General features: G+C 43.7%; 1 protein-coding gene across 2 annotated transcripts; it reads left to right on the top strand.

Annotated features, from left to right (window-relative positions):
• The first annotated feature begins 47,913 nt into the window (after positions 1 to 47,913).
• On the top strand, positions 47,914 to 127,539 carry kif3a (kinesin family member 3A). 2 transcript variants are annotated; one of them, XM_067996067.1, is made up of 17 exons: positions 47,914 to 48,046; positions 58,768 to 59,050; positions 62,300 to 62,444; positions 70,583 to 70,667; positions 71,166 to 71,271; positions 72,297 to 72,436; positions 76,158 to 76,355; positions 79,109 to 79,283; positions 79,367 to 79,462; positions 94,256 to 94,412; positions 103,563 to 103,743; positions 104,930 to 105,040; positions 105,711 to 105,836; positions 109,202 to 109,255; positions 113,607 to 113,675; positions 121,007 to 121,134; positions 123,634 to 127,539. In XM_067996067.1, the coding sequence occupies exons 1-17, from the start codon at positions 47,999 to 48,001 to the stop codon at positions 123,680 to 123,682; spliced, it is 2,151 nt and encodes a 716-aa protein (XP_067852168.1). In that variant the 5' UTR covers positions 47,914 to 47,998; the 3' UTR covers positions 123,683 to 127,539. The 2 variants fall into 2 exon arrangements, with proteins under 2 accessions (XP_067852168.1, XP_067852169.1); XM_067996068.1 differs by having other exon boundaries at positions 121,007 to 121,151.
• Positions 127,540 to 144,179: the final 16,640 nt, after the last annotated feature.

The raw sequence follows: 144,179 nt of genomic DNA, 5'->3' as shown, positions 1-144,179 counted from the left end.
AAATAATTGGCAAAAGAACTAAAGGGGAAATAAGGAGAAATTTTTTCAAACAGAGGGTTGTTAAGATTTGGAATGCAGTATCTGAAAGGGTGGTGGAAGCAGATTCCATAGGAACTTTCAAAAGGCAATTGGACATGTATTTGAAGAGGAATAATTTTGCACGGTTATAGGGAAAAAGCTGGGGTGTGGGACTAAATTGGACAGCTGTTTCAAAGAGTTGGCACAGGCATGAAGGGACGAATGGCCTCCTTCTACACTGTAAGATTGTATGATTGGATATGCAAATTGGAGGCCTAACGCCTACTTAAGCCCCCTTTTGAGAAACTGGTTTGTGAATGAACGCAATAGCACTGTGCATGCTATATCTATAAAGTGGTCCTGGAGGCTGCCGTCCAAAAGGTAAGTTTAACGATTTTTTTACATACCTTATAGTAGAACCAGGAGGAGCAGGAGTTTGCCTCCCGGTTCCACATTAAAACTGTGGAAGACCACTGCTGGCCAATGCTCTCTTCCCTTCCCCCCCACCACCCCGATTGCCTTCCTTCTCCGCTGGACTCTCCTGAGGCCCTCGGCCGGCGCCCTACCTAGCAGAATTTTGCTGCCCTACCTGTGACCGGCGAGTTGGCGCCCGCAGATCGCCGGTACTATCCTAACCCAGCCCGCGGACTAATTTGCCGTGGTCCTGCTGCCGGCCTCATTAGGTGCGAGGCACCTCGATCGCAGCCAAATTAGGTATCCTCCAATTTCCATCTCCTAATCTCTATCCAGTGAGCCTGCTGTACATTGTTGCATATCTGGACGGTAGATGAGGACTGGATTAAACCAGATTGTGGTAGAAACAAAGGAATAGGAATCGCTCATTCAGCCTTTTGAAAATGGTCTGTGATGCTGTACACAGTCAAATAGCATGCTGGTGTTCATAGATGAGGAATGCACACTTGGGTGACATACCATTATCAATTCCCCAGCATAAGTCAGAGCTGTCAGGAGAGAAGGGAGACAGTTGAGGGAATCTGCTGGAATTGTTATGCCATAAACCCCTTCCCTGAAAAACGAAATTCATGGAACACTCCTTTTAGTTAGATTGTAATATTCACATGATGTAATGATCAGATTTTAAAAAAAAATTTAAGACTTATTGATTTTTATTTTATAAATTACAAATATTCAAGTTCAAATACAGAGCATCTCTTCTAGATTTTAAATTTGATTGAAAAGAAATTCCATCATATCTTGTTCTGGCAGAATTTTTTGAAAGGACGTGTTTTATAACCATATCTTTTATACATCACACCATAAAAAATTTCCATTAATGTCCCAAATGTCACAGTTGTTTAAAAAAAATATTAGCTATAAGTTATTTTGCTGTTGAATGTTCTGAACCTTGAACTGACTCCCCTGTGGCATGTTAAATATCTTGGCTTGCAATCAACACTCGGGAGACAGGGAAAGGGATAGGTTCAATCATGAGGTAATATATTAGGCTTATTTTCCCAATATATAAAGAAAGAACAATCTTGCATTTATATAGTGCTTTTCAAAAAGGAAGTGGATATATACTTAAACAGGAAAATTTGCAGGGCCATGGGGAAAGTGCAGAGGTGTGGGACTAATTGGACAGCCCTTTTGGCACAGAGCCGGCACGGGTACTATGAGCTGAATGGCCTCCTTCTGTGTTGTACGATTCCATGATTCTAGTTGTCTCAACCACTTCAGTCAGCAGCTGGTGAAAGTTTGCATTGATTGTACTCAGATAGTTATGTGGATCTTTTCATTTCTAAATTCTATGTCTTTCTAATATATTCAATTTTTAGCCTCAAGCATCTGAACAAATGGGTGTCAAAAATATTGTATATCTTTACTCTTTTCTTTGTTCGCATTTCAAGCTGATGTTCTTTGGAGATTATTTCTATATGTGACACAGCACCTCACTGTGAAGCAAAAAGGGAAATAGAGAGAGAATTGGGATACAAGCTTGATGTCTTGTCTTTTAGTATAAAAACTATGTTAATTTTGCAAATTAGAATTTATTATTTTATGATTAATATTTTATTGTATTTGCTACTTCTCTTTAATAAAACATTACATGGGTGACAACATGTCTTACTAGTTCTTGTTGAAGGATTTTTCCAATTCCAGCTTTAAACCTTTCTGCAGTGTTCGTGCACCTGTTTTGAAATGTATTAGAATGAAACCCATCTAATTGTAAATCCATCTTTAACATAATCTGCTTATTATCATGTTATTGATTTGTTATAATAGATTTCCAAAACTCAATAACATTTGTTATTTTAATCAATGCGACAAGATTAATATAATTATTTGTTAATTTAACATTTATTTGCCTAAAGCACCTCCGTATGCCACAACTAAATTTTCACATCATGAAAATACATAGAACTAGGTGTGAATATCCCCATGAGTTGCTCGAACATATTAACATGTGAGCTACTTTGACCTCCATTAAAAGAGCCAAAGGATTTCAGTAGTGCTACCGATGTAAGGTACAGAATTCTTCATGTCTCCAATCATACTTGTTCTAAAGTGGCATAGTCGAATAACTTACATTGTACTTTAAATATCCCCAGGATAAGCCATTAATTTCAACAGTATAAAAACAAATGGGCAGTGGTGCAAACTAATTGGGTGCACAATCAGCTTGTTAGTTAAACAAATAAAGAATATTTCATTGACTTCAATGGAGAGTAAAATCGGGAGTGGTGTAAAACAGGCTGCTGACCCAAACCCACCCGGCCAGTTAGATTAAAATTACCCTCTTAATATCTGGAATGGGAAAGTGTTCCTTTCCTAACAGCCCTCACCTTGAAGAACATGAAAATTCACTCATAAAAGCTAGATTAATAGGTAGAATTTGAATATGGGACTTACTGACAGTGTGGTAAAGGTGTGTCTTAATTATTTACATTGTTCAAGTGGGAGATATCAAAGGAATGGCCAATCAAAGTAACACAATGTGATTGATGAAGCTGAGCTTTTGGTGAACAAAGTTGTTCCCTGGCCCTGTTGCACTTTGTAGGCAGGATGTGATGCAGGAACTAGGAGCTACACTAAAGAGGAAACAGTTGCAGAGGACACACCAAAGCATTAATGATTTATACAGCGCCAGCAGCAACAAAAAGTAAATACTGAACAAAATGTCACACAGGCTTTCACCGGCCTTATTCCATTACTGTCATGTGTGCAATTGGCTCAGAATGGATTTCACAGAAATCCTTCCCAAGGTGCCTTAGACCTGTCTGCCATTGCTTTATTAAACAAAACATGTTTCAACTAGAATTAGTCAAAATCATGTTACTTTCTGATAGAACAAGGTCTAAAGTTGTCAATAGCTGATAAGCCTGTAAAATATATATGTATTTTATTAAAGCAACTCTGCACAAGCTGTTTCTTTCTCTTTCTATCTCTGGCAGAATTCCTTGACAGAGAACAGATAGAACCAAGGTTGTACTAAATCTGCTCTGCAATCAGTCGTTATGAGAGAAGATGATTCAACCTCCAATTCTCAGTTGCCTCATGGAAAGAAACTTACCTTCATTCGGCACCTTTCTAGATGGCCCCCAATTAGAATTGAGAACTTCCTGCAAGAGCATCAGAACCTATGTTTTATGATTTTATGGTGAGCACGTCAGTACAGTAACATACTCACACGCTAGTGACACTTGCTTTCAGGTAAAGGATGAAAGAATAGTTTTGTATCTGATGTCATTTTTAAGAGACCAATCCTTTGATGTTGTTGACCTTTAATTCTCTTCCACGGTTAGTGTTGTTTTCACCAACAATAACTTTTCAATATTTTATACAATTAGCATCCAGAGTTTTGCTTGGTCATTTTTGGGATTCAGGGTATTTGCACAGAGCTTTCCCTTGCAACACTGAATGGCTGGGGTGGAATCTATGATGGGGATAGATTGTGCATGGTTCATTGTAGGAGCATGCTTGATGGGCTGCATTGCCTTTTCCTATTCCATCTTTTCTTATCTTCTTATGTGACGGTGGCTAAAGTTTTCAGGAAGGAAGAGAAATAAAACAATCTCATCTAATCTCTGCAGAGGAGGCAATTGACTTTGATTAATGGCATTTGAGAACATTGCAGCGTAAGAAGGTCTGGAGCAAAAATTAAGCTATTTGGCCCATCAAGCCCATTCTATCAAAAGTCCATGTACAATTATTCTATAATAGACTTCACCTTCCCCATTTTACATTTTTCTAATGGGCATTGGCATCCACCAGTCAGAGGGGCTGGGAATTCTGTTGGTGGGTTCCCATTCCGGGGAGTGCCCCCCACCACCCCTCTGAATCATGTTTGGAGTGACCCATTGGCCCCCTTTATAAGGGAGCTGGAAAATATTTAAAATATTTTCCACATCTTTAAAGGGTCCAAGTTGTGTCCCAAGCCTGTAACCCCGTGTAGGTCACACTTCTGGCAGCCAGCAAGCTGATACGTTTAGAAGTTCTTATTTATTTCCATTATACAACTATTGATAAGGAGTTACATTGAGCTCTCTGTGTGTTCAGAACTAGGGAAGGTCACTTTGAATGCTTTATAAATAGGAGAGACAATCAACAAAATTAAACTTCTTCATTTTTTATATCATGCACAGAAGCAATTCTCGGACCTTTTTTGGACTGCAGCTTTCATTTTTGTTAATGAAATGCTTATGAGCTTCTCGAGTATATATAATTAAACACGTCAGTATTAAAAGCTGCAATATTTTATTGGGTTTTCATGCGTTTTGTTATTTTGAGCTTTTATTGGGTTGGGATGTGCTCAGAATGCGGGTCTCAGCAGCTCTTCACAGTTACATTTAGAACCTACCACCCCATTAGAACATAACAAAGCACGGAATGAGTTAAGATCATTCAACTCATCAAGTCGGCTACTTCCACAGATCTTTGTACATTCTACCCTATCATGGACTCTGCTGGATTGATTTAATCTTCTGAGGGAAAAAGCTATGCCAACATTCCATGATCCCCGAAGGTCGTTGAACAAGACTCCAGAATATTCATCCATCCTGCCATCCCCTTTGTTCAACCCTGACCTGTTGCTCTCCACAGACAACATCCCTCTCCTGGGCTCTATTGTGGCCTGTGCAGTATTTGATCATCTCAGTCCCTACCTATCACTGTAGCATTCAGGCTCATTCCTCATTATTTGTGGGTGGTATTTGGCACACGAACTCGTGTGTGTGTGTGTGTGTGTGTGTGTGTGTGCCTTCTAATTTGCTAGTCATCGCTGTTACTCGTTCTCTAGTTCTTTTGCTTGTAGTCCAAATTAAACAGACCGCTTACATCAACACCAGCTATGCTTCCCTATATTTTAAAATTAAAAACAAGACTGCAATGAAAGAAATCTAATACAGATTCCACTACTGCAATTTTTAGTGTGAACATTTCGTATCAATGTCATGCTTCTGACCATGAGTTTTATACCGGCTTGTAACATCTATTAGCATTATTTATAGGCAGTCCTGGTGGGAGACTGGAGATCACCTTTGATATTTATGTTACATATCTGTGCTACAGTGGTCCAGTGGGTACAAAATAAGTATCTTGATGTAATTAGACTTCCAGGCTTGCTATGTGTTTGTATAACCAGTGTTACATGATTAGGTTTTTATGTTAGATAGTCTCCTTGAGTTCAGCATCACTGGACACTCAAGTAAATGGATCTTGTCTCCTACAAAATATTCCTTTACCTGTCCAATATATATGTGAGTCCCAGGAATAGGTCATGAGCCATCACGTGATTTCCTTGATTTTGGAAGCTGGAAGAATCAGCATTTTGTCAAACCATGGCTTAAGCTACAAACTAAATTTACTTAATGTAAAATGGGTAAATTAATAATATCCAGTGCAAACAGTATATTTACGGTGATATGGTTTCAAGCCCCCTACAATTTGAGCACATGTCTTAAGCTGACAGATCAATGCCTGCACTGAAGGAGCATTACATTGTCAGAGGTGCTGTCTCTTGGGTGAGATGTTAAACCGAGGCTACGCCTGTCATTCTCAGATGGACACAAAGGGAATAATGTTAAGCTCCAAGAACGGTGGGTTGGGGGCGGGTGAGAGGTTATAATAACAGCTTTTTGGAGCAGGACTGCATCCCGGCTTCAACTCGCCTACTTCTGGGTTTAACCCAGGCAGGTCTGTATGCGTGTGGACAGCAGACACCAGGAAGTCCCTCCCCCAAACTTAAAGCCGGCAGGCCAATACTTAAAGGGGCAACGTACTTCAATTAAATGCTTGAGGTACGTAATTCTTTGAGGATTGGCAAATTTAAATGAATTTAACCATACCTGTTTGGGTTTCCCATCGCTTCCGATTCACATCAGGTGAAAGCAGGCGGGAAGGGCCGGATCCATGAGGTGAGTGCCTTTATTTCACTGCTTGTGGACTCAGAGGAGCAGGAGTGCTTCATCCAGGCTCAGCAAGCTTATCTGGCCCACAGGACCCCCGCGATCAGCCGCCAACAGCCCCCCCCCCCCCCCCCGCTGCCTTCCCCCCCCCACCCCGGTCAAGATGACAGACCCCCACACCCCATGGTGGACCCCCCCCCCCTCAAAGATGGTGGCTCCCCACCTACCTCTGACTCTTCACCTGACCTCCACTGACCTCCGATCTCCAAGTCCTGGCATCAGACCCCTGATCTTCACCTTCCTGGTCCTCTGATCTCCTCCCCAGTCTCCAGGTCTCCTCCCCACCCCCTCCTGACCTCCCTCCCCGGCGCCCTCCCCCCTCCGATCTCCTCCACGGCCCACCTATGTCCTCCCGGGCCCATGATCCCTCCCTCCCTCTGATCCCCGGCTGTGGCCTGCCACTTCAGGCCTTTCTGCCCAACAGGCAGTCAGCCTGTCAATAAGGCTGGCTGCCGGGCTCGATGCCCGGAAGTAAAATTTGTTCACCACATTAATGGGCATCATTTTAGCACCCGCTATCTGGTGCGTTCCTGGTGGGGGGGCCCCGAAAATTGGGAAATCCCGGAGCGGGACCGGAGCCCGCCTCGAACCCGCGCACTTCCGGGTTCCCCACTGATGCGCCGGCGTGCGCGCGCAGCCCCCGCTGGTGGGAATCCCGCAGGCAATTAAAGCCAGAGGGGTGCCACTTGACGCTATTTACTTTGCTTGTTCACGTCATTGACTGACCTGATTAAGGGATTATGTGAGGAGGGGTGGGATTTTAAAGCAAACTGGGACTGTTTCCCACACTGGTGGAAACACTCCCAGTTCAAATGGACGTGATTAAGGGATTATGGTCCATTTGACAGATCGGGGGGGGAGACCCTCACTCATTGTAGGAGGCCACTCTGTCACTTGGGACAAAGTTTGGCCTCCACCACCCTCCTCCTGACAATCAAAGTCACCAACTTGCACACTTACCCCGGGGTCCAGAGACATGTACCTACCTTGCGGACCCCCTCAGATGTACATCTTCCGGATGGGGGCCGCCGTAGCTGCAGTCATGACCTCCTCAGAGGGCGAACAGCATCACCAGCCTCACCAGCCTCGCCATCCATGCCGTCCACCTCTGACACGTGGAGCTCCACAACAGAGCGCTGTGACACATCCACCTGTACAGCGGGAGGGAGGGCTACCGCAGAGAGAGATGCGTTGCAGAGGGCACTACCCTCGCCACAGGGTCCACAGACCGAGGCTCAGCTTCCTGGACCTCTCTAAGCAGCAGTGCACACGGAGGCTCAGAGTCACTCGACATGTAGTCGTGGACATCTGCAGCCTCCTTCATGCCGAGCTGCTCCCGGCTGGCCCGGGCACCATCTTCTTTCCTGTCGCTGTCAAAGTCACCACTGCCCTCAACAACTTCTCCTCCGCATCCTTCCAGGGTGCAACCGGGGACATCGCCGATGTCTCTCAGCCGTCTGCACAAAAGAGCCCTGCAAATACACCTACACCCACTCTGCAGTGACACAATGGGTGGCATCAGTTGTGGGTCCTCATAGTGATCCTCAGGAAAGGGCATTATTGCACAAACCAGACAAGATTCACGGAGACGTGGCAGTAGTGGTGCCAATATAATATGTAATGTGAGTTGCTCGGAAATTAAATATAAGTAACAACCATGACAAACCCTCAAACACCCTTGTGCATCCCCTTCATGCTCACGACACGTTTGCCTTACGCTGCCTACTGCATATATGTGATGCATGCCCTGTGGCTGCAGCACAGGTGGTGGCAGGTTGAGTGAGGCTGACCGTGAAAGAGATGCATGAGAGGGTGAGTATGAGATAGAGCCATGAGATTGTATGAGGATTGGGTTGAGTGGTAGTGGCAGGATGAGTACTGGCGAGGTGAGTAGGTGCAGGTAAGATGAGGATGAGGTTTGAGTGGGTATGAGGGGTGATGTGACAGAGTAGTGTTGGCAGTGCAGAAGGAGATGTGGGGTGGGGGCAGTGATGTGGCAGACGGAGTGTAGGGGAAAGAGTAAGTGTACTCACTTCAGCTGACCTACTGAGGTCATTGCAACGCCTCCTGCACTGTATGCAGGTGGGCGATATGTTGGTGGTGCAGGTGACCTCCTCTGCCACCTCGAGCCAGGCCTTCTTGGTGGCAGAGGCAGGCCGCTTCCTCCCGCCCGCCGGGGGGAAGATCTCTGTCCCCACCCTCCTCCTCACCCCGTGTATTGATACCTGGAGTGAGGCATCATTAAACTGGGAGCAGCCTTCCCCCTGGGCTGCTCCATGCTGTAATTTTTTCTATTTGTGGCAGCATCTGTCAGTGGAGGACTGCCCCTTTAAATAGAGCTCCTCCAGCTGACAGATCTTACTGCGCATGCGCAGTCCGCCCGCCACGCAGATCAGCAGTGGGGATCCCGGAGGACAAGGTAAGTGGATCCAATTGGGCTACGATCGCGCGGGGAGCTGACTGATTTGGCCGGGCGCGTTACCCACGCGCCCGATAGCCCCCCCCCCCCGCCGAGAACCTGCAGCCCTGGTAACATCGGGCCCAATATCTCAGTGCCTTGGTTAACATTCTTTCCTCAACCTACACTAACAAAACAGATTATGTAGTTATTTTTTCATTTGTTGTTCGTACGAGCTGGCTGTGGACAGCCCAGAGGCTGACCTGGCTGGAATGAAGAGAGGTCCGGGGTAGCAGATTGCCATCATTGGGTGAGGTGGGGGGTAAGGGGGGGATCCTGGGGCGGCGGCGGCCGGCATTATTTTTGTGAATGCCAGAGTTACACTCTTGCTCCTCCTGAACCTGCAAAAATTATTTTAGCACTTATCTTTCTCGGGGCCCTCTTTTGCTGTACCATCAGGTTTTATTGAGTGGCGCGGCACACAGTTGGCAGTGAAAATGGCATTGGGGTTTTATTTACATCATGGGACCCTGGTTTACACAGATTAATGAGGATCCCTTCTGATTCAGACAGATGCCTCGGCCATCCAGCAGAAGGCTGCAGGGGAAATAGCAGCGGGGCCAGAATGGGGCGGTAAGTCGACCACCTCCATTTGAACTCTGCTACCATACCATTTCTGCTGGGCGGAGGGAGTTAAAATCGAACCCATTGGTTGCCATGTAAAAATTAGCCAGGCTGCAATGTAGGTTCTATGCAACTTGCAGAACCAGGTAGCAGTGACTGTCCGTCATAAACAGAAATTAAGCATGTTTGTCTGTGTTAGATTATTTATTGGATTCTTTTTTGCTGGTTGATTCTCCATTTTTGTCACAGATAACTCTAGAAGGTAAAGGGTACCTGCAGTGTGTCACACACACTTATGCCAACCGCAAATAAAAATGTGTATATGTTTGCACTATGGCTGAGGGAATTGACATTGAGTTGCTGTGGTGTAACCTACGGCATGATTTTTACCTGGAGCCGAGAACTCAGCGGGTGGGTAGATTTTCGTGTGGGAAACCCAGAAGTAAACTGAGCATGTCGGAATCTACGATCGCAACTCAATTGAAGGCAATTAATTTTACTTCCGGGTTTTGCGTCTCCAAGCTGCGCAGCCCACCCACATGATGTGATCTGAAGTCCACTATTTAAAGGAACATAGGAACATGGGAACAGGAGTAGGCCGTTCAGCCCCTCATGCCTGCTCTGCCATTTGATAAGATCATGGCTGATCTGTGATCTAACTCCATATACCTGCCTTTGGCCCATATACCTTAATACCTTTGGTTGCCAAAAAGCTATCTATCTCAGAATTAAATTTAGCAATTGAGCTAGTATCAATTGCCGTTTGTGGAAGAGAGTTCCAAACTTCTACCACCCTTTGTGTGTAGAAATGTTTTCTAATCTCACTCCTGAAAGGTCTGGCTCTAATTTTTAGGCTGTGCCCCCTACTCCTAGAATCCCCGACCAGCGGAAATTGTTTCTCTCTATCCACCCTATCTGTTCCTCTTAATATCTTATAAACTTTGATCAGATCACCCCTCAACCTTCTAAAATCTAGAGAATACAACCCCAATTTGTGTAATCTCTCCTCGTAACTTAACCCTTGAAGTTCGGGTATCATTCTAGTAAACCTACGCTGCACTCCCTCCAAGGCCAATATGTCGTTCCGAAGGTGCGGTGCCTAGAACTGCTCACAGTACTCCAGGTGCGGTCTAACCAGGGTTTTGGATAGCAACAGCATAACTTCTGCCCCTTTGTACTCTAGTCCTCTAGATATAAAGGCCAGCATTCCATTAGCCTTATCGATTATTTTCTGCACCTGTTCATGACACTTCAATGATCTATGTGCCTGAACCCCTAAGTCCCTTTGGACATCCATTGTTTTTAACTTTTTACCATTTAGAAAGTACCCTGTTCTATCCTTTTTTGATCCAAAGTGGATGACTTCACATTGTGCCTACATTGAATTCCGATGCCACAGTTTTGCCCATTCAGCTAATCTATCAATATCCCTTTGTAATTTTATGTTTTCATCTACACTGCTTACAATGCCACCAATCTTTGTGTCATCGGCAAACTTAGGTATGAGACTTTCTATGCCTTCATCTAAGTCGTTAATAAATATTGTGAATAATTGAGGCCCCAAGACAGATCCTTGCGGGATTCCACTAGTCACATCCTGCCAATGTGAGTACCTACCCATTATCCCTACTCTCTGTCACCTTTCGTCAGCCAACTTCCTAACCAAATCCGTAGTTTTCCCTCGTTTCCATGGGCTTCTATCTTAGCTAACAGTCTCTTATGTGGGACTTCATCAAATGCCTTCTGGAAGTCCATATAGATAACATCCATTGACATTCCCCTGTCCACTACTTTAGTCACCTCTTCAAAAAATTCAATCAGGTTTGTCAGGCACGACCTATCTTTCACAAATCCATGCTGGCTCTCTCTGATTAACTGAAAATTCTCGAGGTGTTCAGTCACCCTATCCTTAATTATAGACTCCAGCATTTTCCCCACAAAAGATGTTAGGCTAACTGGTCTATAATTCCCTGCTTTCCCTCTCTCTCCTTTCTTAAAAAGCGGAGTGACATGTGCAATTTTCCAATCTAGAGGGACAGTTCCTGAATCTAGAGAACTTTGAAAGATTATAGTTAGGGCATCTGCAATGTGCTCACCTACTTCCTTTAAAACCCTGGGATGGAAACCATCTGGTCCTGGGGATTTGTCGCTCTTTAGTGCTATTGTTTTCTTGATTACTGTTGTTTTACTTACGTTAATTTTATTGAGTCCCTGTCTCTGATTCAATATTAGTTTTCTTGGGGTTTCTGGCATGCTATCCTCTTTTTCTACTGTAAATACTGGTGCAAAGTAATTGTTCAACATGTCTGCCATTTCCCCATTGTCAATGACAATATCCCCACTTTCAATTTTTAAGGGGCCAAAACTGCTTCTGACCACCCTCTTTTTCCTAATATAACTATAAAAGTTCTTCATATTGGTTTTGATATCCCTTGCAAGTTTCTTTTCATACTTTCTTTTTGTAGCTTTTACTATCTGCAAAAATGAATTTTGGAGGATAAAGGAGGAACATAAGAAATAGGAGCAGAAGTGGGCCATATGGCCCCTCGAGCCTGCTCTGCCATTCAATCAGATCATGGCTGATCTTCAACCTCAACTCCACTTTCCTGCCTGATCCCCATATGCCTCGATTCCCCTAGAGTCCAAAAATCTATCTATTTCAGCCTTGAATATTTTCAATGAGTCAGTATGCACAGCCCTCTGGGGTAGAGAATTCCAAAGATTCACAATCCTCTGAGTGAAGAAATTCCTCCTCATCTCAGTCTTAAATGGCCGACCCCTTATCCTGCGATTATGCTTTCTAGTTTTAGACTCTCCAGCCAGGGGGAACAACCTCTTAGCCTCTACCCTGTCAAGCCCCCTCAGAATCGTTTATGTTTCAATGAGATCACTGCTCATTCTTCTAAACTCCAGAGAGTATAGGCCCATTCTACTCAACCTCTCCTCATAGGACAAACCTCTCATCCCAGGAATCAACCCAGTGAACCTCCATTACACAACCTCTAAGGCAAATATATCCTTCCTTTGATAAGGAGACCAAAACTGTATGCAATATTCCGGGTGAGGTCTCACCAAAGCCCTGTACAATTATAGTAAGACTTCCTTACTCTTGTACTCCAACCCTCTTGCAATAAAGGCCAACATGCCATTTGCTTTTCTAATTGCCGACTGTACCTGCATGCTAACTTCTTGTGTTTCTTGTACCAGGATACCCAAGTCTCTCTGGACACCAACATTTAATAGTTTCTCACCATTTAAAAAAGTGAAGGTATGGATTCATAAAGAGCAAAGGCAGCACCCAGGTTCTCGGATGCATTACTTGAAATACTGCTGGGTGCTGTGAGAAGCAGGAGGGAGGTCTTGTACCCAAGGGATGGGAGGAAGAAACCTGGCTCTGCCACCAAGAAGGTGCGGCTGGAGGTGGATCACCCACATCCTGTGTTGTAGAAACCCCCCCCCCCACCCCCCTCACTCTTTGTTGGCAAGCCTACACCATCATATCTCTCCTCACACCACTTAAGTTTCAGCAACAACCATCCTTCACTCTCTATGCTCTTTCTACCTCCCCATCTATCCATCCATCCACCACCGTCACTCACCCTAATCCTTATGCAATGTGAAGCTTCTGTATGATAGTCAGCCTCACCCAATGCAATGCATCCATTGGGGGAATACGGCACCTTCAATCACTTGCATGTCTGTTCTTTTGCCTCACAGCTGTGGTGGAGGAGGCCATGGAGGTAAGTGGGATAGCTTCATTCTTATCCATAAGAGACAGAGAGACTGGGAACCCGCAGATGCCTGGTGACAGAACTTTATCATCTTTCACACACATGACAACTTTATTTCGTCAATGGCTGAACTCTGACAGACCTGAGCATGGTGATTGGTAAGATTGTTACTTTGCCAATGACTACTTCATATCATTTCCCGTTGTCTTCCAGGGCCTTCACGCGCAGAAGAGTAATGCGGCAAGATGGAAGACATTGATTCCTCAGAGGACTTTATTCCTTCTGAAGGTGCACCATCACAGGACATAGAGCCATGCACCAGTGCAGATACTGGCACTTCAGTGGGTCCTGTTAGACAGATAGTTGGGTTGTAACCTGGTGATTCACAACTCACAAGTGAGCACAAGCAGACATTGGTGGCAGGGGCAGCTGTGGGGAGTCCGCGTCGGGGTGAGGGGGGGCACACTCCTCTCCAAGCTATGCTCAGCTGGACACAGATGCTGAACCCCAGGGACCATCGTTGAGAATGAGAATGATAGAGGTACAGCTGAACCGTTGTGAGATACTGGAAAACGTGCCACGCACACTGTCCACAATAGCGGAGAGGATGGAGGAGTCCAACTCCAACAGTAGTGGATTGATGTCACAGGTAATTGCGAGAAAGTCTGCGATAGAGAGAGTGGACGCCTCCATGGAGCTTCAAGCAAGGCTCTCAAATGAGTCTATGCAGCCCATGACCACGGCTGTGCATATTTTGGAAGTCAGCATGTCTGCCGCCTTAAACAGGATGGCAGATACCTTATCCATAGCCTTACAACGCAGCACATATGTTCACCAAGTTGCTGTCCAGAAGAATGGTGGGAGTGAAGTGGCACTGGCTCAGGAGAGGGATGATGGTGAAAGGGGACATGAAAGTGGGAACTCCACTCAAAGCGCTCCCCCATCTCACCCATTGCCGCCCCTTCAACCAGTACTGGATATGCTGCCTCCTCTCCGATGGCCGAGTCTGCCCCTGCACAGGTGCAATTGGTGCAGTCATTGGCAAGGCCCTCACGGGCTCCAAAGCACAGAGGCCGTAGGCCAAAAGCATCACAGCAGTCAGGTCAGGGATCTGAGCAGCCTGCCTCGATCTCTGCTGAAGACATAGGGGATGCACCATGTAGAAGCGGTAGGAGGCGTAAGTTTAAGCAATTGTAGTTCACCAAGTGATGGAAGGTGTTGTCGACAGTGCTATCAAACGGCACTTACTCACCAATAACCTGCTCACCGATGCTCAGTTTGGGTTCCGCCAGGACCACTCGGCTCCAGACCTCATTACAGCCTTGGTCCAAACATGGACAAAAGAGCTGAATTCCAGAGGTGAGGTGAGAGTAACTGCCCTTAACATCAAGGCAGCATTTCACCGAGTGTAGCACCAAGGAGCCCTAGTAAAATTGAAGTCAATGGGAATCAGGGGGAAAACTCTCCAGTGGCTGGAGTCATACCTAGCACAAAGGAAGATGGTAGTGGTTGTTGGAGGCCAACCATCTCAACCCCAGGACATTGCTGCAGGAGTTCCTCAGGGCAGTGTCCTAGGCCCAACCATCTTCAACTGCTTTATCAATGACCTTCCCTCCATCATAAGGTCAGAAATGGGGATGTTCACTGATTATTGCACAGTGTTCAGTTCCATTCGCAACCTCTCAGATAATGAAGCAGTCCGTGCCCATATGCAGCAAGACCTGGACAACATCCAGGCTTGGGCTAATAAGTGGCAAGTAACATTTGCACCAGACAAGTGCCAGGCAATGACCACCTCCAACAAGAGAGAGACTAACCACCTGCCCTTGACATTCAACGGTATTACCATCGCCAAATCCCCCATCATCAACATCCTGGGGGTCACCATTGACCAGAAACTTAACTGGACCAGCCATATAAATACTGTGGCTACAAGAACAGGTCAGAGGCTGGGTATTCTGTGGCGGGTGACTCACCTCCTGACTCCCCAAAGCCTTTCCATCATCTACAAGGCACAAGTCAGGAGTGTGATGGAATACTCTCCACTTGCCTGGATGAGTGCAGCTCCAACAACACTCAAGAAGCTCGACACCATCCAGGACAAAGCAGCCCGCTTGATTGGCACCCCATCCACCACCCTAAACATTCACTCCCTTCACCACTGGCGCACAGTGGCTGCAGTGTGTACCATCCACAGGATGCACTGCAGCAACTCGCCAAGGCTTCTTTGACAGCACCTCCAAAACCCGCGACCTCTACCACCTAGAAGGACAAGGGCACAGCGGAACAACACTGCCTGCACGTTCCCCTCCAAGTCACAAACCATCCCGACTTGGAAATATATCGCCGTTCCTTCATCATTGCTGGGTCAAAATCCTGGAATTCCCTTCCCAACAGCACTGTGGGAGAACCTTCACCATACGGACTGCAATGGTTCAAGAAGGCGGCTCACCACCACCTTCTCAAGGGCAATTAGAGGTGGGTAATAAATGCTGGCCTTGCCAGCAACGCCCACATCCCATGAATGAATAAAAAAAACAAGGGTATGCACAAGTGTATTTGAAGAAATGTTATGTTGTTAAGTTTCCTTTTTTTAATATTGGCACAATGAAATTTATTGATTATTACCACTTCCATGTCTTGGTCATTATTGCGTCCCGAGTGTTAAGTCGCCCTTTCATTTGCTTCATGGTGAATGACAATACGTGACGGTACCCAATGGGCGGATGTGCAATGGGTGTATGCATGGTTGAAGGACTTTTTTTTAATTCGTTCATGGGATGTGGGCGTTGCTGGCGAAGTCAGCATTTATTGCCCATCCCTAATTGCCCTTGAGAAGCTGGTGGTGAGCCGCCTTCTTGAACTGCTGCAGTCCGTGTGGTGAAGGTTCTCCCACAGTGCTGTTAGGAATGGAGTTCCAGGATTTTGACCCAGCGACGATGAAGGAACGGCGATATATTTCCAAGTCGGGATGGTGTGTGACTTGGAGGGGAACATGCAGGTGGTGTTGTTTCCATGTGCCTGCTGCCCTTGTCCTTCTCGGTGGTAGAGGTCGCGGATTTGGGAGGTGCTGTCGAAGAAGCCTTGGCAAGTTGCTGCAGTGCATCCTGTGGATGGTACACACTGCAGCCACAGTGCACCGCTGGTGAAGGGAGTGAATGTTTAGGGTGGTGGATGGGGTGCCAATCAAGCGGGCTGCTTTGTCCTGGATGGTAACGAGCTTCTTGAGTGTTGTTGGAGCTGCATTCATCCAGGCAAGTGGAGAGTATTCTATCACACTCCTGACATGTGCCTTGTAGATGGTGGAAAGGCTTTGGAGAGTCAGGAGTTGAGTTACTCGCTGCAGAATACCCAGCCTTTGATCTGCTCTTGTAGCCACAGTATTTATGTGGCTGGTCCAGTTAAGTTTCTGGTCATACTGTTTTATGCAAAGAGTGGGAGTTGGTGGTGATTTTGTCAGGTGTTCCGAGTATCTCATTGTCTTTATTTTGCCACTTTTATTATGAGAACCTATGGGAGATGAGGGCATCCCTGGCATCCCAGGTAGCAATATGCGCGGATGGTCTGGCGATGGCCCCATCTTCATCCTCCTCCTCCTCCTCTTCCTCTTCAATGTTGTCACCAACAGAGGATGACGGATGAGCACTTTCATCCTCCTTCACCTGTAAACCTCTCTGCTGTGCTATGTTGTGCAGGACGCAGCACACCATGGTTATTCTGGAGAACCTCGCTGATGCATACTGAAGGGCGCCTCCAGACCTATCCGGGAACTTGAAGCGCATCTTCAACATGCCTATGGCTTGTTTAGTGACATACATGGTGGTCCTGTGGCTTGGTTGTATTGCTCTTGTGCCTAATTGACAGAGTTCCTCACAGGTATCATGAACCATGTTTGCAGGGGATAACCCTTGTCTTCAACGGGCCAGCCCTTAAGTCTGTCGCCTGTCTGGAAGAGGTTTGGAATGTTGGACTGGCGCAGAATGAACACATCATGACAGCTGCCAGGGAATCTGGTCCACGCCTGTAGAAATCTCTTCCTGTGGTCGCACACCAGCTGTGCATTGATAGAGTGATAGCCCTTTCAGTTTATGAAGACTCCTGGCTCATGTGGTGGTCCTCATATTGCCTCGTGTGTGCAATCAATTGTACCCTGCATCCATGGGAAGCCAGCCGGAGAGGCAAAGCCTGGCTGATGCCATCACAGGGGAAGTTCATGTAATCCAATGCCCTGGCAAATAAGCTATCCGTCACCTGCCTTATACACTTATGTGCAGATGATTGAAGTGCCCTGGAGACGTCACCGGTGGCGCTCTGGAAGGATCCAGAGGTGAAGAAATTGAAGGCAGTGGTTACTTTGACTGCGACGGGTAATGCGTGGCCACCAGGTCCGGCGGGGAGTAGCTCTTCCTGAAAGAGACTGCTGGTGTCTTCGACCACCTGCTGACTGAATCTGAGCCTATATTTGGATCTCGTGTGTGAGTGGATTCTACAGCAAAGGTTGCAGTGATTGAACTGGCTGAAAAGGAAAAAATGAAAGAGAAGGTGGATCAAATCCTGAAACATGGGATTTGATCCACAGTGCGTAGGTACTGCTCCTCAGAGAGATCCAGGAAGCTCAACCTCTGCCTGTAGACCCTCTAACGTGGGTAGTGCCTCTGCGACTACAGCCCCACTGTCTCTGCTGTTCTCCAGGTCCTTGTTGCGCACCTCTGTCTGTGCACCTGCAAATCCCAACACGGCACGGTGGCTGCCATGGATGGTCATTTTGCTGCTCCTCAGATGATCTCTGGAATAATCCATTGTGCCCCCCATCCTGATCTTGTCAGGTTGAGAGGCTCCAAAGTTTTCCTAATGCTGCCTCAACACAAGAACTCTCAGCCAAACGTTAGTCTGAGAGAACTGAGAGGCCAGCAGCAATGCCTAAGCTTTTATCGAGATGAGTCAATCACAGAGTTAAAAGGGCCAAATCAACTTCGGCTGCATCTCGCCTCTGTTTCAATGGCGAGATTCAGAAGCCATGGGAAACTCTTGCAGGTGAAGTGAGACTCTTTTCAGGTTCAGAATCAACAAAAAATTACCCACCTCAAGTATTTCAAGTAGGTAAATTGCCCTGTTAACAATCCGCCCGCCGGCATTAATTGGGGACACGACTTCTGGGTTATGGCTGCGCGCATCCAAACGCACCCACGTTAAACTCGGAAGTGGGCACGTTGGAGCCAGGATGCGATTGCGCTTCAAAAAGCTGTTATTTTAACCTCCCACCTGTCCCCAACCCACCCATTTTTTGGGGTTAAAATTACACCTTTAATCTCAGATTTTCTTTCTATGGTGGCAAACATGAGAACAATTCCATGCTGGTGACACATTATCAGGATTGAGATTAATTTGACTCAATGAGCACAGATGTGCTGTCACTTTCATGTCAATGTAAAGTGGTTTAAGGCATCCATCATTGTGAAACTGGCAGTATAACTCGCAAATTAAGTTGCCAATCTGACACCCGAGCAGACTAATGAGAGATGTAAGATCACCTTGAGTAGGTAGACCCACACTGCTTTGGCTTCTCATCGGGTGCAAATAACTGTTTAATAATGAGAAAGTGGACGTCGCTACCCGCAATCTCATAATATTAAAAATTAGCTTCCTGTGGTGTGGAGCTCTGCAGGTGTCCAAGCACAAAGGCTCTGGGATCCTTTATCACTTTCACAGTTGACAATAGGACTCAGATCTATGCATTGAGTATTGCATTCTACAAACACCAGTTTCAGACTACTTTCACTGGTAGTGGGGCTCCTAAATTAATTTAATTCAACCATAGCCTAAAAATTCCTATTGCAGATATTAGCGTATGAACATGTAATTTGTTCTTATGATATTCCTCAGTCTGCTATTTTAATGGAGGTACTCATTTAAAATAAACGGATTAAAATTACATAGATTACATAAAATAGTAGACAGAAAAATGTCATACAAACCCATTAAACATTAAGGCTGATAGTTGATTCTACAAATAGAGACAGCCCATTTCTATTGGAAAACATTCAAAATTGATTAAATAGACCCTTTACATGATTTGGATAGTGTGTTCATTTCAACGCTCAACTCAAGAAAATTAAGCTACTTGCAACAAGTAATAAAGATATTTTGTGGCGGTTATGCGTCAGCAAAGCAAGAGATACTAATTAGTGTTGACCAGCCTTTCTGCTTGATGACTGATATTTGAACAGATGTGTTCAGTTTCCTTGGAGTCATCAGAGAATAACACACACAACTGCCATCTACTTAAAAGAAAGGGGCAATGCATGAAATACATGAAGGATAAGGCAATTAGACACACAGTGTCATGGGGATGTACACAATGTCAGTTTCAGCTCTTCAGGGCATAGAACACAATCCTTAATAGAAGGTCTTTTGGACCTTGGTGGCAATGAATTTCCCAGGACCATATAGACTTCATTGCTTTTCATTTATAACCTCTTCAATGGTGGGTCCCGAATGAATCCCTCTGAATCTACAAATCTATCATTTAAACATTTTACTTCTGTGAATGCATTCAATAACAAACTAGGTTAGAGCATTTGACGAAATGCAAAACCTTTTGCCTGTGTGCAATTTGGATTTGTTTGTTCCTATACATCTGAGATAGTGAGAAATTTTATGTTGCAATACCAGGATACGGCTCACCATCATACAGGAACACATCATTCACACCAAGCCAAAAAAGTTTTGCACGAATTGCAAAAATCTATGGCACCAGGAGTAACAACAGACCATAAGAACAGGGGAACATGTAGAACTTTTATATCCTGCTATTGATTTAATCTTGTTCTAATGACCTTGAAATTATGCCATGTGAATATTAGCAACTGACCACTTAATGCATCCACATCATAGAATTACATAGAATTTGCAGCACAGCCATTTGGCCGAACTAGTCTGTGCTGGTGTTTATGTTCCACACGAGCCTCCTCCCACCCTACTTCATCTAATCCTATCAGCATATCCTTCTATTACTTTCTCCCTCATCTGTTTATCTAACTTCCCTTTGAATGCATCTATGCTATTCGTCTCAACTATTCCATGTGGTAGCAAGTTCCACATTCTAACCACTTGTTGTGTAAAGAAGTTTCTCCTAAATGCCTTATTGGATTTTTTAGTGACTATCTTATATTTATGACCCCTCGTTCTGGATTCCCCTATAAGTGGAAACAACTTCTCCACATCTGCAGTATCCCCTATTAGGTTAACCTTCTCTTTTCTAGAGAAAAAAGCCCCATCCTGACAGTTATCAATTGCCATTGTCCATTATTTTAAACTTGGTAACAGCTCTGTGACAAAAATGTTTGTCTAGGATGTGGTTTGGTATTGCCTTCTTTAATTCTGTTATGGTATATAGGGGGTTAAAAAAGCTTCACTCACAGGAAAGAAAATGTCCTCGGCCCTGATTTTAACTTGGGTTGAAGGTCAGAGTGCGGGCCATTGGTGTGAGCGGCAGGCTTGCTCCGACTCACCAATGTGAGGCCTGGGACATTTTAATTCTGGCAAGAATGACGAGGAGTTGGTGGGCAGGAGCAGGGTGAGCATAGCAGGAGCTTGTCGCTGGGGAACTGTGGGAACAGTCCCCTGCAGTCAGGTGGGTGGATTGGAGTGGGGGTGGGGGGGTGGCGCTCTGGATGCGACTGCAGTCGGTGGGAGGCCCAGGGCTTGGAGGCCCTAGGGATTCTTGTGGAGCCTGGAGAAGCACTGCTGCTTATCCTGTCCCAAAAGGAAACCATCAAAAAATAAAAAAATTATACTTTCCTGGGTCTCTTCTGGCCCTGTAGCCTTCTCAATAAGATCCTCGCCTGCTTGGGGTGAAGGTTTTTGACGCTGCCTAAAATGCATCTGTTAAAATGGCGTGGTGCGCAAGCTTGGTGTGGACTAGGTGAGCACCACGCTGCCGATATTTTAACCCCCACCCCCCACATGCCCCATTCTTGTCGGGAGTGAGCGACTAAAATTGAGCCTCTAGTTATTTTTGATAAAATAGTTACAGTCAGATGCTTGACTGAGCCAAATGTCCAAGGGTCAACCCATTCAATTCAAATATAAACATCTTAAAGGATAGGTTGAAATAAATATCTGATTGGTTGATCTTTGAGTTTAATAGACAATTATTTAATTGTACTTGGTCCTAGTTAATTTTTGGGAAATATTTCTCAATCTATCCAGATCAAATTGAAGAACTGGCTGAAGCCTTCCAAAAGACTGAGAGAGAAAGAGTCAGAGTCAAGTCAGAGAGTTTCCATGGATGGTTGAATGAAAAAAATAACCAACATTCCAGAATATTGTATATAGGAACATAGGAACAGGAGCAGGCCATTCAGCCCTTTGAGCCTGTTCCGCCATTCAGTTAGATCATGGCTGATCTGTATCTTAACTTCATCTACGCGCTTTGGTTCTGAAACCAGTTATAACAGTTATAATTCTAGTTTGGCACAACAGGTGCAGTTTCATTCTATTTGTTATTTTCTACTTATTTAAGGTAGATTTTGCAAATTAACACTCCTATTGGGAATTCAGGCATGAATCTCCCCATGTACACTCCTGTTGCATGAAGCTCTGTGCCGGGGTACTAATTTATAAAATGGGTGGCAGAGTTTTGGACATGTAGGAGTTTGTGGTTAACCATTGTCAAAGTGCGTCACCCTCTATAATTACAAAGTTGTGGGTATTGGGAATGTGGCTATTTGGAGCAGTTTCATTTTAAGATTTGAACACCTAATCATAAATGGAGCTGTCACCAGAATCAAAGAAAATCATAGAATCAATGAGTGATACAGCACAGAAGGAGGCCAGTCAGCCAATCGTGCCTGTGCCAGAAGAGTCTAGGAAAATGTTTGTCATAACAAGAGGTTTGTGTTTGTAATAATAGAATTTTGTTAATCAGACAGCACTGTAAATGAACAAATATAGCACACCCTTGTTTCCATTGTGTAACCTTTGATTAACAGTGATGAATTCTGTTTTGTTAGATGACTATCCTGGAATAAATTTAACAACTTTACACCTGCTTCATTTAGGACCTAATTAGAAACAAGCCCAGCACTGTTCATTAGACATTTTAATACAGATTCACTCCAAGTTCACTGATTTGTTCCTGGTTACACTATTCTCTAATATGGCCCTGTTGTTTATATAAGTGTGTATTCCGTGCAAGGTTTTTAACTTTTTTCTATTGTATCAAATTTCCCTGCTATATATTACTATGTGACATCAGGTGATCACTACAATATACCAGTGGTGGAGGGGTCTAAAAGATGACTCTATAAACAGATGCAAGAACCTCTGAACGTGCTTTTTTCTGTAAATTATTTATTTTGTTTTTAAGGAAATTAAGATTTGCTTCCAGCTTTATTTAAGAATTAAACACTTAATGGACTTGGAAGAACTCACCAGCTCCAGTAATGAAATACTGGGGTTTCATTCAGTGAATGCCAAGTTCACATCTCAGTTTGATTGTCATTTAAACTCAAGCTTTTCAATAACTGTGATTCATTAGATATAGACAGTCCAGCAAATCTTAAAAGGGTACTTCAGCTGAGGGCAGAGGAAACCTAACAGAAACAATTTTGCCCCAGACCTACCTGAGGAATTCATGCAGTCATGGTGATTAGAACATTGTGATTCAAAATGTGTCTGAGTATTGACTGCATAAAATGAGCCATACTTTGTGATTCCCTGTAATCCCTTTCCATGTTGCCTGGTTTCTTTCCACTCAGTAACATAGAACGAAACAATCCAATTGAGTTTGAGTTGAAATCATTTATTTTGGTGGAACAGTTTCCTTGTTTGTTAAAGTAGCTTGTTCAGATTCCACTCTCCAGAAAGGAACAACTGGATGGAAATGGACATGATACAGCTACTCTTGGGAAGGTGCACATGCATGCAGCGATGTTTGTAATACAACTGACCCAAGCCATTAGACTCCTAAATTGCTTTGATGCAGTTGCTCTGAAGTACTGAAAGCAATTCCACTGACACAGTAGTGATCATCTTGGAGGGATGCAACTCTATTCCTACAATTCCTTTAAAAGTTGTGTCACTTAGAAAAGATAATGCTAAATAGAGTCTGCAAAAATCTTTACCATGGATGCAAGAAATGGATGCAATCTTAAAAAATTTACTGTAACCTTTAATTTAAAATAAAAATAATTTAAATAATCAAAAATACAAAAAGCAGTTTGTTTGTATGTGCGTTGCCTCTGCACAGCTCTTGTCAGCTGATCTCAGTGTGATTTTATAATTGCCATCCCCAAACATCTTGCCCTGCAGGCTAAATAAAAAAATACAAAGACAGATAGATGAAAAAATATAAAAAAGCAAATAAAACGTTATTAAAATATTGCGTCCTTTCAGACGGATGCCACTGGTTTAGTCGCAATATAAAGTACCATGCTTGACTTCTTGTACAATGGAAGAATGCTCCAGAATGGCCAATGGTGTTGAAATGATTGTCTATTCAAATTAACTAACAGAGCTTCAAATTGCTATGGTTCTTTCATACTGTGTTTGGAGGTTGGGTGAAGAGAAATTTGTTACTTTGACCTCCACTGGAGCCCTGGTATTCCCATAGCATCTGCTCTTTCTCCCTATACACAATGAAGGCTTTCACCCTGTACTTAGCTTAAGGCAAGGTAAGAACCATGCTGATTGAAATCTGACCCAAAGCTTTTGAAAGTTAAATTATGTCAGTGTGAGATATAATTAGATTACTTAAAAATAGATCAGACTAAATTATTGTAAATGTTATGATCATCAGACCTATGTGTGACGTATAGCTAACATCAATCCATGTAATAATGCAGTACCTCTTGTTTCCTGGATCTGCTCTAGGACCAGGATGGAGACAGACAACCATTGAACTAGCTGGTTAAAGTAAGTGGCTGTTTGCTTGACTGTTTAATCAAGCTGCAGGATTCATTTTTTGAATGAGATGAAAGTATTATCACGCTGAGAACTGCCAAAGGAGCAGAAGAATACGATGAAAGCATTCTCACGCAGAGCGGTTAAAGGAGTACCATTGTTGGGAATATCCAATTCAGAATGCCGCATTTTATGTGATGGCAGCGGATTCCTGCCTTGGAGAGGAAAAATCATCACGATGCATCCAGGTCCTATCTACCGTAGTTAACACTGATGGTGGCCATTGAGGCTGGTCCTAGCTTCAAGTACAAAATATGACAGCAGGATTTATCAGTGGAGAACCTAAAAAAAAGTAGGAAAGAATATGTAAAGGTGGAGATACACTAATTTATTAACAAGGACAAAAATCCATTGATAGACCAATCCACTGACCTAAGCCTCTTAGGTATGTGTCAAATTCTCCCAGACATTGTACAGTGCATTTGATTGTATTAGCTCCTATTTATAATTTTAAATAGTTATTTTACACAACAGGTGTTTTGATATTTTCTGTAAGCTATTACTAGGTTATAACACATCAGTGTGATATGTAGTTTGTGACCAGAATGACTTCCCCTTACCCATACAACTATTGCATATGTGCCATATTCATATGCTTTACATTAACAGTACCATATTTATGACCAGCTGAGTGACAAGTGATTTTTCTTCCTGTACAGTAAATTTAACACTTTCTTTTTGTATGCAGTCACAGAGGTGAATATTGAATTTGGTTAATAAAATGCATTTGCTCCTGTGAACTTAAAGTCCATTCCTTGCTTTGGATATTTTCCAGATGGCAACTAGGCCATATCTGCAAAAGGTGACAGCTCACATGACGACATGGAAGTAATAAGGCACCATTAATTTATGTTATCCTCAATGACAATAAAAATACAGCTTAAATTATTTTTTTTATATGATCACATGTATAATATAAATAAGAATATGAAATGAGAAACTGAAATATTCATTTTATTCTGCTTTGAAATAAGAACACTACACACAAACAAAAAAGTCACTGAGTTATGTAAAAGAGAATCTTGCATTTAAATAGTATCGGAGAAAGATCTCAAAGCACTTCACAAATTTTGAAATACAGTGGCTGTTGCTATGTAACAAATGCGGCAGCTAATTTGCACAGAGCAAGATTCCACAAACAACACTGAGGTGAATGGTCTGATCTATTTTCTAGTGGTGTTGATTGAGGGCTGAATGTTGGTTGCTCGTCAAAATGGGTCATGGGATCTTTAATATTTAACTAAACAGGATGAGTCTTGGTTTAACATCCATCAAGGACAGCAACTCTGATAACACAGCACTCCCTCAGTATTGCACCAAGTCATGGCCTGAAGTGGGATTACAAACTCACAAGCTTTGATTCAGAAGCATGAGTGTTACCAACCAAGCCGATACCTTTTTTCCTCCTAGCAGAAACTGTACCTTGTATTGTTCCCCACTAAGACCCCCTAATTCATCTTACATTACTTTACATGGCACTTGCACAACTTAACACTAAATAGTCAATTAACCTAAAAGCTATAGGCATATTGACAGTGAATGATTTTCTGTAGATAGATCCTGATTATGTTCACATTCCTGTTAGGATCAATGTATCAAGTAGCAAAATTAATTGATTTGTTCAGTATCTGTTATTTTGAACAAGTAACCCTTAAGTCTTCACGTTAAGCATCAGAGTGACACCTGGTGGCCAATTCAGTTTATGTTTGATGAGATGCTTAAAGCATTTGTAATAGAAAAGCAAGACCTACTTAAAGCAAATGTATCAGCAATCATACCCAGCCATTAGATTAGTTTGGTGCCAAGATTATTAATGGTTGTTCTTTCATTTAAATTTCTTCCACATTATTAATAGTTGCAAATTCCTCTGTTGCTGATGATGGTACTTTGATTGGATGGAGGGAAGGGGAAATCTGTGTCCTTGATTTCCTGTTAATGTAGTTGGTTTGATTTCAAATTACAATTGAACTGATGTTTGAAAACAGAAATGATTTGGCTGCTTAGAGATTAACATGGTTGGATTACATGTTAGTGAATCTATCAGTTTCACAAGTCAGCTCTTCAACCAACACCACTAAGATTTACAAGTTATGTTTGGGAATTTTGATATTTGGCATTTATTTTATGCACTAAGCTTTAACTAATTGGTTTTACTGCTGGAAAAGGAAAATGTGCTAATGACTAACAAATTAAGTTGGCCGAAAGAAATGTAATTGAAATCCTGCATTAATGCTCCTAATTTGCCAGCAAAGTGGTTGTGTTGTGTTGATGTCACCTAATCATTGCTTCTTAATAGGTCTGTCAAGCAATTAAAAAAATTGCAATTTAACCTTGAGATTAAAAATTTTAATTTCAGTTAATCTTATTCCTACATTAGGTACTTTCCACCATTAATGCGTGTTTAAAAAAAAAATCTATAAAAATTAATGCGTTAATCGCAGAAGCTAAGTTTATATTTTTCTTCTCTCCTACTCTTCTCAACCTTGGTGTGTCCTACCCTACAGGGCTTGGCTCTTCACCTAGGTTTCTTGATTTTTGTACTGTTAAAGGCATTTCTTATCTATCTCGTACTCCGAATGAAGTGCACACAAAACCAATAAAAACTTTAATGAAACTTTTTATTAATTTTTAATAAGCAAAGACTTCCATTATAGTTTTATCTAATTCAGAATTTTAAGAAAACACAATACGCCAGTAGAGAGCTGGAGTGATGGCTAGAATTTCAATTTACCCTTGTTGCTAACCAGTAAACCCACTTAATCAGATTTGGTCATCCACCAAAAAAAGAGGTGCCGCTCAAGTCAAGCCCTTCTACCTTTATCAGAACACTTTAAATGCCTGCAGACTTTCAAAATCAGCCATTTCAGTTTTTTTTTCCAAACATATATATTAGGTAGAAATTGGTATGCATTGAGCCTGTTTTTCAGGTGTGCAGCGAACACAAAACACACCAATTTAGTAGTGGGACTGGCCTGTACCCAGTCTGTGCAGGCATTGGTCCCACTGCCAAATTCGTGGGAGCTACTTTTTAGGCATCCCGAGCGGATGCCTAAAACTGGTGTTAGGTCCCTTGATTCGGTAAATTAGGGGTGGGGTGATTTTAAACCGCAAGAATGGGTTGGGGGCGGGTGGGAGTTGAAAATAGTTGTTTTTTTGGGTCGCAGCCGCAAAACTTTCAGACTTTGCATTCCCAGTTGGAAGCCAGTACTTTCATACGCGGTGTTAAACCCGGAAATAAAGTCGGTTGCGGTCGCGACCCAAAAAACAATTATTTTCAACAACCACCCACCCCCAACCCACCCGTTCTTAGGGTTTAAAATCACCCCCCTAACGTCTGTTAATAACCCCTTTGAGCAATTAATCTTGTGGGGGCAGGCAAGGTTTGGGCCTAAGATTCTCCAATGGCTCCAGCGGGCGCCAACGAAAAGTCAATTTCGGGTTGGCCTTTCCGTTTTGGTGCATGCTGCGCGCAGAGGCTGGGCACAAAAACAGATCCAATTCCAAGCACTCTAGCATGTTTTTGACACATGGACATCTGATCAGTCAATAGCATCAAGACCTTCTACAATGTTAAAAATGGCATTGCCCAACTTTTGATTTTTTTTTCTAACTTTTTCCCCTCCTCATCTGCTGAAAGTGCTGATTCATGCTGACATACTGATCCAAGGATGCCAGCAGCCCTTGGGTAACTTGCCCAAGAGGAATGTCTAATGGGGAGAGAAGTTAGAATTTATGCAGAGGGTTGTTGGAGTATGGAATGTTTTGCCATAGGGAGTGGCTGAAGCAGAGACCATTGCATTGTTTAAGAAAAATTTTGATTAATATCTGAAGCAGAGGAAGATACAGTACTATGGGGAGTGAGCAGGGCAGTGAGATGATGGAATGACTAGCCTCCTTCTATACTGTAAATTTCTACAGCTTCATGGACACAGATAGTGAACATCAGCAAGTTGTTTGACTGTGGAGAACATCACAACTGAGCCTGGTGTGTCTTCACTCCACATCTGCACACAAACACCTTCCCAGGGAACCATTGGTGATCAGCAATAGGAACATTAATTTTTTTTCTTCTTAGCCTAGAGGCTTTTGGGCCAATTGTATTTCCTGTATCAGTTTTAGCACAGACCAAAGATTGTTCTTAGGACCTTCCTGGTCTGTGTAACACAATTCTACAAAAGGCAACACACTGATATTTTTGAAGCCTGGGGTTCATGACTGCTGTGATTTTTCATTATTTTGTGCATTTAAAATATACAGCTGGAAGAAAGAAAAACAACTGAGTTTATCAACCATTTGATTTATTTAATATTTCAATTTTTGGTGCAATGTTGTGGTTATGAAGACGAGGAATGCTAGCGTGTCTTACTTTTGTTAGCCTCTTTTGACATTAAGTAAAGTAATAAAACATCCCAAGGCGCTTCACAGGAGCGTTACCAAACAAAATTTGACACCAAGCCACATAAGGAGATATTAGGACAGGTGACCAAAAAGGAAGGTTTTTAAAAGGAGCTTCTTAAAAGGAGGTGGGAGGTAGAGGAGCGGAGAGGTTTAGGGAGGGAATTCCAGAGCTTAAGGCCCAGGCAGCTGAAGGCACGACCGCCAATAGTGGAGAGATTAAAATCAGGGATGTGCAAGTGAATTAACATATTAACCTAATACTAACCCAGAATTATTAATTTCAACAACATAAATCTAGATATAGGGAATAATGAACAACAATGTGCATATCATAGCAGGTACAGCACAAGAGGAGGCCAATTGGCCCACTGTGCCTGTGCCAGCTCTTGAAAGAGCTATTCAATTAGTCCCATTCCCCTGCTCTTTCCCCATAGCCCTGTAAATTTTTTCCCCTTCAAGTATTTATCTAATTCCCTTTTGAAAGTTACTACTGAATCTGTTTCCAACACCCTTTCAGGCAGTGCATTCCAGATCATTACAACTCGCTGCATTAAAAAAATGTTTCCTCTTGCTCTTTTGCCGATCACCTTAAACTGTGTCTTCTGGTTACTGACCCTGCTGCCACTGGAAACAGTTTATTCACTATCAAAACCCTTCATGATTTTGAACATCTCAATCAAATCTCTCCTTGACCTTCTCTGCTCTAAGGAGAACGACCTACGTTTCTCTAGTCTCTCCACTTAACTGAAGCTTTTAATCCCTGCTACCATTCTAGTAAATCTCCTCTGCACCCTCTCTATGGCCTTGACATCCTTCCTAAAGTGTGGTGCCCAGAATGGCCACACTACTCCAGCTGGGGCCTAACCAGTGTTTTATAAAGGTTTAGCCTAACGTCCTTGCTTTTGTAATCTATGCCTCTAGCTATAAAGTCAAGGATCCCAAATGCCTTTTTAAGGGCCTTCTCAACTTGTCCTGCCACCTTCAAAGACTTGTGTACATACTCCCCCAGGTCTCTATTCCTGCATCCCCTTTAAAATTGTACCATTTAGTTTAGATAACCTCTCCTCATTCTTACTACCAAAATGTATCAAATCACACTTCCAGGATTTTCTATTTTTATTTCAGATTTTCAACAGTCTCATCGTGACAATTACATTAATTGATCAAGCAATTATCAGAAGGAAATTTTTAAACATATGTTGCCAGCAACAGGAATATAACAGCTGATTTCTTGTTGAGAAAGTGGCTGAGAGGTAAGATTGGTATTACTTACATTCTGTAAGTGAGAAACTCAGCCTCTAGGATTAATGGCTGTGTGAAGAAAGCAAGGTTTAAAATTAAGTGTCAAAAAAAGTTCCTACATACAAAAACTTTTTGAAGTTTTCTTCCAGAAACGTACACATGTAAAGCTTTTAGGTGGCTGCTTATTGCTGCCTTGATTTGAGTGAAGTGGCTGAATGTGTTCTGTCATCTTTGTAACACTACTTTGATGCACGTCTGGGACTTTATGAATATTGTATGAAATGGCTCAAATGAAGCCATCTTTACATTTCTGCATTACTGATGCATTTGCCCAGAAGTTACAAGCATTTGAAACAAAAAGGAACGTGTGAAAATGGACTCATTCATTAGCAACATTTTACGGGTGATACAAGTTTAGCTTTTCAGCTTTAATGATTTCCTGTGGTGTCAAAATTGAATGCAATGGTAAGCACAATATTCAGATTTCCTATAGTGCTTTAAAGAGCTTTTATGCTTTGCATTTTAATTTTTTTGTTTTAATTTCTCTTGTTTCTTTTCTCTTTTCCAGCTAATTTTCTATCTTCCACTCTAATTCTTTCCTGAAGGCATTGACACTGGTATTGTTCTTTAGGCATTGGTTGCTCTCTGGCCTAAGTAACCATTATTCACGTGTCAACCTTGACAGTAATGGTTGGAAAGCCATTCAACTACATGTTGCATTGTGGCAGAGTCTGACCTTGTCTTCACCCAATATAACAGTTTTCAGGTGAGGTTGCTGAATAGCGATCACGAGTGGGAAATCTGGCAAAATTCCACTCTAATTTAGGAATGCCAAGGCCAATTTTAGAGCTCCTACTGCTCCCTTGACAGATCATGTAATCAGCACACACAAGGGATAGAATCTGGGACATTCTGGCACAGCTACTCATTGTAGAAGCTTGCTGAATCATCAGCAGAGAACAGACCCTTCTGCTTTAAATGTTTCTAGCATCAGTGTTGTTTTTAAAACATACTGAAGGTCTGATATTTTTGTACAATGTGTGGACTTTGAACATAAGAAATAGGAGGAGTACTGGCCATACGGTCCCTCGAGCCGGCTCCGCCATTCAGTAAGATCATGCTGATCTTATACTTTAACTCTACTTTCCCACCCTATCCCTTGATTCCCTTAGTGTCCAAAAATCTGTCGATCTCAGTCTTGAATATACTCAACAACTGAGAATCCACAGCCCTCTGCGATAGAAAATTCCAAAAGATTCACAACCCTCAGTGAAGAAATTTTCCCCTCATTTTGGTCGTAAATGGCCGACCCCTTATCCTAAGACTATGGTCGCTAAATTGGGCCATGTAACGCCCGTTGTTTCAGTGCTACGCAGCCTGTCGAACATCCAAGATGGTGTCTTGGCTGCGCACGCATGTTTCCAGTGTGACGTGCGCCAGACGCAATCTTGGTATAATAATTAGTGCATGCGCAAATACCGAACACCGGCTACATGTAAAGCAAGGAGAAAATGGATACAATCAGTGTGCAACGCTGATTTAAAGTGATAGACACCATTTTGGCACTTAGCGCTCAACTCAACGCACAGTCTTAACCATGACCATCTGAACGTGTCTTAGAGTGCCTGGAGGACCCCCACCAGCAGTATTTAGAGGGACCATGAAGAATTCACAGGTTAGTTGCTGGGTTATTGCTTCTGGCTGCTAATGCATTTGTAACTGTTTGTGGAGGTCTCCTACACTTGAATACTAGGACGTGGGGACATAGCCTAACATTTAGAGCCAGGACATGCAGGAGTGAATTTTGGAAATGCTTCTACACGCCAAGGGCAGGAGAAGTTTGGAACGCTCTTCTGCAAACGGTTGATGCTAGCTCCATCATAAGGTCAGAAATGGGGATGTTCGCTGATGATTGCACAGTGTTCAGTTCCATTCGCAACCCCTCAGATAATGAAGGCAGTCTGTGCCCGCATGCAGCAAGACCTGGACAATATCCAGACTTGGGCTGATAAGTGGCAAGTAACATTCGCGCCAGACAAGTGCCAGGAAATAACCATCTCCAACAAGAATCTAACCAACTCCCCTTGACATTCAACGGCATTACCATCGCCAAATCCCCCACCATCAACATTCTGGGGGTTACCATTGACCAGAAACTTAACTGGACCAGCCACATAAATACTGTGACTACAAGAGCAGGTCAGAGGCTGGGTATTCAGTGGCAAGTGACTCACCTCCTGACTCCCCAAAGCCTTTCCACTATCTACAAGGCACAAGTCAGGAGTGTGATGGAATACTCTCCACTTACCTGGATGAGTGCAGCTCCAACAACACTCAAGAAGCTCGACACCATCCAGGATAAAGCAACCCGCTTGTTTGGCACCCCATCCACCACCCTAAACATTCACTCCCTCCAACACCGGCGCACAGTGGCTGCAGTCTATACCATCTACAGGATTCACTGCAGCAACTCGCCAAGGCTTCTTTGACAGCACCTCCCAAACCCACGACCTCTACCACCTAGAAGGACAAGGGCAACAGGCACATGGGAACAACACCACCTGCACGTTCCCCTCCAAGTCACACACCATCCCGACTTGGAAATATACCGCCGTTCCTTCATCGTCGCTGGGTCAAAATCCTGGAATTCCCTACCTAACAGCACTGTGGGAGAACCTTCACCACATGGACTGCAGTGGTTTAAGGCGATGGCTCACCACCACCTTCTCAAGTGAAATTAGGGATGGGCAATAAATGCTGGCCTTGCCAGCGACACCCACATCCCATGAACGAATAAAAAAGTGTGAATTCTAAATCAGAGTTTGATAGATTTTTGTGAACCAAGGGTATTAAGGGATATAGGGCTAAGGTGGGTATATGGAATTAGGTTACAGGTCCACGATGATCTCATTGAATAGAGGAACAGGCTTGAGGGGCTAAATGCCAGTGCCAGTTGCTGCCTCCTGTTTTGCACTACCTTCTCCTGCAAGAAAGTGGGACGTGTGTCTGGGTGATGTGCCTATCATAGCTGCCAGTGTGTGGGGCCTGCGAGTTGTGGGTGGGCAGCTTGCAACAGTGGTGATGCGTGAGGGTGGAGGGGAAGCATGTGATTGGAAGAGTTGAGTACTGATGGAAAGTTTGTTGGTAGGTGGGTGATGGAGGGTGTAGTGCGTGGAGCAGTGGATGTGGCTAGTGAAACAGTTGGTAGGAGACGCCACTTGACAGTTGCCCTCTCACCTTTTCCACTCCTGTCAAAACATTGAACTTCTTTCTGTACTGCATCTATGCTCATGATGCTGTGCGCCTGGCATTGAATCCATCCCCCACTGCCTGCTGTACATATGTCTGGAGGGCCTCTTGCCTGCCTGCCTGCCATGGGTATAGGATGTCCCTTCTTCTGTCCACCTCTTGAACCAAGGCCTCTAGAGACTCACCAGAGAACCTTGGTGCACATACTCTCGCAGGCCTGGTACAAACTCAGTCAGATTGGTGAGGTCTGGCACGCAGATTGGAGGATGTGGGATTTAGTAGTGCACAATCTTTATTTCAATGTTGCAACAGTTTGTAAACATAGGGACAGGACCTGCATCTGTGTCTTACGTGTGCAATGTCTGATTGCTGTTCAGACTCCGTGCAGACAGAGGACTGTTATTTTTAGCAAACAGGTACAGGCTACCTTTGAGATTTTAAGAGACATCCTCCCTTTAAGAGATTGGGGCTCCACCTGCTGGTGGAAAGTGGACATTTACTTGAATCGACATGCAAGGCCTGGATTTCAATGCAGCTTGCAGGTGAGTACAGACAAAGTTCTCATCCTACCTGCACAGGTGCCATTGGGTGTGGGCCAATATTGGAAAATTTGTTAGGATCAGATCAGCCATGCTCTTATTGAATGGCGGTGCAGGCTCGAGGGGCCGATTGGCCTACTCCTGCTCCAATTTCTTATGTTCTTATGTAATAGCAGATCATGCTACCTGCGTCCAAAAGTAAACCCTATCCAATTTTTCTTCCTATGACTCCTAGTTCAAGACTTTTCAGCCAGGGGAAACAGCCTCTCAGCATCTACCCTACAAGCCCTTTAAGAATTGTAAACGTTTCAATGAGATTTTGAGTAGGGGGCACAGTCTAAAAATTAGAGCCAGACCTTTCAGGAGCAAGATTAGAAAACATTTCTACACACAAAGGGTTGTCGAAGTTTGGAACTCTTTCGCAAATGGCAATTGATACTAGCTCAATTGCTAAATTTAAATGTGAGATAGATAGCTGTTTGGCAACCAAAGGTATGAAGGGATATGGGCCAAAGGCAGGTATATGGAGTTAGATCACAGATCAGCCATGATCTTATCAAATGGCAGAGCAGGCACGAGGGGCTGAATGGCCTACTCCTGTTCCTATGTAAATTCCTATGTAAATCACCTCATTCTTTTAAACTCCAGAAAATATAATCCATTCTACTCAATCTCATTATAGGACAACCTTCATCCCAGGAATTAATCTAGTGAACCTTTGCCTCTAAGGCAAGTATATCCTTCCTTAGGTAAGGAGACTAAAACCGTACACAGTACTTCAAGTGCAGTCTCACCAGAGCCCTATATAATTGCAAGACCTTACTCGTGCTCCAACCCCCCTTGCAATAAAGGCTAACATACCATTTGCCTTCCTAATTGCTTGCTGCACCTGCATGTTAACTTTGCTGTGTACAAGGACACCCAAATCCCTCTGAACACCATTTCCTAGTCTCACTTTTAAAAAAAAACTGCTGCTTTTTTAAAATTCTTCCTACCAAAGTGGATAATTTCACATTTCCCCACATTATACTCCATCCGACACCTTCTTGCCCACTCACTTAACCTGTACATCCCTTTGCATCCTCCTCACAGCTTACTTTCCCACCTAGCTTTGTATCATCAGCAAACTTGGATACATTACACTCGGTCCCCTCATCTAAGTCATTAATATATATAGTAAACAGTTGAGGCCCAAGCACTGATCCTTGCGGCACCCCACTAGTTACAACCTGCCAATCCGAAAATGACCTGTTTATTCCGAATCTGATGTTAGGCTAACTAGTCTATAGTTCCTGTTTTCTCTCTCCCTCCCATCTTTGTTGAATAGCAGAGTTACATTTGCTACCTTCCCATCCAAGGAACCATTCAGGAAGATTACAACCAATGCATCCACTATCTCTGCAGCCACCTCTTTTAGAACCCTAGGGTATAGGTCATCAGGTCCAGGGGATTTGTTGGCTTTTAGTCCCATTAATTTCTCCAGTACTTTTTCTTTACTAAAATTACTTTAAGTTCCTCACTCATTAGACCCTTGGTTCCCCACTGTTATTTTTTTGTGTCTTCTACAATGAAGACATACAAAATATTTTGGGGAGAAATTCAAGGTGGGGCTTGGGCGGTGGTAGACAATGTGGACTTTAAAAGGTGAAATGGGGTGCTGGAGGAAAAAGTGCCAGTCGAGTAGGGGTACAGACCAAGGTGTGATTTGCTGATGTCAGTGTGGCCCTTATCACCAGGACAGGTGGTGAAGAGTATTGCAAGTAAGATTCAAGAGGTCACCAAGCAAGGATTCAATGGGCGTCATTTTAGCACCCGCTATCGGGTGCGTTCCTGGCTGGGGGGGGCTCCGAAAATCGGAGAATCCCGGCGCGGTACCGGAGCCCGCCCCGAACCCGCGCACTTCCGGGTTCCCCGCTGACGCGCCGGCGTTAGCGCGCAACCCCCGCTGGTGGGAATCCCGCAGGCAATTAAAGCCAGCGGGGTTCCACTTGAAGGTATTTCAGGTCATTAACTGACCTGATTAAGGGATTATGTGGGATTTTAGAGCAAACTGGGACTGTTTCCCACACTGGGGGAAACACTCCCAGGTCAAATGGACGTGTTGCAGCTGTCAGCCTGTGGCAGCTGCAAAGGTCCATTTGACAGGGAGGGGGGGGGGGGGAAGGTGGAGGAGACCCTCACCCATTGCAGGAGGCCACACTGTCACTTACTTGGGACAAAGTTTGGCCTCCACCACCCTCCTCCTGACAGTCAGTCACCAACCTGCACACTTACCCCGGGGTCCAGAGACATGTACCTAGCTTGCGGACCCCCTCAGAAGTACATCTTGCGGATGGGGGCCGCCGTAGCTGCAGTCATGACCTCCTCGAAGGGCAAACAGCATCACCAGCCTCGCCATCCACCTGACACGTGGAGCTCCACAACAGAGTGCTGTGACACATCCACCTGTACAGCAGGAGGGAGGGCTACCGCAGAGAGAGATGCGTCGCAGAGGGCACTACCCTTGCCACAGGGTCCACAGACCAAGGCTCAGCTTCCTTGACCTCTCTGAGCAGCAGTGCACACGGAGGCTCAGAGTCACTCGACATGTAGTCGTGGACATCTGCAGCCTCTTTCATGCCGAGCTGCTCCTGGCTGGCCCGAGCACCATCCTCTTACCTGTCGCTGTCAAAGTCACCACTGCCCTCAACAACTTCTCCTCCGCATCCTTCCAGGGTGCAACCGGGGACATCGCCGATGTCTCAGTCGTCTGTGCAAAAGAGCCCTGCAAATACACCTACACCCACTCTGCAGTGTCACAATGGGTGGCATCAGTTGTGGGTCCTCAGTGATCCTCAGGAGAGGGCATTATTGCACAAACCAGACAGGATTCACGAAGACATGGCAGTAGTGGTGCCAATATAATATGTAATGTGAGTTGGTCAGAAATTCAATATAAGTAACACCCATGACAAACCCTCAAACACCCTTGTGCATCCCCTTCATGCTCATGACACATTTGCCTTACGCCGCCTACTGCACGTGATGCATGCCCTATGGAGTGTAGGGGAAAGACTACGTGTATTCACTTTGGCTGACCTACTGAGGTCATTGGAGCGCCTCCTGCACTGTATGCAGGTGGGCGATATGTTGGTTGCGCTCCTCTGCCACCTCGAGCCAGGCCTTCCTGGTGGCAGAGGCAGGCCGCTTCCTCCCGCACGCCAGGAGGAAGATCTCTGTGCTCCCCCTCCTCACTCCATGTATTGATACCTGGAGTGAGGCATCATTAAACTGGGAGCAGCCTTCCCCCTGGGCTGCTCCATGCTGTAATTTTTGCTATTTGTTGCAGCATCTGTCAGTGGAGGACTGCCCCTTTAAATAGAGCACCTCCAGCTGACAGATCTTACTGCGCATGCGCAGCCCGCCCGACGCGCAGATCAGCAGTGGGGAACCTGGAGGAGCAGGTAAGTGAATCCAATTAGTGGATTGTCTGCTACAATCGCGCGGGAAACGGACTAATTTCACCTGGCGCGTTACCCACGCCCCCCCCCCCGAGAACCCGCAGCCCTGCTAACATCGGGCCCAATATCTTTAGCTGGAGGGGAGGAATTATGGCAAGAAAGGAAAAAAAAAGTCAGTTAAAATTGTAAATTAAATAAGAAAAAAAGAGAATAGGGAAAAGAAGACAGCTAGAACAGAAGTAAGCTTTTAGAATTTTTTTAAATGTATGTTCCAAACAATTACTGTAATAACAAAGCAACTCCTGAAATGGCAGCAGCATTATTACCGCGATTCAGTGATTTTTCATTGTCATTGTGTGAGAGCTAAAATCTAAGTATATTTGGCTCAGGGGACTGAATTCCTAGAGTTGCTGGGAGCTTATGGAATAAAAAAAAAATGTTTGTTTTACAAAACAGAAGATCATGGTATTGGAAAATGTCAATGGTAAAATTCCAAATATTGTTTGTTAAAAATACTTCAGTTGTCATATGTTTGTGGCATTCAGGTCCTTCAATAAACTGAGGAAAAAAAAATTGATGCCACTTTCAGGTGTGTGTGGAACAAAGAATACATTGTCAATCTAAATGTGACCTGGAAGCTACAATTCACTTGCAACTTCACAACCTATTAGTCAAATGGTCAGATCAAGCATGAAACAGTATACATATTCAATAACTCTTCTGCACAATATCTATTTATAGGGAAGTTGCTGTAGGGATCAATGGTTTTTAAACCAGGAGAGAAGAAAATAGATCAATCTAGGATCATATAAACCTCCAGTGTAGCAGTCACAAGAACACAATGAGATCATAATGTACTTTTCAGTAAAATGCAGATTGAAGCATATCCATTGTCATTGAAAGCTTGCAAAAATGATGCTGGACTGCATTAGGCTAGAGGAAATCTATGACTTGCCAGTCAGTTCCCCTGTCCTATTTCCCTCCCCCCTCCTCCCAAGTGTTTGTTGTCTCAGCAGCCATTAGGGTAAAATCTGTATGTGCAAATACATTCTACACTGCTGTAGTGTGGATCAGAGCTGTCTGTTCTCTAATGGTCTAGTAGCAAGTCTGCATCTGATTCCTAGTGCACTGGTGAATGTAGATGTGTTTGTTTTCCCTGTTGACTTGTAAACAAACTGTGGTTCTTTGGATCAATTTTGACTTCACATTGCAAATACATAAATTCTAAGGTCTCTAAAACATGAGAAATACCTGACTGTTCATCTAATACCAAACATTTGACAATTCTCACAGGGATAGAGCTAAGGTTTCAGCAAGATGTGTAGAAATAGAAATAAATAGAAAATAAACACCTGGGAGTAGAGTTTCCGCTGCTATTTTCACCGCAATCCAGCAGGATCAGCGCAAAAGATTGAGGAATTTTGAATTACGCTGGGCGTAAATTATGTTCAGTGTAATTCAAGTTACCGCAATCTTTTGCATTGGTTCAAAAATCATGAAGTTGGCCCCGCCCACAACAGGCCATGCCCCCAAACGAAATAATGAGTTTCTGCCAATTGTGTCCATCGATGAGGGTCTTCAAATTAAGCTTGTTTTCTTAGGCTCACAGGCACTAGTAGGCACATTTTAAAAAATAAAAAATATTTAATTCACTAAGAAGCTAACTAGTATATACCAATGAAAGTAGTAAATGGTTCAGTATATAGTTTTTTTCTAAAGTCATTTTCGGTGACAAAAATCAGGTGTTACACAGCACTACTGTCTGAGCCTCCTTTGTCCTACAGTGGTCAGAGAACAATATCTACTTAAAATGTTTTTTAATAGTTTACAGAACACTAAACAAAGCTACATAGTACATTTGATTCAGCAGGACTGAAAACTCTCCAACTCTAGGCCTCTTCCAGTTCTCCCATTTCTGTTGAACCTCACCTGGCTGGGGAAGGTCTCCACCCACACCAGTTGCAATGACCTCTAAAGGCAAGGTTATTAAAGGGGCCGTATCCTTGCTCTTAAGAAGGGCAACACCCTCATCAACCTACAGCCCTCAATCACCTTGTTACACAACCCAACCAGCTCTAGCTGCCTACACCACAAGGTAGTACACTCAGGAGAGGGCATCAGTATCCTACTCAAAACAGTAGGGCTGGAGTGACAAAACCACCAGGTAACATGGGCATTTTTTTTTCCCCATTGTTAGTCCACATCCACTTGAGGGGCACGAGATCGGTCACTAAGAGAAACTGGTGCCCCAGTAGCATCTTAACATTTCTACCACCCATTTAATTGACAGGCACTCCTCTACTGTAATGTACCGTTGCTCCCTTGGCAACAGTTTTCTGCTAAGGTAGAGCACAGGATGTTCCTCCCTCATTTATTTGAGAAAGTACAGCTCCCAAACAGACCTCTGAGGCAATGGTCTGCAGAACGAACTTTTGGCTAAAATCTGGGACCATGAGCACAGGATTATTACATAGCGCTTGGCTCAGGACCCTGAAAGCAGACTCCACGTCAGGGTTCCACCGTATCAGGGTTGGAGCTTTTGCTTTAGTCAGGTCGGTAAGTGGGGGGCATTCAGGTAGCAAAGTCAGGAATAAATAAAGTCAGAAGTAACAGACAATACCAAAAAGGCCCCGATTTGCTGCTTATTCACCAGTCAGGGCCAGACTTTTATAGCTTCCACTTTGTTTACTTGAGGCTTCACCAACCCACCCCCTATAGTATATCCTATGTATTTAGTCTCCAACAAGCCAATGTGGCACTTCTCTGGGTTTGCTGTGAGCCCAAATATCCTTACGCTGTCAAATACAGCCTCTACTTTACGTAAATGGGAACCTCAGGCCATACTACAGATATTACATCATCCAAGTATGCTTCTGAATACCAGGTATGGGGCCTCAATACTTGGTCCATGAGTCTTTGGAAGATGGTTGGGGCCCCATGCAATCCTAGTGTACTGGTGGAGTCCCTCGGGAGACGTGAAAGCAGTTTTCTCTTCCGGGGACTGTTAAAGGGATTTGCCAGTACCTCTTGATCAGATCTAAAGTGGTAAGATAATTGGTTTTCTCCAATCTCAATCAACTCACCCATCCCAGGGTGGGGGTGTGAGCATACAAATCAGGTAACCATTGAATTTGGATATCTCATTGTTACCAAAAGTCATTACAGAACCACCAGTTGATGTTGGGTTTTGGAACCAAAACAGGGCTACTCCATTCACTGATTTTTCAATCATACCTATTTCCAACATCCTCTCAATCTCCTGGCTAACTTCTCCCAGTTTGGCTTCTGGCATTCTGTAAGGCCTTACCTTGATTGTCATCCTGGGTGGCGTCACAATGTCATGGCAGATTGCCCTCATCCTCCTGGGTCGAGATGTGAATACATTGTGGTTCTGATCCTCAGTCAGTTCACTCGAGTGGTGAACTGTTCTTTGTACCTTGGTGTCAAGGGCTCCCTCAGGCTCTCAGCTTGCTTTCAGGTGTGGAGACCAGGACCATAACTATCACCTGGTTGGAACCTCCTGACCGCAGCCTCTATTGTACTGGGCTTTCTGGTATGCCTGCCCTGCACCTTCCCTAAATGAGCCCTCACTATGTGTAAGCACCTCGATCCACTCATCTTAACTACACGTTCAATATATTTGGAGGACCTGTTTAACTATGTCGAAGACTTGCAGAGGCTGCTGCCCATACAGCAGCTCAAATGGGGAAACCCTTGGAATGTGGCACCTCCCTGACTGCAAACATAGCAGTAAGGTATCTCAATTTCATCATCCTTATCCACAACATTTTTTAAAAAAAACTGAGTGTTTTATCAAACCTCTGCACAGGCCATTGGTTTGAGGGTGATACACAGATCCTTAGACTCAATGTGGAGCAGGGAAAAGGGTCTTTCATCAGTTTGGACACAAAGTCCCCCTGGTCTGTTAAGATCTCCTTTGGGATCCCCTCCTGGGGAACACTTTCATTAACTTGTCCACTATGGTTTTAGAGGTTGTATTCCTTAATGGAATCGCCTCAGGACAGCACGTGGCATAGACAACTACTAAAATATATTGGTGTCCTCGCACTGACCTCTCCAGTGGTCCCACCACATCCAAAGGGATGGGGTAATAGAACACAGCCCCACTTTATTCCCATTTTCTCCACCAGGTCTAAATCTGAAGGGCGTACTAGGGTCGAGAAAACCAAGATTACTGCATCCCGAGCCAGCAAGGGCCATCATCTCCTTCCATCAACCCTTACTTTTTCTAGGAAGGGATGAGCAGCCTCCGCATGGCTCAAGCTGCACTTCCTAACTGGGATAATCCCTGCCAGCATCCCCAGATTCCCCAAGGCTGCATTGCATGGGCTCTTTCTGGTTCGGGCAGTGTGCCGCTACATGGCCAACTCATCACGATGGTAACACATTTTCAGTACATTTTCCCCAGTTTCCTGTTTACCCCAAGCTTTGTATTTACATTGGCCACACCCATAAGTCACTTTGCTGCTCTTCAGCACCCCCTTCCCCACCCACCCCAGAGTTTTAGCCACCTGTGATCCAGTCACATTCTTTAGATTCAGGTCTCCCAGGGATTCATGGCCTGGAGAACACAAGAACTGGGCCATATGGCCCCTCAAGTCTACTTCACCATTCAATAAGATCAAGGCTGATCTTCTAACTCAACTCCACTTTCCTACCCTATCCCCACATCAGGGATCTGATTAGTTCCTCTGCAGCAAGTTGTCTTTCAACCACACAATCAACTCCTGGGTATTGGCCAGGTCCCCTTGATCTACCCACTTCCTGATCTGGGGTGGAAGGGCTCATAAGTAGTGGTCCATTACCAGCAACTCAACAATCCTTGCAGGGGAGTGCTGTTCAGTTGAAGCCACCACCTGGCCATTTGGATCAAGTCAAACATTTGAGAGCATGGTGCCTTGCCCTCCTGGTAGGACCAGGCATTGAACTTCTGAGCCCACAGTTAAGGTGATGCCAGCCCTGGTGAGGATCTCTGCCTTCATCTGTAGGTAGTTGGCCACCACCTACAACTCCAGGTTAAAGTGAGCCTTCTGAGCATTACCCACTAAGAAGGGTACCACACTGCCAGCCCATCATCCTATAGAATCATTGCATGTAGCACTAGACTGGCTGATAAGTTGGATGTGGGACTCCTGACCCTCCTTCTGCCTCAACTCAGCAATCTCAATCCAACTCTCAGCAACCTGATTCAATATTAGTTGGATAGCCTCCTGCTGGGCCACAAGGATCAGAGTGGTCATCTCTTGTGCAGCCTGGTGGGCCTCTTAGAGCTCATGGGCCCACACAGGTTCTCTAAACATCTTCTCCATTATGGGGTGGTCTCTTTCTTTATTAGAGACACACATCCCACTTCTGACACCACATGTTACACTGCACTACCATCTCAGGGCCTCATTTGTCCTACAAATAGTCCTAGAACAATCTCTACTTAAAACACTTTTTATAGAACACCAAATAGAACTACACAGTACAGTCACTTCAGCAAAACCAAGAAAACTTCTCCTCCCTTCTAGTTTTCCCACTACTGTTAGACCTCACCCTTTTATGCTCACCTGACTGGAGAAAGTCTCCACCCACTCCAGTAGCAATTACCTTTAAGGCGAGGTTCTTAAAGGGGCCATGCTCTTCCTCTTAAAGGCAAGGTTCTTAAAGAGCAATACCCGTACTTTGGCATCAGGGCCCTCATCAGTGGCTGACATACCCGCCCTCAATCACCTTGTTACACAGGTTACTCACAGGTAGAGAGCTAGACACTCTTATTAAAAATTCTTATTGTTTGTGATAAACTTATTTTCAGCTGTATTAATGAATCTGCACCAGGTTACCACTCTTAAATACATCTTAAATACATCAATGAATATTTTTTATTGCACAAAAAAATAAACAATTAAGCTCTGTTAAATTGACAGATTGCACTGATTCATGGAAGATTTTATGTTTGTGATTATGTTAATGCATTTTAGCGGAAACTCGGAATGAAACTCAGCCATCGCATTTTGCGGGTGCAATTTGCGCCCAATTGCCGATTGATCCCAAAGCGGAAACTCAACCCCGATTTACATGACAGTTCAGAACTTGCAAAAGAAACCTACAAGATCAAGTTAGGCAAATAGCTGAATCAGTTAGATTTTTTTGTGTGGTTAATATAATTTCTCTCTTTATTCTTTTAGTCCAGCAGTATATGCCAATATTGCAGAATTTTTTGCAACAAAGTCACAGGCTGTATGTTTTTCTTCCACTGAAGTCAACTCATCTGAATGGCAGCATGACTCAGCACAAAGTGATAAATCCCATAAACCATCTGTACACGAATTCTGCTATGTCACGGTGATGTAGTGCTTATATTACAGGACTAGTAATCTAGAGGCCTGGACTAATAATCCAAAGAACATGAGTTCAAATTCCAGTTTGAGAATTTGAATTCGGTATATAGAAACTGGAAATAAAAAGCTGGTATCAGTAAAAATAACCATGAAGCTGTTGGATTGTCGTAAAAACCCAACTGGTTTCCTTTAGGGAAGGAAACCTGCTGTCCTTACCTGGTCTGGTCTATATGAGGCTCCAATCCCACATCAATGTGGTTGACTGTTAACTGCCCTCTAAAATTGCCTAGCAAGCAAATCAGTTGTATCAAACTGCTACCCAGCGATTCAAGACCAGCACCTTCTCAGGGCAACTAGGGATGGGCAATAAATGCTGATCTTGCCAGCGATGCCCACATCCCGAGAATGAATTTTCAAAAAAAAATTACTACCTAAAGTCTTGCCCAGTGGTTTTTGAGTGAGCTAATAATTGATTAGAAACTTGATCTAGAAGTAGTCTGGCACAAAACAAATTATTAATAATAAAATAAATACCTACTAGCTTAGTGGGCAAATGTAGCACATGGAGGAAGATTTTCCCTGTTCTAGGTATAACAAAATCGTAAAATCATTTATAAAAAACTGATCTTCCATTTTGTTACTTGCAGTGCACAGAGAAAATCTTCTGCTGTGGTGTGCCAATGAACCACACAGACTAAGAAGTTCTCAGGCTTTATTCCTTATCTCTATTCCTTACTTGCCTAGCATTCTCGCTGTAGCAACTGCTAAGATGCTTTTAAAATTGCTGGAAGTATCACTGTATTGAAATTTACTGATAAAACCTCACTCACTCAAAGGAGGCAGTGTTTATGCAGGTATTTTATTCTGGTGTAATAACTAAATGCAAGTATCCTGAAATGTTTTCAGATTTCTATGTTGTAAGCATAGGGCTGAATGGCCTCCTTCTGTGCTGTACCTACTATGATACTATGTACAAAGGTCAGTAATTGATTTTAACTGGGATGGTATTGGGTTATAATTGGTCTCAGGCTTCCCGGGTGTAGGAGTAGAAAAATTAGCCCTGATTCCTGTTTGCTATCAATAATCTCTGCTGGAAATGTGTCTGTGCATATTGGATTGAGTTTGCTTGGGATAATTCCCATGGTCCAAAAGTTCATTGGTTCACAGCTGAAGAATGGCCTCTTGGGACATATGCTGGAGAGCTGCTGCCACCTCTGGAACTAATTTGAATTGACAACTTACTTTTATTTGCTCATAAAATAACAGCGCTCACTTCCAGCGAGCGTACATGTGCAGTCAAACGCGGAAATACGGAAGTTTCTCTACCAGATGCCCTGCTCCTCTGAAAGCTGCGCGGGAAGGACAGCTCGTCAGCTGGATCCCCGTTGGAATGAATGGACCAGCACAAAGTTGCTCTCCTGCCCAGCTGGAAACGAACTAATCGACACAGAAAAAGGTACGCTCAGTTTTTTAGGCCTAAGCTGACTTTTAATGGCGTGGTAAGTCTTAATGGCTGCCAAACATCCTCTCTGGCACTGAAAATTAACTTTTAAAAATCCAGAGTCTCATTCCTTCCAATTTTAATTTTTTAATTTTAATTTTTTTACTTCTTCTTTCTGTCTCTTTTACCTCTGTATTTTAAATAAATATTTCTTAGCCTCTCTTTATTTCTCTTTCTCAAACTGGTTTTACACTGAATTTACTGTTGTAGCTTGCATTTCCTGGTTCTCACTCTGCGTGGCTTGTCAAGGATGTTTCAATCTGATTGGTTGAAGGGACAGACAGTTCCTTGCCCTGCTCACACAGTTCACAGATGCCCGGGAGAGGACACTGCTCTTTTTTCAGTTCCCCATTGCAGCAAGTTGGCACCCAGAAGTCCGTGGATAGTTGTGCGTAAGTTTAAATCTAACGAGTGGCGGGTACTGTTCACTCGCCGCTCGGTACAAATTCTGGGCCAATGAAAAGCAGAATAAGGAGAGGAAAAATATGGACCTTATATATGGCAACAGATGCATCGACACCAATCCGTCCAGATGCTGTGTGGATAGGTATATCAGATCATCGGGCAGACTAAAGAAATCTCTAAGGTTACAACATGAAGGCCTTGGCAGTGTTCAACAATGGAACTGAGGACATATATTAGCAGAATTCCTAGATACACTCATTAGACCTAACCACCAGGATAGCATGCAGGCCTCTCCGATCTGCCTATCACACTTTACTGTAAATCGTGTTCACCATGAAAATAAATGATAGTAATACACTAACTAAACAACTGCAAATGGAAAAGGCAGTGGGAAGGAGAACATGTAGTTTGACTTCCCCAGTCCATTTTGCTTCTAGCTTAATCACAAGAAATTAAATTTATAATTTTTTTACAAATTGGTGGTGATAGAATTGTTCTGATAGCACTTGGAGGCAGTAGCAGAATGGATACAGAATTGGCTAAGTAACAGGAAGCAGAGAGTAGTGGTGAACGGTTGTTTTTCAGACTGGAGGGAAGTGTACAGTGGTGTTCCCCAGGGGTCGGTACTAGGACCATTGCTTTTCTTGATAAATATTAATGACTTGGACTTGGGTGTACAGGGCACAATTTCAAAATTTGCAGATGACACAAAACTTGGAAGTGTAGTGAACAGTGAGAAGGCTAGTGATAGACTTCAAGAGGACATAGACAGGCTGGTGGCAGGGGCGGACATGTGGCAGATGAAATTTAACGCAGAAAAATGTGAAGTGATACATTTCGGTAGGAAGAATGAGGAGAGGCATTATAAACTAAAGGGCACAATTCTAAAAGGGGTACAGGAACAGAGAGATCTGGAGGTATATGTACACAAATCGCTGAAGGTGGCAGGGCAGGTTGAGAAGGCGGTTAAAAAAGCATACGGGATCTTGGGCTTTATAAATAGAGGCATAGAATACGAGAGCAAGGGAGTCATGATGACCCTTTATAAAATAGTGGTTCGTCCACAACTGTCCAGTTCTGGGCACTGCACTTTAGGAAAGATGTAAAGGTCTTAGAAATTTACTAGAATGATTCCAGGATGATTCCAGGGATGAGGGACTTCAGTTACGTGGATAGACTGGAATCTGGGGTTGTTCTCTTTGGAACAGAGAAGGTTGAGAGGAGATTTGATTGAGGTATTCAAAATCATGAAGGGTCTAGACAGATAGATAGAGAGAAACTGATCCCATTGGCGAAAGGGTCAAGAACCAGAGGACATAGATTTAAGGTGATTGGCAAAGGTGACATGAGGAAAAACTTTATTCACAGTGAGTGGTTAGGATTGGAAATGCACTGCCTGAGGGGGTGGTGGAAGCAGATTCAACCATGGCCTTCAAAAGGGAACTGGATAAGTACTTGAAAGGAAAAAAATTGCAGGGCGAAGGGGATAGGGCCGGGGAGTGGGACTAGCTGGATTGATCTTGCATAGAGCCGGCATGGGCTCGATGGGCTGAATGGCCTCCTTCCGTGCTGTAACCTTCCTATGATTCTAGAGCGGTTTACTAATACAATTTAAACCCTGCTGTACCCTTCAATGAACTGTCAGATTTTTTATTCCTTATAATACATACTTTTTTTGCTATTGGTGTGCTTTCTCGCTTAAGTTTTTGCCATCGTAGTTTTCATTTTTCTTTCATTCTGTTACATTACAAAGGTCAGATTAATGGAAATAGTAAATTTTTTGAGAAAAGAATGGTCACTTAACAATGAGCTTACCTTTTTTAAAGAATGAAACACACAAAAAAAGATTGCATTTAAAAAGTACTATCACTGTAATTAAAATTATGCGAGATTTGACAAATCTGAGATTAAGCATACCTGTATAGGAAGAGGATTGGTTGGTGCAGTGGAATAGGCACTTGTCTTTATGTGTGGCCCCGGGTTAAAATGCACCTCAGCCAGATGGAAAGAAAATGTTCTTTGCCTACTGCGAAAGCAAAATACTGCAGATGCTGGAAATTGGAAATAAGAACAGAAAATGCTGGAAACACTCATCAGGTCAGGTAAGGTTAACTCTGTTTCTCTCTCCACAGATGCTACCTGACCTGCTGAGTGTTTCCAGCATTTTCTGTTTTTATTTCCTCTGCCTACTGGCTGTGTTTGGTCATATGTGAAATGAGTTTCAGCAGTCTCACACCAGTGCCTGGTGAGCAATAAGCCCATGTTTGCCAATCTCGTTCAGAGGCACCACAGGTCAGGAGCAGTGAAGTGCATCCATTTGGAAGTTCATCACCGTTCACCTTGGCATCACAAATAAAAAATAAACAATATTTAGATTTTTTGTTTACCTATTCTGCTTTCACATACATACTCTCCTTGTTTTTGTGCCATTGTGATTTCTCTGGATCTTTCCTTTCTGTCTGTCAGCGGTGTCCAAGGTAACCAGACGCGCCCAGTCCAGCGTTACCTCCCTCTCTGTTCTGATTGCTTCCGCCGCGGTAGAACCCCGCCCCCATCCTGAAAGCCGGCAGCGTGTGATTGGCAAATGGAGCTGTCCGTCACGGGTTCCGTTTTTCGGGCTGTCCGCAGAGTGGTACTGAGCGTGCGCGGAGCAGAGAGTGGAATCTGTGTCGGTTGGGCTGGAGCCGATTGTCGGTTGGAGGGGGTGATTCAAATCTGAATGCGCTCGAGGCCGCGGCTTCAAGGAGACGGGCCGTTAAACATGCCGGTGAGTGAAGGAGCTGCGGGTAATTTACACTGTGAGATAACTCAAACACCATGGCTTCGTCCTCGGTGCCTCCCCATCTGCCAGCCGGGGGAGGGAAGGAGGAGGAGGAGGAGGGAATGGGAGCGTATTCTAGGGACGGTTCAGGCCTTTAAACCGCTGCGATTTAGGTCTGGGATCCGCCGAGCGCCCGAGGTTTGCAAGTCAAGGCCGGACTACTCCGTGTAAAACCTTCGATGCGTAGTAGGCCTCGATCTATCAGCGCTGTAACCGCGAACAAAGCTGGAGCTCCAGACAATAAAAACCCTTGCCGGGTACCAGTCAGTCTGCGGATGGTGCGGGGGATGGAGGAGGCAGAGGATCCACCGAGACTGGATTTGCAGCATCAATTTAGCACCCATCCCTGCGCAGCGACTACGATGTGCGCATTAATCCAGACCCCCTCCCCCCCTGGGGCTAATGAGACCAGATCTCCGAGAGTTAGAAGTAGGAGCCCTCTGTAATCCTTCCCGTTCATCCTATCCACCCGCAGCTCCGTTCAGTAGATGTCATCACTGAATTTTTTTTGGGGGGGTGTGGGGGCGGTTAATCCGAATTATTCCAGAAACTAGCGTGAGGGAAATATTGTAAATGTGTGACCGGTGTCCAGCGTTTTGAGAATTGGGGATGGATAGGCCTGTGGTGCAGGGAGAAAGGGGCCAAGCCCAGTACGGTCGTAGCTGTAAACATGAGTGTGCTGTAAACAATATTTGGTTCAGTCTAATGCTGATGACGTTCATGTGAATGAGATGTGATACAGTATACGATGGATAAGGAGCAATACGAGGTGAATTAATCTGATTATATTAGTGGATTGTAAACAATTTTACAACACCAAGTTATAGTCCAACAAATTTATTTTAAATTCCACAAGCTTTCGGAGGCTTCCTCCTTCCTCAGTCAACCCCAGTCCATCACCGGCATCTCCACATATATTAGTGGAGATGGAGAAGCCTGTGTGCTTGTCCATGTGAGTGAGCGAATGATTGCAATTGTAAGATTAATGTATCGAACATATCTTGATGAATGGCTTTGAGTAAAAAGATATGAAAATATACAAAGATATAAAGAAAGCAGGTGCAATTAGGTTTTAAAAGAAATTGCATTCGAATTTCATCTGTTTATGGCCTCCACTCAATGCGTGGAATTAATGTGAGTGGTTCAGTTGCCGACATCTATAGTATGTCATTTTGTTCTAAAATCTTCCCTAAAATAGCAGGAGCTGCTAGGACAGAGGGTGCAGTTAACGATTTGCAGAAGGATGTAGATCAGTTATGTAATTGGGTAGACAAATGACAAATTAATTTAATACAGACAAATGTAAACTATCGCGTATTGGACAAAACAGTGTACGATAAGAGAGTGGAATTGGCACAGGGAGACTTACAAAGGACCGAACATAGGAACAGCAGTAGGCCATTTAGCCCCTTGAGCCTGTTCTGTCATTCAGTGAGATCATAGTTGATATGTATCCTAACTCCATCCACCCACCTTGGCTCCCTATCCCTTAATACCCTTTACTAGCAAAAATCTGTCACTCTCAAATTTAAAATTATTAATTGGGCTAGCATCTGCTTTTTGTGGGAGAGAGTTCCACAATTCTACCACCATTTGCGTGAAAAAGTGTTTCCTAACTTTTCTCCTGAATGGCCTGGCTCTGATTTTAAGGTTATTTCTCCTTGTCCTAGACTCCCTCATCAGCAGAAAATGTTTCTCTCTATCTACCCTATCAAATCCTTTCAAAATCCACAAAACCTCATTCAAATCACCCCTTAACCTTCTATATTGCAGGGAATACAACCCTGGTTTACGTAACCTCTCATTATAATATAACCCTTGAAGCCCTCGTAACATTCTGGTGAATCTGTGCTGCACTCCTTCAGAGGCTAATATATCCTTTCTAAGGTGTGGTGCTCAGAACTGTACCCAACTCCAGATGTGCTCTAACCAGGGCTTTGTATAGCTGTAGCTATACATTATATACATTATATTCTAGCCCTCTAGTTATAAAGGCTAACATTCCATTAGCCTCTTTGATTATTTTTATACCTGACTACTACATTTTAGTGATCTGTGTACTAAAATGTCAGATTAAATCTCTTTGGACCTCCACAGTTCCTAGCTTTTCACCATCTAAGAAATACTCGGATCTATCCTTTTATGGTCCAGAATGGATGACCTCACACTTGCATGTGTTGAAATCCATCTGCCACAGTTTTGCCCACTCATTTAATCTGTCCAAGTCTCTTTGTAATGTTATGCTCCCATCTACATTACTTACTATGCCACCAATCTTTGTGTCATCGCCAAATTTGGATGTATGGCTCTCTATTGTGTTAGCCAAGTCATTAATAAATATTGTGAATAGTTAAGGCCCCAGAACAGATCTTTGTAAGATACCACCAGTCACTTCCTTCCAATTCGAGTACATACCATTATCCCTACTCTCTGTCTTCTACCCCCTAACCAATCTCTTAACCAGGTCAACAATTTGCTTTCAATTTCATGAGCTTTAATTTTAGCTAACAATCTCTTATGTGGAACCTTATCGAATGCCTTCTAGAAGTCCATATTAATTACATCCATAGATGTAATTGTTTACTACTTTAGTTACTTCCTCAAAAAATTCAATTGTGTTTGTTAGACATGACCTACCCATTACAAATCCATGTTGGCTCTCTTTAATAAGTTCAAATTTCTCAAAGTGCTCAGTCACTCCTTCCTTAATTATAGATTCCAATAACTTCCCTGCAACAGACATTAGACTCACAGGTCTACAATTTCCTGGTTTCTCTCTCACTTTTCTTAAATAATGGAGTTACATTTGCAATTTTCCAATCTAAAGGGACAATTCCTGAATCAAGAGAACCTTGGAAGATTATGGCTAAAGCATCTGCAATTTCCTCACCTACTCCCTTTAAAACCCTGGGGTGGAAACTTCAGGTCCTGGGGATTTGTCAGTCTTTAATGCCATTATTTTTTCTAATACTGTTTTCTTGCTTACAATAACTTTAGTGAGTTCCAGTCCTTGATTCATTATTAGTTTCCCTGGACTGTCAGGTATATTATCCACTTCCTCTCCTGTGAAGACTGACTCAAAGTAATTATTCAACAAGTCTGCCGTTTCCTTATTTTCTTGGGTAAGAGTAACAGTAAGCTTGCAAAGCTACACTTTGTTGACAACATGGAGATGTAATTAAAAAAAGCAAACAGGATGTTTGGATACATACTCAGAATAAAGGAGTAAATATCTTTAGAGTTTTTCTGAGGTTTTGTAATGTACTGGTCAGACCATACTTGGACTGTCTACAGTTTTGGTTATCATGCTTCATGAGTGAGTCCTATTAATTATTCTGTTAGGTCTGTTAATTAACACATACTGTTCTTTTAGTACTTAGAGTCCTTGCCCATTTGCAACAATGTCAAGAAATTTCCATTTATTATGCCAAATTTACAATGTTAGTGTTAATCCTAGATTTCAGGAAAGCGCTCCTTTCTCCATCTTCCATTTCTCTTCTTTGTAAATCTGCAATTACTATCAGATTTTTCAAACGCATTAATCCTGGAAGGTAATGACAATCCCAAACTTCTTTTCTCAACAATGAACCATCTCCTCTGACCCCCCCTCCCCCTTTCACCAGGTGCAAGGAGCTAAGGGACTTTTTTGTTTGCAAGATTTGAGACTTTCCATTCAACCTCTTCCTCCTACCCTTCCCAACCTAGCCCTGACACCATATCGCTATGTAGCTTCTCCCTCTGCCCCCTCATCCAGTCCTCACTATCCTCCGAGACCATCAGCCTGTTTCTCAAGCACTTCCCAATCCACCTCTGATCACATAACTACTTTTTCTTGCCCCATTGTTCACTAATGGCTCCCTTCATACAAGCACGAGGAACACAGGAATTGGTAGATGAGAAAAGACCATGGTCCATCTAGTTCGCCTTCTATCATCCTGGTAGTCACATGATACACCGATAATGGAGTTGTTGACAAATCATAGGAATCAATCTTTATCAATTAGTCTACAACAGACCCAGACACTGTTCACCTCACTTCAAAACTGCCATCATCCCATCTCCGTCCTCTTCAACTAATGTCCCATATCTAACATCTCTCTCATCTAAGATCCCTGAATACATTGTTAACACCTAGTTCCTTACTCACCTCTCTTACAAGTCCCTGATTAAATTCCTTTAGTTGGCTTCTTCTGTGACCATAGCACCGAGACTGCCTTGGTCAAAGTTACCAATGACATACTTTGTAACTGTGGTGCACCTCAAACTCTTCAGCATTTTGGTGATGTTCAACACTGACCAACATGCCACCCACCTCAACCATCTCACCTCTGTGGGACCATCCTTGCTTAGTTCTACTCCTATCTGTCTCAACAGAACTAGTACATGAGCCAGAACCATTTCTAACTAAACATTAGTAAGACTGAAGCCATCCTGTTTGACTGTCACCAAAATCTCTGTACCCTTGCCCCTAACTCCAGCAACTTCTTTGGTAGCTTAGATAGGTTAAAACAGATGGTGCACAACCTTGGTGTTCTGTTTGACCCAAGTTGAGCTTCAAAACCACTTTAATTACACCCCCACATTGCCCCAACCCTTGTCTCTGTTATTGCTGAAATCCTTATTCAGATTTCTTTAGCTGCAGATTCGATTTCTCCAATGCCCTACACGCTAGCCCCCTGAGCCACCCTACTTAACACGCTAGCCCCCTGAGCCACCCTACAACGACAACAACAACTTGTATTTATATAGCGCCTTTAATGCAGTAAAACGTCCCCAGGCGCTTCACAGGAGCGTTTTCAAACAAACTTTGACACCGAGCCACATGAGATATTAGGTGGCCAAAAGCTTCGTGAAAGAGGTAGGTTTGAAGGAGCATCTTAAAGGAGGAGAGAGAGGGGCAGAGAGGTTTAGGGAGGGAATTCCAGAGCTTAGGGTCTGGGCAGCTGAAGGCATGGCTGCCAATCGTGGATTTATTAAACTCATCCAAAACTCCCTTGCCTGTATCCTGTTCTGCAGTAAGCCCTATGTGTTCATGATGCTTGTCCTTACTTATCTCCATTGGCTGCCTGTCCCCCAACAAATTGAATTCAAAATCCTCAATCTCATTTACATATTCCTTTCACTGCCTTGTCCCTCACACCTTTGCAACTTCCTCCAGCCTTATGCCCTCCTCTGCATGCCCTCTCCCTCTGGTTCAGCATTGGTGCTAGATCCTACTTTTTGGAACTGCTTCTCTGAACCTTTCCACCTTGCTATTTCTCTTCCCTTCTTTAAAGTCTCCTCAAAACTATCTCTTTAACCATTCTATTTGTCATCGCTCCTAACCCTTCTATTATTATTCAGCATCCATTTCTCTTTTTTTCACACATTAAGGGTGCTCTAAGTTGTTGAAGTAGTGAACCCATATAAAGTTGATATACATCACAGTCAATGTCTGAATAATAACTTTTTATCATGGACATATCAGTTCATCATCTTCCTTTTGTGCTGCAACATAATTGATCTACAATTAGAAGTGATTTTAATCAGTGGCCCCAAGTACAGGTTCAGCACTAGTATTGTACAGTGCCGTCGAAGCCTATTGTAAAACTAGGAAATTATTTGGATATAACCTCCCCTGTAACCTGACTCCGGCCTCTTGTACACCCCCTCCGTGGTTCTATATAGAATTGCATAAGATCTATAGCACAGAAACAGGCCATTAGGACCAACTGGTCTATGCCAATGTTCATACTCCACACGAGCCTCCTTCCACTTTATTTACATCTTCCCACCCTGCTGGCCCCCATTAGCCTCTATTCACTTCTTGCTCATGTATGCACCAAGCCTCGCCTTAAATGTATCAATGCCATCTGCTTCAACCACTCCATATAGCAGCACGTTCCACATTCTCACCACTCCCTTTAAAGAAATTCCTCCTAAATTCTTTATTTGATCTGTTAGTGCCTATCTTTTATTTATGTCCACTTGTTCTTTACTGACCCCAAGTAGAAATGGTGTCTCCACATCCACCCTATCAAACCCCTTCATTATTTGAAAGACTTCTATCAGTCTCACTTTAGTCTTCTCTTTTCCAGAGAAAAGAGCCCTATTCTGCTCAATCTTTCCTGATAGTTCAGTGGAAAGTAAAATCGGGCGGGGTGTAAAACCAGTAGCCGATCTAATCCTGTCAGTTTCTCGCTGGGTGGTGTCTGAGGGGGTGGTGGAAGCAGATTCAATCATGGCTTTCAAAAGGGAATTGGATAAGTACTTGAAGGGAAAAAATTTGCAGGGCGACGGAGATAGGGCGGGAGAGTGGGACTAGCTGGATTGCTCTTGCAGAGAGCCAGCACGGACTCGATGGGCCGAATGGCCTCCTTCCGTGCTGTAACCATTCTATGATTAGAATGTACAGGACAGTACTGCCTTATTTATAAACTAGACCTGCAAATGTCTTGGTTCCCAATATTGGTACATTCTGGTCTGGGCTGTCTCTAGACATGTTAGACAGTAAGTAAATAGGTTTGTTGAAAATCATAAAGATAGATTTTGCTGTATTCCCCATATGTTATCATTTTCTTAGGTTACTGAATTGGAAGTGGCAGTAACTGGGCTATGCTCTAATATGGCTACCATTCCCACAGAACGGAGTTTTCCCTGGAGAAATGCTCCAGAATCACTGTATCATAATAAATTAATTTTTTTGAGTGCCTGTCACTATGGTTTTATGAAATACTTGATTACATTTGCAACTTAAAAGGGGTCCTACTCCTTTGAGTGATCCAAGTCCGTCCGTGCAAGTGGCTCATTAGGCTGCAAAGAATGTAAGAATATTGGGAACAAGTAAGTACCACTTAGCTTGTTCCACTTAATCTGGATTAAAAATGTATATCTCTACTATATTGTCTTCATATTTTTCCCCCCCGCCCCCCCCAATACATTTCTGTTGATTGCAATTCTATTAGATAAATTAAACCCCTATCAGGTTTCTGGCTCTTCTCTTACTCTATGTTCCTACTTTTCAACATTGTCTTGCACAGAAATCTGGTCTTTACCTGAACCCACAAAATACTTACTAATCATTTATTCAATATAGACTTCAACGATTCATCATGCAAACAGGTTTTATTCAATGTCTGTGCTGGCTGCAAGTATTGAATCTTTAGAACAAGTCCTCTTGTGTTAGTCTTTACCCCAGGACTAAAATAGCTTTTTCCAGTTTCCTTAATTATTTTTAAAACCTGTATCATATTGCCTCTTAACCTTTTCCTGCACCGTAGAAAGTAAGCTAAGCTCTTTCAGCTGGTCCCCAAAGCATTTGGACGTGAGCCCAGGCGTCTACTATTTGCTCGTCTCTGCACTTTTTGTAAAACATCAATGGCCTTCTCTTATAATGAAAACCAAAGCTAGCTACTAATTTTCTAATGGCTAAGAGCCTGAAATTCCTGTCTTTGCTAAATTTAGTGAAAAAGTAGATGTAAATAATTAGTGGAATTTTACTACTTTTTATTCAGGCCTGTGTTTTACTCAAATTAGCAAATACAGCAATTTCAACCCTGGGTTTACTAAGCTTGCGTTTACACTGCAAGTTTAACGTCCATACAAAGTGATTTCTGCTTTGCATCAGTGCAAAACTTGTGGTATAAATCCAGTCAGGTTTGACCTGACTCCAGAGGAAGCGGTGTGTGAATCTAGTATGGTGACAAACCCAGTTTACAAAGTGTTTGAGGGCTGAGTGGTTCTACCAGGACACTTTTTTTAAACCTGTCTGGTGTTAATTTAAATATTTAGAGAGGGGGATTTTCTCGCGCCACTGCTGTGGTGAGCCGCCTTCTTGAACCGCTGCAGTCCGTGTGGTGGAGGTTCTCCCACAGTGCTGTTAGGTAGGGAGTTCCAGGATTTTGACCCAGCGACTATGAAGGAATGGCGATATATTTCCAAGTCGGGATGGTGTGTGATTTGGAGGGGAACGTGCAGGTGGTGTTGTTCCCATGTGCCTGCTGCCCTTGTCCTTCTAGGTGATAGAGGTCGCGGGTTTGGCAGGTGCTGTCGAAGAAGCCTTGGCGAGTTGCTGCAGTGCATCCTGTAGATGGTACACACTGCAGCCACGGTGCACCGGTGGTGAAGGGAGTGAATGTTTAGGGTGGTGGGTGGGGTGCCAATCAAGCGGACTGCTTTGTCCTGGATGATGTCGAGCTTCTTGAGTGTTGTTGGAGCTGCACTCATAACGAAACATAGCCTTACATTTATTTGTTTTAACCATTCATTTACACTGTGAAGCTTGCTCAGCCCTTTCTAAATATTTACTGCTTGTAGCTTAGATTTAGCTTTTCTAAACGAATCACTGTCATCTGCAGATGTCTTGCACTTATTAGAAGCATTTTTGAAGCTGTTCAAAAGTGGTGAAATTAGCTATGATCCTTGTGATATGGCAGTTATCATTGTTAAACATTGTAAAAATTCCCTATCTATAACCTTCTGTTATCTATCATCCAGCCCATCTTGTATATGCATATATCTATTGTGCTAAATATTAGTAAACTTTTCATGGTTAAAACTAATTAACTTCCTCTTATTGTGGTGGTAGAATATGTTGAAGCTCAAACATGCAAACCATCTCGATTTACCCCATATTCTTCCCTGATAGTTCAGCAGACAAAATGTATTGCCTGCTTTGGTGCAGAGCCTTGTAGACCAAGAAGACCCAGATATGATGCTTGGTTTGTGCTGAGTTAGCCTATGACAGATGGAGCAACTGTGTTGTACTGCAATTGGATGCAGAGTTTCTTGGCTGAGGAGGGGGGGAAATGTAAGGTGCCTGCTCTGGGTTGCTAGCTATTAACCTCTAGTGAAAAGTGAGCATGGATGATGACAGGTTTGGGCTCCTACTTGGCCTACTGGTGTTTGCTGTCCAACGTCACACATGAAAAACAACCAATTAAGCAATGTACTGGAGTGCCACTGGGATGTGTGGAACCATTGCTTGTGTCACTGCCTTCAGGAGAGTTGGGAGGTAAATTGTAATGGGGGAGGTGTATGAGCGATAGAGCATTTGAGCATCTGAAGGAAAAAAAAGGCTTATATGAATATTTTGTGTAAGCTCGATGAAGAAAATACTAATGTTTCTGAGTAATTACTAATAGTCAGATTTGAGCTTGTAACAGATTGGAAGCGAATTAATTTAGAACTTCAACTTAAAAAAATGCTGTAGTTATGAATCAGTTTGCAAATTTCCACTTAATCTAAGCAGTCTTTCTCATTTACAATCTATGAATTTGATTCTGATCTTGCCTCTATAATATAATTATATGCAGTGTTAAAGTCTTGTTTGTATTATAAAGTCAATTCTGGAGAAAACCCAACATGTACTGTGATGCAACCCTCAATTCTAGTGATTTTTCTGTACAAAACACACCCCTCTGGCCATGAGAATACTGTGACAGTATTGCAATGTAAACCTCGTCCCAAAGTGCCTCCATTTAGGGCTGCCTTTGATCTCCTTCTGTCTCCAGGCAGTAGCAAGACTTGTGTCAAAGTCCCTCTGGGTATAAGGTTTCATTTATATTTAGCAATTTAATCATAACAGTTGAGTGGTACAGATGTTTTGGGGAGGTGGCGATTGTGGAAAATTCTAAACCTAAACATAATTTATATTTAAATGTTTAGCGCTGCAGCCAGGTCTGTTCGGATACCATTGTAGAAAAAGTGCAAGAATATTATACGTTTCAGAATTATTAGTGTGTAGTTCTGCCTAGACAGTGTCCATAATTAAGTGATATTAAACCTCCCATTTAGTTGTCTGATGAGAATGCTTTATACAGTATAATCTGTAGCAACATTTTTTTATATGAAAATATTGTATTCCAGTCTGGTGTAGCACTAAACCATACATAATTGATTTCAATCAGAAAACTGCAATTGGCTTCCATACTCCTGGGCTAGAAAAGAGAAATTTCACTCGTGATTGCTGTCTCTGCTGATAAGTGTCAAGTCAGTTGAGGAAGGGATCAGATTCAGTTGTGAAAGGCTCCACAGATGAATAGTCTACTAATATTTACTGTTTAGACTCAAATGCAAAGAATGGTCACTTGATGGGGACCACTAGCATCCTTGAAACTGTGCCCTGCATGAATCAATGCCTTCAGAACAGGAGAGAAAGTTGAGGGGAGGGGAAGAAGAAAAAACTTTGTTCAAGGATATTGTCGGGCATTTAACGTAAAAAGGTGACTTTACAACAACAACAACTTGCATTTATGTAGCACCTTTGACGTAGTAAAACGTTCCAAGGCGCTTCACAGGAGTGATTTTCAAACAAAATTTGATACCGAGCCACATAAGGAGATATTTGGAAAGATGACCAAAAGCTTGGTGAAAGAGGTAGGTTTTAAGGAACGTCTTAAAAGAGGAGAAGGGAGATAGAGAGGTGGGGAGGTTTAGGGAGGGAAGTCCAGATCTTAGGGCCTAGGCAGCTGAAGGCACAACTGCCATTGGTGGAGCGATTAAAATTGAGGATGCACAAAAGGCAAGAATTGGAGGAGCGCAGAGACCTCTGAGGGTTGTAGGGCTGGAAGAGGTTACAGAGAAAGGGAGGGGTGAGGCCATGGAGGGATTTGCTGAAAGGGAAAATGTTGCAACAGTTCCTAATTTCCTACTTTATTGATCATTCATTCTTGTTTGTATATCCACAGAGTAATAAATTGGAGAAGACTGACTGCATCGAGGCCAGTGATAATGTGATGGTTGTTGTACGCTGCCGGCCAATGAATGAAAAAGAAAGAAATATGGGACATAGACAAGTGGTGAATGTGGACGAAATCCGAGGAACAATCACTGTCTACAAGACCGATGCTGCCAATGAGCCACCAAAGACATTCACTTTTGATACAGTCTTCAGTCCGGAGAGCAAGCAAGTAGATGTGTACAATCTCACTGCAAGACCCATTGTTGATTCTGTTCTGGAAGGATACAATGGTAACTCCTAGGTTTATAACTGCTTTCAGTTACTTTTAAAAAAAAATATTTCCTTACAACATAATTTCTTTATTTTCTGTGTAAGGTTCCTATCATTTTGTTTAGAGTTAAGATTTCAAAACCAGGAGGTCATTCACACTCCTATATGCAGTTTATGCTCCACACGAGCCTCCTACTTCATCGAACCCTATCAGGGTACTTTTCTATTTTTTTTCTCCCTCGTGTGCTTATCTAGCTTCCCCTTAAATGCATCTATGCTATTTGCCTCAGCTACCCCTTGTGGTAGAGCGTTCCACTCTTTGGGTAAAGAAGTTTCTCCTGAGTTCCCTATTGGATTTGTTAGCGACTATTTTATATTTATGACCTCTGGTTTTGGACTCCCCCACAGATGGAAAAATTTTCTCTACATCTACCCTATCAAACCCTATCATTATCTTAAAGACCTCTATCAGGTCACCCCTCAGCCTTCTCTTTTCTAGAGAAAAGAGCCCCAGCCTGTTCAGCCTTTCCTGATAAAGATATCCTCTCAGTTCTGGTAACATCCTTGTGAATCTTCTTTGCACCCTCTCCAATGCCTCTATATCCTTTCTATCATATGGAGGTCAGAACTCTGCACAATACTCTAATTGTCTAACCGAGGTTTTATACACATTTAACATAACTTCTTTGCTTTTCAATTTTATCCCTCTAGAAATTAATCCTAGTGCTTGGTTTGACTTCTTCATGGCCTTATTAACCTGTTTCGCTACTTTTAGTGATTATGTATCTGTACCCCTAGATCCCTTTGCTCATCTCTGCCGTTTAGACTCTTTTATCCAAGCAGCAAGTGGCCTCCTTATTCTTCCTACCAAAATGCACCGCCTCACACTTATCTACGTTGAAATTCATTTGCCAATTACGTGCCCATTCTGCCAGTTTATTAATGTCCTCTTGCATTTTGAAGCATTCTTCCTTTGTATTAACTACAACCCCCAATTTGGTGTCATCCGCAAATTTTGAAATTGTACTTCTGATTCCCGAATCGAAATCATTAATGTAAATTGTGAACAACAGTGGTCCCAGCACCAATCCTTGTGGAACACTGCTTCCCACCTTTTGCCATTCTGAGTAGCTACACTTAACCCCTACTCTCTCTTTTCGTTCTCTAGATGTCTTTCTGTTACATCTTTGAGTAAAGATTCCATTATCTTTCCTACCACCAACGTTAAGCTAACTGGTCTATAGTTCCCTGGACTTGTTCTATCTCTTTTTTTAAATGTAGGAATAACATTAGCTGTACACCAGTCTTCTAGCACTATTCCCTTTTCTAGTGAATTTTTATATATATGTAATAGTGCCTCTGCTATCTTTTAATATTCGTAGATGCAGGGGTCTTAGCCTTCCTAAGTTTGATTAGTTTATCAATTATCTCCCCCCTTTCTATCTTAAATGTTTTAATACTTTTTTCGTACTCTTCTTCTAATGTGCTGCCCATCTTGTTAGTCTCCCTGGTAAATACGGAGGCAAAGTAACTTTTCAGTATTTCTACCATTTGCCTGTTGTTACCTGTGAGTTTATCTTATGCGTCCCTTAGTGGCTCTATCCTGATTCTGATTTTTCTTTTGTTATTTATGTGTCCATAGAATACAATTTATTTTTATATTCCTTGATAATTTAAACTCGTAGTTCCTCTTTGCTTTCCTAATTGTTTTTTGACTTCTTTCCTAACTTCTTCGTATTCCCTTTTATCATCCTCTCCTTTACTGTCTTAAGAGTATGCCTTTTTCTTTAGTTTCAATTTTATCCTTATCTCTTTATTCATCCATGGTGTTTCATTATTGGTTAGTTTGTTCTTGCTTTTTAGAGGAATATATTTCTCCTGACCTCTATTGATCACCATTTTGCATGTTATCCACTGTTTTCTATTTTCTTGCCTGTCAAAATTTTTTTTCCTGTTTTCTTGCCCCAGTTCCATTCTCATCCCTTCAAAATTAGCTTTTTTCCAATCTATTTCTTTGGTCTTTGTCTTACTTATGTCTTTCTCAATCATTATTTTAAACCTTATTATGTTATGATCATTCCCATTACTAGATCCAGCAGTGATTCCTCTTTTGTTGGGCTTTTCACATACTGGGTACGAAAGGAGTCATGTACACACTGTAAAACTTCCATTCCCTTTTCTCTTTTCCCTACCTCTTGCCAGTTTATTTGGGGGCAGTGAAATCTCCCATGATTATTATTCAATGTTTTTTTACTCATTTCATAAATTTGTCTACATCATCTTCCACTTCTCTTCCACTTTTAGGCGGTCTGTAGAATTTACCTATTAACGTGATCGATCCCTTATCCTTTGACTCATTCTATATGGATTCTGTTTCTATCTTAATGTTACTTATACTCCTTATTTCATTTGCCATTATGTTGTCTGTACAGTTACCCCATCCCCTCTTGCTTCCCTATTCTTTCTAAATACATTATATGCTGCAATGTTTAACTGCCAATCCTGTTCCTTATGTAGCCGTGTTTCTGTTAACCACATCTGGCTGCTCGCTATGAATTATTGCCTCCAGTTCCCCCGTTTTGTTTCGGATGCTATGCACATTGCTGTACAGCAATTTAATTTGTTTTTAGTAATTGTTCCCCATCATTTTTTTTTAACAGTCATTTTGTACTTGTGTTCTAGAGCTGTATTTGTTCCCTGACCGTTTGTTACCTTTATTCCTTAACTGTGTCTGACCTTTACTCTCATTTCCTATTCTTTTCTTCTTCAGATTTAATGTTATCTTCCTCAGATCCTTCCCCCTGTCTTACTAGTTTAAAGTCCTATTGACAGCCCTATTTATCCTTTCTGGTAGGACACTGGTCCCATTCCGGTTCAGTTGGAGCCTTTCCCAATGGTATAACTCCTTTCTGCGCTTTCTAAATCCCAATTGCCTAGCCTTTGGATCTCCATTCTCCACAGTGCTTCTGTTGATTTACAAATGACATCCTCTGTCGAACCCCTTCATAATTTTAAAGATCTCTTAGGTCACCTCTCAGTCTTTTTTCTAGAGAAAGGAGCCCCAGTTATTTTAGTAGATTAACCATCTAAATCTTAGACTGCTGAAACAACAGCAAAAACTCCCCAGAGTGAATTCTGAATATTCATCCCTCACACTGCCATTCAAAAACTTTTTCTCTTGTAAAATTTTTAACCTTTTTGTTCAGTCTCATTGTGTTATGTTTCAGCTACAAATCGCAAAACACTTTCCTTTTTTTTCATTTCTTCAGGTACTGTTTTTGCTTATGGACAAACTGGCACTGGCAAGACATTTACTATGGAAGGAGTGCGGGCTGTGCCTGAACTTAGGGGCATTATTCCCAATTCATTTGCTCATATATTTGGCCACATTGCAAAGTCTGAGGGCGACACCAGGTAAAGTTCCAAAATTAAAGGTGTCTCATCGCTACAGAAGCATTGTTGGAAAAATAGATGTTTTATTTGTTTAAAGACTAATTCTAGAGTTTTTTTAATAATCCACATTACAAACTAATTTTAAAAAGTTTATGCATTTGGAGGGTGAAACAGTACTAATTTATATTGTTGTTCTTGAAGGAGTTGGAGTATGTGTCCAATCCTTGGTAGCGCAATGTCCTGTGTGAGTGTTGGAGTCTGGTCTCTATCAGTACAGTGCTGTTATATAGCCTCAGCTCTGTAAAGCCCACGTCCTTAGTTTTATGAAGCCATACCACAAGTAAAACCATTGATTGGCACAGGCTTAGTTATTCATTTTAAATTGCATTTTATATGGCAAGAAGTGGAACAGGCTCGAAGGGCTGAATGGCCTACTCCTGTTACCACGTTCCTATGAGATCAAAAAGCGGCGATAATTAAATTTATTATAAAGACTCCTCATTTGTAGTAAGTACCTAATGCCAGCTTCACTGATGAAAGTATTGATTCAGACTTCAGATACTGCACATTAGACTGCTCCAAATATTATATTATCTAACTAATGTCCAATGACTTAGCATTCAGTATTCCTTTTTTTGTTGGACGAGAGGGGTGTGAAGAAAATATACAAAGTTGGGGATTAGATTACATGAATAATAAACTAATGATGACTGCATTGGGATTTCATGAACAGATATATGCTTTTAAAATATTTTTACCTCTTTAACCACTTTTTTGCTATTACATCAACAGCGGTATTTCTTTTACAATCTAAATGTTTGCTGCACAACATGTAATGAAAGGGAACATTTTTTTCTGCCAAGATCTTGCCAGCAGAACTAAAATGTGCCTGTGACAGTTGCAGTCCCTACTGCAGCAAAAAGTGTACTCTAAATGGAAAAATTCAATCTCTGTATTAAGATGCATCTTTGACGATGACCATTTGAACAGGTAGCCCAATTCTCTTTCCCCTCCCCAAGTCAACAAGAACCATTCATACCAAAATAACCAAATGATTTGATTGTAGAATGAGCTTTGGTGAATTAACAGCTTAGAATATATTACAAATTAAACATTTAAATATTCAATTTATAATTATGAAGCTATATAATGGTCTTCTAAAGTTACACCTTTCAATTCTGGTCTGAGAACACATTGAGGTGCAAGTGAAACATCGATTTCCAGGCAACAGTGCAGAGAAGAGCCAGAAGGCTGACTCTAAATGTTGCAGGACCGAGTTATAAGGAACTCTCAGACTCCTAGGCCCCGATATTACTAGGGAGGCGGGATGGCAGCGGGGGGGGGGGTGGGGTGACTGGGCACGTGAGTAACCTGCCCAGTGAAATCCGTCCGCATATGGGATCCAGTGCAGGAAGCGCTTCAATGACCTAACTAGGTCAGCCAAAGTGAGTACACTTACTCATTCTCCAACACTTCGTCTTCCACATCACCCCCCCCACCCCACAACTCATTCTGTACATGCCAACACTACCCTATCACACCACTCCTCGCACCCACTCAAAGCTTGTCCTCAACTTACCTGCACTTACTCACCTCCCCAGTACTCATCCCACCACTACCACTCAACCCAATCCTCACACAGTGTCATGGCTCTGTCTCATACTCATCCTCTGATGCATCTCTTTCACGGTCAGCCTCACTCAAACCAGTGCATTCAGCGGTTGGCCACGTCACCATCCCTCACTCGCGCCTCTCTACTTTCTCCCCTACTTATAGGAGAAGAGAGCCCAGAATGCACGGGAGAGGGCGAAGACCGGAGGGAGGCCGCAACATCAGGTCGTCCTCACGGACACAGAGCAGGAAGCTTTTGAAGTGAGCCGCACCCTCGAGTGCCTGTCCGTCAGGGACGCCGAGACTGCCACCCGACAGACGGCTGGTGACAGAACTTTAACATTCAGCACTCACAATAGCAAATGATGTTAACATGCCTTGCCATCTTCAGCATCTCAACATCTGTCATCATGCTTAATATTGCCTTCTGTTCTCTTACAGGGCCTTCAGCAACCTCCGTGACGGTGGAGGACGATTCCTCAGAGGACCTGCTGGCCTCTGAGGGGGCACCATCACATCTGAGCGAGCCATCCACCAGCGCAGATACACACACCTCGTGGGTCCCCGCCCTCACTTCGTTGGGGTCACACATGGTGAGTCACCATACACATGTGAGCACGAACAGACAGTGGTGGCAGGTGCAGCTGTGGAGAGTCTGCATCGGTGGGAGTACTCTTCTCCAGGCTCTGCTCAGCTGGACACAGATGCTGAACCCTGAGGGCCATCCTTTAAAAGGAGAATGATCAAGGGGCAGCAGCACATTTGCGAGGTGCTGGAACATGTGCCACGCCCCCTCTCCACAATCGCACAGAGGATGGAGGAGTCCAACTCCTGCATGAGTGGAATGGTGGCACAGGTACAGGAGGGAATCTCTGAGATACTGTCACAGGGACGTGAAGGCATCTCTGAGATAGTGTCACAGGTAAGTGCGGGAATGTCTGCGATGGAATGAAGGCTAGCCTCCATGGAGCTTCAAGCACGGCTCACCAATGAGTCCATTGAGGCCCTGACAACTGCCCTTCGGACTCAGGGTGAGCAACTTTCTGCCGCCTTGAACAGGCAGGCAGATACACTAGCACTGGCCTTACAAGGCTTCACACATGTCCTCCAAACTGTCGTCCAGCAGGGTGGTAGGAGTAATGTGGACCTGGCCCAGGAGAGGGATGATGGTGAAAGGGGACATGGAAGTGTGGACGCCACTCAAAGCGCTCCCACGTCTTTCCCGTTGCCCCCCTCTCAACCAGTACCCGCAATGCTGCCTCCTCTCCAGGTGGTCGAGTCTGCCCTTGCACAGGTGCAGGTAGAGCAGTCTTTGGAGGGGCCCTCAAGGGCACCGAAACCCAGAGAGCGTAGGCCCAAAGCATCTAATCGATCAGGGCATGACCAAGAGCAACCTGCCACTACCTCTGCTGTAGCCACAGGAAGCACCACGTAGGAGTAGTCAGAAGCATAAGGCAAAGGTTTTGTGAGCACAAAGGGGATGCACAAGGGTGTTCGATGGTTTGTCATATTTTTTATTTATATTTGATTTTTGTTAATGGCACATTAAACATTATTATTATCAACACTACTGCCATGCCTTGGCCATTCTTGACTGGCTTGTGTAATAAGTCCCTTTCATGATATTCACCATGAACACCCACACTTGATGCCACCCATTGGGTCATTCTACAGTGGATGTATGTGTAGTTGCACAACTATTTTGGCAGGTGCCTGTGGCGCAGCACTGTGTTGTGGAGCTCCACGTGGCGGAGGTGGACGGCGTGCCTGGCGAGGCTGGTGATGTTGCTCGTCCTCGGATGAAGTGATGAATGCAGCTATGGCGCCCCCCCCATCCTGACGGTGTGAGTTTGAGGGCGGTCCGCAAAGTTAGGTAAATGTGTTTGCACAGCAGAGTTTAGGGTATAAATTAAGAATTTTGAGTGGAAAGACAAAGGTGTTGCAGCCAAAACTTTGTCTGAAGTGACCGAGTGCCCTGCTGCAATAAATGAGATATTGCCCCCAATTGTCAAAAAATCCTTTGCATCTACAGCACAGGAAACACGGTGAGGATCCATGAAAATTGCACCCCTGCCAAAATCTCCAGTCAATGAGGTCTGTCAAATACCTCAAATAGCTAAATAAGTATTTAAATTATCATCCCGCCGGCTTTACTTGCCGGTGGGAGTCCCGCATGCGGGAGCTGCTCGCGCACCCGAACGCGACATTGGGGAAACCCCGAAGTGAGCTGGTTGGAGCCGGGCTCCGAACCTGGTCCAGGATTCCGCCATTTTTGGAGCCCCCCGCCCCCAACGTACCCGCTCGGCCATCCGAAAATCGGCCCCTTAAGCTTTGAAAAGAGGCAAATGTGAGGCGGTTGATAGAGGTATATAAGACACTAAGTGGAATGGACTAGGTTATAATCCAGAGCGCTGTGGGGATAAATGTGTAAGCTGATGAAAGGCAAGCTCAGGACTGAAATCAGGAAGTACTTCTTCACACAATAATTGATTTAAATCTGGAGTGGTCTTCTGGTTTGGGAATGGAGGCAAAAACTCTGGAATCATTCAAGAGGCAATTAGGTGATATGATAGAGGCACTGTAAGTTTTTCTAGAAGAAATTTTGGACCAAATAACCTCCTTCATCTATGCTTTGTTATCATATACTCTAGGGATTAATTCCATTCTAAAACTGCACACTTCTTTAATGTACACCGATAATATAGTTTACTTTTAATTTCAACTTTTTTTATTTTCTTGCCAATTTTCTTTCCTCCCCATCTCTCCTGAAGGGGTTGATTCCTATTATTTACCGAGAAACCAAGGTGAATGGTCAAGGCCCATTGTGCTGGTCATCACCAAGGTGTAAAAGAGATGAGGAGAATTAAGTTTAGGTTTTAAAAACCTGAAGGTTATAGGAGAGAGGAAAGATTGAGGAAATAGGAAGTTCCATAGCTTTGAGGTTCTAGGAAAAAATGAGTGAAGAGTGGAGACTGTGGAGTGGAGGAAAAGTATATAGGATAGTGTATTTGGAGTTTAGAAGTAATAAGAGGAAAGTTCAGAGAAGTACTGATCATATTAGTATTGATGATAAATAGAGAAAGACAAGAAAGTTTCAATAGAGAGAGAGTTTGAAGGATAGAGGTGAGAGAGTGGTTGCCTATTAATGATTAGCCTTTTTTTGTAGCTTGCTATAAAAGCCTTGGCAGATCTGGTAATAATATTGAAATATTTGATAACTTGAGTTTTATAGACACAAGAGTTGTTGAGAGGAAACACGTAGTTGGCATGTAACCGGTTGCCAACATAGTTGATCAAATATACGTGTTGAAGCTGTTGTCAACAATTATTTGTTTAACTTTGTGGAAAATAGCTTTGCATTCATTGGAAACTTAGCAAGTGGTCAATAATCACACCTAATCCAAATAGTACCGTATCATTGTATCTGTGTGTACTGTTTCCTGTTCCAATATGTTATAATACCAACATTACTTCTGTCAAGTGTGGTTCCTGCAAAAAAAAAACTTTAATTCAAAGGAAAGGTCAGTTGACACCCCTGTCAAAATTGACAATGCTATCCATAGCAGGGGTTATTAGGAAAAATATTTGTGATCAAGAAACTGCCTTTTCAATGTGGTAATTCTTATTTTAAAAAAATCTATACCTTATTAGGACCCTTTGGAATACCTTGGATGTTTTTCACAATGTTAAAATTGATAACTTCTTGGCGTTTATTGCTAGGGGGATAGAATATAAAAACAGGGAGGTATTGCTGCAGTTATATAAGGTATTGGTGAGACCGCACCTGGAATACTGCATACAGTTTTGGTGTCCATACTTAAGAAAAGACATGCTTGCTCTCGAGGCAGTACAAAGAAGGTTCACTCGGTTAATCCCGGGGATGAGGGGGCGGACATATGAGGAGATGTTGAGTAGATTGGGACTCTACTCATTGGAGTTCAGAAGAATGAGAGGCGATCTTATTGAAACATATAAGATTGTGAAGGGGCTTGATCGGGTGGATGCGGTGAGGATGTTCCCACGGATGAGTGAAACTAGAACTAGGGGGCATAATCTTAGAATAAGGGGCCGCTCCTTCAAAACTGAGATGAGGGGAAACTTCTTCACTCAGAGGGTGGTAGGTCTGTGGAATTTGCTGCCCCAGGAAGCTGTGGAAGCTACATCATTGAATAAATTCAAAGCAGAAATAGACAGTTTCCTAGAAGTAAAGGGAATTAGGGGTTACAGGAAGCGGGCAGGAAATTGGACATGAATTTAGATTTGAGGTTAGGATCAGATCAGCCATGATCTTGTTAAATGGCGGAGCAGGCTCGAAGGGCCGATTGGCCTACTCCTGCTCCTAGTTCTTATGATGGGCAATGGGTATATTTATTGTGTGGCAAAATAGGAATTTCTTTTTTCTCTGATTCAGTTTATAGTCTTAGTACAATCTCTTTCCTGTGCTGAATTAGCTGATTTCAGCTGAGGGAGCAGTGGGAGTTTTATATAGCAAACTTGTGAAAAAAGGAAATACTGCACTTTTACCAAATAATTGTGTACGTTGTCATTGAATTATTGATTACTTGGGTAACGTGAGGTAATCTTTTACTCCTTGATTAGATTGACAAAAGAAAAAAGGCATCAAGAAAATAAACTCACTCAAAATGTATAATATACAAGGCTTTAGGTATGCATTGCTAATTAACTAGGAGAACTATGAGGGTAAATTTAGCAAACCCATGCTCCCAGTGGGGAGCCATACTTTAAACGCGTGCAAGTTAGAGAATTAGAGCTACTACGTTTGGTAGGAAGAACGAGGAGAGGCAATATAAATTAAAGGGTACAATTTTAAAAGGGGTGCAGGAACAGAGATCTGGGGGTAAATGTGCACAAATCTTTGACGGTGGCATGGCAGATTGAGAAAGCGATTTAAAAAAGCACATGGGATCTTGGGCTTTATAAATAGAGGCATAGAGTACAAAAGCAAGGAAGTTATGATGAACCTTTATAAAACACTGGTTCGGCCACAACTGAAGTATTTGGCACAATTTTAACAGTGAAACGGGTGGGTTGAGGGTGGGAATTTGCAACCATTCCAGACCCTCCTCCAGCTTGCCCACTTCTGGTTTTCATGGGGCGGGTGACCACCTGCTCTCAGGAGGCGGGTAAGGCCTTAAAACCTTTCAAGGAGGCTATGGGCCTCCATTTTCCCACAGTTTCTGATTTCACCCCCGGGGGGCTGGGATTCCTGGGCCTTCTCTTTCATGCCTCGTGAAAGGAAGCGAGAAGGCCCGAGACTAACAGGTAGATGCCTTTCTGGCATAGCTTGTCGGCCCGGAGGAGCAGGAGTGCTTCCCCCAGGCCCAACAAGCCTACCTGTAGCAACCCCCACCATGACCGCCGACCCCAGCCCCCGATCCCCCCCCCCCCCCCCCAAACGGCCGTGGAACCTGATTTTCCCCCAACGATCGCGGACATCCCGATCGCGGACACCTGACCCAGATTCCCCCCAGCGATTGCGGATCCCAATGATGACTCCTGATCCCGACACGACGCCCCGTGACTGACCCCCGATCCCTACCTCCATGACTGATGACCCCTGTGCCCTGTGTCATCCCATGCCTACCTGTTTCCTCACCTCTTCCCCCCCCCCCCCCCCCCCCCCAAATCCATACAAACAAGTACTTACCCGAAGACTTACCTGAACACATCCTCTCCCTGGCTGGTCTCCCGTCCGACTGAGACCAGCCTGTCAATCTGGCCGGTCAGCTGGATGGCAAACCGACAAAATAAAAGACGTCCTTACGTCAAAATTGTAAGGACGTCTGGGAAACCCGTATTTCCAGGATTCCTGTCCTCAATTTGACCCCCCCCCCTTCCCGCCTCGGGGTCAAAATCATGCCCATTATGTCCATTTCTGGACACCGCACTTTCGGAAGGATGTGAAGGCCTTAGAGAGGGTGCAGAAGAAATTTCCTAGAATGTTTCTAGGGGTGAAGGACTTCAGTTACGCAGATAGACTGGAGAAGCTGGGGTTGTTCTCCTTAGAGCAGAGAAGGTTGAGAGGAGAATTTGATAGAGGTATTCAAAATGAAGGGTCTAGACAGAGTAGATAGAGAGAAACTGTTCCCATTGGCGGAAGGGTCAAGAACCAGAGGGCATAGATTTAAGGTGATTGGCAAAAGAACCAAAGGCGACATGAGGAAAATCTTTTTTACACAGCGAGTGGCTGTGATCTGTAATGCACTGCCTGAGAGGGTAGTGGAGGCAGATTCAATCGTGGCTTTTAAAAGTGAATTGGATAAGTACTTGAATGGAAAAAAAATTGCAGGGCTATGGGGAAAGGGCGGGGGAATGGGACTGATTGGATTGCTCTTGCAGAGAGCCTGCACTGACTCGATAGGCTAAATGGTCTCCTTCCGTTCTGTAACCATTCTATCCCTATGTATCCCTATGTCCAAACTACCCTCCCTTTGAGTGTGGCTCCCTGCTGGGAGTGTAGAATTATTGAATTTAACCTCTAAAGCATGAACGTGCTGATTTTTTTTTTGCTCATCCTTTCTTTTAAGGTTCCTTGTGCGAGTATCCTATCTGGAGATTTATAATGAGGAGGTTCGTGACCTTCTTGGAAAGGATCAGAGTCAGAGACTGGAGGTAAGAAATTCAGTCAATGTGGCAAAACCGACTAATGGGGAACAAAGGAAAAACCCACTGAATTTATAATTTTATAGATAGTTCATTTTCCACAGTAGAGTAGGAAGACTACTGCCTCTAGGGATCCTATGATGACTTTCACCAGATATGAAAGGCTACCGCAAACCTCATTAGCTGCTTGTATTGGGGAATCTCGCTGAGGAGCTTTCGCTAGTAATACTACTTCAACTTTATTTGTATTTTAAATAATTCCTTTCCAAATTATTTGTACATGGGGATAATTTTCAACTTCAGCACCTGTGTAGTAACCTGGCAGAGTGGATTGTTTGCCTGTTGTGGAACCCACTTGATTTCCATCTGCTCCGCCAGGTTACTGCCCAGGCAGTAAAATTGAAAATTACTCCTATTACTTCAGTCCTGATGATAATTATGCAAATTTAGGATCCTGTTTCAATTCCATGTGCTTTATTTCTAATTTTTCTGTGTTTCACTGTGCAGGTCAAGGAACGGCCTGATGTTGGCGTATATATTAAAGACCTTTCTGGTTATGTAGTAAACAATGCAGATGACATGGACCGCATTATGACTTTGGGGAATAAAAACCGTAAGTTTAAAAAAAATTGATAAGGCATGCATGGTTTTAAGAATGCTCTTTTTGTCCCAGGATTCTCAGTCTGTATTTTGGAAATTTGTTGACCATTGAAGTATTTTTTGATTTTTTTTCTCCCCCTAAAAAGACCCCAGTCAAATTGTCTATTTGCCTTTTCTATCAGTTGAAATATACTGCAAATGGATCAGAGGCATCAACTCTAATTAAAAGAGCCAAATCTAATTTCACCTAGCAATTCCTAGAGTAGATTTTTTTTTTGAATATATTACTCCATTTTAAAATGGTTTAGGCATACACCCTTAATCCAACCAATCCCACTAATCTCTGAGCTGTCTCCAGGTTAGATACAATGATGGGTACAATGGACTCAACATTATCCCTATCCCTGTAGGCCTTATAAACTGGATTATGTTGAATCAGAGTAGGAATGTACAATCCTGGGTCCCTAAGCACGTCGCTATTGAAAATGGTGGCCCTGGTGTAGTGCTTATTCATTTTTCATAAACTTTAGTGAAAATTTAGGATATGTTCATTTTTTTAATTTGGTAGAATGTTAGGAATAGCATCATCACAAACAAAATCCTTCCTACACCATAACGTTTCTTTTTAAAGTTCCCTGATGTAGAGGTGTTAATTGTTGTGGGTGAGATGGAGTGTGTCAGCTCTGACCTTGGAGTGCCTTTGTCTTGTGCTACTGTGCCAGTTCACTCCTTTTTCCTGTGGCACCCTGAACAGTATTGATAAATTTGTACTTGTATTGGTTATTGAATTCAAAAACATAATTACTTATGTGCTTAATAGCTTTCAAACTGAGGGAGCAACTTCAAACTGAAGCCTGGATGAAAAGGCAGTATTCTAACAAACTGTTGCAGAGTCCCCTCATAAGAGAAAGGAGAATGACAACCCCTACTTCATGGGCTGGCTTTGAGTAATAGTCCTGGAGGGTACCTCAGTCCTGTTTTGCATCTCATTTTTAAAAACTGGCAAAATGTTGATATTGATGCTTTGTTTCCTTCTAGGTTCTGTTGGTGCCACAAATATGAATGAGCACAGCTCCCGTTCTCATGCTATTTTCACCATTACCATTGAGTGTAGTGAAAAAGGAGTTGATGGAAATATTCACGTTCGCATGGGCAAGCTGCACCTCGTTGATCTTGCAGTAAGAATTGGCAGAATATCTAGAGAATGCTTATTAAGTGGCAGAGTACTCTGCCCTTTTTATTTTAAAAGTTAAATACTAGCCACATTTGCGGTTTACTTTTCTAACTTTAACCTGCACTCCTGCAGAATTTGTAGCATCTCTTAAAATCTTGATTTAAAAAAAAATTCTAATTGTTGTTTCTTACTGAAGCCCAAGTTTCACTTCTTTCTGTCCCTTCTCCCTTCCAGTTTCCTTCTTGTATTCAGTCTTTTGTTCCTCCTACAATCCACAGGATTTTAAAACTCAAGCTGATCATCACCTAATCACTATTTTCAGATTTACTTCATCTTCTCTTTTAAATCTTGCTGGTGTTCTGCACTATGGATGTTGACTTTATTTATGTTTCTCAATTAAAGTTTTAAAAAATACAGTAAATCACTTGAATACTTCTCCAAATTGTGCTGTAGTATTCTCAAACATTTTTGCAATTGTGTATTAACACAGCTGCTAAAATTGCCATAAGCCCTTGGTCACAAAAACTTGACTTTAGAATTGGAATAAAGTCATGACCCTTAAATTTAGTATTTATTTCTTACTTTTATACACATTGTCCATCAACTTCCATTTAATAGTTCACAAACTGGTGTCAATTTTAAATTGTTGTCATTCTTAGCTTGGCCCAGTGGTAGCTTTCTTGCCTTCAAGTCGGGATTGTGTTTCAAGCCCCACTCCTGAATTTGAGCACATAGTCTAGGCTGACACTTTGCTGTAGGGAGTGCTGCTTTCCTGGAGATATTTTCTTTCAGATGAGATGGTAAATCGAGATCCTGTCTATCTATTTAGGTGAACGTAAAAGACCCTATGGCACTATTTGAAGAAGAGGAGGGAAGTTCTCCTGGTGTCCTGGCCAATATTTATCGCTCTACCAGCACCTCCAAAACAGATTAACTAGTCTCATTATTGTTTGTTTGACCTGCTGTGTGCAAATTGGCTGTCACATTTGCCTACATTATAATAGTGACAATACTTCAAAAGTAAATTCATTGACTGTGAAGCGCTTTGGAACATCTGAGGATGTGAAAGGTGCTATATAAATGCAAGTTTTTTCTTTGGTGCTTTCCTAATTAGCAGCAGCTGCAGGCAACTGCTGTTAATGCACTCTCTGATCATGATTACACTTTCTCTGCGTCTCTTTTTGCCCACCTTTTGCGTTTCCCCTCTTTTTCTCTTTTTTTATTTCCTCCTCCCCCTCCCACACATACATTATTTATGACAGTACAGAAATAGCATCTTGGTACAGTTATATGTTCTTATTTGTATGAATGCAGGTTACTCCCTATCTGACAGCATTGTGGGAGTACCTTCACCACATGGACTGCAGTGGTTCAAAGAAGGCGGCCCACCACCACCTTCTCAAGGGCAACTAGCGATGGCCAATACATGCCAGCCTTGCCAGCGATGCCCACATCCTGAGAATGAGTTTTTAAAAATGCAAAATTTTAAAAAATATATAGCTGTAGATGTAAATGTATAATAAAAGTGTAATCGGTGTGTAAGTGTGAAACTGTACCCGAACACTGGACCAGTGTCCCATGAAATGAGTTCAAATCCCACCATGGCAGTTGGAGAATTTGAATTCAGTTCAAAAACAAATCAGAAATTAACACTAATTGATATAAATCACATGGATACAATTAACACAGCTACTACATAGATTTCCGTTCTTGGGACAATTGAGTTTTCTGCTTTTACAGCAAGGACAAATAATTAAATCCATGGGTGATCTGGGTGGGCAAGTGAATGATGAAGTCAGACTGGACCTAAGGTGGCTGCCTGATGGATCGTTATTGGGAGTCCACAGGGTAAGAGGATAGTCTCAATCCTCTGCCTTTTAAGGGGCAAAACGCTCAGTAAAGTGAATGAAATTTCTATTGCAGAATTATATATTCTATTTATATTTATCTTCATGGATAAAATCTGCAAAGAAATTAAGTTAGAATTTAGTGGAATTATTACCCTATCCACTCTTGCCCCCTACCCTACCCTCTTACTCTACCCCTTCCCATCCTCCCCCTGGCCTCACCTCTCCATTGCCCCCTTCAGCCCCTCCCACACCACTGGCAGGAAGGAGTAATTGCAGCGTGACAAGCTTCCATACAGTTTCCATTATAAATGTGGGCATGGGAGTTAAAGGACAGAATCTGGTACTTTAAAATAGAGACTGAATTACATCTACGTTCCTTGTTTCGAATAACCCCCCACCCTCTAACACTACTTCACCTGAAGGCTACATTTGGCCTTGACTCCCCATGTGCAATGCCATGGGAAATTGACTGTCATTTATAATACTCACTCAAAAGTATTCTGAAGAAGAAATGTGTTTTTACATTGGCCTTTTGACATATTTGATTTCACCTTTTCAGACTACCAACCTTACTGTCTCACCATTACAATATCTGTCCATTTCTCAAATGAGTCCAGAGTTATGGGGGGTAATTTTACCAACGCGCCCACTTCCGGGTTTGACCCAGGCACATTTGGATGTGTGCATACAACAGACACCCGGAAGTCCCGCCCCCACTTAAAGCCGGCAGGCTGGTACTTAAAGGGGAAATGTACCTCATTGCGATAGTTGAGTTACTTATGTTATTATTTATTACAAAAGTAAAATAAATTTAACCGTACCTGTTCGGGTTTCCCATCGCTTTTTATTCACGTCAGGTGAAAGCAAGCGGGAGGGGTCAGAACCATAAGGTGAGTGCCTTTATTGCACTGCTTATGGCCCTGGAGGAGCAAGAGTGCTTCAAGCAGGCCTAACAAGCTCACCTGGTGCGACATGACCTTGCAATCGGCTGTCCCCCGATTGGAACCCCCTCCTGTGCACGCTCGATGCTGGAACCCCCCGCCACGATGCCGTCCACGTCCCCTCAACCCCACCCCCTTCGATTTTTCCAGGGCCCACGATCTCCCTCCCGCCTCCTATCTGATTCGCTCTCCTTTTCCTTCTGACAGGCAACCTGGTGCATGGGAAAACCGGGAGCACAAATACTTACCTTCAATTGAGTTGCAATTGCAGATTGCGATGCACTCATTTGGTTTCCGGGCTGGGTTCCCAGCCCCAAGTTAAAATCATGCCCATGGTCTCAACTATCATTCCTGGCAATCCATTCCAGGTGTTGTTGCACTCTTTGCAAATAAATACTTCCTTCACAACCTGAGAAATGATAAAACAATCTTTTATTTAGAGACCGTTCATCTGGGAGAAAAATAAAGTCTTCCATATTTGTGTTATCTGTTAATACTACAATGGGGACCAAAATTGATGGGAATTTAATGAACACTGACAATTTAAAGATTTGATAACTAGCATACTGTGTGTGTGTGTGTGTGTGTAATTTTGGCAAGGCTAACGTATTTTTTTGCCAAAAATAAATTGAATTTTATCCCTCTGTATTCATGGTCTGTACATAATAGTTAAACAAAATTGAGTACAAATATAAAGTTCCATTGAAACATGCACATCCAAAAGGTCACAACCTGTCTTTTCTCTTTACAGATGCTAACTGATGTTTTGCGCATTTCAGCATTTTCTGTTTTTATTATAGATAAAAATGAAGATTTTTCTTAAAGTATATGTCGGATACAACATTTGTAACCACAAAAATTAAAAGTAATAATGAGCACTTTTACAAGAATATGTTGAGTGGCAAAGGATTGATCCCATCATATGTGCTTGCAGGGTTCAGAAAGACAAGGAAAGACTGGAGCCACAGGACAGCGATTAAAAGAAGCAACAAAGATCAACCTCTCATTGTCCACGCTGGGTAACGTTATCTCCGCCCTTGTTGATGGTAAAAGTACACATGTGCCCTACCGTAACTCTAAACTGACACGTCTACTCCAGGATTCATTGGGAGGCAATTCAAAGACTATGATGGTGAGTCTTTTCTTCTTTCTATTGATACATATAATACATTGAGGATAATTGATGTAAATTTTGTGAGATTAGACTGTATTTAAACAATGTGAACAGCATATGCTTTGACAACCAATTGTTTCTATAATTCAGGAGCCATCTTGTGGAAAGTGGCTAAATAAGTAAAATTGTAGCACTTCTTATAGAAACAGGTCTATTCCCATAGCTACAACAGAATAAAAATATTCTTTAGGCTTTCCTCTATCACATACAATGGCAAACCTTTTCCGCAAGGGTGAGAGGAGAGGGTAACGCTGTGACTTAAAATGTAACCACTTTAGGCTCCAGGACTTTTATTGAAAGGTAAAATCCGGTGTTGTCAGCTACAAGATTCACATTAACTGATGGGCTGTTTAGTTTTTCTGCATCTTTAAAAAGATTTTGATAGAAGTTGACTACCTACTTTTAAATGGTGAAAAATTTATTTTACTGATTAAGTTTAGTGCTAGGATGTGGGTCCCTCCCAAATTCCTTTTTGACTTAACAACTTCCTTGGACCACAAACCACCTGCAGCTACCTGGATGAATGGACAAGCTAGTTCCAGGGTTCTGTGTTCACTTCCCCTTGTGGGGAGGCATCTAGGGTCCGAGCGGGTGGGCTCGTGGCGGGGGGCTCCGAAAATCGGGGATTCCCGGGGCGGGTCCAGAGCCTGGCTCTAAAGCGCCCACTTCCGGGTTCTCCAGTGATGCGCTTAGATGCGCGCGCAGCCCCCGCATGCGGGACTCCCGCCGGCAATTAAAGCTGGCGGGGTCCCACTTAAATCAATTAATGTGATAGTTCAGGTCGTTAGGGGACCAGATTTGTAGGATATTTTAGGAGGGGTGGGATTTTCATCCAAACTGAGCGTGTTTCCCGAAGAACACCCCCACTTGAAATGGACGTGTTGCAGCCACCAGCCCGTGGGAGCTGCAAAGGTCCATTTGACAGGTGGGGGGTGGGGGGGGAGACCCTCACTCATTGAAGGAGGCCACTCTGTCACTTTGGACAAAGTTTGGCTTGCAACACCCTCCTCCTAACAATAATATTTACAAACTTGCAACCTCAACCCCGGTGTGCAGACACATTTACCTACCTTGCGGACCCCCTCAAATGTACATCTTCCGGATGGGGGCCGCCATAGCTGCAGTCATGACCGCCTTGGAGGACGAACAGCATCGCCGGCCACGCCGTCCACCTCAGACACATGGAGCTCCACAACACAGTGCTGTGACACATCCACCTGCACAGCAGGAGGGAGGGCAACCGCAGAGAGAGATGCGTTGCTGAAGGCACTACCCTCGCCACAGGGTCTACAGACTGAGGCTCAGATCCCTGGACCTCTCTGAGCAGCAGTGCACACGGAGGCTCAGAGTCACTCGACATGCAGTCGTACACATCTGCAGCCTCCTTCATGCCGAGCTGCTCCTGGCTGGCCCGAGCAGCATCTTCTTACCTGTCTCTGTCAAAGTCACCACTGCCCTCAACAACTTCTCCTCCCCATCCTTCCATTGTGCCACCGGGGACATCGCCGGCGTCTCTCAGTCGTCTGCACAAAAGAGCCCTGCAAATGCACCTACACCCACTCAGGAGTGACACAATGGGTGGCATCGGTTGTGGGTCTTCACGGTGAACCTCAGGAAAGGGCATTATTGCACAAACCAGACAAGATTTACAAAGACGTGGCAGTAGTGGTGACTATATAATATGTAATGTGAGTTGATCAGAAATCAAATATAAGTAAAAACCATGACAAACCCTCAAACACCCTTGTGCATCCCCTTCATGCTCACGACACATTTGCCTTACGCTTCCTACTACACATATGTGATGCATGCCCTGTGGCTGCAGCACAGGTAGTGGCAGGTTGGGTGAGGCTGACCATGAAAGAGATGCATGAGAGGGTGAGTATGAGATAGAGCCATGAGATTGTATGAGGATTGGGTTGAGTGGTAGTGGCGGGATGAGGACTGGGGAGGTGGTGAGTAAGTGCAGGTAAGATGAGGATGAGGTTTGAGTGGGTGTGAGGAATGATGTGATAGAGTAGTGTTGGCAGTGCAGAAGGAGATGTGCGGTGGGGGCGGTGATGTGGCAGACGGAGTGTAGGAGAATGAGTAAGTGTACTCACTTCGGCTGACCTACTTAGGTCATTGAAGCACCTCCTACACTGTATGCAGGTGCGTGGTATGTTGGTGGTGCTGGTGACCTCCTCTGCCACCTCGAGCCAGGCCTTGGTGGCAGAGGCTGGCCAGTTCCTCCTGTCCGCCAGGTGGAAGATCTCCCTCCTCCTCCTCACCCCATCCAGTAAGACCTGGAGTGAAGCATCATTAAACCTGGGAGCAGCCTTCCCCCTGGGATGCTGCATGCTGTAATTTTGCCTATTTTCTGCAGCATCAGTCAGTGGAGGACTGCCCCTTTAAATAGGGCTCTTCCAGCTGACAGCCTATGATGCGGGTGCGCAGTCCCCCCGCTGTGCAGCTTTCCAATGCGAAACCTGGAAGCCACGGTAAGCGGCTTCAATTAGGCTGCGATCGTGTGGGGAACCCACCGATTTTACTGGGCAGGTTACCCACGCGCCCAGTCGACCCCCCGCTGCCAACCCGCCTCCCTCCTAATATCGAGCCCTTAATCTCTGCTTGGCATCTCCTTACAACTATGTAGCAAAGATTGACAACTTGGTAGCATGGAGGATCGAACTTACATCACCTTTTTCTGTTTACATTTTTTTTTAAATCAGTGTGCAAACATTGGACCAGCAGATTACAATTATGATGAAACCATCAGTACTTTACGATATGCAAACAGAGCAAAGAATATAAAGAATAAAGCCAGAATTAATGAAGACCCTAAAGATGCATTGTTGCGCCAGTTCCAGAAGGAAATCGAGGATCTTAGGAATAAACTGAAGGAAGGTATGGACCTCTGATGTAGAGGAACATTGAGCTACTGATGAAATAAGGATATTTGATAAATTGAAATTTTTGATGATTTGCAGGGGAAGAAATCTCTGGTTCGGAAATCAGTGTCTCTGAAGACGATGATGAAGAAGGGGAAAGTGGAGAGGGGGGAGAGAAGAGAAAGAAACGAAGAGGTAGCCATTTAAAATAAACTTGGATTATATCCCTATTTAATAAATAATGTAAATTGGGATAGGAGTATTCAAATTTAATGTGATAGTAAACTCTGTTCTACAGTGGACTTGTACAGGTCAGAAAGAATTAGTTTTTGGGTTTTATTATTTTTTTTTGTTTCTTCCCTCTCTGCTTACCCAAATTTGGAAGTGTGTGTGTGTGTGTGTGTGTGTGAGAGAGCCTCAACTTTTGTTTAGCTAAAGTAATGGTGCTCCATTTAAAAAAAAATTGTGCATCAATATAAAACTTAAATGGCAATCCTGTGAACCTGTGTGCTGCTGTACTAATATGGTGCATTAATGACATGCAGACTGTGTATTTATGCCTGTAATTTTTTTTCCATTCATTCTCGGGATGTGGGGGTTACTGGCAAGGCTGGCATTTATTTCCCTTCCCATTGAGAAGGCCTTCTTGAATCGCTCAAATATATATAGTGACAGTCTTATTATTCTTTGTAGAGGTTTGATACAACTGAGTGGCCTGCTGGGCAGTTACAGTCTAAAGGACATTAATGAACCAGTTGAGTTTTTACGACAACTGATACTTTTTATTTGCAGATTTTTTAAAAACTGAATTCAAATTAACAAACTGCCATAATGGGATTTGAATTTGTGTTCTATGGATATCAGTCCAGACCTCTGGATTGCTCGTCGAGTAACATAACCACTATGCTACCGTGCCACTTTTGATCATGCATGGCTATTCTAGTGTATCACCTAGTATCTAACTGCAAAGGGGAAATGATCTATTGTCATTTCTCCCTATCTTGTGGAGAATGGGTGCAGCACAGGGGCAACTAAAAAGAGAGGAGAAACTAACTAAAAAGGTTGACTCTGCCAGAAGATTGATGTGGAGATGCCGGTGATGGACTGGGGTTGACAAATGTAAGGAATCTTACAGCACCAGGTTATAGTCCAACTGTTTTATTTGAAAATCACAAGCTTTCGGAGGCTTTCTCCTTGGTCAGGTGAAATGTGACAGATTGAGACACAGATGAGAAAATAAGTGTTCTAAAACGTCATAGAATCTTACAGCACAGAAGGATGCCATTTGGCCCATTGTGCCCGTGCTGGCTCTTTGAAAGAGCTATCCAATTGCTACCACTCTCCCGCTTCTTCCCCTTTTCTTTCTTTTATTGTAAATGAGGTCATATCAAATATTTAGGGCTAATAAAGATTTAGAGAGAGGAGCACATGAGAGAGCACACATTTAAACGAATAATTCTGTGCAGCTTAGAAATGTATATGTTCTACTTGGTTCACCAAAAAGGGGTAAGCACTTATTCCCTTTATTTCAAAGCATTAGGTTGTAAGTAAGATATGTTATTGATAGAAACAGTCATTTGAGTGAAGTGGATGAAAGGAGAACATGCTGCAAAGAAATGGAGGTGGAAGATCCTAACTAAATTCACTAACACCATTAAATGCCCGACTGTTAATGTATACAACACCAATCAGTCTTTTGTTTTGGTCATCTGGGTGTCTCGCATCCATGGAAACCCATCACCATACTTAAGAATTTTTCAACCCAACTATTAAGAAAGCCATCTAAAGTATTGTTTCCGTTTGCCTGATGCGTCTTACCATAGGAAAGAGAACTTTGGGGCAGGTTAACCAGAACCTAGGCCTAGGGCTCCCAATTGGGTGCAAGTACACTGCTAAAGTTTCACCAGCAAAGAGCACTGATAAGTTTTATGCAGCTTGCCCAATGAGGGACACCCTCTCTGTTTAAGGCGTTGGCTTGTGGAGTTACCTGAATCTGAGGGGGAAGAATCTATACCCCAGCGATAGGTCAGTTAGCCACACTGGTCAACCACCAATAGCACCCTTGATTATTGGAGTACTGTAGACCTGCCTGGTTCAGGTATTCGAACATCAAATCTGCAGCATAAGATTAATATGAGTTCCAGTTTCCCGTTGTCGAACCATCTCAATCCCAAAGAGATCCTACTTGTGTCCATCCTCGTCCCCCTCCCTCCACCCCTGGAGAATAGTCTCTATTTGATCATTAGATAACCGATAGCATAGCATTGATCATTTGTTAGGTCATGGAGTAGATATCAGGAACTCCTCCTGAGTGGCATTTTGAGCAGCACAAGTCACCATAAAATATGTGAATGCATTGCCATCATCTTCTTGACCTCAACATGGACAAACACAGTTCCCCCATTGAACAATAGTTTCACCAGTTGGAGGTGCAGAATTTCAGCAGCAATTATGGTGGAGTCCTAAATAATAGAGCATGTGTTCTTATACCTGACTTGCCAAGTATGACCTTCTAGCAGCTATTTAATGCTGAGTTTCACCAATTCTTCGTCAGTTATATGATTGACATCTCTCTCCAGTGTGATGGAATGACCTAAGCAGGATACCATGTAACGTACCAGCCACTTGATGTTCTAGATGTCCAAATACAGTGTTGAGTCCCAGGCTTGCTCATTACTGACAGCCTAAACCTGATCCTCGTGAGGGGCTTTGGCAAATAGACACACCTGCCGTGAGACTGATTTCCCATACTAGAGTGCTGAACATCATTAGGGCCAGAGCTATCCCTCCCTGCAACAGTTTTGCCTTTGTTACACAAATCTAGCTCTCAGCTTGATTCTGGATCTGCAAATGGGCTGAAGAAAGCTCTTCTGTTGCATGTATATGACATTCATGTTATGTGCTACAAGTCTAACATGAACTGGGACTTTGTCATTGAAAATAATAAGGAAAAGACAGCACACAATACAAATCAGGAATTGTTTATATTTAAATATGTCCCTTTTAGAGGTTGTTGTTGATTAGGAGAAACACACCAAAATGTGTAAACCAATTTAAAAATAAAACAATGGCATGTGTAAAGATCACTATAAAATGCAATACTGGCTAGCACATATTTCACTAGGAAACCCTGTGTCTGGTGTCATTGTATCTACTTCACGGTAGGTCTTGGTTTAAAACCCCCAACCTTTGTGGGACATGTACAGGATTACACTTACACTGATGTTTCCCTTTAATTTAGAAGAATAAAATCTTCAAAGAAATTGCCCTGCATCATGTTACGGCATTGCGCCTTTGTATAAATTTGCTATAGTTCTTTCCTATACCCTTTTCTGCCAATTCAGCCCGCTTGATTGGCACCCCATCCACCACCCTAAACATTCACTCCCTTCACCACCGGCGCACTGTGGCTGCAGTGTGCACCATCCACAGGATGCACTGCAGCAACTCGCCAAGGCTTCTTCGACAGCACCTCCCAAACCCACGACCTCTACCACCTAGAAGGACAAGGGCAGCAGGCGCATGGGAACAACACCACCTGCACGTTCCCCTCCAAGTCACACACCATCCCGACTTGGAAATATATCGCCGTTCCTTCATTGTCGCTGGGTCAAAATCCTGGAACTCCCTTCCTAACAGCACTGTGGGAGAACCGTCACCACATGGACTGCAGCGGTTCAAGAAGGCGGCTCACCACCACCTTCTCAAGGGCAATTAGGGATGGGCAATAAATGCCGGCCTTGCCAGCGACGCCCACATCCCGTGAACGAATAATAAAAAAAAAAAAAATTTTTGTATGGTTTTTAACTGTGAGCCCTGCACATGATTTTTGTTTTAACCCTTCTACAGAGAAAATTTGCATGTGTATTTGAAACATCACATCTAGCAGTAATAAAGTTTACTCTTCCTCCTCTCCCCTTGCAATTATGCTTGCCCTCAGTCAGGAATGTGTGATGTTTGAGCCGTAGAATCATAGAATCTTACAGCACAGAAGGAGGCTACTTGGCTCCTCGTGCTTGTGCCGGCTCTTTGAAAGAGCTGTCCAATTTAGTCCCACACCCCAGCTTTTTCCCCATAACCTTGCAAATTAGTGCTCTTCAAGTACATGTCCAGTTGCCTTTTGAAAGTTCCGATGGAATCTGCTTCCATCACCCTTTTCAGGTAGTGTGTTCCAGATCTTAACAACCCTCTGTGTGAAAATTTTTTTTCCTCATTTCCTCTCTAGTTCTTTTGCCAATTATTTTAAATCTTTGACCTCTGGTTATTGATCCACTTGCCAGAGGAAACAGTTTCTCCCTAATTGCTCTACCAAAAGCCCTCATTATTTTGAATATCTCTATTAGGTATCTCTCTAATCTTCTCTGCTCTAAGGAGAACAATCCCAGCTTCTCCAACCTCTCCACATAACTGAAGTCCCTCATCCCTGGTTTCATCTTGGTAAACCTCCTCTGTACCCTCTCCAAGGCGTTGACATCTTTCCTAAACTGCGGTGCCCAGAATTATGCTCAGTACTCCAGCTGAGGCCTAACCAGTGATTGTGAAGGTTTAGCATGACTTCCTTATTTTTGTATTCAGTGCCCCTATTTACAAAGACAAGTATCCCAAATGCTTTCTTAACTGCCTTCTCAACTTGCTCTGCCACCTTCAAAGATTTGTCAACATGCATCCCCAGGTCCCTTTGCTCTTGTACCCCCCTCAAAACAGTACCATTTAGATTATACTGCCTCCAAGTTGTTCCTCCCAAAGTGCATCACTTCACACTTCTCTGCGTTCATGGGATGTGGGCATCGCCTGCAAGGCCAGCATTTATTGCCCATCCCTAATTGCCCTTAAGAAGGTGGTGGTGAGCAGCCTTCTTGAACCGCTGCAGTCCGTTTGGTGAAGGTTCTCCCACAGTCCTATTATGTAGGGAGTTTCAGGATTTTGACCCTGTGACGATGAAGGAACGGCGATATATTTCCAAGTCAGAATGGTGTGTGACATGGAGGGGACGTGCAGGTGGTGGTGTTCCCAAGTGCCTGCTGCCCTTGTCCTTCTAGGTGGTAGAGGTCGCGGGTTTGGGAGGAGCTGTCGAAGAAGCCTTGGCGAGTTGCTGCAGTGCATCCTGTAGGTGGTACACACTGCAGCCATGATGCACCGGTGGTGAAGGGAGTGAATGTTTAGGGTGGTGGATGGGGTACCAAGCAGGCTGCTTTGTCCTGGATGGTGTTGAGCTTCATGAGTGTTGTTGGAGCTGCACTCATCCAGGCAAGTGGAGAGTATTCCATCACACTCCTGACTTGTGCCTTGTAGGTGGTGGAAAGGCATGGGGAGTCAGGAGGTGAGTCACTCGCCACAGAATACCTAGCCTCTGACCTGCTCTTGTAGCCACAGTATTTATATGGCTAGTCCAGTTAAGTTTCTGCCCATTTCACCAGTCTGTCTATGTCCTCCTGAAGTCTGCTACTATCCTCCTCATTATTTACTACGTTGCCAAGTTTTGTAACATCCGCAAACTTCAAAATTGTGCTCCGTATACCTAAGTCCAGGTCATTTATCTATAACAAGAAAGGCAATGGTCCTAATACTGATCCCTAAGGGACCCCACTGCATACTTCTCTCCAGTCAGAAAAGCATCCGTTCACCGCCACTCTCTGCCTCCCACCCATTAGCCAATTAAGTACCCATATTACTACCATCCCTTTAATCCCATGTGCTTCTAGTTTCGGAATAGGTCTTTTATGTGGTACTTTATCAAATGTCTTTTGAAAGTCCATATATACATCGACTGCACTACCTTCATCAACCCCCTCTGATAATTCATCAAAGAACTCAATCAGGTTAGTCTGACACAATTTGCTTTTAACAAATCCGTGCTGGCTATTCTTTATTAATCCATGTTTCTCCAATTGAGGATTTACTTTGTCCTTGACAATGGTCTCTAGTAGTTTTCCCAGCTGATTGGCCTGTAGTTACCAGGTTTATCGCTCTCCCCTTATTTGAATATGGGTGCAACATTTGCAATCCTCCAGTGCTGTGGCACCACTCCCATATCTAAGGAGGATTGTAAGATTGTGATCAGAGCCTCTGCTATCTCCACCCTTGCTTCTTTCAGCAACCTAGGATGCATCCCATCTGAACCGTGTGACTTGTTAACTTTGAGTGATGCCAACCTATTTAGCACCTTCTTTCTATTTATTTTTATCCTATCCAATATCTCTACTCCCTCCTCCTCTACTGTGGCATTAACTTCATTCTCTTTTGTGAAGACAGATGCAAAGTAGTCATTCAGTACCTCAGTCATGCCCTGTGCCTCCACAAGATTTTCTTTTTCCCTAATTGACCCCACTATTCCTTTAACTATCCTTTTACTTTTTATATGTTTACAAAAGATTTTTGGGTTCCTTATTATGTTACCTGCTAATCTTTTCTCCTGTTCTCTCTTTGCCCTTCTTATATCCTTTTTCAATTTTCCCCCTGCATTCTTTGTATTCTGCCTGGTTTTCTACTGTATTCTGTACCTCACATTTGTCATAAACCTCCTTTTTCTGTTTTAGGTTAACCTCTATTTCCGTCATCCAGGGAGCTTTAGTTTTGGATGCCTCATCTTTCCTCCTTATGGGAATGTGCTTGGCTTGCACCCAAACTATCTCTACCTTGAAGGCCTGCCATTACTCATTTATGTCTTCTTGGCCAATATTTGTTTTCAGTCCACCTGTACTAGATCCCTTCTCAAATCACTAAAATTGGCTCTCTACCAGTTGGGTAGTTTCACCGTTGATTTTTCTTGGTAACTATTTTAAATCTAATTATATTATGATCACTATTACCCAGAAGTTCTCCCACTGAAACACACTCCACTTGCCCTACTTCATTCCCCAGAACTAGACCCAGCATTGCTTCCTTCCTCGTTGGGGCTAGAAATATACTGATTAAGAAAGTGTACACATTTTAGGAATTCTACACCCTCCTTGCCCTTTACACTTTTCCTCTCCCCAGTCTGTATTAGGATAATTGAAGTCCCCTACAATTACTGCTCTATTATTTTATATTTCTTTGAAATTTACCTACAGATTTACTCCTCTATCTCCTTTAGTAACCAATGACTTTGCTAAACAGCAAATGGCACAGACTCAACCTGATGTAGTTTTCTGACTTATTTGGTCATTTTGTTTTCTTTCTGTGTAAAATGAAGTGACTTTGGCTTAGTTGCTGCTCTCTCATCTCCAAGTCAAAAACACGTGGATTCAAGCACCAGTCCAGAACTTGAGCACATAACTTTGGCTGACACTGCAGTGCAGTACTAAGGAAGTGCTGCACTGATGGCGCTGCCGTCTTTCGGATGAGACATTAAACTTAGGTCCTGTCTGCTCTCTCAGATGGATGTAAAAGGTCCCATATTCAAAGAAGAGCAGGGGAGTTCTCTCAGTGTCCTGGCCGTCATTTATTTCTCAATCAACACCTCCCAAAAAAAAAATGATCTCTTTGCTGTTTGGGACCTCTAGCTTTGGTCTCCCCACAAGTGGAAACATTTTCTCTACGTCTATTCTATTAAACCCTTTCATTATCTTAAAGACCTTTATCAGTTCACCCCTCAGCCTTCTCTTTTCTAGAGAAAAGCGCCCCAGCTTGTTCAGCCTTTTGTGATAAGAATATCCTCTCAGTTCTGGTATCGTCCTTGTGAATCTTTTTTACACCTTCTCCAATGCTTTGCTTTTTGCTTTTTATAACATGGAGACCAGAACTGTGCACAAGTGTGGTCTAACCAAGGTTCTATACAAGTTTAACATAACTTCTCTGCTTTTCAATTCTATCCCTCTAGAAATGAACCCAAGTGCTTGGTTTGCCTTTTTATAGCCTTATTTACCACTTTTAGTGATTTGTTTATCTGTACCCCTCGATCCCTTTGCTCCTGTACCCCATTTAGACTCTTATTATCCAAGCAGTGACCTTCTTATCCTTCCTACCAAAATGCACCACCTGTGCTACTGATTGGATGCTGCTTAACACTTCTTGCAAACCTGACCCCAGCTGTTCCATTTCTGTTGTTTTTCCCTGTCTGTCTTTTTCCTATACACAGCTTTCTTTTTTACAGGGGTGGAAAATTTAACTTGATCCAACTCTGTTGAGGGTAAATTTTAACTCAACGAACGGGTGGGTTGGGGGGTGCGTGGGAAGGTAAAAATCGTAAAAAAAAGTCAAACCTGACCCCAACCCGCCTCCAACATAAGCCCACTTCCGGTTTTAACAGAGGCGGGTCGAGGAGAGGGTGACCAACCCGCTCTCAGGTGGCGGGTCGGTCAATGAAATCTTTTAAGGACGCTGCGGGCCTCCATTTGGTATTTTATTTTTAACTCTTGGGAGTCAGGATTCCCGGGCCTTCTGCTTCATGCCACGTAAGAGGAGGTGAGAAGGCTCAGATCAGCAGTTAAGTGCCTTTTATTGCACTACTTGTGGGCCAGGAAGAGCAGGATAACCTACCTGCTGCGATCCCACACACGTGATCGGACAAACCCCACTCCCTTCTCCCAACCATCGTCTGTCCGTCCCGTCCCCCCCTCCCCCCAATGATCGGCCGAAGCCCTACCCACGAGCTCTGACCTGCCCCCCCACCCCCCAAATGACTGAGCTCCTGATGACCGACCCCCGCCCACCCCCCAGTCTAGGACTTACCTGCTCCCTGGGCTGCTCTCTCGTCCGACTGACAGTCAGTCTGGCTGATCTGTCGGGCGGGAAACCTACAGAAAAAAATTGAAAGACGTCCTTACATCAAAAGACGTCCGGGAAACCCATACTTCCAGGTTTCTTGTCATGAATTCCCTCCCCACTCCGGCCCTCTTCCTGGCTGCCCGTTAAAATTTGGCCCTTGATCTTTGGATTAATACTAGTAAAACATATCTTCTGAAAGACTAAACGGCTATAAATAATCCACCGTATTATACTAGTGCAGCTCTTAGCTTGACTAGACATGGTTTGCAAGTGTATACATTCCATTGCTTTAATCCAGTACTTTGGAAGGTAAGATTAATCAATGGTTTAATTAATGATGTGAAGATCTATGGAGCATATTTAATTTTCTTACTGGCTTAGTGGACTAGGACATTTCTATTGGCCTCAGTGGATTTACATACTCTTGGGGCCTGAACCAGTATATACTGAAAAGAATTTTCACGCCCTGCTTGAACTCTTCCTTTCTGAACTGCAAGCAAAACTGCTTTGATGGAAGAAAAACAAACCTGAAAGCATGTGTAAGACAAGTGTCTTTCATCATTGCTTGAGAAATACCCATGCCCATTATTCATTTTACCTACTAATTCCAAGTCACACATTTGTATCCTTCAATCATCACAGTATGTAAAAATGCCTTTAGGCAGTACTATTAATAAGATGTTGCTCCACATATTATAATTCATTAAAATAGCCTTGGCCATCATGCTGAGGTGTGCAGTTTCCTGTTAATATTGTGCAACATATATTTTAGGAATACAAATCCTATGGAAACCTTCCTACTATTTTATGAATCTTTACAATTTTTAGTGTGAAGCTAAATTGGGTCTTCACCCAAAGCTGCACTATTGTGAAGCGAAGTGACTTTTATTTTTATTCGTTTATGGGATGTGGGCGTCGCTGGCAAGGCCAGCATTTATTGCCCATCCCAACCGATCTATCCCTTGTATCAGGGACCATACCTCCTGCCACCCGATTTTAACTGCCATGCAGCCACTTCCCAGCCATTTTGGTTGGCAACAACATACTAATGAGGCCTTGCTGGAGGCTGCCTGCCGCCACTCCCAGACAGGCATTCCGCTCGCTTTGCCAAGTTCCTGCCTGGGCGTTAAAATCGAGCCCTATGTATCCAATAAAATGATAGAGCATTAGTCACAAGTCATAACTAGTGTGAGGTATTGATTTGGACTGTGCTGCCTTAAAGGTTAGTGTAATTTAAACAAAGCATAGTTTCTGTTCATTAATGATATCTTGTTAATTAACAATGGCCAGTTGGCCACCAACTGAAAATAAATGGTAGCTAAAATTGGTATAGTTGCCATCTAGATGTTGCTCAACCACAGTAAAGTCCATTTAAGATAAGTTTGTTATATGTCCTGCTATGTTTTTAGTGCTGTTTCAGCCTTTTAATTTAAATTGCAGTTGTTTGCCCTTAGTGTGGTTGGACAGATTAGATCCCAACAATAATAAATATTAAAGTAAACCTCATGGACAAAATAACCAGTCTCAATAGTACAAATTTCATTTCAAAAATAATGATTTTTCATGATTGCTATAGCAATAAGTTTCAATGGCTCCATTATTTTCTATGAAGTGTTGTAAATAGGAGAGGAAGAAAAAATGTTTTAAATATGCTGAAAGAAGCCCAAGTGTCAATGTTCCTCACTTTAATGTTCATCTGTGGAAGCTGCATTACTTACATAGAGTGCTGGCGTGTGTAAAGAATGGTAAAGTGCCACATATTATAAACCACTATTTCTCTGGGTTATTCACCCCTCATCCCCATAATCCTCCTTTGACGAAAGCAGCTATTCATACTGAAGTGTAGTTTCTTATAGCGGTATCGTTTTAAAGGTCCTGTTAGCTCTCCTGCAACTTGTCAAAGTGGCCATTCTTCATATGTGGGCCTCTGATCTTTGAATGCTGGAAAGGTATTTGGCTACTAGAGAGAGGGGAGAGGAATCACAGACAAGCCTAATCCTGTCCTCAATCAGTATCAGCAATTGCGTATAGACAGCCGAGCTCACTGGGTAGTGATCTGTATGAAAAACTTGAAAGGTATGCATTTATATAGTGCCGTACCATGTCTCAGAAATATCTCCGAGCTTAACACGCAATGAATATGGAGTGGGAACTTTGGCCTGTGTGTTTGTTTCTGCCCTAGCCCCTGGCATCAATATGTCCAATTGCAATACTTGCACTTTGGCTGAGACTGCTTAACTGCACAGACCAAGGATGAACCTCATGCTTTCCTGGTCCATATGGCTCAGCACCCTACTTTACTGAGTGATCAGGAAAGCCACTATTTCTTTCAATGTACAGTTTGAGCTGCTGGATTATTAATATACTTTGACAATATTGTCAATTTCACCTAATTTGGTTTGATGTAGGTAATCCAATTGTGTATATATGGACAGCTTGAATAATTAGCTTTGTAGCATACCAGTCTACTGACAGTAAGATATATAGCCATACTACTAATTCAACAATCTGGTTGGTACTAAATGATTTATAATGGGTTTATCAACAGAGTAGACCAGACTGTAGCACAATTTGGTGAATCTTATCGTTATTTTTACATAATTAGCCTTTTGGTCATTTTTAAAGCTAAATTTAACAATATCACAACTTAATGTAGCTGTCCCAACCGTACACCAAGTATTTCAGAGATCTTTTAGGACGTTGTATGTGTTATGACACTGTTTTATCTCTTAATAAATCATAGGATGATATGCTCAGTATGCCCACAAACACAGCTAACTAGCAGTATTCAAGTGATAAAGTAATGATTTTATGTACCATTCTATGAATACATGTTTAGCAATTGCCTAGTCTGTGACATTACTATTTTTTTCTTCTAATAACATCACAAATCTGAAATTACTAATGAGCATGTCTCTATAGTTCCTAGATCATGAGTGTGATGTAAGATGAAAACATTAAAATTTATTTTAGGAATAAAACATTTACTTTATTGGGGCTGCATTCTTATTTTTATTTGAAAGAAAAAAAATCAGCTGACATTGAAATAGAGGGGGTAATTTTAACCCTACTCATCTGGCGGAAACCGGATAGATGGGTAGTTAAAATCGCCCAGGTCACTTACCCGCCCTGAAGCTGGTCTGCCACTATTTTCACCTGCTCAACCCTGAGCAAGCAACAAGGACACCTGCCCAAAGCCTGTGGGGTCCATTTTAATATATGCATGTCAGGGCCCAAAGATGTTATCAAGACTCGACTACAATTTTTACTAGGCAGCCTGAGCGGGAAGCGGCAGTGGGTTTCCTGCCAGGCCAATCCAGCAAGGAAGCCAATCGGGGCCAGATTAGCCCCCAAAATATAAGTTTTAAAATTTTATTTTTTCTTTCCTCGTGGGGCCCAGAGGAGTATTCCGAAGGAAAGTTTAGGCCTCGCTGCAGATCACGGGGACTCCTGTGAGGTGGTCCGTCAGCCGATCCCACCACTTACCTGCTATCAGCGGGCGGGATCTAGGTCACGTGATTTTCTGCCGCTTCCCATCTGGAACAGGTGAGAAGTTGACTGGCGGAATTTAAATGAGGCCTGGGCATTAAAGTACCCCGGTCCTCGTTTTTGCAACAACAGGTGAGTTTCTAACTTATACTGCTGCTCACCAGCTGAAAGCTGGCCCAGAGTTAAAATTGGGCCCAGAGGTTTGTAATTTGGTCTCCAATTTTATAAGAAATATTATGGGTTGCTTAAGCAAATTTCATGAGAGAACCACAGTTCAAAATAAAGTCTGTTCCGTTAAATTATCATGACAATCCTTCATGATAGCATCTACTTTACAAAATCGGTGATCTGCTTTTTGTGATTATTTTTTATCTTAAAATCTTATGGCTAAGAGTTGTGGGAAACAATGTCCTTATTAACTTTATTTTTGTTTTTTTTTAGTGACAGTTCATACTTGAGTTGTGGTCACTTCCATCTTCATTGCTTTGGCTGTCTGAAATGCAGAAAATAACGATTTAATTTGTCTCTCTTTTCCCCCCTTCTGTATTCACACGCTGCCCACCTGTGGCTTGCTAATTTCTTCCTCCTAATTCAAGATCAAGCAGGTTTGTGGGCTCACTTTTATTTTCATTTTCAGTGGAATTTTTTTTTCTTTTGCATACATTTTCCTGTATGGGTAGTAGTTTATGCAAGAACTGAACTTGATGCCATTAAAGGGATATGATGCTGCATGCTTATGTACAGCAACATATCCCTTTTAAATAACCCACGGAAAGGTGAACTGAAATGAATTGAGGTAGAAACTGAACTAAAAGTGATCTCAGAAAATAATCAAGGGAGATCAAAGTTGGATATTGTGGAGGGACAGCACGTTGTAGCCCCAAAGCACGGGGCTGTGAAGCAGTAGGATTACATCCATGGCCCTGGTTCCCCATGGGTTCCTGACCTCATTTACACTGACGTGGGGAGGTTTATTTTTAAAATGGAAGCCGGGGGCTTCTCGGCTAGGAGGGAAAACTGAAGAGAGAGTATCTTGCAGCTCGAGAGCGCTTGTGGTTATTACAGAGCAGCATTGGTGGAGGCTTAGGTGGATGTTATCAATGTCCTCATCTGCATGATGTAGAACACCAGAGGAATGGGGAGAATACTCCAAGTACTGTTGCACTCAAATGACAAAGTTATAAAAATGTGAAGTAATTTAAAAGTATTAATTTGATGGTCAAAAGTATTCATTTTGATCACAAAAACACACCCAAGGCTACTTGAAGAGGTTTGTGTGCTTGCACATCACCATCAAGTTTGTTGCTTGGTTGAGGTGCTGCAGCATAAAACTTACAACTGTAAGCAAGCTTATTTTAAATCTAAAAAGGAAACACTGATACAATATTGTTTTATCTGATAATCAGTTGATATAATTACCAGTTTTCTATTTATTATAATTATGTTTTGATGTAAAACATTACAAGATCTATTCCAGAAAATAGATCTACAGTGGTTCTATAAATATAAGTATTATCTGAAAAGTAAATTCAGTTTTTTAATGAAAAATATCCTTTATAAAAACATAGGGATACCTGGAATTTCACATATTAAAACAAAGGAAAATAGCAATCTAAAATGGTATGGTGGTGAACAAATTGCCGTCTAATATGGCTCAGCAATGAATGCACTGTGGTCCAAATCGCTGTGATTGTAATAATCCAAACAAGAACAGCTTAGCTCAAAACCTGATATAGGTCATTTATAGGAAACTAATTTTTAGTTTATTAAAAGAGCAGGGTTATCAAAAATTGGAAAGAATATGGCATCAGCTATTGGGTATATTTTGCTACTACCAGTAGCTGTAATGTACCACTACCTCCTATCGTAATATTTTTAAGTCTTGCTCTTAGTACATCCGTAATGCATGGGGAAATTATCCATTACCGTCAAAATCTCACACATCTAGAGTGCGTGGCAGTTTGTTTACACTTGATTGGCTCAAATAACCACTATATGCCTGCTGATTCACTCTAATATAGACTGTTTAAAAAAAAGCTACCAGTCGCAAACTGGCAATTGCTCAAAACAAACTAATTAAATCCCTAAATTTTTTTCTGATTTCTTTGAACAGCCATGTTATTTCCTCAGCTTGCCAGCCATATTCACCTTAAAAAAAAATACAATTTTATCATAAATTACACAAACAACTTAAAATAATTCACAAAATATGTTTGAACTAGAGAATTGTGCATGCCATATTGGAAATCTTCCAATTTTTTTTTTAACCAATGGCTTTACCTGCTCTCAGGGACCTGGGGCTTAAGTTTTGCTCCTTTCTAGAGCTTGTGTTCTTTCACTGGCATTTTCTTCTTAATATTGTTTCAGCCTCTCTGCATGAATGATATTGGTGCCCTCCATTGGGCTAATTCCAGCTCCTTCACATTAAATGTGTCTTTTTTTGAATACAGGCTGCTCCTTGGCTTTGCCTGACCCATCCATGTATGCTCCTCAGCCAGCCGAGCACGTCCAGCTTGGCAGGACACAGCCTCTGCTTGAGTGTTCGAGCTGACCTCTTGCCCACCTGCTCCATCCTTCCCTCTCCAGCCTAGAATATCCAGTTACACAAATAATAAGTAGGCACAGCCCTTACCTATCATGGAAAATCCATATCTGAAATTTGGTAACTTTATTTTGTTTCAAAAGTAATATCATCATTGCTTTATTTTATGCTTAATCATATTACAGTTGTGTTAATCCAGGTCACTCAACTGACAAAATTTAAATCTGTGGTCTGCTCAATGAGATGAAATAATTTCTTTTTCATTAAAGGAAGGAAGAAGGTATCTCCTGAAAAGATGGCGGAAATGCAAGCAAAGATTGATGAGGAGAGGAAAGTCCTTGAAGCTAAGCTTGATATGGAGGAGGAAGAAAGGAACAAAGCCAGAGCAGAACTAGAGAAGAGAGAGAAAGACCTGCTTAAAGCTCAGTAAGTCAAGGAATATAAAGTTCAATGAATGATTCTGGGATTCTAGACACTAAAGCTAGTAAAATATATAAATGCAAGTCCATTCTTCCGTCAAAATAAAAGATTAACAGAATTGGGCTTATTTTCATTGGAAAAAGGAAGAACAAAAGTAGATGTAATCCACAGCTTGGATGTTTTGATTTTGTGCTTGTCAGTCCACTCACTTTAATGGGCAGAAAATCCACGGACGATCAGACACAGATTCGGAATTTCTACCTCCGTGTCTTTAAAATGCTGAAAAGCATGAATGTATGCAAGTTTTAAACTTAAGCTGTGAGAAAATAAGAGATCATGTGATCAAATTTGCCATTTTTATGGTCATGGAGAACATTTGTAGATGGATTCCTATCAGAGCTTTTAACTCTTAAAAAGGTGCTGGATGAATATCTGTGTATAAAAGAGATTGTTACGAGTGGCTGATCTGTTATTCCATGATTCACAGTGTTTCCTTATTCTGAACATAGCAGTATCATCTGCGAAATGTGACAGGTTGGGATTGAATAATGTTAGAATTACATAGAATGTACAGCACAGCCAACAGGTCCATGCCGGTGTTTATGCTCCACACGAGCCTCCTCCCACCCTTCTTCATTTAACTCCATTAACATGTCCTATTCCTTTCTCCCTCATGAGTTTATCCAGCTTCCCCTTAAATACATCTATGCTATTCACTTCAACTACTCCTTGTGGTAGCGAGTTCCACATTCTAACCACTCTCTTGGTAAAGAAGTTTCTCCTGAATTACCTATTGGATTTATTAGTGACTATCTTATATTTATGGCCCCTGGTTCTGGCCTCCCCTGCAAGTGGAAACATCTTCTCTATGCCTACTCTATCAAATCCTTTCATAATCTTAAAGACCTCTATCGGGTCAACCCTCAGACTTCTCTTTTCTAGAGAAAAGAGCCCCAGTGTGTTATCATCCCAGTAAATCTTTTTTGCACCTTCTCCAGTGCTTCTCTATCCTTTTTATAATATGGAGACCAGAACTGTTCACAGAACTCCCAAGTGTGATCTAACTAAGGTTTGATACAAGTTTAACATAACTTCCCTGTTTTTCAATTTTATCCCTCCAGAACCCCAGTGCTTTGTTTGCTATTTTTATGGCCTTATTAGCCTGCGTCACTACTTTTAGTGATTTCTGTACCTGTACCGCCAGATCCCTCTGCTCCTCTACCCCATTAAGACTCTTATTTTCCAAGAAGTATGTGGTCTCCTTATTCTTCCTACCAAAATGGAGCACCTCATAGTTATCTATATTGAAATTCTTATGCCAATTAGACGCTCATTCTGCGAGTTTATTAATGCCTTCCTGTATTTTGTCGCAGTCCTCCTCAGTATTAACTATATCCCCCAATTTGTTGTCACCGCAAATTTTGAAATTATACTTCCGATTCCCAAATCCAAATCGTTTATGTAAATGATGAACAACAGTGGTCCCAGCACCAATCCTTGTGGAACACCACTTCCCACCGTTTGCCAGTCTGAGTAACTACCTTTAACCCCTACTCTTGTTTTCTGTTTTGTAGCCAGCTTGCTGTAAATTCTGCTTCTTGTCCCTTGACTTCACATGCTCTGACCTTAGTCATGAGTCTACAATGTGGTACCTTAAAGAAGGCCTTTTGAAAATCCAAATATATTACATCTACTGCATTATATTTGTCTACCCTTTGTTACTTCTTCAAAGAATTCAATAAGGTTGGTCAAGCATGACCTTCCCTTAGGTTGGTAGCCTTGAAATTTTCCACCCAATTGCTTTTGGGATCAAGGAGAAATTTCATTGGAAGTTTAATCCATGTTTGCTTCTCATTAAAAGATTAATTGCAGAAAATACCCAAATGCAATTTGCATATGGTCTATTGGAAGAAGTAAGCTTGATGGCCTTAATGGCCTTCTCATTCCTCTAATCTACATTATGAAGCTATATAGGCCCACCCCCTTTACTATGGCAAACTTGTTCTATATTGGTTCCAAAAAAGTTTGTCTGTTGTACTTGATACAAATAGCTATTCATTCAGCAAGTTAACATTTTTTAGAACAGTTGCTTAATTCTGTGCAGTAGTGCTGAAGCGATATTTCATGCAGAAAGGATTTGAGAAAGTTTAAATTATAAGTCTATTTTTCAAATAAAGCCGATGGCTAGAAGTTCAATTATGCAGCCGCAATTTTCGGGTACAACAAGGGAGCTGATGGGTCCAATATGTGCGTGCGCCGGATTGCGTCGCATGCCATATTGGTTAGGGCCATATTGTTTCAGCCAGCAAATCAATATTCATCCGCATATGTGTGTATATAATTAATATATTATATTACAGTGTTTATAGAGGGGGAGTGAGTTCATGATCTGAAAAACTTTTTCCGCATTTAGAAGCTTGTGTGTGATGTTAGGCCTTAATTTGAAAAAAAGATATGTTCACAAGGATCCCAAATAATCCACAGTTGATCACCTAAGCAGAAATGGAATCTAAATATTTCCAATCCTGGCTGTTATGGCATGTTGAGGTTTAAAATAAACTGTATATTTTATTTTAAAAGCTGGTTTCCTGCATAGCTACTGTTTTCACATTCTTTTACTGAAATTAATGGAGAATCTATCCCTTTGTAACAGGCTGTCCCTCCCTTCACACCAGTCTATGGCTAATATCTATCTCATTAGTCACTGTACAGTGCACTGTCTGGAAAATTGAGTCAAGTTGTAGGTGGACAGGAAAACCTATAATTTTCTGAGCCTGCCATTCACAAAATGACTATCCGCAGGAGTGCTATCTCTCCTAATTATTTTTAATCTTCTTAAAATTTTATGGGGCGGAATTTTAACTACCCAGGACAGGCATGGGGGGAGGGGTTTAAAATTTCAAAAATCTGAAATCTGACCCCAACCCGCCTCCAACCCACTTCTGGTCTTAACAGTGGGGTCTGGGCGACGAACCTGGTCTTGAGAGGTGGGTCAGTAATTTAAATATGATAATGAGGTTGTGTGCCTCAAATTTAACTTACTTTTACATTTAACAACTGTGAGCCGGGTTTCCCAGCACTGCTTGTGGGCCAGGATGAACAGGGGGGCCGGGGGGAAGCAAACCTGCCATGATCCGTGATCCGATACCATGCCCGACTCGAGATCTTTCAAACACACCACAGGCTCTCCCCGCTCCCCCCCCCGACCCTGCCGCCCTGGCAATCTTTTTAATCTCCCCCCGACCTGCGATTTCTTCAAACCCCCCCCGGCATGATCTCGTCCGACTCCCCGACCCGCAATCTCTGCCCCCCCGACCCGCAATCTCTGCCCCCCCGACCCGCAATCTCTGCCCCCCCGACCCGCAATCTCTGCCCCCCCGACCCGCAATCTCTGCCCCCCCGACCCGCAATCTCTGCCCCCCCGACCCGCAATCTCTGCCCCCCCGACCCGCAATCTCTGCCCCCCCGACCCGCAATCTCTGCCCCCCCGACCCGCAATCTCTGCCCCCCCGACCCGCAATCTCTGCCCCCCCGACCCGCAATCTCTGCCCCCCCGACCCGCAATCTCTGCCCCCCCGACCCGCAATCTCTGCCCCCCCGACCCGCAATCTCTGCCCCCCCGACCCGCAATCTCTGCCCCCCCGACCCGCAATCTCTGCCCCCCCGACCCGCAATCTCTGCCCCCCCGACCCGCAATCTCTGCCCCCCCGACCCGCAATCTCTGCCCCCCCGACCCGCAATCTCTGCCCCCCCGACCCGCAATCTCTGCCCCCCCGACCCGCAATCTCTGCCCCCCCGACCCGCAATCTCTGCCCCCCCGACCCGCAATCTCTGCCCCCCCGACCCGCAATCTCTGCCCCCCCGACCCGCAATCTCTGCCCCCCCGACCCGCAATCTCTGCCCCCCCGACCCGCAATCTCTGCCCCCCCGACCCGCAATCTCTGCCCCCCCGACCCGCAATCTCTGCCCCCCCGACCCGCAATCTCTGCCCCCCCGACCCGCAATCTCTGCCCCCCCGACCCGCAATCTCTGCCCCCCCGACCCGCAATCTCTGCCCCCCCGACCCGCAATCTCTGCCCCCCCGACCCGCAATCTCTGCCCCCCCCGACCCGCAATCTCTGCCCCCCCGACCCGCAATCTCTGCCCCCCCGACCCGCAATCTCTGCCCCCCCGACCCGCAATCTCTGCCCCCCCGACCCGCAATCTCTGCCCCCCCGACCCGCAATCTCTGCCCCCCCGACCCGCAATCTCTGCCCCCCCGACCCGCAATCTCTGCCCCCCCGACCCGCAATCTCTGCCCCCCCGACCCGCAATCTCTGCCCCCCCGACCCGCAATCTCTGCCCCCCCGACCCGCAATCTCTGCCCCCCCGACCCGCAATCTCTGCCCCCCCGACCCGCAATCTCTGCCCCCCCGACCCGCAATCTCTGCCCCCCCGACCCGCAATCTCTGCCCCCCCGACCCGCAATCTCTGCCCCCCCGACCCGCAATCTCTGCCCCCCCGACCCGCAATCTCTGCCCCCCCGACCCGCAATCTCTGCCCCCCCGACCCGCAATCTCTGCCCCCCCGACCCGCAATCTCTGCCCCCCCTACCCGCAATCTCTGCCCCCCGACCCGCAATCTCTGCCCCCCGACCCGCAATCTCTGCCCCCCGACCCGCAATCTCTGCCCCCCCCCGACCCGCAATCTCTGCCCCCCCCCGACCCGCAATCTCTGCCCCCCCCGACCCGCCGTCCCCTCTGCCCCCCCCCGACCCGCCGTCCCCTCTGCCCCCCCCCGACCCGCCGTCCCCTCTGCCCCCCCCCCGACCCGCCGTCCCCTCTGCGACCCGCCGTCCCCTCTGCGACCCGCCGTCCCCTCTGCCCCCCCCCGACCCGCCGTCCCCTCTGCCCCCCCCCCCGACCTGCCGTCCCCTCTGCCCCCCCCCCCGACCCGCCGTCCCCTCTGCCCCCCCCGACCCGCCGTCCCCTCTGCCCCCCCCCGACCCGCCGTCCCCTCTGCCCCCCCCCCGACCCGCCGTCCCCTCTGCCCCCCCCCGACCCGCCGTCCCCTCTGCCGACCCGCCGTCCCCTCTGCCCCCCCCCGACCCGCCGTCCCCTCTGCCCCCCCCCCCGACCCGCCGTCCCCTCTGCCCCCCCCCCCGACCCGCCGTCCCCTCTGCCCCCCCCCCGACCCGCCGTCCCCTCTGCCCCCCCCCCGACCCGCCGTCCCTTCTACCTCCAGCAAACCGAAATTACGACTCCTTTATTGAGAATGACAAACATCATTTGAGATTTTTTTTTATGTACACCAGTATTTTCTTCATGCAAGAAACTCGTGGAAGTACATTTCAGCCAATATTACTGATTGTTCACATTATGACGTGTATTCTTTAGTAGGGTTTTAACTTTTTGTTAAGTCTGTGAGCTCTCGTAGTTAAGTTTGATGTCTTATGTGTACCTCTAATCACATTTTGATTTATTATGTTCCCTGCCAATGTTTTTCTAATGCAACTCGCTGATCTCCCGTGGTATTGCCCACGGAGAGTCAAGACCAAATCTAGTCTTCAGGGCAAGCGGTGTTAAAAGGTTGAGGTTAATTGGGCCTGGCCATGCAGATGTAATTCAGTCCTCCTTTTAAAGTTGTACATTTTGACCTTATTTTTATATAATGTTTTGAGTTTAAATTATTCATAATTGAGTAACAAAACTTACCCTAATTTGGGAAGCATACAGGTAGAGTTGATTGGAGCATAAGAATTTCTCTGGATTACAGATTTATAAATTGGGAGATTTAAAACTACAACACCACCATTGGCAGGAAGGTGTAATTACAATCTATACATAATTTACATAGACAATGTCCATTATGAATGTGGACGTAGGAATTTATATTGTGCACACAAGTATAAATTTTTTTATTTATATATTATATATAGACGTTTTCTTGAGTGTTATTCAGTTTCTTAGTTACATTCTTCAAATCTTGAACTGATTCTCTTTAAAATGCAAATTTTACTTGCACATCAGAAGAGAATATCAGTGCAGAATAGAATTTCCTTAAACATTCCATAAAGCTACGTTTAGTTAGGGTGCTTTTATAATTAATTGGCTTCTGTATCAGTTTTGTTGTCATTATTGTATTTGTATAGTATTGCAGTACCTGGTTATGTCCACTAGATGTAGCTAATGTGTCAGTGATGGGAAGATTAGGGTTTTTTCCCCAATGAAATATCAAAGAATTACACCCTATCAATCCCTTCTACCCCTTCGATTGTAGTTCTACTCACATTTCTCATCATGTCCCTTTACTATTATCTTTCTGCTCAACACATTATCTTTCTTACGTACATTTGGATCATAACTTGAGGTGTTTTCAAATTAACTATATTGGTCAATTACTCGGACATTGGGCTCGATTTTACCGGCGGGTTTCGTGTGCGTTTCCAGCGGGGGGGCCCCGAAAATCCCGATATCCAGGCACGTGACCGGATCGCGCCATGATCCCGCCCACTTCCGGGATCCCCGATGACGTGCGGGGGTGCGTGCGTAGCCCCCGCTGGTGGGAATCCCGCAGGCAATTAAAGCCAGCGGGATGCCACTTGAGTGTATTTATTTTGCTTGTTCAGGTCATTAACTGACCTGATTAAGGGACTGTGTGTGATTTTGGAGAACCATGGGACTGTTTCACACACTGGGGGAAACAGTCCTAGTTGAACTGGACGTGTTGCAGCCGTCAGCCTGTGGCAGCTGCAAAGGTCCATTTGACAGGTTGGGGGGGAGACCCTCACCCATTGCAGGAGGCCGCTCTGTCACTTGGGACAAAGTGTGGCCTCCACCACCCCCCTCCTGGCGGTCAAAGTCACCAACCTGCACACTCACCCCGGGGTCCGGAGACATGTGCCTACCTTGCGGACCCCCTCAGATGTACATATTGCGGATGGGGGCCGTCGTAGCTGCAGTCATGACCCCCTCGGAGGGCGAACAGCATCACCAGCCTCGCCATCCACGCCGTCCACCTCTGACACGTGGAGCTCCACAACAGAGTGCTGTGACACATCCACCTTTACAGCAGGAGGGAGGGCTACCGCAGAGAGAGACGCGTCGCAGAGGGCACTACCCTCGCCACAGGGTCCACAGACCGAGGCGCAGCTCCCCGGACCTCTCCGAGCAGCAGTGCACACGGAGGCGCAGATTCACTTGACATGTAATCGTGGACATCTGCAGCCTCTTTCATGCCGAGCTGCTCCTGGCTGGCCCCAGCACCATCTGCTTACCTGTCGCTGCCAAAGTCACCACTGCCCTCCACAACTTCTCCTCCGCATCCTTCCAGGGTGCAGCCGGGTACACCGCCGATGTCTCTCAGTCGTCTGCGCGGAAGAGCCCTGCAAATATACCTGCACCTACTCTGCAGTGACACAATGGGTGGCATCAGTGGTGGGTCCTCATAGTGATACCCAGGAGCGGGCATTATTGCACAAAACAGACAAGATTCGCGGAGACATGGCAGTGGTGGTGCCAATATAATGTGTGATGTGAGTTGTTCTGAAATTCAATATAGGTAACACCCATGACAAACCCTCAAACACCCTTGTGCATCCCCTTCATGCTCACGACACGTTTGCCTTACGCTGCGTACTGCACATATGTGATGCATGCCCTGTGGCTGCAGCACAGGTGGTGGCAGGTTGAATGAGGCTGGCCGTGAGGGAGATGCACGAGAGGGTGCGTATGGGATAGAGCCATGAGATTATATGAGGATTGGGTTGCGTGTTAGTGGCGGGGTGAGTACTAGCGAGGTGAGTAGGTGCAGGTAAGATGAGGATGGGGTTTGAGTGGGTATGAGGGGTGATGTGACAGAGTGGTGTTGGCGGTGCCGAAGGAGATGTGGGGTGGGGGCAGTGTTGTAGCAGACGGAGTGTAGGGGAAAGACTACGTGTTCTCACTGTGGCTGACCTACTGCGGTCATTGGAGCGCCTCCTGCACTGTATGCAGGTGGGCCATATGTTGGTGGTGCAGGTGACCTCCTCTGCCACCTCAAGCCAGGCCTTCTTGGTGGCAGAGGCAGGCCGCTTCCTCCCGCCCGCCGGGTGGAAGATCTCTGTCCTCCCCCTCCTCCTCACCCCATCTGATGATACCTGGGGTGAGGCATCATTAAACTGGGAGCAGCCTTCCCCCTGGGCTGCTCCATGCTGTAATGTGTTCTATTGGTTGCAGCATCTGTCAGTGGAGGACTGCCCCTTTAACTGGAGAGCCTCCAGCTGACAGATCGTACTGCGCATGCGCAGCCCGCCCGGCGCTCAGACCAGCAGCGCGGAGCCCGGTGGAGCAGGTAATTGGATCCAATTGGTGTGTTGCCTGCTACGATCGCGCGGGCAACCCACTAATTTCACCGAGCGTGTTGACCACGCTCCCGAAACCCAACCCGCCGGAAACCCGCAGGCCTGCTAAAATCGGGCCCATTATCTCAATAGCTGCAAGTGCTGTAGAGTTAAAACTCTGTACTTTGAACAAATGAGACTGACTCCTCCATATAGATATGTTACCTGCAACAAGGTATCATTTTAAGCTGTCTCTTTTTTTAATGTGTAAGTTTATTTTAAACTATATTGTGGACATACTAACATACACACAGATGAACAAAAACTGGTTTACTGGTATCAGAGCTTATTAAAACCAACAAAGTGCGATGCATCAGTAAGTTATTAAAAAGACATGGTAAGAGGTGTTACAGAAAGAATGTTCTTTAAAAATATTTTCTCTCCTTAAAAAAAAATGTTTCCTGTAATGCTTATGGTGGAATGTTGTACCAGATGTCATGTCCCATTGAGAAATTCTGAATATGATTGTTATGAGGTATCTTTTTCTGAGGGTCCTTTTAAGATATTTTGTCTAATTGTCATTTTTCTTGGTAATCATTTGCCATCCTCACTGTGCTGCTTCCTCCTTTGTGGGGGTTTGGTTGCACTCCATTCACCGAAAATTACCAAGTACAAAATCACAGATATCAACCTGCATCCTACTGCTCCATGGTCCAACACTACTTTGACTTACTTTTATGGGTAAATTGTGATAATCTTAAGGATTTATATTTTTTCTCTTATTGAAGAGAATTTACACCTTAATGTTATTATAAAATAAAAGTGTGTAATGGGATCCTTTCACTGGACCTCTCAAGGCAGGAACATCAGACCTTGTTGGAAAAATTATCAGCTCTAGAGAAGAAGGTGATTGTGGGAGGAGTGGATCTTCTGGCCAAAGCTGAAGAGCAAGAGAGATTACTGGATGAGTCGAATTGTGAGCTGGAGACGCGCCGGAACCGGGCAGAGCAACTTCGAAAAGAGCTCGAAGAAAAAGAGGTAATGCAGTTGTTAGTCTTAACTCATTCTTTCTTAGGACCACAAAATTGAAACTCTGCCTAACTCAGTCTTCCTGTTATCCTATAGTTTACGGGATTTTAAAACTCAAGCTTAATGTCACCTAATCCCCACTTCTTGATTCACCTTGTCTTTACTTCTACTGTTTTCAATCTTGATGTATCCTACATCATTGACCTTGGCCCTTTATTCAATTTTTACAATTTAAAAAGAAACGTTTCAAGATTGCAGGGCTATGGGGTTGCTGTGCAATCTCGATGAACAATTCATTGGAGTATCTTGGTATCAACAATCCTTTTAACATTAGAGAAGCATGCAAATTTAGAACACAGTGAGAACGATCATTTTTTTTGTTGTGGAAAATAGTAAAGATGCAATTAACTGACTCTATACACATAGACTTACTTCTCTAGCTAAGCTCCACAATATCTCAGCCGGTCTGCTCCTGTCTTGCACCAAGTCCTGTTTAACCATCACTCCTACCCTTGTAGACCTACGTTGACTCTCAGTCCCCCAGTGCCCTCAATTTAAAATTCTTATTGTTGTGTTTAAATTCCTTCAGAGTCTTGACTCTATCTCCCTATCTCTGTAATCTTCTCCAGCTCTACAACCCCCCAAGAACTTTCTGTTCCTCCAACTCTGGCCTCTTGTGCATCTCCCCTGGCTTTGCACCACCATTTGCCATCTGGGCCCCGTGCTCTGAAATACCTTCCCTAAAACTCTCCACCTCTGCACCTCCCTCTCCTCCTTTCCAACTCTTAAACCAAGCTTTTGATCACCCCTTCTAATATCCTGTTCTTTGGCTCGGTGCACATCTTTTGTCTGATTACGTCACTGTGAAGCACCATGGGACATTTTCTACACTGAAGGAACTATATAAATGCAAGTTGCTGCATCTGTCATTTATGCTGAAACTATATTGGCTCAGATAGCTTAATATATCATTAAAAATTCTCATTTATTATATCCTTGTTGTAGGCTAACAAAAATTTTTCTTTGCTGTATAAGTTTATGCAATAGGTATTTCTGCTTGTAGCACAAAAGCTGTAGAACAGCAAGAGGAAGGGGTAAAACTATCCTGGAAAGGTGTTCCTTCAACATATGTTGGTTCTCGCCACTTCAACAAATAAGTTAATGTCCCTTCATGGTCTGTTTTTTCATTAAATAGCAAGAGCGCTTAGACATTGAGGAGAAATACACCAGTTTGCAGGAGGAGGCCCAGGGCAAGACGAAGAAACTGAAGAAAGTTTGGACAATGCTGATGGCAGCAAAGTCTGAGGTGAGCAGGCAGATACATTTTTGGAGGAGCAGCTGTGATTTTTAGATTATTTATCTTGTATAATATTGTTTATTCCATGAAAACAATTCTCAAGCTACACATGAATACATAAAATTCTGAAAGCTCAAACTGTGAAATCTAGTTTAGGTAAATATTGCATTATATGTAAGCAGGCAGTTTTTGACCTTAAATGAAGGGAAAGCAGAATATAACCAACATTTAGAACATGCAGTTTCTCACTTTCTGTCTCATTATTAATGTCTTATACAACTCCCATAGGGATACTTTCTATATATAGCTTAATGAATGTTTGTATGGAATGGCAGCATGTAGTACACTGAAGTTACAAGCTTAGAACTTGCAGTTTATAATTTAAGATAGGCAGGAGAGGGACACATCTGACAAAAATACCAAAAATTAATAAATGTATTATGAAACAAACTCAAATCATTTTACTTGTCATTTCTCAATTGTACTTAGTGATTGGATTGCCTGTTCTATGTAAAAGTAAAGCTCTTTCACTTGCCCTTGCCTGATAACCTGTAGAAGTAGAGTCCTGTTGGAAGTAACCCCTTTACCCAGTTTCTCTGCACTATATCTTTCAGGTGTTTTGTATCTCACGACATGATGACATTCCTGATATATTATTCTGGTTTGTTTTTATTCAAAGATGGCAGACTTGCAACAAGAACATCAACGTGAGATTGAAGGGCTGCTAGAGAATATCAGACAGCTGAGCCGGGAACTCCGTCTCCAAATGCTCATTATTGACAACTTTATTCCTCAAGAATACCAGGTTAGACAGAGGTTTTTTTTAATGATTTGTTTATGTAAGGGTTTTGGTGATGGGAAAAATTGAACCTTTTGCTCTCGTGGTGCCTTAAGGCAATTGTAATTGAGGCATGTTAATCATTATGGTCTTTCTGTTGCTTGGACAGTACAGCTTCTATGGACAGAGAATATGGGCTCGATTTTCGCACCACCGAGCGGGTGCGTTCGTAGCGGGGGGGGCTCCAAAAATCGGGGATTCCCGGGACGGGTCCGGAGCCCGGCTCCAACCCGCCCACTTCTGGGTTCCCCAGTGACGCGCTTAGATGCGTGCGCAGCCCCCGCATGTGGGACTCCCACCGGCTTTAATTGCGTAATAAGTAATTAAGTAGGTACTTCAGGTTATTTGCAGACCTGATTGACCTGATATTTCAGAAGGGGTGGGATTTTCAAGTCAACTGGGACTGTTTCCCGTACTGGGGGAAACACTCCCAGTTGAAATGGACATGTTGCAGCCATCAGCCTGTGGCAGCTGCAAAGGTCCATTTGATTGGGGGGGGGGGGGACCCTCACTCATTGCAGGAGGCCGCTCTCACCTTGGACAAAGTTTGGCCTGCAACACCCTCCTCCTAACAATAAAATTCACAAACTTGCACACTTACCGGTGTGCAGACACATTTACCGACCTTGCGGACCCCCTCAGATGTACATCTTCATGAGGGCCGCCGTAGCTGCAGTCATGACCTCCCTGGAGGACGAACAGCATCACCAGCCTCGCCTGTCACGCCGTCCACCTCTGACACGTGGAACTCCACAACAGAGTGCTGTGACACATCCACTTGCACAGCAGGAGAGAGGGCAACAGCAGAGAGAGATGCGTCGCAGAAGGCACTACCCTTGCCACAGGGTCTACAGACCGAGGTTCAGGCTCCTGGACCTCTCTGAGCAGCAGTGCACATGGAGGTTCAGAGTCACTCGACATGTAGTCATGGACATCGGTAGGCCTTCTTCATGCCGAGCTGCTCCCGGATGGCCCGAGCACCATCTTCTTACCTGTCACTGTCAAAGTCACCACTGCCCTCAACAGCTTCTCCTTCGCATCCTTTCAGGGTGCCACCTGATAACCTGTAGAAGTAGAGTCCTGTTGGGGACATTGCCGGCGTGTCTCAGTCGTCTGCACAAAAGAGCCCTGCAAATACACCGACACCCACTGCAGTGACACAATGGGTGGCATCGTTTGTGGGTCTTCATAGTGATCCTCAGGAAAGGGCATTATTGCACAAACCAGACAAGATTCGCAAAGACGTGGCAGTAGTGGTGACAATATAATATGTAAAGTGAGTTGATCAGAAATTAAATATAAGTTTAAAAACCATGACAAACCCTCAAACACCCTTGTGCATCCCCTTCATGCTCACGACACGTTTGCCTTATGCTTCCTATTGCACATTTGTGATGCATGCCCTGTGACTGCAGTACAGGTAGTGGCAGGTTGGGTGAGGCTGACCGTGAAAGAGATGCATGAGAGGGTGAGTATGAGATAGAGCCATGAGATTGTATGAGGATTGAGTTGCATTGTAGTGGTGGGATGAGTACTGGTGAGGTGAGTAAGTGCAGGTAAGATGAGGATGAGCTTTGAGTGGGTGTGAGGGGTGATGTGATAGAGTAGTGTTGGCAGTGCAGAAGGAGATGTGGGGTGGGAGTGGTGATATGGCAGACGGAGTGTAGGGGAATGAGTAAGTGTACTCACTTTGGCTGACCTACTTAGGTCATTGAAGTGCCTCCTGCACTGTATGCAGGTGCGCGATATGTTGGTGGTGCTGGTGACCTCCTCTGCCACCTCGAGCCAGGCCTTGGTGGCAGAGGCAGGCCACTTCCTCCCGCCCAGCAGGGGGAAGATCCCTGTCCTCCTCCTTGCTCCATCCAATAAGACCTGGAGTGAGGCATCATTAAACTTGGGAGTAGCCTTCCCCCTGGGCTGCTCCATGCTGTAATTTTGCCTATTTTCTGCAGCATCAGTCAGTGGAGGACTGCCCCTTTTAAATAGGGCTCCTCCAGCTGACAGCCTATGCTGCGCATGCGCAGTCCGCCCGCTGCGCAGCTTTCCAGCGCGAAACCCGGAAGCAAAGGTAAGTACCTTCAAACAAGCTGCGATTGCGTGCGGAGCACCCCGATTTCACTGGGCGCGTTACCCACGCGCCCAGTCGACCCCCCCCCCACTGCCAGCCTGCCGCCCTCCTAATATCGGGCCCTATGTTTTTCACATCACTAGTCCATATGAGTCTTTGAACTTGGGTTTAGGGGCTATTTTATGATTTGATAGAAGAGCCAGCAATGAAATATAGCACATGAACAAGGGAAACTGACATACTCTTGTTCTATGAATGATGACGTTAGTGAGTTGTGAAGGTTTTTCTTATTTGTGCAATAAGCTCAGTATGCCATTCTTCTTTGTGCATTTTCTTTATATTGGGAATAATTTTGTTACAAACTGAGCTTTTAATACCTCTAAAATGGTTTTAATGGGGATTATTACAAGCATGGAATGTGCATTATTACTCTCTTTTTCTGGTGTACTAGCTCTTTTCATACATCTTTATCCACCAACTTTGAAACAATGAAGGAAAGCATTCCATTCACAGAGCCATTTGACCCAAAATCCCAGTAATATTAACTAGCCATGAAGTTAATATGAATGTTTAATTCCATGCAGGATCAAAAGATTAGTATGTTCATTGTTGGTTGCTGTGTATAAAGAAATTCAACTCTTGCCACTTCAATTCAGTACAGCATGCTGTAAATGTGAAGTTATTGCTGTGACATACCTGATTATGGTAGATTTACAGCTTTGCGGATTAAAAGTTAGTGGTTCTGATTGATATGTTAACATGTCGTGTGATAAATCTCATACAGTGGAACTTTCGTAATCAGCCATACTGAAAAGGATTTCCCTTGGTGAATAATGGAAATTGGTAGATAATTGAGTGTCCCAAATGTTGGTGGTACAAATAATATACAGAAATACTTTGGCCATTAAATTAGGACAAGTACCATAGATTGCATTTAATCTTTCTAGGGCTGTTATGTTGATTATGTCAGATAGGAAGAAATTGACATTAGTGGGTTTTGTAATGAAGCAAAGTTTCCTGCAAGAATTTGTCCTGCGAAAATTCTGGTCAATAATTGGGAAGGATGGTAACTTAATTGCAGATAATGAGATTCCATTGTACTTCAGTGGAGCCTGATGACTACTTTTTGTCAAGCAGGACTTATCAAAATACCTGCTGAGTAAACTGGGTTATTCCTTGTCTTGTATTTGTTGTGTTTCATACTTTGGCACCAATAGATAAAAGATGGACAGGTTTGGCTAAAATGGATATTTGTGCCTTCTAGGAGATGATTGAGAACTACGTACACTGGAACGAAGACATTGGAGAATGGCAGCTGGTAGGTTTGTACAGCAAATAAATTGGGACACAAATTCTGTATACAACTGATGACAGACTAGAAGATCATATTGGCTATAAACCAGGGACATCTGTAAAACTGTTGGGTGATGGATGTCTTTAGAACTATTTCAACAAGAGGAATTGCAGTACTTCTATTTCTAGTGTACACCTGTTAGCTGTAGATATCATTAATATAGGTGTATGTTAAATCGAGAAATATATCAAATATTGTAGCTTTCATAATATACAAGATATGATATGTTTTCTCTTAATTAGTTGGTAAATGTATTGCTTCGTACATCTCTTTACAGTTCATAGTGTAATAGTTAAGTGTTTTAATGCCAATTACGAGAGGCATGCAAGAGGAAATAAAGGCCTTATGCTGAGATAGTATCTCATTTAGATGGCTTTAAATCCAGCAAGGAAAGTCATTTTCAGGTTTGATTCTTTGTGCTGACTTTGCGGGCTAAGATAACATTGCGGCTATGGTTTCCACTCCTGATCACTATCCAGGGAGTCTGAAATCTTTGAAGATTGGGTGAGGTCAGGTTGCCATGACACTTATTCCAGGCTTACAGGTATTAGAGGGCCATTGGTACTGGCAAAATTAAATACTGTTACACGTTCCGCCCTCCTACAGAGAAGAGTTAAAGGGAGATAGTTGGAGGAAAAGAGGAAAAAAAAATCATAATTGCAGCTATCACTATGTTCAAATGAATTGTGGCATTTGACTTTGTTCCTCTTCAGAGACTGTGGGCTCAATTTTAAAACCGAGCTGGGAGGAGGGCAGGGGGGTCAAATTGAGGTCGGGAAACCCATTATGATTTTGACGTACGGATGTCTTTTATTTTTTTTGTCTGTTTCCCGTCCGACTGACCGGCCTGATTGACAGGCTGGTCTCAGTCGGACAGGAGGCCATCCAGGGAGAGGATGTGTTCAGATAAGTCTGCAGGTAAGTCTTTGTTTGTATGGATGGGGGGGAGCACGGGGGGCATGAATGGGCATAGGTTGGCACGGGGGTCGTGAGTAATGGGGGATGGGATCGGGTGTCAGTCACGGGGTGGGGGGTTTGTCGGGATCGGGGTCATCACGAGGATCCGCGATCGGGGTGGAGGATCGGGGTTAGGGGTCCACGATCGGGGGGAGGGGGTCAGGGATCGGGGGGGTCCGCGATCGGGTGAGGGCGTGTCCGCAATCGGGGGTCGGATCTCTGCAATCATTGGGGGGTCGATGCAGGTAGGCTTGTTGGGCCTGGGGGAAACATTCCTGCTCCTCCAGGCCCACAAGCTGTGCCTTTCTAGGCACCTACCTGTTAGTCTCGGGCCTTCTCGCCTCCTTTCACGAGGTGTAAAACAGAAGGCCTGGGAATTCCCCCCCGGGTTGAAATCGGGAAGTCCAGGAAAACAGAGGCCCGAAGCCTCCTTGAAAGGTTTTAAGGCCCGACCCGCCTCCTGGTAGCGAGTTGGTCATCCGCCCCTCTTCCCGCCCCGTTGAAAACCGGAAATGGGTGGGTTCGGGGCAGGTCTGAAATGGAGGCATTTTCAATGCTCCCCCTCCCCCAACCCACCCGTTTTTGACTTTGAAAATTGAGCCCTGTGTATTTTAGAATGCTTTACCGGAATGAAGACCTTTTATAACCATTGTGGGACATACTGTCCTTTTAGATCTAGAGCTTGGTTTAAAATCCAGCCCAGACTGATTGGATGACAGTCTTACCCTTTCTGCTTGCTGTTAATGTACTATATAAAATGAATTTCGACTACATAACTCAGTTCCTAGTAAACATTGGAATGCACAACAATGCCTATATTTGGCATTGAATTAGCAGCCGCAGTCGGACAAACCACAAGGATGGCTGGTGTGTGAGATGAAAAATGTCATTGGATACAGTAGGAAGTGCTCTTGAGGTTGGACAATGTATAGAGAGGAGTTTCACTCTGCACCTACTATACCTGGTAGTGCTTGGTGTTGACACTAGGTACTTAAGTGCTCCATTTCCCAGCAATAACATCCTTCAACTTGATGAGCACAAAACTTCACCACCAAAATTATCTTAAATGCACTGATTATAAATATATAATTGATATTTAATTGATCCAGAACAATGTGCCAATTGGTGGCAATTTAAGTATGGAATGGTACCAGATGTGTACCAGATCTGCTGTGTATCAGATCATAGTATCATAGTAGGTACAGCACAGGAGAAGGCCATTCAGCCCATCGTGCCTATGCCGGTTCTTTGAAATAGCTATCCAATTAGTCCCATTCCCCTGCTCTTTTCCCCATAGCCGTGTAAATTTTTTCCCTTCAAGTATTTATCCAATTCCTTTTTGAAAGTTGCTATTGAATCTGCTTCCACCATCCTTTCAGACAGTGCATTCCAGATCATAACTCGCTGCATAAAAAATGTTTCCTCATATCGCCTCTGGCACTTTTGCCGATCACCTTAAATCTGTGTCCTCTGGTTACCGACCCTGCTGCCACTGGAAACAGTTTCTCCTTATTTACTCTATCAAAACCATTCATGAATTTGAACACCTCTGTCAAATCTCCTCTTAACCGTCTCTGTTCTAAGGAGAACAACCCCAGCCTCTCCAGTCTCTCCGCATAACTGAAGTGCCTCATCCACAGTACCATTCCAGTAAATCTCTTCTGCACCCTCTCTAACGCCTTGACATCTTTCCTAAATTGTGGTGCCCAGAATTGAACACAGTACTCCAGCTGACGCCTAACCAGTGTTTTATAAACGCTTAGCATAACTTCCTTGCTTTTGTACTCTTTGCCTCTATTAATAAAGCCCAGGATCACATATGTTTTTTTAACAGCCTTCTCAACCTGTCCTGCCACCTTCAAAGATTTGTGTACATACACCTCCAGATCTCTCTCTTCCTGCACTTCCTTTAAAATTGTACTATTTAGTTTATATTGCCTCTCCTCATTCTTCCTATCAAAATGTCTCACTTCACACTTCTCTGCATTAAATTTCACCTGCCACGTGTCTGCCCATTTCACCAGTTTGTCTATATCCTCTTGAAGTCTGTTACTATCCTCCACGTTGTTTACTACATTTCTGAGTTTTGTGTCATCTGCAAACTTTGAAATTATACCCTCTATATCCAAGTCCAGGTCATTAATATATATCAAAAAGAGCAGTGGTCCTAATACTGACCCCTGGGGAACACTGCTGTATACTTCCTTCCAGTCTGAAAAACAACCGTTCACCAATACTCTCTGCTTTCTGTCCCCTAGCTAATTTTGTATCCACGCTGCCACAATCCCTTTAATCCCATGGGCTTTAATTTTGCTAACAAGTCTATTATGTGGTACCAAATCAAGTGCTTTTTGATACTTCATATTCACAACATCAATAGCACTATCCTCATCAACCATCTCCGTTACTTCATGCGAGAACTCCATCAAGTTAGTCAAACACGATTTTCCTCCAACAAATCCATGCTGACTTTCATTTATTAGCCCATACTTTCCCAAGTGCCAATTAATTTTGTCCCAGATTATTACCTCTAAAAGTTTTCCCACCACTGACGTTAGGCTGACTTGCCTGTAATTGCCGGGTTTATCCCTCTCTTTTTTTGAACAGGGTATAACATTTACAATCCTCCAGTCCTCCGGCACCGTCCCCGTATCTAAAGAGTATTGGAAGATTGTGGCCAGGGCCTCCGCAATTTCCACCCTTACTTCATGATAACTGAAATAGTTACTCTCTTATGTCTTACAGTCTATAAAATATGGCCTGGTTTCACATATCAATATAATTGATGTCATTAGCCATCTGATTTTAGTTAAGTGATCTAAGCCTAGAAATTGCTGTTGGCAATATTAGTCGATAAATGTTTAAAGCATTTCTCTTCCTACTATTTGAGTCGGTCCATTAACATATTTTAAAATAAATTCAATTACCCATGCAAACATGTTAAGCATTTGTCTGCTAATATTAGTAGCAATAATTTCCAGGGTTTCAGTGTTTTATGCATTAGTTTGGAGATGGGATTGGAAGAAATGCCACAATTAAATCTTGAAGTAAAAGCTGCCAAAACATTTTAAATAATGTTTCCCATGGGTGTTGGAAATCTATAGAAAAATATTAGCAATGAGTTTGTTTTTTAAAATTAATTTTACAGTTCCTATTTTGTAGTATCCATATTACTAACTCTTATCTATACACCTCGTTATAACCAGCTGAAATATGATGCCAAAATTAGCCTGAAGAAAATGCTGTGTAATATCTCCACATTTGATTATTTGTTTCAGCACTTCCTAAAGGATTTGTTTACAGTACCTTAACAACGATAAGTTTTAAGCTCACAGAAGACTTTTTCTTTTAATTGTAGAAATGTGTGGCATACACAGGAAACAACATGAGAAAACAGACACCAGTACCTGACAAGAAAGAAAAAGATGTAAGTTGATGTTTTCTTTGAATTCTTAACTTTAGAGGAAACATTATCATCTGAAGGTGTTCTTTGTTCCTCCCCTCCCACCACCCATGCCCCAATATTATTTATTTAATTGGTGTTTATGGGCTCGATTTTTGGATGGCCGAGACGGCGGGTTCGTGGTGGGGGGGCTCCGAAAATCGGGGATTCCCGGGGCGAGTCCAGAGCACGGCTCCAACCCGCCCACTTCCGGGTTCCCCAGTGACGCGCTTCGATCTACGTGCAGCCCCCGCATGTGGGACTCCCGCCGGCAATTAAAGCCGGTGGGATCCCACTGAAACCAATTATTTACAGAGTTCAGGTCGTGTGCAGACATGATTAACATGATATTTTAGGAGGGGTGGGATTTTCAACTCAACTGAGACTGTTTCCCGTACTGGGGGAAACAATCCCAGTTGAAATGGACGTGTGGCAGCTGAAAAGGTCCATTTGACAGGTGGGTGGGGGAGACCCTCACTCATTGCAGGAGGCCACTCTGTCACTTTGGACAAAGTTTGGCCTCCACCCTCCTCCTAACAATAAAATTCACCAACTTGGAACCTCAACCCCGATGTGCAGACACATTTAACTACCTTGCGGACCCCCTCAAACGTACATCTTCCGGATGGGGGCCGCCATAGCTGCAGTCATGACCTCCTTGGAGGACGAACAGCATCGCCGGCCACGCCGTCCACCTCTGACACGTGGAGCTCCACAACACAATGCTGTGACACATCCACCTGCACAGCAGGAGGGAGGGCAACCGCAGAGAGAGATGCGTCGCAGAAGGCGCTACCCTCGCCACAGGGTCTATAGACCGAGGCTCAGCTTCCTGAACCTCTCTGAGGAGCAGTGCATACGGAGGCTCAGAGTCACTCGACATGTAGTCGTGGACATCAGCAGCCTCCTTCATGCCGAGCTTCTCCCAGCTGGCCCGAGCACCATCTTCTTACCTGTCGCTGTCAAAGTCACCACTGCCCTCAACATTTCTCCTTGGCATCCTTCCAGGGTGCCAACGGGGACTTCACCGGCGTCTCTCGGTCGTCTGCACAAAAGAGCCATCCAAATACACCGACACCCACTCTGCAGTGACACAATGGGTGGCATCGGTTGTGGGTCTTCATGGTGATCCTCAGGAAAGGGCATTATTGCACAAACCAGACAAGATTTGCAAAGACGTGGCAGTAGTGGTGACAATATAATATGTAATGTGAGTTGATCAGAAATCAAATATAAGTAAAAACCATAACAAACCCTCAAACACCCTTGTGCATCCCCTTCATGCTCACGACACGTTTGCCTTACGCTTCCTACTGCACATATGTGATGCATGCCCTGTGGCTGCAGTACAGGTAGTGGCAGGTTGAGTGAGGCTGACCGTGAAAGAGATGCATGAGAGGGTGAGTATGAGATAGAGCCATGAGATCATATGAGGATTGGGTTGAGTGGTAGTGGTGGGATGAGTACTGGCGAGGTGAGTAAGTGCAGGTAAGATGAGGATGAGCTTTGAGTGGGTGTGAGGGGTGATGTGATAGAGTAGTGTTGGCAGTGTAGAAGGAGATGTGGGGTGGGGGCGGTGATGTGGCAGACGGAGTGTAGGGGAATGAGTAAGTGTACTCACTTTGGCTGACCTACTTAAGGTCATTGAAGCGCCTCCTGCACTGTATGCAGGTGCGCGATATGTTGGTGGTGCTGGTGACCTCCTCTGCCACCTCGAGCCAGGCCTTCTTGGTGGCAGAGGCAGGCCACTTCCTCCCGTCCGCCGGGGAGAAGATCTCTGTCCTCCCCCTCCTCCTCACCCCATCTAGTAAGACCTGGAGTGAGGCATCAATAAACCTGGGAGCAGCCTTTTCCCTGAGCTGCTCCATGCTGTAATTTTGCCTATTTTCTGCAGCATCAGTCAGTGGAGGACTGCCCCTTTAAATAGGGCTCCTCCAGCTGACAGCCTATGATGCGGCTGTGCAGTCCGCCCACTGCGCAGCTTTCCAGCGCGAAACCTGGAAGCCAAGGTAAGTGCCTTCAATTAGGCTGCGATCACGTGCGGAGCACCCCGATTTCACTGGGCGCGTTACCCACGTGCCCAGTCCACCCCCCCTGCTGCCAACCCGCCTCCCTCCTAAAATCGAGCCCTATACCTTTGTAATCTTTGCCTAAGCGTTAATAAAAATGTTCAGCTGTTGGACGTGCCATTTATTTAAAGTGCATATAACCAGTAGAATAATTGCATTTTCCAATTAAACTGAACTCGAATGTCTTCAGTGAATTTTGTGACAGGGTGCATTTGTGTTTTTTGAAGAACACTACTCAGATATTGAGTAAAAAAGCAACAAAGTAATTTTTCTGACTTTTCCATTTCATATTTTATAATTCAAAGAAAGGATGAGTATGGTGAAATCAGCTTGAATTTTGAAATTAAGCTTCCCCGATGCGGCAGGGACGTGAAGTGAAATGTAACTATGCAACTTTGGGAAAAATCCAGAAACACACCTCAGTGTATGCCATTCCAGATACTATGGGAACTTAGTCTGTAGTTGTACAGTAGCTGTAGGGTGTGATATGGAGACAGAAAGATCAAAATTATATCGTGGTTTGTGATTCATACTCTGCCAGTTAGAAGAGACTGGGTATGGCATTTGCTTCCTTAAAACATTAAGGGGTCGATTTTAGGATGGCCGAGTGGGTGCGTTCGTGGCGGGGGGGGGGGCTCCGAAAATCGGGAATTCCCGGGGCAGGTGCGGAGCCCGGCTCCAACCCGCCCACTTCCGGGTTCCCCAATGACGTGCTTAGATGCGCGCGCAGCCCTCGCATGCGGAACTCCCACCGGCAATTAAAGCCGGCGGGATCCCAATTAAACCAATTATTGCGATACTTCAGGTCGTTAGCAGACCTGATTGGGAGGATATTTTAGGAGGGGTGGGATTTTCATGTCAACTGAGCGTGTTTCCCATACTGGAGGAAACACTCCCAGTTGAAATAGACGTATTGCAGCCACCAGCCTGTGGGAGCTGCAAAGGTCCATTTGACAGGTGGGGGTTGGGGAGACCCTCATTCATTGCAGGAGGCCACTCTGTCACTTTGGACAAAGTTTGGCCTGCACCACCTTCCTCCTAACACAAAAAATCACCAACTTGGAACCTCAACTCCGGTGTGCAGACACATTTACCTACCTTGCGGACCCCCTCAAACGTACATCTTCCGGATGGGGGCCGCCGTAGCTGCAGTCATGACCTCCTTGGAGGATGAACAGCATCACCAGCCTCGCCGGCCACACTGTCCACCTCTGACACGTGGAGCTCCACAACACAGTGCTGTGACACATCCACCTGCACAGCAGGAGGGAGGGCAACGGCAGAGAGAGATGCGTCGCAGAAGGCACTACCCTCGCCACAGGGTCTACAGACCGAAGCTCAGCTTCCTGGACCTCTCTGAGGAGCAGTGCGTACGGAGGCTCAGAGTCAGTCGCCAGGTAGTCGTGGGCATCTGCTGCTTCCTTGATGATGAGCTGCTCCCGGATGGACTGAGCAGCATCTTCTTACCTGTCGCTGTCAAAGTCACCACTGCCCGCAACAACTTCTCCTTCGGATCCTTCCAGAGTGCAGCCGGGGACATCACCGGGGTCTCTCAGTCGTCTGCACACAAGTGCATAAGGCAGGTCACCGACGGCTTGTTCTGCAGAGCCTCACACTATATCAACTTTCCCATGGATGACCTCAGCCAGATGGAGAGGGCAGTGGGATTCCACGCTGTGGCTGGCTTCCCACGGGTGCAGGGTGTAATCGATTGCACCCATATAGCAATACGAGCACTTCGATATGAGCCAGGACTGTTCATCAACAGGAAGGACCATCACTCCATGAACACTCAGCTCATTTGTGACCACCGCAAGAGATTCCTTCACGTGTGCGTCAGATACCCTGGCAGCTGCCATGATTCCTTCATCCTCAGGGAGTCTAATCTCCCGCCCCTCTTCCACTTGCCCAACACCCGCAAGGGCTGGCTCCTCGGGGACAAGGGATACCCCCTGCACACGTGGTTTATGACACCTCTGAGGAACCCCACCACCGAGCCACAGCGTCGCTGTAATGACAGTCACATCGCTACCAGATCTACAATTGAGCAAAACAGTGGTGCAACTACACCTACACCCATTGTACAATGACCCTATGGGTGGCGTCAAGTGTGCATGTTCATGGTGAACCTCATGAAAGGGTCTTATTGCACAAGCCAGTCAAGAATGGGCAAGACGTGGCAGTAGTGGTGATAATAAGATTTATTGTGAATGTGAAAGAAAACCAATATAAATTTTTAAAAATGACAAATCGTCAAACACCCTTGTGCATCCCCTTTGTGCTCACAAAACCTTTGGCTTACGCTTCCTACTACTTCTATGTAGTGTTTCCCCTGTGGCTGGAGCAGAGGTAGTGGCAGGTTGCTCTTGTTCATGCCCTGACCAATTAGATGCTTTGTGCGGACGCCCTCTGGGTTTCGGTGCCCGTGAGGACCCCTCCAAAGACTGCTCCACCTGCACCTGTGCAGGGGCTGACTCGAGCACCTGGAGAGGAGGCATCACTGCGGGTACTGGTTGAGAGGGGGGCAATGGGTGAGACGTGGAAGCACTTCGAGTGGCAACCCCACTTCCATGTCCCCTTTAGCCATCATCCCTCTCCTGGGCCTTCTGGCATCTCTTCCCCTATCAAGGCAAAAAACAGAGAGATGTGATTGAGTGATGGTTCCATAGTGACCCACTGCATGCATTGGTGTGAGTGGGGGTGACCGTGAGGGAGGTGCATGGGAGTGTGCATGTGAGACATAGCCATGAGATTGTATGAGGATTGGGTTGAGTGGTAGTGTTTGAATGGGAACTGGGGCAGTGAGTAAGTGCAGGCAAGGTGAGGATGATGGTTGAGTGGATGTGAGGAGTGATGCAAGAGCATTGTGGTGGCAGTGCAGAAGGAGTTGTGTGGTGGTGGAGATGATGTGGAAGACGGAGTGTGGGAGAATGCGTAAGTATACTCACTTTGGCTGACCTGGTTAGGTCATTAAAGCGCTTCCTGCACTGGACCCAGGTTCGGGAGATGTTACCGCTGCTGGTGACCTCTGCCACCTCGAGCCAGACCTTCTTGGTGGCAGAGGCAGGCCACTTCCTCCGGTCCGCTGGGAAAAACGTTTCCCTCCTCCTCCTCCTCACCCCATCGAGCAGCACCTGGAGTGAGGAGTCTGAGAACCTTGGAGCAGCCTTGCCTCTCGGCTGCTCCATGCTGCCAATTTGGTTGTTTGCTGCAAGAGGAGCATTGGAGGACTGCCCCTTTAAATAGGGCTCCTCCTGCTGACAGCCTGTGATGCGGGTGTGCAGTGCACCCACTGCGCAGGTCTTGAATGGGAAACCAGGAAGCACGTGTAAGTGCCTTCGGTTAGGCTGCGATCGCATGCGGAGCACCCCAATTTCACTGGGTGCGTTACCCATGCGCCCAGTCGACCCCCCCCCCGCTGCCAACCCACCTCCCTCCTAATATCGGGCCCTAACACTTTATTAGGTTTCTAAAGTGCATGTAATATTCAATTTAAACCTAAATACTTTTTAAACCCATCTTCACACTGATTCGAGTTATGCATCACCCGGTGCCAAGACTTGCTGACTTTAGTGCATTCGAGAGTCAGGTTGGGGTCTAGAACCAGAGTATTCTGTAAATTTTGTATCAATGAATACCTGAAATCACTTAGCACCCAATTAAAAGTTACAGTATAACTCCAGCCTTAGACAACCTACTTGTGTTAGATATGATTCGTAACAGTACATTTAATTTTATGACTTAAGGAATTGACTGGTGTCGGATTAAATATTGCTCAGAAAACAATGCCACCATTAATCATTTGCATATGGACGTATCAAAATATTGTCCATCTCTAATGAGCTGTTGGCTGTAAATGAAGAATAAAGAAAGACTTCATGGGTTCTGGTAGTGATCAGAGTTTTCTGCCATTTGCATAACTCTTGATTTTTCCACAGAATAGTTGCTTATGAAATGTTTTCCTTCAGTTTTTAAGGGAAATTTTCTTTAGTACAGATTTGAAATAATTGAATCTCATAGTGTACCTATTCACAAAGTATGCAAGACATCTTTCAATATCCATTTTATATGTGAAATTATATACAAATCTGCTAATTGTATTGAGCCTATACTAATTTACTGTTGTCAGTGTGACTCGTGCAATATACAAACCAGTATGAAAATGATATAAAGACATGCAGCTTGGCTTGGTGATAAACACTCTCGCCTCTGAATTAGAAGGTTGAGGATTCAAGCCCCACGCCAGGACTTGAGCACATAATCTAAACTGACACTTCAGTGCAGTACTCAGAATGCTGCATTATTGGAGGTGCCGTCATTCAGGCGAGATGCCAAACTGTTAGAACCATAGAAAAGATACAGCACAAAATGGGGCCATTCAGCCCATCGTGTCCGCGCCGGCTCGAAGAACAACCAGGTGCCGATTCTAATCCCACCTTCCAGCACCCGGTCCATAGCCCTGCAGCTTATAGCACTTTAGGAGCAGGTCCAGGTACTTTTTAAAAGAGTTGAGGGTCCCTGCCACTACCATCAATTCGGGCAGCGAATTCCATACACAAATGCTCTGGCGGTTATAAAAGATCCCATGGCACTATTTGAAGAAGAGTTGAGGAGTTCTCCCAATGTTCTGGCCAACATTTATCCCTCGACCAACACCACCAAAGCAGACCACCGGTCATTTATCGTACTGCTGTTTGTGGGACCTTATTATACATAAATTGGTTGCCACATTTACCTACAAAACATGATTACACTTCAAAAGTAATTAATGTTGAAGCACTTTGGGACATTCTGAGGAGTGAAAGGTGCTATATAAATGCAAGTTCTTTCTTTCTATACCACTAAAGACTAAATGCACATTCCAGTTCTTTGCACAAGTTTAAATGTTGTCCATCTTTCCTACTGGCATCCATCACCCAGTCCACAATGTTGTTTTATTATATCATGGTTTGTGATCTCTGCTTAGAATTATAGTGCAGTTTTACTGAGTGCAGAGATGCGCGTTCTGTAATCCATGTTGAGTCAATCATTCCTGTGGGCTCTAGTAAAAACAAAGAGTGCAGTAGGTCTTGTCCAAAATGAAGTTAACTCTAGACGATGGTATGAAGCTAATATGTTTGTATTGATGGAATGCAATAGTATAACCTGTAGTTTCAGAAATCCTGATAACCGCATAGAAAATCTTTAATTCTTCTGCTTGATTCCTAACATGAAACTAGTTTTTGTTTGTTTTCTTTATTATTTTAGCCCTTTGAAGTGGATCTGTCTCATGTTTACTTGGCCTACACTGAAGAAAGTCTGCGACAGTCATTATTGAAGCTGGAGAGACCAAGAACCTCAAAGGGAGGGAAATCCAGACCCAAAACGGGCAGAAAGTGAGGCAACAGTGGAAGTATTCACTTAAATTCTATATAATAAAATAATATGTATGATGTTCCTTAATTTTTATATTTTCCTCTTTTCTCACTAATTTCCTCCACTTTGACTCTTTGTTGAGATATGATTCCACAGGCACTGGGCAACTTCCAGTCCCTCGTGGATGCAGACATTATTCATGTCATCTTTGTCTGGAAGCATTGGTAGACCATTCAACCATGGGGATAATCAAAGCCAAGCTAAAATATGTCCTCATTCAGCATCCACATAATTATACTTCTATCAGCCGGCTGGATAATGCTCAGGAATGTTTTCTACTTCCTAACCGCGTCCTGGCTCCAACTCGCCCACTTCTGGGTTTAACCCAGGTAGGTTTGTCTGTGTGTGGACAGCAGACACCAGGAAGTCCTGCCCCCACTATAGCCAGCGGGCCGATACTTAAAAGGGCGACGTACCTCATTGAGATACTTGAGGTACTTAATATTTTGTGTATTGGAAAATCAAAATGAATTTAACTTTACCTGTTCGGGTTTCCCATTGCTTCTGAATCGCAGGAAGGGCCGGATCCATGAGGTGAGTGGCTTTATTGCACTGCTTGTGAGCCCGGAGGAACAGGAGTCATGCAGGCCTAATGAGCTCACCTGGCCGATCGCTGGCTGGCTAGACAACCCCCCAGATCTCCGTTGCTGGCTGGACACCACCCCCCCCACCCCAGCAACCTCTGATGATGGCTGACCCACCCTCCCCCCAGCTCCATGATCTCTCTCTCTCCCTCCCGCCTCTCTGATTTGCCGCTCCTTTCACTGCTGACAGGCAACCAGCCTGGCAATCTGGCTGCCTGCCGCGTGGGAAAACCGAAAGCTCAAATATTTACCTTCAATTGAGTTGCGATCGCAGATTTCAACGCACTCAATTCGCTACCCGGTTCCCCACGTGAATATCTGCGGATGCGTGAGGTGCCCGGCTCGCAGTAAAAATCATCCCCCATGGCTGAGGTCAGTAAATACAGCATTGACCACGGATAAAACCGAGGACCTTTGTGGTCTCACTGAACTACTGGAGGAGCCAGTGTTATTTTCTGTGATCAGTTGTAGGTTATCAGCACACAAATTCTCCACATTAGACAACATGCCCCTTCCAGAGGGCAGATAACCAACTTCTAGTCCTCTGCTCATGCTCTTTTAAAACTAGCCAGTAGGAGGTTTGCATGAGTGACATTCATTATTGAAAAACTTTCAGCTTTCAACATGCACATTTCTGAGGTGGTACGGTTTAGCATTATGTATATTGGGTACAGTTCCATAAGAAAGTACAATTGTGTGATATTGGGTCTAGTGCAGTGTATTTGATCATAACATGTTAATTCATGGAATATTAGGACTTGGATTCACACCTATAATCCTCCGCTTGCTGAGTTCTGCACTATGAAAAGATGAAGGGCAGAAGCCACATGCTCATGTTTCCCTCCCCACCCTTAAAGAAATTAGCGTGAATTATTCTGGCAGCTTTTGTTGGGGAAATTGCCTTGGAGGCACCCAAGAAAGTGGAACAGCAGTAAAAATGCTTAATCTCCTCTTTTCAGATGTTTTAAATTTCAAAAATGAAAAAAAAATTTCCCCACAGTGACTGCACTTCAAAAGTACTTCATTGGCTGTAAAGCGCTTTGGGATGTCCTAAGATTGTGAAATGCATTATAGAAATGCAGGTTCTTTGTTTCAAAGATGCACATTTTTAAAAAAAAGTTTACTGCACCAGAGTTAATGTAACAAATGCACATCCCAAAGTTTATTATGTGAATATTATAAATTCAAGAATGCTCAGATTATGCATGATTCTGAAAATACTGCATAACTGAAATTTAATCACCTAAAGGAAAAAGAATGTGTGCTCTGAAAGTTAGAAGTTTCAATATTGAATGGGTCAAAACCCAGTCATTTTTAATTTAACTGTATTTATGGTCCAATGTTACAATAGCTCCAGGAATTCCCATGTTATTCAGAAACATCTTCCTCTACAGAGGAACAAGAGGGAAAGCCATTAATTTGAAGGGTTATTTACGTGCTGTAAACAAAATGTATAGCTACAGAGGTGAAGACTGATATGCATAAAAACCCACCATGTTTCAGAGTCTCCAAATCAAGTTATTGAGAAATCTCAATCCCCTCGTAGAGACACGTCCCAAGAATGGGCCCAGGTTGGCAAAAGACAAGACTAAGGAGATTCTTAAATGTGTATTGTGGTACTGCTGGAGTTAATTTCTGCTGCTTGTCAAGCCAGGACCACCCTACTTGTTAGGGCATTGCCTTGCAAGATTTTGTAGAGCTATGGAAAGAGACAGCCCAATGTCCCAATAAGGAACCAGGCTGACTGAGTAATCACCAAAAGTGCCCTGGAGTACTGTCATTTTTGTCAATATTTTAGCACTTATTTAGGAAAAAGATAAACTGAATATAAATCACTAAAATCTCGTTGTGATCCATTTCTTTTTTCATAATCAGGAAACGATCTACAAAACCCGAAGCTGGAATTGACTCCCTTCTTCAGTGAGCTATAGACGAGGCTGACCAAGGTGGATGGATCAAATTTTAGATGGAAAATGTTTCCTGGACAATGAAAAATAATCATTGTACAAAGAACACTGACAGTTTTGTTGTCAAAGCACTGAGGCTTTCTTGAACCATACATACTGCTTTGTATGTAAGAAGAGTTGGATAAGAAACGGAGCTTAAATTTAATGTTAATGACGAAGTGAAATGCCAGTGAGTTTATAAGTTTTGTTAGTCAACGTTCCAGTTGCTATCAGAATGCTGGTAGTGGATGTTTACAACTAAATGTTTTGGGATTCCAATATTTAGTTGTCATTTTGTTCTCCTTGACATTGGTCTTGGCTTATATTCTGGTTGATTTTATTAGTGAATAGAAAATATGCTACTGGCAGCTAAGCTATTAATAAAAAGAATATGCTGCCTATGAAAGAAATTGAAACCCTAAATAACTTTTTCAGACACTCCTTCAAGCGCAAAGGACTCAGACTTTTAAAATAGTTCCAAACGTCCAGCTCCCAAGTAATTTAATCGAGCTGAAATTGTTACGTCTCGGTCTTCCCCTCCTCCTGCAAAGTACAGGCTTTTAAAACACAAACTTGGCATTAATCTCACCACTAGTTCTTTGTTTATCTTGTCTCCTGTTAGCCAAAGGCTTGTGTGCACTTTGTTGTGATGGTATGTCAAGGGTTTGCAGTTCTCAGAATGCACTCAATGACTGCTGTAGCTCGAGAGAATTTTGAGAGTTTTCTGCTAGATAATGTGGTTCCCTATTTTTGATTAAGGTGGTACATTATTATATTGTATCAGTCATTTCAGACTAGATTATTTGACCACACAACACAGCATTCACCATAGGAGGAAAAAAATAGAAAGATTTATGTTGGTTCTATAAAATTATTCACCATTCTGCTCCTTCTCCAAGGATGCAAGACCATGGAGAGGGTGCAGAACAGATTCACTAAAATGAGAGGTTTTAGTTCTGAAGAGAGACTGGGTTCTTTTCATCAGAACAAAGAAGGTTAAGAAGAAATCTGATGGTGTTCAAAATTAGGAGAGGTTTTGGTAAGTTAAATTGGGAAAAACCTATTTCCACTGGTTGTTTCGTACCTAAGGGCATAAGTTTGATATTCACCTAAAGAACAAGGGGAATGGAGCTTTTTTTATGCAGAAGGTATTTAGAACATGGAATACCCCATCAGAAACAGTGGTAGAAACTGAATCTGTAGTAGCTTATCTGTAAGGGAAGTGAATAAATAGTTTAATTTTTTTTATATAAGGGTATGGAGACAAGACAGGGGAATCAGATTAAATGGATAGCTCTTTCAAAGATCTGGCACAGGCACGAGGGACCAAATGCTCTCCTCTAGTGCTATAAACATTCTGTGATTCTTTCCTGGTCAAGTCACATAAAAAGAGAGTCAGTCAATTGGTGGTTGCAGCAATTTACTGTAATGTGTGAGAAGATATTTAGAAGCTTCCTACGTACTTGCAACTGTTAACTAGAAAAGTTGGAAAAGTAAATACAGGAAACAAAACACTAAAGGGCTAATTCTGTGCTCTTGGCAGGGAGGCCGCATTCAACGTGAGCGCAGGTTGCAGTTAGGCCTACAATGTTGTCGTCCCAATTTTCCAACCCGCATTCCTTGCACGTCTCCACTGGAAGCTCATGATAGCAGAACTAGTCCTTAATAGCTTTTTTTTTAAAAAAACACTTGTAACTTTGACACTTTCTGTTTGAAAACTAAAACAGAGGTTTCACTTAAACATTCCTTAGTTACGCTTGTTAAAAGGAAAATTTCTCTGGTTTGGGGACGTGAGACAGATTCTGGTTAGAGCTTTCATCCTGTAGCAAAATACAAAGGATTTGTTCAAACTGTTGCAGGATAGAAGATGACCAGGAAAAATTAAGCTCTCCAAAACAAAACAAAAGTTTGATAGGAACAGCAAACTGAGCTCCTGTTACTGATTATACTAGACTATACTCTTAAATGTTATGTGGGTATCCTATTTTCTAAATATTATATAAAGTTAAATATGTATGCAAACGGCAATATTTTCATCTCTGATCAAACTATAGCTTACTGTTCACCACCCATTCCTGAGACTGAGGTGGTACTTGCTGTTATAAGTGTGAAAAACAAAATGTTGTATGTGTACTTGTTTTGTATACATGGTGGCTGATCCACAGCAAGGTTACTTTGTTTCCTGCTTTAACTTTTTGACACAGTAATGTGTAACCAGGTCATTGACAGCACATAATAACAATTGTTGGCTCTTTGACACACATTTGTGGCTACAGAAAGCTTATTTATTTCAGACTCAGTTGGCAAATTGAGGCTTATGGAATCATAGATTTCATAATGCTGGAAGAATATTGGTTCCAAGGTTTAAAAAAAGAATGTATTTAATTTTCAGTGATATGTGAAAAATCAACTAAATTACTAATACAAATGCGTAAGTGAAAATTCATTCACATATTGTAGAAACAGTAACCATGAAAGATGTTAATTGCAACCCATTATATTGAATGCACTATTTTCAGCTTCAGCTGATTCATCATGGGCATTATTAAAGAATGCTTCTACTCACACACTAATAGAACACTAAATTGATCATTTTCAGTTGACCATATTTCTGCATGATTTGCGACCATGCCAGAGTGCTCTTATTACTCTTTGTTACGTATTAAATGGCACAGGGACCATGTGGCTTGTAACTATTTGATAGTAAAAAAAAAGATGATAAAGCAGCCCAGCATTAAAAAAATAGCCAATACCTTAACTACTTCCTTTGTAACACGACTAGAAGATTTCTATTGCCATAACTCAGGGACAACTGTAAAAGGCTGATAGGTGATATGGGTGACTATGTGCTTAGTAGTACACAAACTGGGTCCACATTTGTAACTATCAAATACTGCAGTTAAACTGTTAGTAAAAATATTTTGTTACAATAAGCTTTTTCACAGGTTCCAATAGAAGCTGCATTATAGTTAATAGAACTTGGACCTCAATAAGATAAACCTGTGGTGAGTACTGCTAATTTGATGGTCTGCATAAGTGTGAAATAAAGAGGCTTGACTGTATAAAGCAGTTGTTGAGAGGTTGTAATGCAATGTCAGACTGACAAACTTGACCCACCAGTGTTTCCTCTGAATAGTTTATAAATGGAGATATGTTTGATATGTCTGTATTTTGTTCTTATTGTGAGCCTTAATACTCACATGCAGTATTGTATTTTCTCAGAATATTATTTCGGGGAAAATTATATGCTGAAAATTGTTTACTTCTCAAACACAGGAAAAGAACTGTAGTTCTTTGGTCTGCAAGATAAGTGTCAACATTTTTTTTTACCTCTCGTGATGAAACAGCAATTGTCCTGGACTGCTGGTCAAGAACACTTTCTTACCCTCTACATATTTGAATTTAACAGTGAGTGTTGAATGCAATGATGTTGCACATCATATACACAATGCAAGGGGTTATCATTATGTGTTTTAATGTGTACATGATATGTGTCCGTCTGTTACTGCAACAAAGCTTACTGTAAAATGTTTAAAAATCATTAATAGAAATCTGCACAAGTTCTAAAATCCTATTCTAATGCTGGGTTGTATAGTGCGATTAATAAAGGAGCCCCAGCTTGTGTTTCTTTTTTGTTTTGCCTGATCTGAAATCTCTTGCTATACACTATGTTCAGAGCAGTTGAAATAAGCTCCATACAAATTTGTCTTTTTTTTATTGATTATTCTGTGTAATCTGTTATGTATAAATTGTGGTTTGTGTGTTGTACATATGAGACCATGTATATGTATATATACAGCATGTTAATGTCCATAAATAAAGAAATCTCTATACACTTGTATGTTTTATTCCTGGTAACTTTAGCAATGTAAGCTAATGCTTTGCCATTTTGGTTGAATATTCCATGATTGTTGAAGCCATCAGTTGATTTTAAATATCATTAAAGAAAAAAGTTAATTGTCAGTGCCACTTTTAATTGGTCTGATCTCTCCTCTCTCCTTAGACTCTGGTTTGAACTCCAGTTCTGTGTGAAGGTGACAACTCTGAACTGGGGGCCTCAATCAGAGGCAATCTGTACTTGGACTTCACATGTCAAAACAGTTTGAATATTGTGCTCTTAGTATATTGCCAATCTTTTCTGGTTCTCTATTATTTTATATCTGTAAATAAATCTGGACAAGTAGTTATGCCTGAATGCAGTAGTCCAACCATATGGCATTTCTCTACCTTCTGAGGTAATGGTAGACTGGGATGGTCATTCCATGTATCCTCTAGTAAGCAATTTATTATCCTTCAAGGTTAATTGTTAGGCATGGGCTAACCCATACACGGCAGAGTTTGGGTTCATAAAAAACTCAGTCTGCTTATGGAAACTCTAATCTAGCTGTAAACATGAGACCGGCATTGGGGGAAATAAAGCCCAAACTGTAGCAACGTCAGTTCATACAACCATAAGTCCTCTTGCAGTGTAGTGTTTAAATCATTTAATCTCAATGATTTCTGCACCCTTCAGTGGACAATGAAAATCTTGATTTCTTTCAGTTATGTAAAATTGCAGCTCATTCACATTTCTCATTAAGTTGAACCAACAGCTCCTGACTCTTATCTTTAATGGTTTCAGTCTCCATCATTTTGACCTCACAATCTCCTCTGATCTCAAACATCTCATCCATTTCTAAATATGCCTCTAAGAAGTTTGATTTCCTCTCATATGTGAGTACCATCGCATGGTGCATTCTCTACCCTAATTATATTACTTTTGCAATATTGTATTCTATCAGGACTTTGTCATCATTTAGATAATTTTAGTACTTGGTTCTTTGCTTGTTTGATAGATAATTCCTTTCTCACCTGTAGCCTCTAGCCTCTCTTCGTTACAATCTTGTCACTTTATTATTAGTTAAATGGTAATTACCACTTTGAACTTTCTTTTCTTGGTAATCCCAAACTCCAAATGGGATTACCCACATGCTTCCTGCATTCTTAAATGTGCTGAAATTAAGACTTATTGCACCAAATCTTAGGTCAGACTTTCCAAGGACCTCAAAACTGTTAAGCTTCTTGCATCCCTCAGGTTATATCTTATACTCTATTATGCTTTCTGCAATGCAGAGGAGAGGGAGATGAAGATCATCTTACTGAAGGTCAACATCAATTAAATTTATGCCTGAAAAAGGTTTATGTAAAAGAAAAAACAATTGTAAAGCATGTTTCACATTGTTTCTCTCATGGCCGGCCTCCCATCTTCCTCGCTTCATAAACTTAAGCTCATCCAAACTGTGCTGCCTGTTTCCTGACTCTCACCTAGTCTCGTTCATCCATCACCCCTGTGCTTGCTGACATGCATTGGCTCCTGGTTCACCAACACCAGATTTAAAATTCTCATCCTTGTGTTCAAATCCCTCCATGGCCTTGCACCTCCTCCCCCCACCCCCATCTCTGCAACCTTCTCCAGCCCTACAACTCTTGGAGAACTACATCTCTCCAATTCTGGGCATCCTCGACTTCCTTCGCCGCACCGTTGGCAGCTGTGCCTTCAGCTGTCTAGAAGCTAAGCTCTGGAAATCCTGCCCTAAACCTTTCCACCTCTCCTCCTTTAAGACACTCCTTAAAACCTCTGACCAAGCTCTTGGTCACCTGTCCTAATATCTCCTTTGGCTCTGTCAATTTTTATGCTGTGAAATGTGTTGAGATGTTTTACTATGTTAAAGGCGCTTTATAAATGCAAGTTGTTCTCTTTCCCCCATAACGTTTGTACTCATTAGCGCTGGGGAATAGAACATTTTCCATTTCAGGCACAGCACGCATCTATTCTACCACCAACCACCCTTGTCTGAGAGGCATTGCTAATTAGTCACTAAATTAGGGACAATAGGCCCATATGTACTAGAAACCAGGTTGAGAATGATCAAGTTCATTTCACATGGGACCCTCACAGCCAGCCAACGGGGAACTTTCATCCTATCATTCTGGGCTGGCTTTGAACCCAGACTCCACAAGGTGTCTAACCCACTACATTACCATTTTTCCCTTCGTGTTGCTTATGAAAATGTATAGGGCTTCTGAATATTAAAGTATGTAAAACTTAAGAGAACTTTTAATTAACTCAAGCATGTCAACCCATAAAACTGCTTTGACAATAAGAATTTTTTTTAAAACTTTGAAGTGTTGTAATTTTCTGAGCTAATGTGACTCCATGGTATAGAATTACAACAAATGCAAATTGGACTAACAGTTATATACGTTTAAATATCAAAGAATATTTTTCATAGTCCCATAGTTTTACAAGTACAAATTACAATCATACATCTTACAATTTAAGCAATTTGATCATGCTACAATTCAAATAATTTTCCAACGGTATTTTGAGAAACATCAAAATGCTGGCCTGTCACTTTGTAAAGGATATTTGGAAATCTGATATTGGTTTGGTTTAAAACATTTACTTGAAATGACAGTTAGTGGTTACTTTTAGCCCTAAGGTGGGTTAAAGTTTCCTCCTTGTGCATTCTTTGTGCACAGGGGAAAACCTCTGCTAAAGCATCAATATCAGATTTAGCTGAAATGTTAAAATGATTTATTTTGGTATTTCTCGTCCTCCACTGCAGTCGTTTCTATGACTTATAGGGTTTTTCCTATACTTTAACCTAGTGGATGCAGTAAAATTGCACTAACTCTTCATCAGATAGGCCAAAATACTTAGGCCTACAATTTTTGACATGGTGAATTGCACCAAACTTACACCAATTGAAAGATATTTGCACCAGTTGGTCACTGGAAAAATACACGAGTTTCTTGGGTCAGCTCATGTGAGTATCTATTGAAGGAGTTATTGGTGTAAATTCTATGTAAAATGGGTGTAATCTGATGGAATGCATGGAAATTAGAATGCAACCTATAAAAAATACATTTCTGGCTGCAGCAGATTTGGGGACAAGCAGGTAAGTAAAGAGCTGTGCTTTGCTCACTCATTTGACTATCAGCTAACTTCCCTGCATATCTCATAAATCTTTTTCTGCAACTTTTCAAGGCCTACTACAGGAGCAGCCAAACAAGGCAACAGGGCATAGCCTACAGGCTTCCTCGAGGTAACTGACTTCAGGAACCACAGACTGCTGGGTGTCCATGGCAGAAAACCTGCCAGAAATGTTGGGCCTGATTTTAGCAGGCCTGCGGGTTTCCGGCGGGTTGGGTTTCGGGTGCGTGGCCTCCACGCCCGGTGAAATTAGTGGGTTGCCCGCGCGATCGTAGCAGGCAGCCCACTAATGGGATCCAATTACCTGCTCCTCCGGGGTCCGCGCTGCTGGTCTGCGCGTCGGGCGGGCTGCGCATGCGCAGTACGATTTGTCAGCTGAGGCTCTCTAGTTAAAGGGGCAGTCCTCCACTGACGGATGCTGCCACAAACAGCAAAAATCACAGCATGGAGCAGCCCAGGGGGAAGGCTGCTCCCAGTTTAATGATCCTTCACTCCAGGTATCATTAGATGGGGTGAGGAGGAGGGGGAGGACAGAGATCTTCCACCTGGCGGGCGGGAGGAAGCTGCCTGCCTCTGCCACCAAGATGGCCTGGCTCGAGGTGGCAGAGGAGGTCACCAGCGCCACCAACATATTGCCCACCTGCATACAGTGCAGGAGGCGCTCCAATGACCTCAGTAGGTCAGCCACAGTGAGAACACGTAGTCTTTCCCCTACACTCCGTCTGCCACAACACTGCCCCCACCCCACATCTCCTGCACTGCCAACACTACTCTGTCACATCACCCCTCATACCCACTCAAACCCCATCCTCATCTTACCTGCACCTACTCACCTCGCGAGTACTCACCCCGCCACTACCACGCAACCCAATCCTCATACAATCTCGTGTCTCTATCCCATACTCACCCTCTCGTGCATCTCTCTCACGGCCAGCCTCACTCAACCTGCCACCACCTGTGCTGCAGCCACAGGGCATGCATCACATATGTGCAGTAGGCATCGTAAGGCAAACGTTTCGTGAGCATGAAGGGGATGCACAAGGGTGTTTGAGGGTTTGTCATGGTTCTTACTTCTATTGAATTAAAGAACAACTCACATCACACATTATATTGGCACCACTACTGCCATGTCTTCGCGAATCCTGTTCGGTTTGTGCAATAATGCCCGCTCCTGCGTATCCCTATGAGGACCCACCACTGATGCCACCCAGTGTGTCACTGCAGAGTGGGTGTAGGTGTATTTGCAGGGCTCGTCTGCGCAGACGACTGAGAGACATCGGGGATGTCCCCGGTTGCAGCCTGGAAGGCTGTGGAGCAGAAGTTCGGGAGGGCAGTGGTGACTTTGACAGCGACAGGTAGGAAGATGGTGCACGGGCCAGCCAGGAGCAGCTCGGCATGAAAGAGGCTGCAGATGTCCACGGCTACATGTCGACTGACTCTGAGCCTCCGTGTGCACTGCTGCTCAGAGAGGTCCAGGAGGCTGAACCTCGGTCTGTGGACCCTGTGGCGAGAACGCACCCGGTAGCGGGTGCTAAAATCGGGCCCGTTATGCCTGTAACCTGGAGGGAGGGCGATGGAACGGAGTGTCAGTTTTGTCACCCACAGGACTGCAGACCAGTTCCACAAGGGAATTCAATAACTTTACCAGGGCAGGCAAAATATCACACTGACCACTCTCCCTTTTCTTTCTTGGTCACCCTCGGAGCCAACACACTCTGAAAGGAACACTTGTGCAACTAACTTATCACAATGTACTGTAGTTGGGGGGAGAGCATGGGTTCTAATTCAGGATCTTGCACTATGGCTACCCAACCCTCCCAACAACAATTACTTACATGCACAATGCTAAAACCCTCCCCTCTACAACAACAACTTGCATTTACATAGTGCCATGTAAGGTAGTAAAACATCCCAAGGCGCTGATACCCCTCATCTCTTATTTCAGCTCTCCCAAGCTCCTTGGCACATACTCCTCAACTGCTAACCTTCCCCTCATTTATGCAATCTTGTTGCAGGAGTAATTGATGTGCAATGCCTGTGCAAGGCAGACCACCATAGATGGCATCCCCAACCTTAAAAAGCTTGCATCTTACGAAGAGAAGGCCATGGAATTCATGGGGAGGCACTCTGCTCTTGCTATGGGAGATGATGAGGTCAAGGGTGTATGATTGGCACCAGGTTAGTGACTGAAGACTTGCCTGTGAACCACCAAGCAGCCACAGGCTTCCACCCCCTTTGACTCCTTAATCCCAAGGGAATCAGTGCACAGATAAAGTTAAACCGCTAGGACATACATAGTCCAAATTCACTATTATTGAGTTACAGTTTTTACTAGTTTGGTTTTATTCTCTCTCTTTGATGATTCTTTAATCTCCTTAATTCTTTTTTTACAATTTATTATACAAGTTGGTTAGCTTTAGATTCTTTTTTGCATTTGAAACTCGACTCAGCATAGAATCCAACCCAAGCAACTCTCCGAGCACAACCTTCTTCACCTCCACTTCCTCCTGCTTTTCCATTTTTTTGGTCATTCACATTTGTTCCCCTGAAATTACCGGTAGCAATTTATTTATTTGTGGCAATTTACCATAGCTTTGTTTGAGATGGAACATTTTGCAGATGAAAAGATGCTTAGAGCAATAAATTCATGGGAAAACCTGAATATAAATAGGATACTGGCTAAAGGAAAAGAAACAGAAGGTATTTGTTAAGGGAATGACTTCAGGACGAGTGGGTCAATACTGAGTGCAGTGTTTCAGGAATTGGTGCTAGGTCCCATACTCTTTCTAATTTCCATCAATGAATTGGATTTAGAAACTCAATGCAAATTGGTCTAATTTGCAGATGACACTAAACTGGGAGTAGAGGGGTCAAGTCTGGTGAATCAGCTGACATAAAAAAGTTGCTGGATAAAATCTGTAAATTAGCAGAACAATGGCAGATGAAAATTAACACATAAGGTACTGTACTTTGAATAAGAAATAAATTACATGTGTATTTTATGAATGATATCCAATTAGCTAAAGATGAAAACTAACTGACCTGAAATGTCAACTCTGTTTCTCCACAGATGCTGCCTGACCTGCTTGGTGTTTTACAGCATTTTCTGTTTTCATTTCAGATTTTCAACATCCGCAGTATTTTACTTTAGCTAAAGATGAAGTTGAGGTCATGGGGTGTTAGCAGACTTGGCACTTAATATGTCCAGTCACTGTGAAGTTACAATCCACAAAACAAATATAATGCTGCATCATATCGCTAATTTTGTAGGTAAAGAGTCAATAGATGTCATCCTCAAAATATACAGTACTATGGTCAAATTGCACCAGGAATATTCTGGCCTGCTTTGGTCACCGAGACACAATGCAGAACTTCCAGCCCTCGAGGTGATACAGAGAATAGTCTTGAGACTGATCCCTCGTGTTAGAATATCTAATTATGAAGAGATACTGAAGAAATTTGAGAGGAGATCAGCAGAATCCCTGCGGAAATGGTGTAAGGGCTGAAAATAGTTGGTTGGACTGATTCCCTGGGGGTTGCACCGATCTCCCTCCCGAGTTACAGCTGGAGATCGGTAGAATCCTCATGGAATTTCAGGGTAGGTTTGAAGTGGTGACAGGCAAATTTAGGACCAATTAAAAGAAGTTGAAGCTATATATTGCCTTTCAAATCCTCAGGGTATCCAAAGTGTTTCACAACTAATGAGTTAGCCTTTGTTCTCGTCACTGTTACAATATAGGTAAATGCAGCAGCAAATTTGCACACAGCAACGTCCTACAACCAGCAGAGAGTCTGTTTTTAATGTTGGCCAGAATAACTACCTGCTCTTCAAGTAGTGCCATGAAATCTTTTACGTGCACCTGAACAGACAAATGGAGCCTAGGTTTAATATTTCATCTGAAACACAACATCTTTGACCATCCAACACTGACTTGGTAGCACATCCAGTACTGCACTGAAGTATCAGCTTATATTATGTGTTCAAGACTTGGAATAGCTATTAGAATCCACAGCCTCTAACTCAGACAAGAGTGCTACCACTGAGCTAAACTGACACAATGGCAGAAAGTTCTTTATGTCACGAATGATTAACATTTGGAATGAAATTCCAAGTAGGGTAGCAGAGGCAAAAAAACTTGGTCATTTTTTTAATTCGTTCTTGGGATGTGGACGTCGCTGGCGAGGCCAGCATTTATTGCCCATCCCTAATTGTCCTTCAGAAGGTGGTGGTGAGCCACCTTCTTGAACCGCTGCAGTCCGTGTGGTGAAGGTTCTCCCACAGTGCTGTTAGGATTTTGACCCAGCGACGATGAAGAAACGGCGATATATTTCCAAGTCTGGATGGTGTGTGACTTGGAAGGGAATGTGCAGGTGGTGTTGTTCCCATGTGCCTGCTGCTTTTGTCCTTCTAGGTGGTGGAGGCCATGGGTTTGGGAGGTGCTGTCGAAGAAGCCTTGGCGAGTTGCTGCAGTGCATCCTGTGGATGGTACACACTGCAGCCACTGTGCGCCGGTGGTGGATGGGGTGCCAATCAAGCGGGCTGCTTTGTCCTGGATGGTGTCGAGCTTCTTGAGTGTTGTTGGAGCTGCACTCATCCAAGCAAGTGGAGAGTATTCCATCACAATCCTGACTTGTGCCTTGTAGATGGTGGAAAGGCTTTGGGGAGTCAGGAGGTGAGTCACTCGCCACAGAATACCCAGCCTCTGACCTGCTCTTATAGCCACAGTATTTATATGGCTGGTCCAGTTAAGTTTCTGGTCAATGGTGACCCCAGGATGTTGATGGTGGAGGATTTGGCGATGGTAATGTCGTTGAATGTCAAGGGGAGGTGGTTAGACTCTCTCTTGGAGATGGTCATTGCCTGGCACTTGTAAGGCACGAATGTTACTTGCCATTTATCAGCCCAAGCCTGGATGTTGTCCAGGTCTTGCTGCATGCGGGCTCGGACTGCTTCATTATTTGAGGGGTTGCGAATGGAACTGAACACTGTGCAATCATCAGCGAACATCCCCATTTCTGACCTTGTGATGGATGGAAGGTCATTGATGAAGCAGCTGAAGATGGTTGGGCCTAGGACATTAGGACACATTTACATGACAATTGAATGCAGTGTTGGGGAAACTAGGCTTTTCTAATTGAGTTGAGCTAGGTTGAATGGCCTTCCTCATTCATATTTATTTATTAATCTTGTGAACTCTTTATGTAGCATTGCATTGCCATGTCACATTGTTAGTCAAAAGTCTGCAAAAATACATGTTCTTTCCACATACCTCTAGAATTATCAATATTATACAATCAGGAAATGTATGGGGGCTGACCACTATTGTTATGTCTGTCAAATTTGCTTTTGACTCATTTGTTTGAAATGGATGCCCATTTTTGGATGCAACTGACATGATTTATGCCATTCTTATCTGATTTTTGAAAGCGATTCTAGACCAGAATAGCATCCCTTAGTTGCTATTTGTTTGTGGATTTATATGCATTTGTGCCATGTTGTGCAACACTGGGTTACTATAAATTTGTTACTGTTAAGTGTTATAGTGCAACATTCTCGAACCTTTCAGAAATATTTACAATGGTTAGGGCTTTTTTAATTCCTTTTTTCTTATCTTGCTCCTTATTAAACAAAATTCCTTTTTTTTTTATTCGTTCATGGGTTGTGGACGTCGCTGGCGAGGCCAGCATTTATTGCCCATCCCTAATTTCCCTTGAGAAGGTGGTGGTGAGCCGCCTTCTTGAACCGCTGAAGTCCGTATGGTGAAGGTTCTCCCACAGTGCTGTTAGGAAGGGAGTTCCAGGATTTTGACCCAGCGACGATGAAGGATCGGCGATATATTTCCAAGTTGGGATGGTGTGTGACTTGGAGGGGAACGTGCAGGTGGTGTTGTTCCCATGTACCTGCTGCTCTTGTCCTTCTAGGTGGTAGAGGTTGCGGGTTTGGGAGGTGCTGTCGAAGAAGCCTTGGCGAGTTGCTGCAGTGCATCCTGTGGATAGTAAACACTGCAGCCACTGTACGCCGGTGGTGAAGGGAGAGAATGTTTAGGGTGGTGGATGGGGTGCCAATCAAGCGGGCTGCTTTGTCCTGGATGGTATCGAGCTTCTTGAGTGTTGTTGGAGCTATACTCATCCAAGCAAGTGGAGAGTATTCCATCACACTCCTGACTTGTGCCTTGTAGATGGTGGAAAGGCTTTGGGGAGTCAGGAGTTGAGTCACTTGCCACAGAATACCCAGCCTCTGACCTGCTCTTGTAGCCACAGTATTTATATGGCTGGTCCAGTTAAGTTTCTGGTCAATGGTGACCCCCAGGATGTTGATGGTGGGGGATTCGGCGATGGTAATGCTGTTGAATGTCAAGGGGAGGTGGTTAGACTCTCTCTTGTTGGAGATGGTCACTGCCTGGCACTTGTCTGGCGCGAATGTTACTTGCCACTTATGAGCCCAAGCCTGGATGTTGTCCAGGTCTTGCTGCATGCGGGCTCGGACTGCTTCATTATCTGAGGGGTTGCAAATGGAGCTGAATACTGTGCAATCGTCAGCGAACATCCCCATTTCCTGTGTTCGGTCTTCTGTGGTACACTGACCAATACCAAGAAAGCAGGCAGAGAACTATTCACTTCCTGGAAGTGGGTAGTGTTTTTTTGTGCTATTTTATTGTGAAGACCTCAACAAAAAACAGCTTATTTGCTTGACTTCCAAAATGGCTCACGCATGCGATCAACACCAAAAACATTAAAGTTGCTTCTATAGGAATGCCAAATGTAGAGCTCAAATAAAACTTAGCAATGTCCCCCACCTCCCCACCACCACCCGCATACCACTGGTACCTAATTTAATTAAACATCAAACTACCTCTTTACAAGATCATAGATATATATAAATGAGGCAGACTATTAGCCCTATCCTAACCTATTCATCCAGAGCCAACAGTCACCCCATCACGACAACCAGCTGTCTATTAAATAATTCTAGAGTTCTCCACTATCCTACCCAAAAGTGCATTCCATGTATTGATCACTTTTTGCATAAAAGAACTTCTTAACATCAGTTTGAACCTTTGCCCCCTTGTTGTACTGTTTAATTTGAAGGAGCGTTCAGTACTGACCTTTTCTATATTTTCACTACCTTATGTATCTGTATTGCCTCCTTCCAAAGCAGAACTACTCAAGTTTCTCCAGTATTTCTTCACAGCTCAGTCTTCTGATGCTCAGGATCAGTCTTGTGGAGTTTCTCCATACAGTCGCCAGGGAACCCATAATGCTTTCTCCCTCCTTAAGACAAACTAGGAAAGATAATGGAATCCTTATTCAAAAATGTAATAGAAAATCATCTAGAAAACATAATAAAGAATAGTCAGCACAAATTTTAAAAGGGAAGGTCATGCTTGACCAACCTTATTGAATTCCTTGAAGAAGTAGCAGAAAGGGTAGACAAGAGTAATGTAGTAGATGTAATATATTTGGATTTTCAAAAGGCCTTCAATAAGGTACTGCATAGTAGACTCATGACTAAAGTCAGAGCATGTGGAGTCAGGAGACAAGTAGCAGAATGGATAGCAAACTGGCTACAAAACAGAGGGTAAGGGTTAAAGGTAGTTACTCAGACTGGCAAAAGGTGGGAAATGATGTTCCACAAGGATCGGTGCTGGGACCACTGTTGTTCAATATTTACATAAACGATTTGAACTCGAGAATCGGAAGTACAATTTCAAAATTTGCAGACGACACCAAATTGGAGGTGTATAGTTAATACTGAGGAGGACTGCGACAAAATACAGGAAGGCATGTAATTGTCAAATTAATTTCAATGTAGATAAGTGTGAGGTGGTGCATTTTGGTGGGAAGAATAAGGAGGCCACAAACTCCTTGGAAAATAAGAGTGTAAATAAGGTAGAGGAGCAGAGGGATCTGGGGGTTCAGATACACAGATCCTTAAAAGTCGCGACGCAGGTTAATAAGGCCATAAGAAAAGCAAACATAGCACTGGAGTTCATTTGTACAGGGATAGTGTACGGTTCAAAACCCTTTAACAAAAGACATTTGAAGCAAAGGGTTAACTATACCCCTTTTAAACAAAGACATTTGAAAATCTGCAAATACAGTAATGTGGTAAACCGTGTTCTCGCAAATCCTGTTTTCCCTCAGTGACACTGATGGCATTGGAGAAGTATGAATTTTGGAATCGAAGGCACTGTACTGCGGATAGATATTCAGATTATTAAATATATAAGCTAGATGGATAATATTGAGCTTGAAGGGTTGTCAAGCTTTTAAAACACATAGGGCTTCATTTTAGCACCCGCTATCGGGTGCGTTCCTGGCGGGGGGGCTCCGAAAATCGGGGAATCCCAGAGCGGGTCGGGAGCCCGGCTCCAACCCGCCCACTTCCGGGTTCCCCACAGATGCGCCGACGTGCGCGGCGCAGCCCCCGCATGTGGGACTCCCGCAGGCAATTAAAGCCAGCGGGGTGCCACTTGACAATATTTACCTAGCTATTTCAGGTCATTAACAGACCTGATTAAGGGATTATGTGAGGAGGGGTGGGATTTTACAGACAACTGGGACTGTTTCCCATACTGGGGGAAACACTCCCAGGTCAAATGGACGTGTTGCAGCTGTCAGCCTGTGGTAGCTGCAAAGGTCCATTTGACAGGTGCGGGGGGAGACCCTCACTCATTGCAGGAGGCCGCTCTGTCACTTGGGACAAAGTTTGGCCTCCACCACCCTCCTCCTGACAAGAAAATTCATCAACTTGCACACTTACCTCGGGGTCCAGAGACATGTACCTACCTTGCGGACCCCCTCAGATGTACATCTTCCAGATGGGGGCCGCCGTAGCTGCAGTCATGACTTCCTCGGAGGGCGAACAGCATCACCAGCCTCACCGGCTTCGCCGGCCACGCCGTCCACCTCTGACATGTGGAGCTCCACAACAGAGTGCTGTGACACATCCACCTGCACAGCAGGAGGGAGGGCAACCGCAGAGAGAGATGCGTCGCAGAGGGCACTACCCTCGCCACAGGATCCACAGACCGAGGCTCAGCTTCCTGGACCTCTCTGAGCAGCAGTGCACACAGAGGCTCAGAGTCACTCGACATGTAGCCGTGGACATCTGCAGCCTCCTTCATGCCGAGCTGCTCCTGGTTGGCCCGAGCACCATCTTCTTACCTGTCGCTGTCAAAGTCACCACTGACCTCAACAACTTCTCCTCCGCATCCTTCCATGGTGCCACCGGAGTCATCGCCGACATCTCTCAGTCGTCTGCACAAAAGAGCCCTGCAAATACACCTACACCACTCTGCAGTGACACCATGGCTGCAGCACAGGTAGTGGCAGGTTGAGTGAGGCTGACTGTGAAAGAGATGCACGAGAGGGTGAGTATGAGATAGAGCCTTGAGATTGTATGAGGATTGGGTTGAGTGGTAGTGGTGGGATGAGTACTGGCGAGGTGAGTAAGTGCAGGTAAGATGAGGATGAGCTTTGAGTGGGTGTGAGGAATGATGTGATAGAGTAGTGTTGGCAGTGCAGAAGGAGATGTGCGGTGGGGGCGGTGATGTGGCAGACGGAGTGTAGGGGAATGAATAAGTGTACTCACTTCGGCTGACCTACTTAGGTCATTGAAGCGCCTCCTGCACTGTATGCAGGTGCGCGATATGTTGGTGGTGCTGTTGACCTCCTCTGCCACCTCGAGCCAGGCCTTCTTGGTGGCAGAGGCAGGCCGCTTCCTCCCGCCCGCCGGGGAGAAGATCTCTGTCCTCCCCCTCCTCCTCACCCCATCCAATAAGACCTGGAGTGAGGCATCATTAAATCTGGGAGCAGCCTTCCCCCTGGGCTGCTCCATGCTGTAATTTTGCCTATTTTCTGCAGCATCAGCCAGTGGAGGACTGCCCCTTTAAATAGGTCTCCTCCAGCTGACAGCCTATGCTGCGCATGCGCAGTCCGCCCGCTGCGCAGCTTTCCAGCGCGAAACCCAGAAGCAAAGGTAAGTACCTTCAAACAAGCTGCGATTGCGTGCGGAGCACCCCGATTTCACTGGGCGCATTACCCACGCGCTGCCAACCCGCCACTCTCCTAATATCGGGCCCATGGTCATTTCCAATCACATGATCAAAGCCTAAACTGTCAATGATTGATGTATGTTGATAATTGAGGCATAGCAACAGGGAGCGATTGGACGAAAAGAATAACACTCCCAATCCTACGTCCTATTGGTAAAATCAATATGAAAGAAGACCTTGAGAGAAGAACAGTCTCTTCACCACACAGCAGTCACAAGGAATGCACACTGCAGTTGAACATCACGCAAGAAGAAGAGGACCTCATGGACTGAAGAGATGATCACGCTCAGGCCTTGAGCAATATCCTTGGTTTAAATATTGTATACATATTAATGATTTGCCTGATGTGTGTATAAATTGTTAAGTCATTACATAATAACATTGTGAATTATTAAGTAGATAATGGGATTTTATAGAGGAAAGTCATATGTATGGTTTGATTTTGCCACATGGAAGCTCATATGAATTATAACATCATTAAATAATTGCTTTTGATTAAACTACCTTGAATGATGGTGACTTACTTTGCTTGATTCTTCATCCAGTTCCAAGAATCATAGAATCATAGAAAGGTTACATCTCGGAAGGAGACCATTCGGCCTATCGAGACTGAGCCGGCTCTACGCAAGAGCAATCCAGCTAGTCCCACTCTCTCGCCCTTTCCCAGTAGCCCTTTCAAGTACTTATCCAGTTCAATTTTGAAGGCCATTATTGAAACTGCCTCCATCATCCCCTTGGGCAGTGCATTCCAGAACATAACTGCTCGCTGTGTAAATAGGTTTTTCCTCATGTCACCTTCAGTTCTTTTGCCAATCACCTTAAATCTATGTCCTCTGGTCCTTGACCCTTCCGCCAATGGGAACAGTTTCTCTCTATCTACTCTGGCAGGACCTTTTATGATTTTGAATATTTCTATTAAATTTCCTTGCAACAGTCTCAGTTTCTCCAGTCTATCCACATAACTAAAGACTCTCATCCCTGGAATCATTCTAGTAAATCTCATCTGCACCCTCTCTAAGGCTTTCACATCTTTCTTAAAGTGCGATACCAAGAAAAGCAGTGGTCCCAGCACTGACCCCTGGGGAACACCACTGTACATCTCCCTCTAGTCCGAAAAACAACCATTCACCACTACTCTCTGTTTCCTGTCCCTTAGCCAATTTTGTATCCATGTTGCCTACAGTAAAAAAGAAAGTGATGAGAAGGAAAAGCAAGGGTTAGAAACAGAAGTGTCTACTCTAGGGAGACAATTGGGAAAGGTGAAGGAACAGTTGGAGAAGGATAATCAAATGAAAATCAAAATGTTAGAAGAAAAAGTAAAAGAGTTGGAATCCCAATTAGAGAAGGAGTTAGAGGGAAGGAACAAAGAAAACGAGCAGACGGGAAGGTGTATCCAGACTTTGGAAGGACATGTAGAATATTTTCAAACTCAGGCAATAGTTAAAGAGAATGATTTGCCCTGAAGTCAGGTAACTCAAAATAGGCAAACCAGGTAAGGAAACAGCAGGACGACCTAAAAGCAGCCATGCGAGCACAAATGAGTGCCAACAAAAAAAGTCATAGAGGACCAGAAATATCCTATTCCCATTGTAAATATAAGATAGCTGAATTAGAAAGAGCATTGCAACTAAACAAGAAAATTATCTACACCATGAAAGGAGATGATCATGATAGTGAGGTAGACGAACAAGAGTGGGATAACTTAAACATGGAGGCTACTGAATACGGACACTATGATGAGCAACTCCCATGTGACACAGGTCCCCCATGGCAGGAATGGAACAGGTTAAATATAATGTCAACGTAAATGGTGTTTGAACAACTGTAGCAAAGAAATTTAATGTACCGGTATACAGCATACAGAGTCCAACATGGAAAAATGAGGGCCCCAGAATAAATTGCAGTACTGATAGAAAATGTTACATTTGTGGTAAAAAAAACTGTAAAACACCCCCAAGAGGGAATTCCACAGCCCTGTGTGGGAAACAGGACTCAGGGGAGGGGGAAAACTAGCCAAGCCCTATCCTAGATTGGCAGACATGGAAAAGTGAATTTAGGATGCATTAAAAGGGATGGTACGACCCACCGCCCCTCCTATATGCACAATCAAACAGCCAATCCCCATAAAAATGGGACAGAGGGATGACCTGAAATCTGCAGTAAAGACTCAAATGGAACTAGGGCCGAGGGGCTCGCAACACATGGTTGCAGTTTTAGATGTCGAGTCTGTTATGGTTACTGCCTCCACGCTCAGTCGGCAGGACACTCAGTTAGATGAAGAGTTAAAGGAAAAAGAAAATAAGCAGAAACAGTTAGGAATAGCAGCACAGGAGAAGGAAATCCAACAATTTAAAAATGAGATTATTGACCAACAAGCAACAGTAGCATTTCAAGATTCTGTGGAAAGGAACCATCTCAAAACTGAGAGTAAAAAGGGAAAATGTGAGAGGTGTAAAAATGGCCTGGGAGTTGCAGAAGTGAAAGAGTCAGTCGTAGAGGTTCTAGAAAGTGAACCGAGAAAGAGACTGGAATTCGATACTGGTTCCCCAGTATCCCCTTTCCATTCACTATACCCTATCCTTCTGGAGAACCCTTTTAAAAAGGAAAGCCAATACAAGCCTGATAAAAGGTCTTTCCCAAATTAGATTTTGAATCCGTTCAGAATTGAATTAAGTATGAAATATTAGAGATTGAAGATGGAGTTCAGAGATAAAGGATAAATTATTTAAAACAGGAGAAAAGGGAAGAGGGAAGATTCCATCTCTCTTCTGTTACAAGCTAGACAATTTTCTTTAGTTTGAGTGTTTTTAGCCTCTGAAAGTCGTTCGGAAAGAGTACGTGTGAGATGTGAAAGTATGCTGTAGGCTGCTCTGCTCCTTTTTCACAGCTTGTTATAGGATAAAGGGAGAGGGTTACAAGCTACAGAATATGTTCTCTTGTTTTAATGATTTGAAGTAAATGTTGAGTGATTTGAAGTTTAAGTTGTGTTGAGTATTGATGAGCGTGAATTGATGTGTTAAAATATTTGGACATTTTGAAGTAACTCTATTTGTTTAATCATGTTTTAATGTATACTGAAATGCGGTAGCTGTTACTAAACTGGCCCTTTGATCTTGTGATTGATGGTGGTCATAACAAAGTGACCATGAAGGAAAAAAAGAATGGTTAAAGGATCTCTGCTATCTTTTTTTAAAATTCGCTCATGGGATGTGGGCATCGCTGACGAGGCCAGTATTTATTGCCCATCCCTAATTGCCCTTGAGAAGGTGGTGGTGAGCCGCCTTCTTGAACTGCTGCAGTCCGTGTGGTGAAGATTTTCCCACAGTGCTGTTAGGTAGGGAATTCCAGGATTTTGACCCCGCGACGATGAAGGAATGGCGATATATTTCCAAATTGGGATGGTGTGTGACTTGGAGGGGAACGTGCAGGTGGTGTTGTTCC

This window comes from Heptranchias perlo, chromosome 14 (genome assembly GCF_035084215.1).
Source record: "Heptranchias perlo isolate sHepPer1 chromosome 14, sHepPer1.hap1, whole genome shotgun sequence".
Taxonomy (NCBI): domain Eukaryota; kingdom Metazoa; phylum Chordata; class Chondrichthyes; order Hexanchiformes; family Hexanchidae; genus Heptranchias; species Heptranchias perlo.
This window is presented reverse-complemented; position numbering and strand designations above follow the sequence as displayed.

Coding starts and splice junctions, on each gene's coding strand:
- kif3a (XM_067996067.1), top strand. CDS start 47,999: ATGCGCTCGAGGCCGCGGCTTCAAGGAGACGGGCCGTTAAACATGCCG. Junction 79,463..94,255: donor GAAGAGAAAGAAACGAAGAG/GTAGCCATTTAA, acceptor TTTTCATTAAAG/GAAGGAAGAAGGTATCTCCT. Junction 94,413..103,562: donor AAAGACCTGCTTAAAGCTCA/GTAAGTCAAGGA, acceptor GGACCTCTCAAG/GCAGGAACATCAGACCTTGT.